This window comes from Astyanax mexicanus, chromosome 10 (genome assembly GCF_023375975.1).
Source record: "Astyanax mexicanus isolate ESR-SI-001 chromosome 10, AstMex3_surface, whole genome shotgun sequence".
Classification (NCBI taxonomy): Eukaryota; Metazoa; Chordata; class Actinopteri; order Characiformes; family Acestrorhamphidae; genus Astyanax; species Astyanax mexicanus.
In genome coordinates, this window is record NC_064417.1 from 11,141,488 (window position 1) to 11,284,165 (window position 142,678).

At 39.6% G+C, this 142,678-nt stretch overlaps 6 protein-coding genes and 2 long non-coding RNA genes across 18 annotated transcripts in view; 5 read left to right on the forward strand and 3 right to left on the reverse strand.

The window, feature by feature from the left end:
- The window catches only part of sntb2 (syntrophin, beta 2), a 24,697-nt gene extending 12,188 nt beyond the window's left edge, over window positions 1-12,509 (forward strand). The window contains exons 2-7 of the mRNA XM_022685839.2: window positions 4,026-4,230; window positions 4,841-5,048; window positions 7,458-7,600; window positions 8,022-8,218; window positions 10,839-11,029; window positions 12,114-12,509. Coding sequence (XP_022541560.2) covers window positions 4,026-4,230; window positions 4,841-5,048; window positions 7,458-7,600; window positions 8,022-8,218; window positions 10,839-11,029; window positions 12,114-12,206 — 1,037 coding nt within the window. The 3' untranslated portion in view covers window positions 12,207-12,509. The remainder of the gene's footprint in view (window positions 1-4,025; window positions 4,231-4,840; window positions 5,049-7,457; window positions 7,601-8,021; window positions 8,219-10,838; window positions 11,030-12,113) is intronic.
- A 54,276-nt stretch (window positions 12,510-66,785) lies between these two features.
- On the forward strand, window positions 66,786-80,455 carry vps4a (vacuolar protein sorting 4 homolog A). 3 transcript variants are annotated; one of them, XM_022685824.2, is made up of 12 exons: window positions 66,786-67,003; window positions 68,649-68,720; window positions 69,481-69,592; window positions 70,588-70,732; window positions 71,396-71,457; window positions 73,137-73,256; window positions 73,685-73,841; window positions 74,337-74,485; window positions 74,952-75,033; window positions 75,309-75,528; window positions 77,699-77,839; window positions 79,603-80,455. In XM_022685824.2, exons 1-12 carry the CDS (start codon window positions 66,983-66,985, stop codon window positions 79,702-79,704), a joined length of 1,383 nt encoding a protein of 460 aa, XP_022541545.1. In that variant the 5' UTR covers window positions 66,786-66,982; the 3' UTR covers window positions 79,705-80,455. The 3 variants fall into 3 exon arrangements, with proteins under 3 accessions (XP_022541545.1, XP_022541547.1, XP_022541548.1); XM_022685826.2 differs by lacking the exon at window positions 68,649-68,720 and having other exon boundaries at window positions 66,787-67,003; XM_022685827.2 differs by lacking the exons at window positions 66,786-67,003; window positions 68,649-68,720 and adding an exon at window positions 67,257-67,380.
- Window positions 80,456-80,725: 270 nt separating this feature from the next.
- On the reverse strand, window positions 80,726-93,885 carry cdk10 (cyclin-dependent kinase 10). Of its 2 annotated transcripts, none has more exons than XM_022685829.2 (13): window positions 93,737-93,885; window positions 91,486-91,558; window positions 91,279-91,350; window positions 90,513-90,615; window positions 90,231-90,312; window positions 89,673-89,740; window positions 89,532-89,584; window positions 87,454-87,523; window positions 87,264-87,323; window positions 86,973-87,096; window positions 85,929-86,068; window positions 85,373-85,425; window positions 80,726-82,260 (listed from the first exon to the last, which is right to left on the reverse strand). In XM_022685829.2, exons 1-13 carry the CDS (start codon window positions 93,773-93,775, stop codon window positions 82,148-82,150), a joined length of 1,050 nt encoding a protein of 349 aa, XP_022541550.1. In that variant the 5' UTR covers window positions 93,776-93,885; the 3' UTR covers window positions 80,726-82,147. The 2 variants fall into 2 exon arrangements, with proteins under 2 accessions (XP_022541550.1, XP_022541549.1); XM_022685828.2 differs by lacking the exon at window positions 93,737-93,885 and adding an exon at window positions 92,845-93,038.
- A 5,385-nt stretch (window positions 93,886-99,270) lies between these two features.
- Window positions 99,271-102,545, reverse strand: LOC103043181 (uncharacterized). Its single transcript, XR_454024.4, has 3 exons — window positions 102,408-102,545; window positions 100,866-101,118; window positions 99,271-99,756 (listed from the first exon to the last, which is right to left on the reverse strand). It is a non-coding gene; the product is annotated as an uncharacterized LOC103043181 (long non-coding RNA).
- Window positions 102,546-104,015: 1,470 nt separating this feature from the next.
- chmp1a (charged multivesicular body protein 1A) lies at window positions 104,016-112,048 on the forward strand. Its single transcript, XM_022685831.2, has 7 exons — window positions 104,016-104,191; window positions 105,051-105,070; window positions 105,482-105,559; window positions 106,571-106,717; window positions 106,803-106,931; window positions 107,298-107,491; window positions 110,514-112,048. The coding sequence occupies exons 1-7, from the start codon at window positions 104,185-104,187 to the stop codon at window positions 110,533-110,535; spliced, it is 597 nt and encodes a 198-aa protein (XP_022541552.1). The 5' UTR covers window positions 104,016-104,184; the 3' UTR covers window positions 110,536-112,048.
- Window positions 112,049-113,083: 1,035 nt separating this feature from the next.
- slc10a3 (solute carrier family 10 member 3) lies at window positions 113,084-115,256 on the forward strand. Its single transcript, XM_007241923.4, has one exon. It carries the CDS (start codon window positions 113,441-113,443, stop codon window positions 114,830-114,832), a length of 1,392 nt encoding a protein of 463 aa, XP_007241985.3. The 5' UTR covers window positions 113,084-113,440; the 3' UTR covers window positions 114,833-115,256.
- A 7,146-nt stretch (window positions 115,257-122,402) lies between these two features.
- Window positions 122,403-142,678, reverse strand: part of LOC125804701 (uncharacterized) — a 338,968-nt gene continuing 318,692 nt past the window's right edge. Inside the window, exon 2 of the long non-coding RNA XR_007440858.1 lies at window positions 122,403-122,593. This is a non-coding gene — a long non-coding RNA (uncharacterized LOC125804701). The remainder of the gene's footprint in view (window positions 122,594-142,678) is intronic.
- Window positions 137,969-142,678, forward strand: part of LOC103043385 (FA complementation group A) — a 42,206-nt gene continuing 37,496 nt past the window's right edge. For 7 of the 8 annotated variants that reach the window (XR_007440845.1, XR_007440846.1, XR_007440847.1 and 4 more), the window contains exons 1-5: window positions 137,969-138,233; window positions 140,395-140,507; window positions 140,632-140,713; window positions 141,469-141,605; window positions 142,659-142,678. The exon at window positions 142,659-142,678 is cut by the window's right edge and continues 70 nt beyond it. Coding sequence is in view for 5 of the 8 variants with exons in the window: in XM_049483855.1 (XP_049339812.1) it covers window positions 138,170-138,233; window positions 140,395-140,507; window positions 140,632-140,713; window positions 141,469-141,605; window positions 142,659-142,678 (416 nt within the window). In the remaining 3 variants the exon portion in view is untranslated. The remainder of the gene's footprint in view (window positions 138,234-140,394; window positions 140,508-140,631; window positions 140,714-141,468; window positions 141,606-142,658) is intronic. The other variant, XM_049483856.1, reaches the window with a different exon arrangement.

Below are 142,678 nucleotides of genomic sequence, written 5' to 3' on the forward strand. Positions count from 1 at the left end.
TTCTAACGAACATCTTGCCTAGTGACTTTTATGATCCTAATCCTCGCCTGCATCCAAGAATGACTTCACCCTCATCTTTCACACATACATAAGTATGTGTATTTAACCTTTGTTTAAAAGACTTATATAAATACCCCTTAATTCAACTCCACTGGTCAGATTTTGTGTCTGAAAGACAAAAGAGCATTCTAATCATTCTGTATCAGAGAGACAAGATAGGGACATGTACAAGATCTGAAATCTACAGCATCAAAGAAGTTTAGTGGAGCTACTGAAGGAGTTCAGGGGTCGAGACTGGACTAGGGCACAGTGGTCAACCAAATCTAGAGCTGTGCTTTACCCTGAATTTACACTATCAGGCAAAAGAGTACCTAGTTCCTCTAATAACACCATCCCAACTGTGAAACGTGGTGGTGGTTGCAGCATTGTTAAGAGATTACAGTTGTTTATTCAATGAAATTTGGTTAATTCTAGGTGTAATGATCTCAAATCAGTATTGATTGAACATTTTGCTTTGATTGCAAATAAAAAAAAATATTAAATGAAAGACAGACAATATTATTCTTTGGTATTGGCTGCTGGTGTTGCTCAGTTGGCTCCAGAGATGTATAGTAACTAGCTGCAGCTATCGATTATTTTATTAATCGATTACTCTACTGAAAAATCGATTCGATAAATCGAGTAATAGGATAAACATATTTGCTTGCCTAAAATGCAATTAAAAATACACAAGAGAAAACAAGAAATCTCACTAAATAATATAATAATAATAATAATAATAATAATAATAATAATTGACCAAATGGTTTAATTTTTAAATTCACAACATACATTTCCACACTGCAACACAAATAGAAATAAATAAAACTCAAAATAGACATAAATACCACAAGTAATAATTAATAATTTAATAAACTAAGTTAAATTATTTCTTGTAAGTATTAAATATATAAGTGATATATAAATATATAATCAATAATAAAGGCATAAACATTGGCTTTATGTTTCTCAACAGCAGAGATCTCACTAGTTCTGCCAGTAATGGACAGGGGACCTGTGAAATAATTGTGACAACAAAAGTACTAAATTTTTTTTTTGTTTTTGTTATGTATTTACGTTTTACACTACTTAGATCTGTACTAGTCTAGAACTTGTCTCCGTTGTAATAAACTAACCACACACATTTGACAGTATTTCTAATAATTAGAACTCCACAGCGCTGTTATGTTAATAAGGTACATTCATGTTAATCTAATTGAATTTACCTGCTCACTGCTTCAAAAACCTCTGCCTCCTCTACCTGATTCCTGTGCTTGGGTGATGTAATGCTAAGCGCACTGTTTCACATTGATATTATGTTAGGGCCATATGGGCCCTCAGGCTGCAGTTTTTTATGTTTGTGCTGTGTGTGCTGGGGACAGGATTGGGATGGGGGTGTAGAGCAGGGAATGAGTTCAGCATTCTCACAGCCTGGTGGATGGAGCTGTCTCTCAGTCTGCTGGTCCTAGCCGCAGCAGGCTGAAGAAGCTGTGTAGTGGGATCTCCTGCCAGGCGAAGGGCTTTCCGTGTGAGGCGGGAGCTGTACAAGTCCTGAAGGGAGGGGAGAGAGGTGCCAACGATATTCTCAGCTGGTCTCACGATGCGCTGGAGGGTCCTGCGACAGGAAGCTGTGCAGGCCCCGTACCACACGGTGAAACAGCTGGTCAGGATGCTCTCGGTGGCCTCTCTGTAGAAGGTGCTCATGATGGGGGTGGGGGCTCCACCTCTTCTCAGCTTGCAGAGAAAGTAGACGCTGATTTGCCTTCCTGTCCAGTGATGCTGAGTTGGTGCTCCAGGAGAGGTCCTCTGTGACGTGACTTGGTGCTGCTCACCCTCTCCACAGCAGTTCTGTTGATGGACAGAGGAGTGTGCGGTGTGTGAGATCTCCTGAAGTCCACTCTGTGTTCAGAGAGAGATTGTTGTGTTTGCACCAGGAGGCTGGGCAGCTCACCTCGCTCCTGTAGTGTGACTCCTCGTTGTTGCTGATGAGACCCACCACCGCCGTGTCATCTGCAAACTTAATGAAGAGGTTGGAGGTGTGTATTGGTGTGCAGTCATGGGATAGCAGAGTGAACAGAAGGGGGCTCAGCACACATTCTTAGGGAGCCCCTGTGTTCAGTGTGGTAATGCTGGATGTGTTGCTACCCACACTGCCTGTGGTCGTCAGTCAGGCAGTCTAACAGCCAGTTGCACAGTGTTGTGCTCAGCCCCAGACTGTCCAGATTGTGTATGAGCTGTTGGGGGATGATTGTGTTGAATGCTGAGCTGAAATCAACAAACAGCATTCTGATGCAGGTGACTTTCTTGTCCAGATGTGAGGGCTGAGTGGAGAACAGTGGAGATGTCATCATCGGTCGAAATGACCGATATGCAAACTGGGAGGGGTCCGGGGTGGGGCGAGTAAAGACTTGATGTGGTACATGTAGTCATTCGAAGCCTTTCATGATGATGGGGATGAGTGCAATTGGACGGTTGTCATTGAGACAGGATGGCAATGCCTTGTTTAGGACAGGGATAATGGTGGTGGCTTTCAAACATAGAGATGTCCGTATAAACCTCTGCGAGTTCCCATGTATAGTCCTTCAGCACTTGACCAGGAATATTGTCAGAACCAGGAGCTTTCTTGGATTTCTGGGCAGACATGTTATTGAGTGGCTTATCTACATGTAAATACTGTTACAATTACAAATATGCAATGCTCTGTTCAGACTTAGAATGTGTGATTTCCTGCTTAGTGGACTTCTTGGGGTGTAGTGTGTTTCATTTGGGATTGAACCTCTGTTTTCACTGTCATTGTGTTGTCTTCTTGTGAGGTGCTGGTGCCCTCTACAGGGCAGGCTTGCTCATGGAAGTGTTTTTGCCTCTGTGTGGACAGATATATATTCATAAAGGAGGCTGGGAAATCTCCCTTTGTTAAATATTCAGGTACGAGTTCCCACTATACCCTGTAAACAAGAATCGCCACAACTGAGACACACACGTTCAAACAATTAACATACACCCACCTGCTTCTTCATCTCACAGATTACTATATCTATCAGACTTTATCTTTCTGTTCTGGACTATCAGACTGCTTTTACTGTGTGTAACTGTGTGTGTGTGTGTGTGTGTGTGTACAGGGGAGTATGCCGTGCTTAGTACCACTGCTCCACAGCTCAGTGCTGTGGGGTGTTCTACACCTCTAGCCCTCCTCAGTCATGTGATCACAGCTGCTCCAGAGCATCCTGTTCTGTTGATCAGTGCTTTTCTGTGGAGATTGTACTGTGGTGTGTGACTCTAAAGCAGCTGATTTCATTAAAATAACTTTATAGAAGAACTGTTTGGGTCTTTTTGGGTTGTGTTGTTGGTCTGTAAAAGACAGTGTGTTAGTGGAAGCAGAGTGTGAGTTAGGCTTAAAGTGTGGGAAGGGGCTCCAGCCCAGGCTGAATGAACCTAGTCCAATTTCCTTCCATTTAAGGTAGAAAACCTCAGTGCTCAGGTCAGCCTGTTCTCTCTCACTTTCTCTCTCGCTCTCACACACACACACACCAAAGGCTGCCTCTCCTGCTAACACTGCAAGCACTGAACATGTCTGCTGGTTTTGGCTCAGTATTGTACTCAATAACAATAACAGTAAACAGAATCCTGGAGCAGGTCAAGTTTGATGACAGACTTTCTCTCATGTTGGTGATTCTGCTTGTCTGTGCTGTACTGTAAATGTGTTTTTGGGTTTGGATCTGAATGCAGAATCCTCAAGCTCCACTTCAGTCTGACTGGAAGTCTGTACTCTCAGTATCACAGTTGCTTTAAACATTAAAAATCTGTAAAAGTGCACTACTGTCACTAGTGTTAGTCTTTAAGAATTTTGTTCTTAGAAGTTCTGATCTTTAAGAAATTTTATTTTTGTAGTGCCTAAAGGTCTTTGGGCCCTCAATCTTAGTAGTTTTTAAGACCATTAATTAATGGTAGTGCCAGTCTTTAATTCATTAATGTGTGTGTTTTTACAGTGAGGTATATTCGGGAGGTATCCCCCCTGTTTAAAAAACCATCAATGCTGGCTGAGCTTCCCTGGGATGGCCCGTGGTCACCGTCCTCCAACTTTACCAACAATGAGGAATCCCCAAAACACAGCAGCGGCAAAGACAGGAAAGTCATCCCACTTAAAATGAGCTTCATCTGCCGAAACCTCACTATGCCTGACCTGGAGAACAGGTAGGTTTAAGGGAGGGAGTGTAGTGACACACTGACCTACAAAGAGTAAACATGCTGCTTAAGAGAAAGAGTGTGTTAGAATGTACACAAACAAGCAAGTTCTCAATGATTACATTATTGTAGTGTTTTTCTCTATAGTGGCGATGAGGAGGATCTTCTGAAATACTGATAAATTCAGATCACCTAAAATTCTAGTTACTTTTTAACTTTAGTGGTCAACAAAAGTAATTTACACTAATTTCCCCCTTATCCTATATGTAATCAGCCAGCAAAGACTAAAGACTAAAAACTAAGTTTTATTTTAAGTTTATACACGATAGAATAGCATATGCAAACAGTGAGAAAAAAACTACCAACACTGTGCTTTTCACCTTAAATTCAGCTATAATCTCTCGGCTACAGTGATATATGCTGTGTTTTAGTTACCTTGAAAGTTTAATGTTAAAGTTGAAAATGACAGGAGGAGCCGAGAGCATATTTTTCAAGGAATATTTTTCTTGTCGTTACTCTAGCAAAGACACATTGACACGCCCTAAATCAAGCTGGTGCACAAAGGCCCATAATCTTCAACTGAATAATACAGTTTTCATGTTTGTGTGTATGTCTGTAGGCTGTTGGAGCTGCACTCTCCTGATGGTCAGCACACTGTGGTTCTGCGCTGTAAAGATGGACCCACTGCCCACTCCTGGTTCACTGCCATACACACCAACATTGCCGCCTTGCTACCCCAGACCCTCACTCACGTCAACGGCTACCTGAGCTCGTCAAGTGCCAGCACACACACACAGCTCAAACATATCGGCTGGCTGTCAGAACAGGTACACAAACACACACACACACATAGTTAAATTACTCAAGGCGCTGGTTAGGCAGTGTGACTAAATGTTTTGGCACCAGTGTACAGATGCTTTCCCACCTGCATCGCTTTGTCCAGAACCGAAGATCCAAAATTAGTTCAGAGCTGGTAAGAGTTGGGCGGTATGACGGTATTTCGGTATACCACAGTAATTACATATGGTGACGGTATTGTAAAATAGTGACGGTATATTAACCACGTGACGAGCCAAATCTGTACTTTGAAAAACAGGACGTTTAAGACATTCTTCACATCCACAATGAAAGAGCAGTAGGAGGGGTAAGCAGTTGGAGCTCACTGATTGGTTATGGGGTGGGGATTCTCACTGAGGAGATCATACAGCAAAAACTCAATAAACTCTACAGGTTTCACTAATTTTTACCGAAATATTCGCCACAAATAGCCACATTTGGGCTGGAGTAGCAATAAAACCCCAACAACCAACCAACCACCGAAAGGATCAGATATATCAGTTTATCCTGCAGCCTTACAGGTAAAGTTACAGCTGCTTCTCAAATATTCCTCATCTCCTGTTTCTCTACTTTCTCTCCTTTTTCTCACCTTCGCGCGGATTTTCTAATCCCATACAGAATTCTGCTGTTTCCTCAGGGTTTTCTGTCGTTATTTCGCAGCTAGCTCAAGCGCTATTAATATAAGTAATCCGCGGGCCGCGAGTTCCAAACACGAAAATTAGGGAAAATTTCAGTTCGTTTCAGTTTTTTTTTTTTAATTACCGTTTTTATTAGTTTCAGTTTTCTTACTTTCAGCTGTCGTTATTTTGTTCGTTTTCGTTTAAAATAATACTTTGTTACTTAGGTATATGGTGATTATCAGGCCATAGCTTTATATAAAATAAAAATAGTATAAAAAATTTGATAACAACATAGACTATTTCCTGGACTCCACCCGAGATTTTCTATTATTTTCCTCGGGCCGGGTCGGGTCCGGGCAGAGAAGTAAAAATCAAAGTATCCTGCTATTTAAAAGAATGGAAAATTAATAACAATAATAATATAGTTCTGCATACTACAGTTTAGATTGTCTGCCTGAACGCGCGTTTAAAGCTCAGCAGGTGGATTAATGTGTGCGCACTTCGCGCTTCTTCTACTGCCTACGGGCTGCATGACCTGCAGTCTCTCAGCTTGCCGGTCAAACAACAGTGTCAGCAGATAATTCGCGTGCGTTTTCCTACAGGACAAACCATTTAAACATGCGAATGCGCTATCCACACCGATTAAAAAATCCCACAGTGCCTGTCTGTCTTAAAATAGTTAGATACAGCTATTAAATTAGTAAATCAACATTCACTGAAAAGACCAGTGAGTATTTCTGTATGCTAAGTAAGATAGAAGGCAGCAACAAGCTAGAAGCTAAGCTAATAACAGCATTTAATAAAAACTAAAAAATAGATATGAAATGAAAAAAATAACTAACTAAACTAAGCTCAAAATGCTAAAGGAAATATAATCTAACATTCTAAAATATCAAAACGGAATAGTGTACACACAGGTACAAAAATAAAATAATATACATAACCTCCCTGGTTATTTATATTGGTCTTGTATCAGATCATCTTGTTTGGTTTGTTTGAGGTGTGAATTGTTCTAAAGCTTCAAACTTTAAGACCAATTTAAGGAAGTTACGATATGGTAATAAGATATTGGTTATCATCACCAATTTAACAACAGAAACATCTGACTCCCTTTGGTGTGCAGGTGTGTCCCACAGCAGAATGGCAAAACAGATTACACTGCGGATTCCTGTATCTACTGTAATTGTAGATTAAGCCTTATTTATAAACAGAAATGAAAGGAATCTAAAGGGAATGAATCTGTTACACTCTGAACTTCAGCTGCGTGACTCACATGCACTCAAAGGGTGTTGGGTTTTGGCTGGGATGCAGTTTGGCACAACACCTGGAACAGCAACACTCTGTGACAACACACCAATATCCAGCATACACCTTTCTACAAAACATAAACATCAGTAAGAAAATCTGATATGGGTTACAATTACCTGCTGTGCTGATTCACACAGTCTGTCTCTGTCATTATCATTTCTCCGTCATCTGACTGACTAACTGTACATGTGATCCTTTCTCCTTTTTTTTAATTTCTGCACATTTGCTAAATTCAGCAAAAAGCATTGTTTTTTTTGTGTCTGTGGGTGTGTGTGTGTTCTAAAATGGGCACAGGAAGGGGTGGTGGGCAGGAAATGCCTACATACTGGAAACCCCCAGAAACTGTCTTTGTGTTTATTAACTTCCTGTGGTGCCACCAATCTCTCTCTCTCTCTCTCTCTCTCTCTCTCTCTCTCTTTCTCTCTCACAAACACTCATCTTTTTTTTTTGTTATGTGAATCGTATTTTTAGGTTCCGCTGGATGGTGGGCGGCTCCAGTACAGGCCGGTCATCATGGCGATAACAGAAAAGGACATCCTACTGTTTGACTCAGTACCATGGACACGAGAGGCCTGGAGTACACCGCTTCTTACTCACCCCCTACTCGCAACCAGGTACCAGCTTACACAAAACACGCTTTGCAATACGCTTTTGCTCCTGAGTGTGTGTGGGGGATTAGGGTAAGGTTAGGTTTAGGAGCCTGAAGAGGATTTTTTAGTTTTTTGACTCAATTACATAAGAAAAGCATTCAACATGTACATTTGGGATCACTGCAGTGTGAGTATGTGCAGAAAGAAAATGGAAAAACAGTCATGTGAAGTTTGGATCCTCCTGTTTGGACAGCAGGTTCTGACTGTAAATAAGTGAATAAATCCTTTACAGTAAAGGTTTTAGACACACTTTCTGTTTATTTCTTAAATTAAATAACATTAAAATAAATTAAACAACATACATTTAAGTGTAATATTATAAATGCTTTATTGATGTAAAATTCAGATCAACACCAGGTGTGTATTATTATGTGTGTGTGTGCAGGCTGGTTCAGTCAGGCAGCAGTCGCAGTTCTCCCTCGTTGGGAGCTGACCTGGTGTTCTCCACAAGATCTGGGACGAGTCGAGGGGTGGAGTCTCATGTGTTTCGGGTGGAGACACACTGGGACCTGTCATCATGGACACGAGCACTGGTGCAGGGGGCACACACTGCAGCTGAAATCATCAAGGAGGTGTCCATAGGTGTGTGTGTGTGTGTATTAGTAGGTTCTGTGGTTTAATAACAGATGGATGATGCTGTGCTGGTTAGATTAGGAGTTTCTGGGGTTTGATAACAGATGGATGGTGCTGTGCTGCTTAGATTAAGAGTTTCTGGGGTTTGATAACAGATGGACGGTGCTGTGCTGGTTAGATTAGTAGGTTCTGGGGTTTAATAACAGATGGACGGTGCTGTGCTGGTTAGATTAGGAGTTTCTGGGGTTTGATAACAGATGGATGATGCTGTGCTGGTTAGATTAAGAGGTTCTGGGGTTTGATAACAGATGGATGGAGCTGTGCTGGTTAGATTAGGAGTTTCTGGGGTGTTTAAAAATAGAAGTAATTTTGTTGGTTAGCAGCGAGCTGTGATGTGGTAGCATTCATTTCCTCCACAGCAAAGCTGCCCTGTCTGGCTTTTTGTCATGTATGGAATGTAGAGTACAGTCCTGTCTTAAAATATTTTGTTTTAAAAAAGAAGCAGTGTTAAAGTTGTTGGAATATTTGTATTTTAGTTGTGTTTTTAATATGTTGCAGTTCGCACAATAAAAATTGTGAACATTCTTCAGCTGTTTTCCTGCAAATGCAGGAATTTTGTGGGACAAAGTAAAATGATAGTCAAAGCCTTCATTCAAAGTCTTAATGTTTTACATTCTATGTAATACTCACAGTAGAATAAGCCACAAACCTATATGAAATACCGTTCGTGCTCAAAAGTAGAGGGCCATCTCAAAAAAATAGAATATCTTTGAAAAGTTACTTTTTTTCAGTAATTCAGTTTAAAATGTGAAAGATGTACTACACACAGAGTGATCTATTTTAAGCGTTTATTTCTTTTATTGTTTAGGATTATGGCTTACAGCCAATGAAAACCCAAAAATCAGTTTCTCAGAAAATTAGAATATTATATAAGACCAATTGGTACTTTTGGCAGTGTGTGCAGTTTGCTAAGTCCTGCTGGAAAATGAAATTTGCATCTCCATGAAAGTTGTCAGCAGAGGAAAGCATGAAGTGCTGTAATTTTTTGTGGGGAAACAAAACTGCACTGACTTTAGACTTGATAATAAAACACAGTGGATCAACACCAGCAGATGACATGTCTCTCCAAACCATCACTGATCATCAGTAAATTTTACATTTCATTTGTAAATCAAGGGAGCAGAATCTGGAGGAAGAGTGGAGAGACACACAGTCCAAACTGCTTGAGGTCTAGTGTGAAGTTTCCACAATCAGTGATGGTTTGGAGAGACATGTCATCTGCTGGTGTTGATCCACTGTGTTTTATTATCAAGTCTAAAGTCAGTGCAGTGTTTTCCCACAAAAAATTACAGCACTTCATGCTTCATGTCACCCTCTGCTGACAACTTTTATGGTGTTGCGGATTTCATTTTCCAGCAGGACTTAGCAAACTGCCCACACTGCCAAAAGTACCAATTGGTCTTATATAATATTCTAATTTTCGGAAACGCTGATTTTTGGGTTTTCATTGGCTGCAAAACAAAATCCTCAACAATAAAATAAATAAATGCTTAAAATAGATCACTCTGTGTTTAATACATCTATATAATATATAAGTTTTACATTTTGAACTGAATTACTGAAAAGTAACTTTTCAAAGATATTAAAATTTTTTGAGATGGCCCTGTATACATCAATTTTAAAGATAATACTTTAAAACCATCAGAATCTTTAAAAAACTAAATCATCTAAACCAAACAGAGATACTATAATAAAATGTTAAACGTTCACATGCATATCATGCTACACATTATATTTGTTTTCAGGAGGTTTATACATTTTAACTTGTGATCAATTATGATTTTCACCTTTTTTTTACATTACATTTTTTAATCAATTTTACTACATAATCCTGTTCATTTATCATCTGCTTCGTAAACTCGGACTCTGATCTGTGTGTTGCTGTAAATACGTTAGTAAAACCACAGAAATGTATAAAACACAAACAGTTAGAAGGACACTCCCCCTAACCTTGCTCCAGCGCTGTATAATCACTTCCAGATCAGCTTCCTAATGACTGAATAATGGCTGGATTATGAATTGTGAAGGGATGTAGCAGAGCTGGGTTGGGGGAGTGGGGTGTTTCAGAGAGTTTTCTGAAATATGATTCTGAGAAGCTGCTGGAAGAGGAACACTGCCAGTTTGGGTTGTTCCTCTACAGTGGACAATGCTGGCAACCAGGCAGTGTTTCACTTCCAACTAACCAATGCACACAAACACACACACACACACACAGACAATAAAACTTAAGCATAACATGCAGAGCTGTGCCAAAACATTTATACCTCAGTGAAGCAGGATTCTTGTTTTTTATTGATACCTTAAACTCTAGTGGGATTTTAAAGTAAATACTTAGCAACTGTGACCACATAGCAGCCACATTACAACCACCTAGCTATCCAGCAGTCTTTTATGACATCAGAAAAAGGAACAATTAGTATGAGGTGGGTTTAGCTCTATAGTTTGTGTTTTGAAATATTTGAAGAATTTAACACATTTACATGTACATATTTACACTGGTGTGTGTGTGTGTGTGTGTGTGTGTGTGTGTGTGTGTGTGTGTGTGTGTGTGTGTGTGTGTTGCCTGCAGGGTGTGTGTTGAACCGGCAGGATGTTCGGCTGGTCCTGCACTATGATCACGGCTTCACAGTGCTTCGAGACCATGGCGAGTCTGCAGGGGGCTCTTTGCTCTTCCACTACCCCTTCGAGAAGCTCAAAATGTCTGCAGATGACGGCATCCGGAACCTCTACCTGGACTTCGGGGGTCCAGAAGGAGAACTGGTACTGCAGCATTCACTGTTTTATAGTCAATTTAACAGGCTCAGAATGGTGAAGTGAACCAAGGCACTGTCACTATGATTGTTGTCATCAGCAGCAGGAGTCCGAGAGAGCAAAGTTGGCCATTCTCTTTTGGTTGGGTTGAGCTGGGTTGCTGCTCTTTTCTCTGAACATGCCGGCTACTTTGTAATTTTGCATTCATTCCTGCAGTTTGACTAGGGGCGGTGGCTGACTTTACTAGTGGATCTCAATAAAATTGAATATCATTGAAAGGGTACTTTTTTTAAGCTTTTCTGTGAATTGAGTCTGATATCACTGAATGTTTAGCCAATTTTTGCAGATACTAGCAAGTGTAATTGCCTTGACATTGACACAGTGGTGGTGTATGAGTTGTTAGAGTGTATTGGTATGAGTGCATCAGACACAGCAGTGCTGCTGGAGTATTTAAACACTCACTGCTGGATGAGAATAGTCCACCAAACAGAAATATCCAGCCAGCTGTGGGCAGCGTCTTGTGAGCACTGATCAAGGACTAAAAGATAACTAACATAAACTGTGCAGCAACAGATTCAGAGCTTCTGTCTCTGACTTTACACATACAGGGTGGAGCTTCTATATGTAGGAGTGTATAGTATAGTGGACAGTGGGTGGAAACTCCAGCAGCACTGCTACGCCTGATCCATATTTACCGTGACTTCATATGGCATCATTTATATAATATAAAAAATAAATCTTCATTAGGTTCAAAAATACATACATAATCTGTTGGTATTGAACATAGCAACGACACTTTATTAGTAAGTATACTGTATTTATGAAATTATTTTTGCATAAATCTTACACATTGCAAAGATGCCAACTCTGGTTTTAGAGATGCCAAAACTCTCTCTCACTTTTTTCTCTTCTAACCTATTGAGAAAAAGGTAAATGCACTAGGTTAAAGGAAAAAACCTGCCTTTGTGTAAAAGCTAACCTAGTAAACAGATAGAAGAGGCTGTTATCCACCACACTATACATGCGGGCTGGGTGTTGTGGGTGTTGGTGTTCATATTGATTTGTGTTCACTGTGTATGTGTGTGTGTTGCAGGTGTTTGATCTACACTCCAGTCCAAAACCTGTGGTGTTTGTTCTGCATTCGTTTCTTTCCGCTAAACTCACCAGGATGGGCCTGCTGATGTAAGGAAGAGAGAGAGGGATATGGAGAGATGAAGAGAGCCGGGTTTTCACTAAATATTCCTCTTTTACATCCTTATAACTCAACCTTACACATAATAGAGTATTTTAATGGATTCGTTTCTGTACTGTTTTCATACAAACACATGTGTGTCTGTGTATTTGTGTGTGTGTGTGCATGCTTCTACAGTTGTGTAGATTTTATGAAACCTTTAGAAAGCATCCAAATTGGCTCCCAACAGTGTGATCTGACAGGAAAGTGTCATTGTCTACCAATGTCATTTTTAACAGTTAATTGCACACTTTTTTTTGCACATAATTTTGTTTAAAAAAATTACAAGTCCTGTTATAGAAAACATTGAGAATTATTATAAATTATTATTTGAGCACGTAAAAGATATCTTAAGCAAAGATATTGAGTAAAAGCTAACCTACTAAGCAAAGGCCAACATACTAAATCTACTAGCTGAAAGTAAGTGCGTGTTCAGATGGTGCCACGCATGAACAGTCTGTGATAAGATTGGAGAACGAGTGGAGTGGAGTTTTACCCTAGATTGCCTTGTTTGTCCATTTATTTAATCTGCACTTTTTACAACCGAATGTCACAAAAGCAGCTGAAATCTTATACATATATGAAAAAGAAAGAAGTATAGTGCACCAGGCTAAAAAAGTTAGACAGGAGGATGTCAGTCTCTTGAAATAAGTGAAAGCAGCTCTACATGCTAATTTTGCACACAATTAATGGATTTAGGAGCCACTTGTTTACTTCATGTTCTGTGAACAGTACCTGTTGTTTTTAACAGTTTAACAGTTAGCTTTTATCTTTCTCCACAAATCAGTTTTTAAACCCACAGTCTGTAGTATGGTATGAAGGTTATACTAAGAATTAGGATTTAATAATTGACAGCTTTGGATCTAGTCGAGCTGTCACTTAAATTGTTAATTAGTACTATTATTGGTCATGTTGTGCTGTAGGCCACATTAACAGATACTCTGTTTTTTTTGTAGGTTTGATTTCTAATGCGATCTAATTAGCAGATATCCAGCTAACATTAGTGTACTGAATACATGTATCATTCGTTCATTTGATATTCAGTTGAGAATCAAAATCGGAAAATCAAATAAACAATTCATTGTTTTGTTTTTGAATATGAAAACAAAAAATGGCTTGTATTTTCTGTTTTTTTTTATTTGATGATCCAAACAAAAATAGGAAAATTAAAAAAAACGGTTTGGGAGCCAAACTTGATTTTGATTTGTAAACTTTACCCATTTGTGTGCCCCGGACGTTACTGCAACTGGAGCTCGCAGGTTTTGGATAGAGTTGAGGATGGAGAGTTTCATCTTTTTAAGAGGAACTGAACACGTTGCGGTGAAAGAAGACAACAGAAAAATCACCGCAGTCACTCCATCTGCACTTATCTACACTAGAGTGCACATCTAAACCGTGTTTACGGTAGCCGTGTGCACAGCGCACCCTGAGAGCAGAGACGCATGCTTCTCGTGCAGAGACTGAAAATGCAGGAGAAGATTTGCAGCTAAATAAACATGATTTAATCAAACTCCGATACACCAGAAAGATTACTGTCTACCTGTAGAACAGTGTAACATTTTGAAAATGTTTGGACCAAAAATGTCTATTCGGTTGTCCTATATAAACATTTTTTTAAAGTTTGGTATCCAATTACTCCAAAATGATACAGTAATATCACTTGAAACATATATCTGGGATACATGAGAATGAGATCTTTAAGAATGTAGTGCTGTGATATGATAACGATTTGATTAGCTTATTTAAAGCACTCCAAACATTTTCAGAATGTTACTGTTCTCCAGGCAGTGGTCTTTCTGGTGTACCTGAGTTGGTTAAATCATGTTTCTTAACTGTAAAACTAGTTTCTGTGCAATTTTCAGTCTCTGCACGAGAAGTGCACATCTCTGCTCCTCAGGGCGCACTGTGCACGCAGCTATTTTTATATATTCCAAAACAAAAAAACGAAATAATGAATTATTTGATTTTACGATTTTGGTTCTCAATTGAATATCAAATAAACGAATGAGACACTGATTGTACTGTGTTCTGGACTCTGGCAGTATTTTGTAATCTTAGCCAGCCCTTTTATCACATTTTGTTTTCTGGTCTGGACCAAGTCCAGATTCCATTATTCTGAGCATCAAACAGAGCTGAGCTCCAGGACTGTAAACTGATGGAAAGGTAAATAATTTAATAATAAAATAAATGCTGCTTCTTTTCTGTTAAACATTATACTTACTGGACAAACTGGCTATGAAGAGGGAAAATTCCGCTCTGTTTCTGGTCCTTTAGGCTGCATTGTAAACTGAGAGAGCTTGGGTCTACCAGATAAGAAGGCATTCTTGCCTCTGGTCTTTATTGCACAGACTCTGATAGTATTTTTTTTTAATTGGCAGTTGAGGATATTTTTGGCTTCATTTCGATAAAACAGAAGGGAATGGAACCACATTACCCAGGCGTATATGCAGTTATTGGTTAATACAGAACTGTACCTGACTGTGTGATCAGGTCATATTCAGATATCTACAGAGCTCATCATTTTTTACACAACTTTTGTGTATGTGAGATTCCTAAAGCATGCAACAAACACACACACAAATGCACACTACACTAGCTTACTGTTTCAGGATAACCACGTGTGCCTTCCCACAGCGAATCAAAAAAGTTTTTTTATATTTTCTCTTTCTGTTCAATTAGGAAGACAACATAGGAATGCTCTGCTAATTATGCAAAACAGTAGTATTATTATTCTTGTATATGTATACGTGTATGTGTATGTATGAATGTGTGTGTCCTGCAACTATTTCACCTGAGTGGTCACCCGTCATTTTATTCAGTCTTAAAGTCTGGTTACCAAGTAGGTTTTTTCAGATGGGGAAAATAACAGAAGCAATTTTTAGTGGAATATTCACACCAATCCTGAGGTATTTTATTGCCTTCTGGGCTCTGTAAATAGAGCTTAAAGCTACAAAGCTATCATATATTTCCACTCTTTATATTTCTCCGTGTTCACACTTCTTTTTATACATTTACAGACTATGATGTCATATATTTTCTGTATCCAATCAGCATGTTGTCCAACCATTTCTGCTTTAATACATAATATATCAGTCTACAATGTACAACATATAAAAACAAAGAAAACCATGGAGTAAGAGGAGGTGTATGAACATGAGACATGAGTGGCACTGTATGTGTGTTTGTTGCTTAAATTTGACATGCACTTTTTTATCCACATAAATCAGACTTGGTGTGAATAGTACTTAATGTTGTTTTTGTTGTTTCTGTTTACTTGTCAAATCTGAACAAGATTCACAAAGTGAGTCATTTAAAAACTCAACCCTCATCATTGAGGCTGACTTTTCCACACTTTTTAATGTTCCCCCTGCTCCCAACACACCTGATACTGATAGCTCATTAACAGCTCATTATTGAGTTGAAGTGGGTGTGCTATAGCAGAGAAAACATTACAATGGCAGCACAGTGGATCTGGATTGAGAAACACTGATTTAAACAACATTTGTTTTTCTGACATTCCACCAGCTGCACCGGATTTATGGAAGCAGTGCTGTGTGTTAACAGTGGTCATTCACTTTAATACTGAAGCTAAAATGAACTTATTTTTGTGGAGTTAATATTTTTTTCCCGACATCATGACTATATGTAGGACAAAGAAAAAAGGGTCCTAAAAAGCAATAATAAGCACTACCTCCACCATGTTTATTGTTTTTTTTTTTTTTACATAAATTTGAGTATAGCCCCGCCCTCTAATTCAGTCTTTACTGGCTGGAGTGCCCCTTTGCACAGTACACAGGCTGTAGCTGAACTGTCACTTTAAGTAGGACTTCTGCTCAGGGGCACTGTATGTTTCAAACAGTGGTGGAATGGTTTCTGCTTCCTCTCAGGACATATCAGTTTCAGCAGACAGCCCGAGGAACGCATGCTGAGCATGGCTTGATAAAGGGAGGCTCAGACCCGGATCTCAAACTTTTTTTGTGACAACACCCATTGTAAAAAAAAAAGCTATATAAATATATATGAATGTGCTGAATGTCCCTGCAGGCATCACACCCAAATGCGTACTAATTACTAATACGAACAACAATATTAGTTTTTAATGTTCATATATTCCTGTTAGTACAAAATGTATTAGTTAAAATTAGTATATAATATAGTTATAACTTATAATATCAGTGTTTAGTGCGCAACTGGGACCCATCCACAGCATCAAGCTCCAGTGAGCACTGAGTGGGCGGAGTTAACCGTCAAAGCCTTCCATCAAATAAAAAAGCACATTCAAACACACCGAAAAACACACACCTCCCGCTGTTTCCAGCCTGTTTGAGACAAATATTAGATTAAATGAAAAAGGGAAGACCTGTAAAGGAAGTGCAGATGTGTGAGCACCCCCTGCTGGTTGTGTTAAAAATGTAATCAAGTTTGTGTTCATGTTATATACTGTACAGCTGTACAGAGTCTTACCCCCATATTCATTCATATTTGACAGTGTCAAATAATGTAAACCATGAACTTTCAGTAAAATAGAAATACATCTTTATTTCATCAGAATGAACACTGAGTGTCACTTTCACTCAGCCAGCAGGTGGTGCAGGTGTGTTCTCCGTCAGGCCCCTTTAGTAGATTCCCTCCTCTCTGTGTGAGTGCTGCCCGTGTGTTTCCAGGTTCCAGTGGCCTTCTGATTCTCTGGTGAATCTCGGGGGAAATTAAATCATATCAAACTTCCAGAAGTGCTTTATTTACGCCTGTGAGTGAGAGAGGTAAAAGGATGAGTGGGTAAGTTTAAACAGTGCCCACTTGTGGTGGAGCTGTGAAAGGAGCTTGTCTCTGGAAGCAGTGTGACATTGTATGGCAGTTTCCCCAGACAGAGATAAAGGCACATCATTCTGAATGGAGATTTTCCACTGAAGGACTGGGACTACACTTAATCCCTGTCTGGGAAACTGACCCTTTATCTTCACATCTTCATTAAGTTATGACTAATTCTGAAATAAATATGTCAAATTTTGATATTTAAAAATAATTTGAGAACATTAAGTATTTTATTTTTGGAGATAAATGGGTATACTGTGCTGCTGAGAGATTTGTTTCCCCTTTAGTCCTTAAAGTGACTTTCTCACTTCCCATAAACTTTACTTGCTGAGCCTGTGTGTGTGTGTGTGTGTGTGTGTGTGTGTGTGTGTGTGTGTGTGTGTGTGTGTGTGTTTTAAGGTGAAGTGTGAACACACTTGGTCCATGAATGTACAACCCCCTTACCCCTGAGACCCAGAGACATACAGTCATTATCCTCTGTCCTTATAATTATTATTATTGTTATGATACTGGTTATAAATGTATTCAGTGTTTATTCGTTTATTAGCTAAGCAAGAGTTTTTTGCACCAAAGTTTTGTACTCGTGGCAGCTTGCGTTACACAATCTTGTTTAGAGGAGAGAAAAGAGGCGATAGTCTGTAAATAAACACTGCTCTGAAAAAGCCTGTCTTTACTGTGGAAATAAAAAAATACCACACTCTTCCGTGTCTGCCTGGACTGCTTTATTTTCTTTACTGTATTAATGCAGTACTGGGAAAAGGATCTGCTATGAAAGAAAAACAGAAGATTTTGAAATTTAAAAGCACTTGAATTACTATCACTAAATTATTTTTGCTTAAATTCAACATGTCAAATTCACTGCTAAAATACGACTTTCAAAATTCAGCGTAAACATCCGGGACATGCAGGTAAAGAAATCGATTGAGTCTTCAATCGAACCAACAACCAGCCAATTACATCATTCTTCGGAGATCATGTGACAGGTGCCGCTTTATGGACCTGCTAATCACAGTACAGTAGTGATGGGAATTCCAGCTCTTTCTTAAATCAATTTATTAACAAATTATGTGTAAAATTAATTACTTGTGTAAAAACATACATTATATGAAATATATATTATTGAAATGTCTTTATTTATATTTATATATATATATATATATATATATATATATATATTGTCAGGTCTTAGCCCTGTTTCATGTCTCTGTGTGTGTCCCACGTGACCTGTGCTCCCCTGTGTCTCCTGTCTCAGTACTTTTCCATGTGTTTCTCATTTGTAGCTCTGCCCCTTCCCCAGGTGTTTCTAATCTAGTGTTTCCTGTTTCTTTAAATAGCCCTCGTCTACCACTTTGTCTCGGTCGGTCTTTGCACTAACCTCTGTTGTTTTGTCTCTCTGTGTTTCTCCGCGTTTCCTAGCCCTAGTCCTTGCTCTGTGTTTTTCTCTGTTTATTTCTTGTTTGTTTTTTTCTAGTTTCTTGTTTAGCTCCGTGTTCCCTAGCTCCCTGTATATACCCTGCTTTGTTTCTAGTAGTGATGGGCAGATGAAGCCTCATTGGGTGTATGGCACATTTCCCAAACTGTATCGACACTGTGTTGAAACTGTGTTGCTGTATCACTTAATGGCGACATCTGCTGGACTAAGAAAGTCATTGCAAGCAACTGCGCGAAGAAATGCATCGGTCACGTGGTTTTCCTTAAAATGATACGCGGTCTGACACAGGGGATCGCCTTGTTTGCTCGGTGCATGCGCTGAAGTTTCAGTGTCGTCAGACCCATCGCTACCAAACGATACAGGAAGTGTATCGGTCACGTGGTTTTCCTTAACTTGATACGCGCACCGACACGGGGTTTCGCCTTGACAGCTCGGCGCATGTGTCGAGGTTTCAGGGTCGTCAGACCCATCACTAGTTTCTAGTATATTCCTTGTCTATATATATATATATATATCCCTGCCCTGTTTAGTTTTGGTTATTTCTTGGTTATTTTTGGTAGTTTCTAGTTTCTTGTTTATTCCTTGTTTATGTTCTTAGCTTTGTTTGTTTCTTTGTTTATTTACTCCCTGTTTATATATATATATATATTTAGTACTTCTTGTTTGTTGAGTTTATGTTCACTAGTTCCTCTCGTTTGTTTTGGTTTACTTTATTATTACGTGTTCTTTGTGATTTGATTATCTTTGTTACGTGTTTACTTGTTTCTTTGTGTTTCTTTGTTATTTATTTAATAAATTATTTCTTTATATCGCTCCTACCTGCACCTGTGTCCGCCTCCTCGTCTCCCTGCCTGGGTCACTTCGTGACAGAAAGACCGACCGCAACATGGACACAGCAGGTTCTGCGTGGATGGGCACCAGGATGGCGATTCGCCGTGCTCCTTGCGGGACCCCGGCGCAGGACACCTCGAGGCCTCAAGGACGCCGCAGGCTCAAGGAGCGGGACCCGTGGGACTTTCTCGGGTGCGCTCCCAGCAGCTCCGAGGACGAAGAGGAGCTCTACCCCGCACCGGCCCGTGCTCCGTTACCGTTTCCCCCAGGGGCGGTGCTCTACCCGGCTCTCGGCCGCACAGCTCCAGAGGCCGTCCCGACTCCCGTCCGTTCCCCTGCAGCCAAGGTGCGCTCCTCACCGACGGTTCCAGAGCTAGCTTTCCCGGTGGCTAAGGCGTTAGCTTCCCCAGCGCCTCCAAAGCTAGCTCCTCCCGCGGCCAAGACACTCTCCTCTCCCGCGGCAAAGGCGCACTCTGTGACTTCCGCGGCGGCTGTGAAACCGCGCTCCGTGACTATCGCGGTGGCAGCCGAACCGCGCTCCGGGACTTCCTCGATGGCAGTCGAACCGCGCTCCGTGTTCCCCGCGGTTGCTGCCGAACCGCGCTACAGGACCTCCAACCCGGTGAGCCAGCCGCGAGCAGAGACTTTCCACGCGCTGGACTCAGCCGGAGAGAGTAAAAATCCGGTCCGGGTTTTTGTTCCACCCGCAGTCTCAAGCCCTGCTGCTGCTCCGCTGGATCTGCACACACCCAGCTCCGAAATTCTCTCGGCGGCCACGCCCATCTCCGAGGTGTCTTCGGCTGCTGAGCCACGCCCCCGGACTCCTGCCGTGTCTGCAGAAGCTGTTCAAGTCTCTGTCTCTGCTGAAGCTGTTCAAGCCTCCGTGTCTGCAGAAGTTGCTCCAGCCTCCGTCTCTGCTGAAGCTGTTCAAGCCTCCGTGTCTGCTGACAATGCTCAAGTCTCAGTGTCTGCTCCAGCTGTTCCAATCTCCGTACCAGTGCCAGCTGCCCAAGTCTCCGTACCAGTGCCAGCTGCCCAAGTCTCCGTACCGGTGCCAGCTGCCCAAGTCTCCGTACCGGTGCCAGCTGCCCAAGTCTCCGTACCGGTGCCAGCTGCCCAAGTCTCCGTACCAGTGCCAGCTGCCCAAGTCGCCGCGCCGCCAGCGCCAGCTCCCGCTGCCAGAGTCGCCGCGCCGCCAGCGCCAGCTCCCGCTGCCAGAGTCCCAGCGCCAGCTCCCGCTGCCAGAGTCGCCGCGCCGCCAGCGCCAGCTCCCGCTGCCAGAGTCGCCGCGCCGCCAGCGCCAGCTCCCGCTGCCAGAGTCGCCGCGCCGCCAGCGCCAGCTCCCGCTGCCAGAGTCGCCGCGCCGCCAGCGCCAGCTCCCGCTGCCAGAGTCGCCGCGCCGCCAGCGCCAGCTCCCGCTGCCAGAGTCGCCGCGCCGCCAGCGCCAGCTCCCGCTGCCAGAGTCGCCACCCCGCCAGCACCAGTTCCCGCTGCCCGAGCCGTCACCCCACCGGTTCCTGCTCCCAGAACTTTGTTTCGTCCCAGGTCCCACGTACCCAGGCAGGCACCGAGGCCCCCGGACTTTCACCCCAGACCTGTGCCCAGGCTGGCACCTTGGACTTCCACACAGACTTTTGCCAGTCCTGGGCACCCACCCATGTTTTTGGTCCCTGTGTCTCTCCCTGTTTTGGTCCCTGTCTCTGTTTATGTCCCCGTTCCCGTCTCTGTCTCTGTCTCTGTTCCTGTTCCAGTCACAGTGTTCGTGTCAGTCCCTGTTAATGTCCTCGTCCCTGTTCCCATGTCCAGTCCCGTCCAGTCTCCTGTCCCGTTTCATGTCCAGTCTCCTGTTCAGTCTCTGTCCCCTGTCCAGTGTCCTGTTCTGTCTCCGTCTTCTGTCCAGTCTCCGTCCACCGTCCAGTTCCCTGCCCAGCCTCCGTCCCCTGTTCTGTCTCCGTCCACCGTCCAGTTCCCTGTCCAGTCTCCGTTCCCCGTCCAGTCTCCGTCTCCTGTCCCGTTCCCCGTCCAGTCTCCGTCTCCTGTCAAGTTCCCCGTTCAGTCTCCCGTCCAGTCTCTGTCCTCTGTCCTGTCTCCGTTTCAGTCCCCGGTTTCGTCTCGTGTTTTCCCCGGCCTCTCCCCGCCGCCAGCCCCCGGGGTTCGTTTTTACGCGCCTCGGGAGCTGCGCGTTTAGGGGGAGGCTTCTGTCAGGTCTTAGCCCTGTTTCATGTCTCTGTGTGTGTCCCACGTGACCTGTGCTCCCCTGTGTCTCCTGTCTCAGTACTTTTCCATGTGTTTCTCATTTGTAGCTCCGCCCCTTCCCCAGGTGTTTCTAATCTAGTGTTTCCTGTTTCTTTAAATAGCCCTCGTCTACCACTTTGTCTCGGTCGGTCTTTGCACTAACCTCTGTTGTTTTGTCTCTCTGTGTTTCTCCGCGTTTCCTAGCCCTAGTCCTTGCTCTGTGTTTTTCTCTGTTTATTTCTTGTTTGGTTTTTTCTAGTTTCTTGTTTAGCTCCGTGTTCCCTAGCTCCCTGTATATACCCTGCTTTGTTTCTAGTATATTCCTTGTCTATATATATATATATATCCCTGCCCTGTTTAGTTTTGGTTATTTCTTGGTTATTTTTGGTAGTTTCTAGTTTCTTGTTTATTCCTTGTTTATGTTCTTAGCTTTGTTTGTTTCTTTGTTTATTTACTCCCTGTTTATATATATATATATTTAGTACTTCTTGTTTGTTGAGTTTATGTTCACTAGTTCCTCTCGTTTGTTTTGGTTTACTTTATTATTACGTGTTCTTTGTGATTTGATTATCTTTGTTACGTGTTTACTTGTTTCTTTGTGTTTCTTTGTTATTTATTTAATAAATTATTTCTTTATATCGCTCCTACCTGCACCTGTGTCCGCCTCCTCGTCTCCCTGCCTGGGTCACTTCGTGACATATATATATATATATATATATATTTAATTGTGAAATACAAAAACAAAGGCCCATCTCAAGTAAACAAATAGGTCTCAATCTCTAAATGTTTCTATTATTTTTGTAAATTTGTCACTATATGCAGTGAAATAAACAGCACCGAACAACCTCAACAAAGTGTCAAAAACAAAGTGACAAATAAAAAGTAAATGTGTTAATAAAATAAAAAAACAACTAGCATCCAGGTGATGTTTTTTTGTGAAAAATTGGCATTAAAAAAAAAAAGCTCATCTTTGAGGGGTTGATTCTGTTTCTGTTATGATCTGCCCTGTGTTGGAAGAGGGGACTTTTCTTCAACATCTCTGTGAATATGAACCATATGTTTTTATTTTATACAGTGATCTTGATATTGAGTATATAATTAATATTATTTATTGCGTAAATACTACATTCACCGTTGTAAATACTTGATTCAATACCAAAATTTGATATATTTTTGCTTGTCTTTACGTTTACAAAATTTATGATGAGTTTTCACTGGCCTCTTGTTAATATTTCTCTGTTTTATCTTTTTTTTTTTTTTACTTCCTTAATGTACACTCCTCAAAAAAATAAAGGGAACACTGAAATAACACATCCTAGATCTGAATGAATGAAATATTCTCATTAAATACTTTGTTCTGTACAAAGTTGAATGTGCTGACAACAAAATCACACAAAAATCATCAATGGAAATCAAATGTATTAACCAATGGAGGCCTGGATTTGAAGTCACACACAAAATTAAAGTGGAAAAGCATACTACAGGCTAATCCAACTTCGATGTAATGTTCTTAAAACACGTCAAAATGAGGCTCAGTAGTGTGTGAGCCTCTGTCAGACACTGTCACGTCTGTCATGTGTGCTCAGTGTGAACATGCTTTCATCTGTGAAGAGCACAGGGCACCAATGGCGAATTTGGCAATCGTCCTGCACGGTGTTGGGCTGTAAGCACGAACCCCAGTTGTGGACGTCAGGCCCTCACACCATCTCATGGAGTTTCTAATCGTTTGTGCAGACACATAAACTCTAGTGGCCTGCTGGAGGTCATTTTGCAGGGCTCTGGCACTGCTCCTCCTGTTCCTCCTTGCACAAATGAGCAGGTAGTGGTCCTGCTGCTGGGTTGTCTCCTGTCTCCTCACGAGTGAGAAAGCACCACCAAAATTCAAAAGTAACCAAAACATCAGCCAGAAAGCATAGGTACTAAGAAGTGGTCTGTGGTCCCCACCTGCAGTTTATAACTGAACGAGATTCACACTGTCCAACTGTAACTAACAAACCATTTTATCCAGCGTACTGTCTATATGGTACTGGGCTGTATGGTAAATGTTGTAGAGTGTTGGCTGTAGGGTAACTGTTGTAGAGTGTAGGCTGTAGGGTAAATGTAGAGTGTAGGCTGTAGGGTAAATGTTGTAGAGTGTAGGCTGTATGGTAAATGTTGTAGAGTGTAGGCTGTAGGGTAACTGTTGTAGAGTGTGGGCTGTAGGGTAAATGTTGTAGAGTGTAGGCTGTATGGTAAATGTTGTAGAGTCTAGGCTGTAGGGTAAATGTTGTAGAGTGTAGGCTGTAGGGTAAAGGTTGTTGAGTGTAGGCTGTAGGGTAAAGGTTGTAGAGTGTAGGCTGTAGAGTAAATGTTGTAGAGTGTATGCTGTAGGGTAAATGTTGTAGAGTGTATGCTGTAGGGTAAATGTTGTAGAGTGTATGCTGTATGGTAAATGTTGTAGAGAGTAGGCTGTAGGGTAAATGTTGTAGATTGTAGGCTGTAGGGTAAATGTTGTAGAGTGTATGCTGTAGGGTAAATATTGTAGAGTGTGGGCTGTAGGGTAAATGTTGTAGATTGTAGGCTGTAGGGTAAATGTTGTAGAGTGTATGCTGTAGGGTAAATGTTGTAGAGTGTAGGCTGTAGGGTAAATGTTGTAGAGTGTAGGCTGTAGGGTAAATGTTGTAGAGTGTATGCTGTATGGTAAAGGTTGTAGAGTGTATGCTGTAGGGTAAATGTTGTAGAGTGTATGCTGTAGGGTAAAGGTTGTAGAGTGTATGCTGTAGGGTAAATGTTGTAGAGTGTAGGCTGTAGGGTAAATGTTGTAGAGTGTATGCTGTATGGTAAATGTTGTAGAGAGTAGGCTGTAGGGTAAATGTTGTAGATTGTAGGCTGTAGGGTAAATGTTGTAGAGTGTATGCTGTAGGGTAAATGTTGTAGAGTGTATGCTGTATGGTAAATGTTGTAGAGAGTAGGCTGTAGGGTAAATGTTGTAGAGTGTAGGCTGTAGAGTAAATGTTGTAGAGTGTATGCTGTAGGGTAAATGTTGTAGAGTGTATGCTGTATGGTAAATGTTGTAGAGAGTAGGCTGTAGGGTAAATGTTGTAGATTGTAGGCTGTAGGGTAAATGTTGTAGAGTGTATGCTGTAGGGTAAATATTGTAGAGTGTGGGCTGTAGGGTAAATGTTGTAGAGTGTAGGCTGTATGGTAAATGTTGTAGAGTGTAGGCTGTAGGGTAAATGTTGTAGAGTGTAGGCTGTAGGGTAAAGGTTGTAGAGTGTAGGCTGTAGGGTAAATATTGTAGAGTGTAGGCTGTAGGGTAAATATTGTAGAGTGTAGGCTGTAGGGTAAATGTTGTAGAGTGTAGGCTGTAGGGTAAAGGTTGTAGAGTGTAAGCTGTAGGGTAAATGTTGTAGAGAGTAGGCTGTAGGGTAAATGTTGTAGATTGTAGGCTGTAGGGTAAATGTTGTAGAGTGTATGCTGTATGGTAAATGTTGTAGAGTGTTGGCTGTAGGGTAAATGTTGTAGAGTGTAGGCTGTAGGGTAAATGTTGTAGAGTGTAGGCTGTAGGGTAAATGTTGTAGATTGTAGGCTGTAGGGTAAATGTTGTAGAGTGTATGCTGTATGGTAAATGTTGTAGAGTGTTGGCTGTAGGGTAAATGTTGTAGAGAGTAGGCTGTAGGGTAAATGTTGTAGAGTGTAGGCTGTAGGGTAAATGTTGTAGAGTGTAGGCTGTAGGGTAAATGTTGTAGAGTGTAGGCTGTAGGGTAAATGTTGTAGATTGTAGGCTGTAGGGTAAATGTTGTAGAGTGTATGCTGTATGGTAAATGTTGTAGAGTGTTGGCTGTAGGGTAAATGTTGTAGAGTGTAGGCTGTAGGGTAAATGTTGTAGAGTGTAGGCTGTATGGTAAATGTTGTAGAGAGTAGGCTGTAGGGTAAATGTTGTAGAGTGTAGGCTGTAGGGTAAATGTTGTAGAGTGTAGGCTGTATGGTAAATGTTGTAGAGTGTAGGCTGTAGGGTAAATGTTGTAGATTGTAGGCTGTAGGGTAAATGTTGTAGAGTGTATGCTGTATGGTAAATGTTGTAGAGTGTTGGCTGTAGGGTAAATGTTGTAGAGTGTAGGCTGTAGGGTAAATGTTGTAGAGTGTAGGCTGTATGGTAAATGTTGTAGAGTCTAGGCTGTATGGTAAATGTTGTAGAGAGTAGGCTGTAGGGTAAATGTTGTAGAGTGTAGGCTGTAGGGTAAATGTTGTAGAGCACATGTGTCAAACACAAGGCCCGCGGGCCAAATGTGGCCCGCCACGTCTTTTTATGTGGCCCGCGAGAGCTTGTAAGATCTTAGTGTCTATAATAAATAAGTCAGAAGCGTTCTTTGACCAAAAAATACATTTCCCACAATGCTTGTCGATTGTATTACCCGCAAAGTTACGGCTTACTGCCACTACAGGGCAGTGTAGTCATTGATGTGGAAACCCTGCCGGAGGGAAGGTGTAACTTCGCGGGTGGAATTGAGACATATAAATGTTTATCCCATAATGTCCAGAAAAAGAGAAGTTGATGCAGACGGACGGCTGTGCTTCAAGGCGAAAGACCGGTATGCCTTTTGTGTTACGAAGAGTGTTACTGACCAAAATAAACGCTTTTTAGGAGAGATATAAGTTCTGTGTAAATATTTATAAGACAATAGCTGACAAAATCTGTTTTAATGACGTTAATAAACATCACTGGGACAGCGCTAGTCGCAGTTTCACCACAGCAAAGTACGAGGACGTGAATCACTTATCTAACCAGCCTTTACTGATTTCTGCCCTCAATAACCCTTTCAATAACCTCCAATAGCCTTTAATAGTCTTCAGTAGCCTTCAACAGTCTAACCTTGCAGCCGTGGTGTGTCCACTAAACTCCGTAGTTATAAACATCCTGAGGTTAGCAGCGCGATAACTGACCTGTTTATAATGTAATCCCAGCAGTGACTCATGCTCTAAACGGCTGCTGTTAGCTGATTGGGCTGAAAGATGAACTGTAGAGAGCTGTATTATTCGGTTACAAAAATCTTTATTTCATACACAGAAGAACTTAAAAATTGTAAAAACGCTCCAGACTGGCTGAGCTGAGCCCTGTAGCCCGTGGCTGGGCTGTAGCTCTGACTCAGTAAAGACTGCGGACTTGTGGTGCTGCTGCTGCAGCTCCCACTAGTGGTTGGATGAGGAACTGCTAAATCTGAGGAAATGCTATGTTCTTAACAGCTCACAATTTTTTATTTTATATTTATTAAGCCTTATTTCAGTTAATAATTTCAAAGTTAATATAACTTGATGTCATTTCTATTCACTTGAATAGTTTGGTTCTTGATTGATGGAGTTTTTGGATTTCATGACATGACAAATTAAAAGGATTTATGTTAATAGAGCAACAAGCAAACATTTTTTCCATGCAACTGTAATATTTGATTGAATAAATAATATATTGAGAGTTATTTAACATTAAGGAGTAATTACATTCATTTACATATATTACATTTGGTTACATTTTATTACATTTATAAGTTACATCTGGCCCTCGGAGGACAGCCAATATGCCAATGTGGCCCTCGGCCAAAATGAGTTTGACACCCCTGTTGTAGAGTGTAGGCTGTATGGTAAATGTTGTAGAGAGTAGGCTGTAGGGTAAATGTTGTAGATTGTAGGCTGTAGGGTAAATGTTGTAGAGTGTAGGCTGTAGGGTAAATATTGTAGAGTGTGGGCTGTAGGGTAAATATTGTAGAGTGTAGGCTGTAGGGTAAATGTTGTAGAGTGTAGGCTGTAGGGTGTATTGTAAATGTTGTAGAGTGTAGGCTGTAGGGTAAATGTTGTAGAGTGTAGGCTGTAGGGTAAATGTTGTAGAGTGTATGCTGTAGGGTAAATGTTGTAGAGTGTAGGCTGTAGGGTAAATGTTGTAGAGTGTATGCTGTAGGGTAAATGTTGTAGAGTGTAGGCTGTAGGGTAAATGTTTTAGAGTGTGGGCTATATGGTAAATGTTGTAGAGTGTGGGCTGTAGGGTAAATGTTGTAGAGTGTAGGCTTTAGGGTAAATGTTGTAGAGTGTAGGCTGTATGGTAAATGTTGTAGAGAGTAGGCTGTAGGGTAAATGTTGTAGATTGTAGGCTGTAGGGTAAATGTTGTAGAGTGTATGCTGTAGGGTAAATATTGTAGAGTGTGGGCTGTAGGGTAAATATTGTAGAGTGTAGGCTGTAGGGTAAATGTTGTAGAGTGTAGGCTGTAGGGTGTATTGTAAATGTTGTAGAGTGTAGGCTGTAGGGTAAATGTTGTAGAGTGTAGGCTGTAGGGTAAATGTTGTAGAGTGTATGCTGTAGGGTAAATGTTGTAGAGTGTAGGCTGTAGGGTAAATGTTGTAGAGTGTAGGCTGTAGGGTAAATGTAGAGTGTAGGCTGTATGGTAAATGTTGTAGAGTGTAGGCTGTAGGGTAAATGTTGTAGAGTGTAGGCTGTAGGGTAAATGTTGTAGAGTGTAGGCTGTAGGGTAAAGGTTGTAGAGTGTAGGCTGTATGGTAAATGTTGTAGAGTGTAGGCTGTAGGGTAAATGTTGTAGAGTGTAGGCTGTAGGGTAAATGTAGAGTGTAGGCTGTATGGTAAATGTTGTAGAGTGTAGGCTGTAGGGTAAATGTTGTAGAGTGTAGGCTGTATGGTAAATGTTGTAGAGTGTTGGCTGTAGGGTAAATGTTGTAGAGTGTAGGCTGTATGGTAAATGTTATAGAGTGTTGGCTATAGGGTAAATGTTGTAGAGTGTAGGCTGTAGGGTAAATGTTGTAGAGTGTATGCTGTAGGGTAAATGTTGTAGAGTGTTGGCTGTAGGGTAAATGTTGTAGAGTGTAGGCTGTAGGGTAAATGTTGTAGAGTGTTGGCTGTATGGTAAATGTTGTAGGGTCTAGGCTGTAGGGTAAATGTTGTAGAGTGTAGGCTGTAGGGTAAATGTTGTAGAGTGTATGCTGTAGGGTAAATGTTGTAGAGTGTTGGCTGTAGGGTAAATGTTGTAGAGTGTAGGCTGTAGGGTAAATGTTGTAGAGTGTTGGCTGTATGGTAAATGTTGTAGAGTGTAGGCTGTAGGGTAAATGTTGTAGATTGTAGGCTGTAGGGTAAATGTTGTAGAGTGTAGGCTGTAGGGTAAATGTTGTAGAGTGTAGGCTGTAGGGTAAATGTTGTAGAGTGTATGCTGTAGGGTAAATGTTGTAGAGTGTAGGCTGTAAGGTAAATGTTGTAGAGTGTATGCTGTAGGGTAAATGTTGTAGATTGTAGGCTGTAGGGTAAATGTTGTAAAGTGTAGGCTGTAGGGTAAATGTTGTAGAGTGTTGGCTGTATGGTAAATGTTGTAGAGTGTAGGCTGTAGGGTAAATGTTGTAGATTGTAGGCTGTAGGGTAAACGTTGTAGAGTGTAGGCTGTAGGGTAAATGTTGTAGAGTGTAGGCTGTAGGGTAAATGTTGTAGAGTGTATGCTGTAGGGTAAATGTTGTAGAGTGTAGGCTGTAGGGTAAATGTTGTAGAGTGTAGGCTGTATGGTAAATGTTGTAGAGTGTATGCTGTAGGGTAAATGTTGTAGAGTGTAGGCTGTAGGGTAAATGTAGAGTGTGGGCTGTAGGGTAAATGTTGTAGAGTGTAGGCTGTAGGGTAAATGTTGTAGAGTGTAGGCTGTATGGTAAATGTTGTAGAGTCTAGGCTGTAGGGTAAATGTTGTAGAGTGTAGGCTGTAGGGTAAAGGTTGTAGAGTGTAGGCTGTAGGGTAAAGGTTGTAGAGTGTAGGCTGTAGGGTAAATGTTGTAGAGTGTAGGCTGTATGGTAAATGTTGTAAAGAGTAGGCTGTAGGGTAAATGTTGTAGATTGTAGGCTGTAGGGTAAATGTTGTAGAGTGTATGCTGTAGGGTAAATGTTGTAGAGTGTATGCTGTAGGGTAAATGTTGTAGAGTGTGGGCTGTAGGGTAAATATTGTAGAGTGTAGGCTGTAGGGTAAATGTTGTAGAGTGTAGGCTGTAGGGTAAATGTTGTAGAGTGTATGCTGTAGGGTAAATGTTGTAGAGTGTTGGCTGTAGGGTAAATGTTGTAGAGTGTAGGCTGTAGGGTAAATGTTGTAGAGTGTAGGCTGTAGGGTAAATGTTGTAGAGTGTTGGCTGTATGGTAAATGTTGTAGAGTGTAGGCTGTAGGGTAAATGTTGTAGATTGTAGGCTGTAGGGTAAATGTTGTAGAGTGTAGGCTGTAGGGTAAATGTTGTAGAGTGTATGCTGTAGGGTAAATGTTGTAGAGTGTAGGCTGTAGGGTAAATGTAGAGTGTGGGCTGTAGGGTAAATGTTGTAGAGTGTAGGCTGTAGGGTAAATGTTGTAGAGTGTAGGCTGTAGGGTAAATGTTGTAGAGTGTAGGCTGTAGGGTAAAGGTTGTAGAGTGTAGGCTGTAGGGTAAAGGTTGTAGAGTGTAGGCTGTAGGGTAAATGTTGTAGAGTGTAGGCTGTAGGGTAAATGTTGTAGAGTGTAGGCTGTAGGGTAAATGTTGTAGAGTGTAGGCTGTATGGTAAATGTTGTAAAGAGTAGGCTGTAGGGTAAATGTTGTAGAGTGTAGGCTGTAGGGTAAATGTTGTAGAGTGTATGCTGTAGGGTAAATGTTGTAGAGTGTGGGCTGTAGGGTAAATATTGTAGAGTGTAGGCTGTAGGGTAAATGTTGTAGAGTGTAGGCTGTAGGGTAAATGTTGTAGAGTGTAGGCTGTATGGTAAATGTTGTAGAGTCTAGGCTGTAGGGTAAATGTTGTAGAGTGTAGGCTGTAGGGTAAAGGTTGTAGAGTGTAGGCTGTAGGGTAAATGTTGTAGAGTGTAGGCTGTATGGTAAATGTTGTAGAGAGTAGGCTGTAGGGTAAATGTTGTAGAGTGTATGCTGTAGGGTAAATATTGTAGAGTGTAGGCTGTAGGGTAAAGGTTGTAGAGTGTAGGCTGTAGGGTAAATGTTGTAGAGTGTAGGCTGTAGGGTAATTGTTGTAGAGTGTAGGCTGTAGGGTAAATGTTGTAGAGTGTAGGCTGTAGGGTAAATGTAGAGTGTAGGCTGTATGGTAAATGTTGTAGAGTGTAGGCTGTAGGGTAATTATTGTAGAGTGTTGGCTGTAGGGTAAATGTTGTAGAGTCTAGGCTGTAGGGTAAATGTTGTAGAGTGTAGGCTGTAGGGTAAAGGTTGTAGAGTGTATGCTGTAGGGTAAAGGTTGTAGAGTGTAGGCTGTAGGGTAAATGTTGTAGAGTGTAGGCTGTATGGTAAATGTTGTAAAGAGTAGGCTGTAGGGTAAATGTTGTAGATTGTAGGCTGTAGGGTAAATGTTGTAGAGTGTATGCTGTAGGGTAAATGTTGTAGAGTGTATGCTGTAGGGTAAATGTTGTAGAGTGTGGGCTGTAGGGTAAATATTGTAGAGTGTAGGCTGTAGGTTAAATGTTGTAGAGTGTAGGCTGTAGGGTAAATGTTGTAGAGTGTATGCTGTAGGGTAAATGTTGTAGAGTGTTGGCTGTAGGGTAAATGTTGTAGAGTGTAGGCTGTAGGGTAAATGTTGTAGAGTGTAGGCTGTAGGGTAAATGTTGTAGAGTGTAGGCTGTAGGGTAAATGGAGAGTGTAGGCTGTAGGGTAAATGTTGTAGATTGTAGGCTGTAGGGTAAATGTTGTAGAGTGTAGGCTGTAGGGTAAATGTTTTAGAGTGTAGGCTGTAGGGTAAATGTTGTAGAGTGTAGGCTGTAGGGTAAATGGAGAGTGTAGGCTGTAGGGTAAATGTTGTAGAGTGTAGGCTGTAGGGTAAATGTTGTAGAGTTTAGGCTGTAGGGTAAATGTTGTAGAGTGTAGGCTGTAGGGTAAATGTTGTAGAGTGTATGCTGTAGGGTAAATGTTGTAGAGTGTAGGCTGTAGGGTAAATGTAGAGTGTGGGCTGTAGGGTAAATGTTGTAGAGTTTAGGCTGTAGGGTAAATGTTGTAGAGTGTAGGCTGTATGGTAAATGTTGTAGAGTCTAGGCTGTAGGGTAAATGTTGTAGAGTGTAGGCTGTAGGGTAAATGTTGTAGAGTGTAGGCTGTAGGGTAAAGGTTGTAGAGTGTAGGCTGTAGGGTAAATGTTGTAGAGTGTAGGCTGTAGGGTAAATGTTGTAGAGTGTAGGCTGTAGGGTAAATGTTGTAGAGTGTAGGCTGTAGGGTAAATGTTGTAGAGTGTAGGCTGTAGGGTAATTGTTGTAGAGTGTAAGCTGTAGGGTAAATGTTGTAGATTGTAGGCTGTAGGGTAAATGTTGTAGAGTGTAGGCTGTAGGGTAAATGTTGTAGAGTGTAGGCTGTAGGGTAAATGTTGTAGAGTGTATGCTGTAGGGTAAATGTTGTAGAGTGTGGGCTGTAGAGTAAATATTGTAGAGTGTAGGCTGTAGGGTAAATGTTGTAGAGTGTAGGCTGTAGGGTAAATGTTGTAGAGTGTATGCTGTAGGGTAAATGTTGTAGAGTGTTGGCTGTAGGGTAAATGTTGTAGAGTGTAGGCTGTATGGTAAATGTTGTAGAGTCTAGGCTGTAGGGTAAATGTTGTAGAGTGTAGGCTGTAGGGTAAAGGTTGTAGAGTGTAGGCTGTAGGGTAAAGGTTGTAGAGTGTAGGCTGTAGGGTAAATGTTGTAGAGTGTAGGCTGTAGGGTAAATGTTGTAGAGTGTAGGCTGTAGGGTAAATGTTGTAGAGTGTAGGCTGTAGGGTAAATGTTGTAGAGTGTATGCTGTAGGGTAAATGTTGTAGAGTGTAGGCTGTAGGGTAAATGTAGAGTGTGGGCTGTAGGGTAAATGTTGTAGAGTGTAGGCTGTAGGGTAAATGTTGTAGAGTGTAGGCTGTAGGGTAAATGTTGTAGAGTGTAGGCTGTAGGGTAAAGGTTGTAGAGTGTAGGCTGTAGGGTAAAGGTTGTAGAGTGTAGGCTGTAGGGTAAATGTTGTAGAGTGTAGGCTGTATGGTAAATGTTGTAAAGAGTAGGCTGTAGGGTAAATGTTGTAGAGTGTATGCTGTTGGGTAAATGTTGTAGAGTGTGGGCTGTAGGGTAAATATTGTAGAGTGTAGGCTGTAGGGTAAATGTTGTAGAGTGTAGGCTGTAGGGTAAATGTTGTAGAGTGTAGGCTGTATGGTAAATGTTGTAGAGTCTAGGCTGTAGGGTAAATGTTGTAGAGTGTAGGCTGTAGGGTAAAGGTTGTAGAGTGTAGGCTGTAGGGTAAATGTTGTAGAGTGTAGGCTGTATGGTAAATGTTGTAGAGTCTAGGCTGTAGGGTAAATGTTGTAGAGTGTAGGCTGTAGGGTAAAGGTTGTAGAGTGTATGCTGTAGGGTAAAGGTTGTAGAGTGTAGGCTGTAGGGTAAATGTTGTAGAGTGTAGGCTGTATGGTAAATGTTGTAAAGAGTAGGCTGTAGGGTAAATGTTGTAGATTGTAGGCTGTAGGGTAAATGTTGTAGAGTGTATGCTGTAGGGTAAATGTTGTAGAGTGTATGCTGTAGGGTAAATGTTGTAGAGTGTGGGCTGTAGGGTAAATATTGTAGAGTGTAGGCTGTAGGTTAAATGTTGTAGAGTGTAGGCTGTAGGGTAAATGTTGTAGAGTGTATGCTGTAGGGTAAATGTTGTAGAGTGTTGGCTGTAGGGTAAATGTTGTAGAGTGTAGGCTGTAGGGTAAATGTTGTAGAGTGTAGGCTGTAGGGTAAATGTTGTAGAGTGTTGGCTGTATGGTAAATGTTGTAGAGTGTAGGCTGTAGGGTAAATGTTGTAGATTGTAGGCTGTAGGGTAAATGTTGTAGAGTGTAGGCTGTAGGGTAAATGTTGTAGAGTGTAGGCTGTAGGGTAAATGTTGTAGAGTGTATGCTGTAGGGTAAATGTTGTAGAGTGTAGGCTGTAGGGTAAATGTAGAGTGTGGGTTGTAGGGTAAATGTTGTAGAGTGTAGGCTGTAGGGTAAATGTTGTAGAGTGTAGGCTGTATGGTAAATGTTGTAGAGTCTAGGCTGTAGGGTAAATGTTGTAGAGTGTAGGCTGTAGGGTAAATGTTGTAGAGTGTAGGCTGTAGGGTAAAGGTTGTAGAGTGTAGGCTGTAGGGTAAATGTTGTAGAGTGTAGGCTGTAGGGTAAATGTTGTAGAGTGTAGGCTGTAGGGTAAATGTTGTAGAGTGTAGGCTGTATGGTAAATGTTGTAGAGTCTAGGCTGTAGGGTAAATGTTGTAGAGTGTAGGCTGTAGGGTAAAGGTTGTAGAGTGTAGGCTGTAGGGTAAAGGTTGTAGAGTGTAGGCTGTAGGGTAAATGTTGTAGAGTGTAGGCTGTATGGTAAATGTTGTAAAGAGTAGGCTGTAGGGTAAATGTTGTAGAGTGTGGGCTGTAGGGTAAATATTGTAGAGTGTAGGCTGTAGGGTAAATGTTGTAGAGTGTAGGCTGTAGGGTAAATGTTGTAGAGTGTAGGCTGTATGGTAAATATTGTAGAGTGTAGGCTGTAGGGTAAATGTTGTAGAGTGTAGGCTGTAGGGTAAAGGTTGTAGAGTGTAGGCTGTAGGGTAAATGTTGTAGAGTGTAGGCTGTATGGTAAATGTTGTAGAGAGTAGGCTGTAGGGTAAATGTTGTAGAGTGTATGCTGTAGGGTAAATATTGTAGAGTGTATGCTGTATGGTAAATGTTGTAGAGTGTTGGCTGTAGGGTAAATGTTGTAGAGTGTAGGCTGTAGGGTAAATGTTGTAGAGTGTAGGCTGTAGGGTAAATGTAGAGTGTAGGCTGTAGGGTAAATGTTGTAGAGTGTAGGCTGTAGGGTAAATGTTGTAGAGTGTAGGCTGTAGGGTAAATGTTGTAGAGTGTATGCTGTAGGGTAAATGTTGTAGAGTGTAGGCTGTAGGGTAAATGTTTTAGATTGTAGGCTGTAGGGTAAATGTTGTAGAGTGTAGGCTGTAGGGTAAATGTTGTAGAGTGTAGGCTGTAGGGTAAATGTTGTAGAGTGTAGGCTGTAGGGTAAATGTTGTAGAGTGTAGGCTGTAGGATAAAGGTTGCAGAGTGTAGGCTGTAGGGTAAATGTTGTAGAGTGTAGGCTGTAGGGTAAATGTTGTAGAGTGTAGGCTGTAGGGTAAATGTTGTAGAGTGTAGGCTGTAGGGTAAATGTTGTAGAGTGTAGGCTGTAGGGTAATTGTTGTAGAGTGTAAGCTGTAGGGTAAATGTTGTAGATTGTAGGCTGTAGGGTAAATGTTGTAGAGTGTAGGCTGTAGGGTAAATGTTGTAGAGTGTAGGCTGTAGGGTAAATGTTGTAGAGTGTATGCTGTAGGGTAAATGTTGTAGAGTGTGGGCTGTATGGTAAATATTGTAGAGTGTAGGCTGTAGGGTAAATGTTGTAGAGTGTAGGCTGTAGGGTAAATGTTGTAGAGTGTATGCTGCAGGGTAAATGTTGTAGAGTGTTGGCTGTAGGGTAAATGTTGTAGAGTGTAGGCTGTAGGGTAAATGTTGTAGAGTGTAGGCTGTAGGGTAAATGTTGTAGAGTGTTGGCTGTATGGTAAATGTTGTAGAGTGTAGGCTGTAGGGTAAATGTTGTAGAGTGTAGGCTGTAGGGTAAATGTTGTAGAGTGTAGGCTGTAGGGTAAATGTTTTAGAGTGTAGGCTGTAGGGTAAATGTTGTAGAGTGTTGGCTGTATGGTAAATGTTGTAGAGTGTTGGCTGTATGGTAAATGTTGTAGAGTGTAGGCTGTAGGGTAAATGTTGTAGAGTGTAGGCTGTAGGGTAAATGTTTTAGAGTGTAGGCTGTAGGGTAAATGTTGTAGAGTGTAGGCTGTAGGGTAAATGTTGTAGAGTGTAGGCTGTAGGGTAAATGTTGTAGAGTGTAGGCTGTAGGGTAAATGTAGAGTGTGGGCTGTAGGGTAAATGTTGTAGAGTGTAGGCTGTAGGGTAAATGTTGTAGAGTGTAGGCTGTAGGGTAAATGGAGAGTGTAGGCTGTAGGGTAAATGTTGTAGAGTGTAGGCTGTAGGGTAAATGTTGTAGAGTGTAGGCTGTAGGGTAAATGTTGTAGAGTGTATGCTGTAGGGTAAATGTTGTAGAGTGTATGCTGTAGGGTAAATATTGTAGAGTGTATGCTGTATGGTAAATGTTGTAGAGTGTTGGCTGTAGGGTAAATGTTGTAGAGTGTAGGCTGTAGGGTAAATGTAGAGTGTGGGCTGTATGGTAAATGTTGTAGAGTGTAGGCTGTAGGGTAAATGTTGTAGAGTGTAGGCTGTAGGGTAAATGTTGTAGAGTGTAGGCTGTAGGGTAAATGTTGTAAAGTGTAGGCTGTAGGGTAAATGTAGAGTGTAGGCTGTAGGGTAAATGTTGTAGAGTGTAGGCTGTAGGGTAAATGTTGTAGAGTGTAGGCTGTAGGGTAAAGGTTGTAGAGTGTAGGCTGTATGGTAAATGTTGTAGAGTGTAGGCTGTAGGGTAAATTTTGTAGAGTGTAGGCTGTAGGGTAAAGGTTGTAGAGTGTAGGCTGTAGGGTAAATGTTGTAGAGTGTAGGCTGTATGGTAAATGTTGTAGAGAGTAGGCTGTAGGGTAAATGTTGTAGAGTGTATGCTGTAGGGTAAATATTGTAGAGTGTATGCTGTATGGTAAATGTTGTAGAGTGTTGGCTGTAGGGTAAATGTTGTAGAGTGTAGGCTGTAGGGTAAATGTAGAGTGTAGGCTGTAGGGTAAATGTTGTAGAGTGTAGGCTGTAGGGTAAATGTTGTAGAGTGTAGGCTGTAGGGTAAATGTAGAGTGTAGGCTGTAGGGTAAATGTTGTAGAGTGTAGGCTGTAGGGTAAATGTTGTAGAGTGTATGCTGTAGGGTAAATGTTGTAGAGTGTATGCTGTAGGGTAAATATTGTAGAGTGTATGCTGTATGGTAAATGTTGTAGAGTGTTGGCTGTAGGGTAAATGTTGTAGAGTGTAGGCTGTATGGTAAATGTAGAGTGTAGGCTGTAGGGTAAATGTTGTAGAGTGTAGGCTGTAGGGTAAATGTTGTTGAGTGTAGGCTGTAGGGTAAATGTTGTAGAGTGTATGCTGTAGGGTAAATGTTGTAGAGTGTAGGCTGTAGGGTAAATGTTGTAGATTGTAGGCTGTAGGGTAAATGTTGTAGAGTGTAGGCTGTAGGGTAAATGTTGTAGAGTGTAGGCTGTAGGGTAAATGTTGTAGAGTGTAGGCTGTAGGGTAAATGTTGTAGAGTGTAGGCTGTAGGGTAAATGTAGAGTGTAGGCTGTAGGGTAAATGTTGTAGAGTGTAGGCTGTAGGGTAAATGTTGTAGAGTGTAAGCTGTAGGGTAAATGTTGTAGATTGTAGGCTGTATGGTAAATGTTGTAGAGTGTAGGCTGTAGGGTAAATGTTGTAGAGTGTAGGCTGTAGGGTAAAGGTTGTAGAGTGTAGGCTGTAGGGTAAATGTAGAGTGTAGGCTGTATGGTAAATGTTGTAGAGTGTAGGCTGTAGGGTAAATGTTGTAGAGTGTAGGCTGTAGGGTAAATGTTGTAGAGTGTAGGCTGTAGGGTAAAGGTTGTAGAGTGTAGGCTGTAGGGTAAATGTAGAGTGTAGGCTGTAGGGTAAATGTTGTAGAGTGTAGGCTGTAGGGTAAATGTTGTAGAGTGTAGGCTGTAGGGTAAATGTTGTAGAGTGTAGGCTGTAGGGTAAATGTTGTAGAGTGTAGGCTGTAGGGTAAATGTAGAGTGTAGGCTGTAGGGTAAATGTTGTAGAGTGTAGGCTGTAGGGTAAATGTTGTAGAGTGTAGGCTGTAGGGTAAATTTTGTAGAGTGTAGGCTGTAGGGTAAAGGTTGTAGAGTGTAGGCTGTAGGGTAAATGTTGTAGAGTGTAGGCTGTATGGTAAATGTTGTAGAGAGTAGGCTGTAGGGTAAATGTTGTAGAGTGTATGCTGTAGGGTAAATGTTGTAGAGAGTAGGCTGTAGGGTAAATGTTGTAGAGTGTTGGCTGTAGGGTAAATGTTGTAGAGTGTAGGCTGTAGGGTAAATGTAGAGTGTAGGCTGTAGGGTAAATGTTGTAGAGTGTAGGCTGTAGGGTAAATGTTGTAGAGTGTAGGCTGTAGGGTAAATGTAGAGTGTAGGCTGTAGGGTAAATGTTGTAGAATGTAGGCTGTAGGGTAAATTTTGTAGAGTGTAGGCTGTAGGGTAAATGTTGTAACGTGTAGGCTGTAGGGTAAAGGTTGTAGAGTGTAGGCTGTAGGGTAAATGTTGTAGAGTGTAGGCTGTATGGTAAATGTTGTAGAGAGGCTGTAGGGTAAATGTTGTAGAGTGTATGCTGTAGGGTAAATATTGTAGAGTGTATGCTGTATGGTAAATGTTGTAGAGTGTTGGCTGTAGGGTAAATGTTGTAGAGTGTAGGCTGTAGGGTAAATGTAGAGTGTAGGCTGTAGGGTAAAGGTTGTAGAGTGTAGGCTGTAGGGTAAATGTTGTAGAGTGTAGGCTGTAGGGTAAATGTTGTAGAGTGTATGCTGTAGGGTAAATGTTGTAGAGTGTAGGCTGTAGGGTAAATGTTGTAGATTGTAGGCTGTAGGGTAAATATTGTAGAGTGTAGGCTGTAGGGTAAATGTTGTAGAGTGTAGACTGTAGGTTAAATGTTGTAGAGTGTAGGCTGTAGGGTAAATGTTGTAGAGTGTAGGCTGTAGGGTAAATGTTGTAGAGTGTAGGCTGTAGGGTAAATGTTGTAGATTGTAGGCTGTAGGGTAAATGTTGTAGAGTGTAGGCTGTAGGGTAAATGTTGTAGATTGTAGGCTGTAGGGTAAATGTTGTAGAGTGTAGGCTGTAGGGTAAATGTTGTAGAGTGTAGGCTGTAGGGTAAATGTTGTAGAGTGTAGGCTGTAGGGTAAATGTTGTAGAGTGTATGCTGTAGGGTAAATTTTGTAGAGTGTAGGCTGTAGGGTAAATGTTGTAGAGTGTAGGCTGTAGGGTAAATGTTGTAGAGTGTAGGCTGTAGGGTAAATGTTGTAGAGTGTATGCTGTAGGGTAAATGTTGTAGAGTGTAGGCTGTAAGGTAAATGTTATAGAGTGTATGCTGTAGGGTAAATGTTGTAGATTGTAGGCTGTAGGGTAAATGTTGTAGAGTGTAGGCTGTAGGGTAAATGTTGTAGATTGTAGGCTGTAGGGTAAATGTTGTAGAGTGTAGGCTGTAGGGTAAATGTTGTAGAGTGTAGGCTGTAGGGTAAATGTTGTAGAGTGTAGGCTGTATGGTAAATGTTGTAGAGTGTAGGCTGTAGGGTAAATTTTGTAGAGTGTAGGCTGTAGGGTAAAGGTTGTAGAGTGTAGGCTGTAGGGTAAATGTTGTAGAGTGTAGGCTGTATGGTAAATGTTGTAGAGAGTAGGCTGTAGGGTAAATGTTGTAGAGTGTATGCTGTAGGGTAAATGTTGTAGAGAGTAGGCTGTAGGGTAAATGTTGTAGAGTGTTGGCTGTAGGGTAAATGTTGTAGAGTGTAGGCTGTAGGGTAAATGTAGAGTGTAGGCTGTAGGGTAAATGTTGTAGAGTGTAGGCTGTAGGGTAAATGTTGTAGAGTGTAGGCTGTAGGGTAAATGTAGAGTGTAGGCTGTAGGGTAAATGTTGTAGAATGTAGGCTGTAGGGTAAATTTTGTAGAGTGTAGGCTGTAGGGTAAATGTTGTAACGTGTAGGCTGTAGGGTAAAGGTTGTAGAGTGTAGGCTGTAGGGTAAATGTTGTAGAGTGTAGGCTGTATGGTAAATGTTGTAGAGAGGCTGTAGGGTAAATGTTGTAGAGTGTATGCTGTAGGGTAAATATTGTAGAGTGTATGCTGTATGGTAAATGTTGTAGAGTGTTGGCTGTAGGGTAAATGTTGTAGAGTGTAGGCTGTAGGGTAAATGTAGAGTGTAGGCTGTAGGGTAAAGGTTGTAGAGTGTAGGCTGTAGGGTAAATGTTGTAGAGTGTAGGCTGTAGGGTAAATGTTGTAGAGTGTATGCTGTAGGGTAAATGTTGTAGAGTGTAGGCTGTAGGGTAAATGTTGTAGATTGTAGGCTGTAGGGTAAATATTGTAGAGTGTAGGCTGTAGGGTAAATGTTGTAGAGTGTAGACTGTAGGGTAAATGTTGTAGAGTGTAGGCTGTAGGGTAAATATTGTAGAGTGTAGGCTGTAGGTTAAATGTTGTAGAGTGTAGGCTGTAGGGTAAATGTTGTAGAGTGTATGCTGTAGGGTAAATGTTGTAGAGTGTTGGCTGTAGTGTAAATGTTGTAGAGTGTAGGCTGTAGGGTAAATGTTGTAGATTGTAGGCTGTAGGGTAAATATTGTAGAGTGTAGGCTGTAGGGTAAATGTTGTAGAGTGTAGACTGTAGGTTAAATGTTGTAGAGTGTAGGCTGTAGGGTAAATGTTGTAGAGTGTAGGCTGTAGGGTAAATGTTGTAGAGTGTAGGCTGTAGGGTAAATGTTGTAGATTGTAGGCTGTAGGGTAAATGTTGTAGAGTGTAGGCTGTAGGGTAAATGTTGTAGAGTGTAGGCTGTAGGGTAAATGTTGTAGAGTGTAGGCTGTAGGGTAAATGTTGTAGAGTGTATGCTGTAGGGTAAATTTTGTAGAGTGTAGGCTGTAGGGTAAATGTTGTAGAGTGTAGGCTGTAGGGTAAATGTTGTAGAGTGTAGGCTGTAGGGTAAATGTTGTAGAGTGTATGCTGTAGGGTAAATGTTGTAGAGTGTAGGCTGTAAGGTAAATGTTATAGAGTGTATGCTGTAGGGTAAATGTTGTAGATTGTAGGCTGTAGGGTAAATGTTGTAGAGTGTATGCTGTAGGGTAAATGTTGTAGAGAGTAGGCTGTAGGGTAAATGTTGTAGAGTGTTGGCTGTAGGGTAAATGTTGTAGAGTGTGGGCTGTAGAGTAAATATTGTAGAGTGTAGGCTGTAGGGTAAATGTTGTAGAGTGTAGGCTGTAGGGTAAATGTTGTAGAGTGTATGCTGTAGGGTAAATGTTGTAGAGTGTTGGCTGTAGGGTAAATGTTGTAGAGTGTAGGCTGTATGGTAAATGTTGTAGAGTCTAGGCTGTAGGGTAAATGTTGTAGAGTGTAGGCTGTAGGGTAAAGGTTGTAGAGTGTAGGCTGTAGGGTAAAGGTTGTAGAGTGTAGGCTGTAGGGTAAATGTTGTAGAGTGTAGGCTGTAGGGTAAATGTTGTAGAGTGTAGGCTGTAGGGTAAATGTTGTAGAGTGTAGGCTGTAGGGTAAATGTTGTAGAGTGTATGCTGTAGGGTAAATGTTGTAGAGTGTAGGCTGTAGGGTAAATGTAGAGTGTAGGCTGTAGGGTAAATGTTGTAGAGTGTAGGCTGTAGGGTAAATGTTGTAGAGTGTAGGCTGTAGGGTAAATGTTGTAGAGTGTAGGCTGTAGGGTAAAGGTTGTAGAGTGTAGGCTGTAGGGTAAAGGTTGTAGAGTGTAGGCTGTAGGGTAAATGTTGTAGAGTGTAGGCTGTATGGTAAATGTTGTGAAGAGTAGGCTGTAGGGTAAATGTTGTAGAGTGTATGCTGTAGGGTAAATGTTGTAGAGTGTGGGCTGTAGGGTAAATATTGTAGAGTGTAGGCTGTAGGGTAAATGTTGTAGAGTGTAGGCTGTAGGGTAAATGTTGTAGAGTGTAGGCTGTATGGTAAATGTTGTAGAGTCTAGGCTGTAGGGTAAATGTTGTAGAGTGTAGGCTGTAGGGTAAATATTGTAGAGTGTAGGCTGTAGGGTAAATGTTGTAGAGTGTAGGCTGTAGGGTAAATGTTGTAGAGTGTAGGCTGTATGGTAAATGTTGTAGAGTCTAGGCTGTAGGGTAAATGTTGTAGAGTCTAGGCTGTAGGGTAAAGGTTGTAGAGTGTAGGCTGTAGGGTAAATGTTGTAGAGTGTAGGCTGTAGGGTAAATGTTGTAGAGTGTAGGCTGTAGGGTAATTATTGTAGAGTGTTGGCTGTAGGGTAAATGTTGTAGAGTCTAGGCTGTAGGGTAAATGTTGTAGAGTGTAGGCTGTAGGGTAAAGGTTGTAGAGTGTATGCTGTAGGGTAAAGGTTGTAGAGTGTAGGCTGTAGGGTAAATGTTGTAGAGTGTAGGCTGTATGGTAAATGTTGTAAAGAGTAGGCTGTAGGGTAAATGTTGTAGATTGTAGGCTGTAGGGTAAATGTTGTAGAGTGTATGCTGTAGGGTAAATGTTGTAGAGTGTATGCTGTAGGGTAAATGTTGTAGAGTGTGGGCTGTAGGGTAAATATTGTAGAGTGTAGGCTGTAGGTTAAATGTTGTAGAGTGTAGGCTGTAGGGTAAATGTTGTAGAGTGTATGCTGTAGGGTAAATGTTGTAGAGTGTTGGCTGTAGTGTAAATGTTGTAGAGTGTAGGCTGTAGGGTAAATTTTGTAGAGTGTAGGCTGTAGGGTAAATGTTGTAGAGTGTTGGCTGTATGGTAAATGTTGTAGAGTGTAGGCTGTAGGGTAAATGTTGTAGATTGTAGGCTGTAGGGTAAATGTTGTAGAGTGTAGGCTGTAGGGTAAATGTTGTAGAGTGTAGGCTGTAGGGTAAATGTTGTAGAGTCTAGGCTGTAGGGTAAATGTTGTAGAGTGTAGGCTGTAGGGTAAATGTAGAGTGTGGGCTGTAGGGTAAATGTTGTAGAGTGTAGGCTGTAGGGTAAATGTTGTAGAGTGTAGGCTGTATGGTAAATGTTGTAGAGTCTAGGCTGTAGGGTAAATGTTGTAGAGTGTAGGCTGTAGGGTAAATGTTGTAGAGTGTAGGCTGTAGGGTAAAGGTTGTAGAGTGTAGGCTGTAGGGTAAATGTTGTAGAGTGTAGGCTGTAGGGTAAATGTTGTAAAGTGTAGGCTGTAGGGTAAAGGTTGTAGAGTGTAGGCTGTAGGGTAAATGTTGTAGAGTGTAGGCTGTAGGGTAAATGTTGTAGAGTGTAGGCTGTAGGGTAAATGTTGTAGAGTGTAGGCTGTAGGGTAAATGTTGTAGAGTGTATGCTGTAGGGTAAATGTTGTAGAGTGTAGGCTGTAGGGTAAATGTAGAGTGTAGGCTGTAGGGTAAATGTTGTAGAGTGTAGGCTGTAGGGTAAATGTTGTAGAGTGTAGGCTGTAGGGTAAATGTTGTAGAGTGTAGGCTGTAGGGTAAAGGTTGTAGAGTGTAGGCTGTAGGGTAAAGGTTGTAGAGTGTAGGCTGTAGGGTAAATGTTGTAGAGTGTAGGCTGTATGGTAAATGTTGTGAAGAGTAGGCTGTAGGGTAAATGTTGTAGAGTGTATGCTGTAGGGTAAATGTTGTAGAGTGTGGGCTGTAGGGTAAATATTGTAGAGTGTAGGCTGTAGGGTAAATGTTGTAGAGTGTAGGCTGTAGGGTAAATGTTGTAGAGTGTAGGCTGTATGGTAAATGTTGTAGAGTCTAGGCTGTAGGGTAAATGTTGTAGAGTGTAGGCTGTAGGGTAAATATTGTAGAGTGTAGGCTGTAGGGTAAATGTTGTAGAGTGTAGGCTGTAGGGTAAATGTTGTAGAGTGTAGGCTGTATGGTAAATGTTGTAGAGTCTAGGCTGTAGGGTAAATGTTGTAGAGTCTAGGCTGTAGGGTAAAGGTTGTAGAGTGTAGGCTGTAGGGTAAATGTTGTAGAGTGTAGGCTGTAGGGTAAATGTTGTAGAGTGTAGGCTGTAGGGTAATTATTGTAGAGTGTTGGCTGTAGGGTAAATGTTGTAGAGTCTAGGCTGTAGGGTAAATGTTGTAGAGTGTAGGCTGTAGGGTAAAGGTTGTAGAGTGTATGCTGTAGGGTAAAGGTTGTAGAGTGTAGGCTGTAGGGTAAATGTTGTAGAGTGTAGGCTGTATGGTAAATGTTGTAAAGAGTAGGCTGTAGGGTAAATGTTGTAGATTGTAGGCTGTAGGGTAAATGTTGTAGAGTGTATGCTGTAGGGTAAATGTTGTAGAGTGTATGCTGTAGGGTAAATGTTGTAGAGTGTGGGCTGTAGGGTAAATATTGTAGAGTGTAGGCTGTAGGTTAAATGTTGTAGAGTGTAGGCTGTAGGGTAAATGTTGTAGAGTGTATGCTGTAGGGTAAATGTTGTAGAGTGTTGGCTGTAGTGTAAATGTTGTAGAGTGTAGGCTGTAGGGTAAATTTTGTAGAGTGTAGGCTGTAGGGTAAATGTTGTAGAGTGTTGGCTGTATGGTAAATGTTGTAGAGTGTAGGCTGTAGGGTAAATGTTGTAGATTGTAGGCTGTAGGGTAAATGTTGTAGAGTGTAGGCTGTAGGGTAAATGTTGTAGAGTGTAGGCTGTAGGGTAAATGTTGTAGAGTCTAGGCTGTAGGGTAAATGTTGTAGAGTGTAGGCTGTAGGGTAAATGTAGAGTGTGGGCTGTAGGGTAAATGTTGTAGAGTGTAGGCTGTAGGGTAAATGTTGTAGAGTGTAGGCTGTATGGTAAATGTTGTAGAGTCTAGGCTGTAGGGTAAATGTTGTAGAGTGTAGGCTGTAGGGTAAATGTTGTAGAGTGTAGGCTGTAGGGTAAAGGTTGTAGAGTGTAGGCTGTAGGGTAAATGTTGTAGAGTGTAGGCTGTAGGGTAAATGTTGTAGAGTGTAGGCTGTAGGGTAAATGTTGTAGAGTGTAGGCTGTAGGGTAAATGTTGTAGAGTGTAGGCTGTAGGGTAATTGTTGTAGAGTGTAAGCTGTAGGGTAAATGTTGTAGATTGTAGGCTGTAGGGTAAATGTTGTAGAGTGTAGGCTGTAGGGTAAATGTTGTAGAGTGTAGGCTGTAGGGTAAATGTTGTAGAGTGTATGCTGTAGGGTAAATGTTGTAGAGTGTGGGCTGTAGGGTAAATATTGTAGAGTGTAGGCTGTAGGGTAAATGTTGTAGAGTGTAGGCTGTAGGGTAAATGTTGTAGAGTGTATGCTGTCGGGTAAATGTTGTAGAGTGTTGGCTGTAGGGTAAATGTTGTAGAGTGTAGGCTGTATGGTAAATGTTGTAGAGTCTAGGCTGTAGGGTAAATGTTGTAGAGTGTAGGCTGTAGGGTAAAGGTTGTAGAGTGTAGGCTGTAGGGTAAAGGTTGTAGAGTGTAGGCTGTAGGGTAAATGTTGTAGAGTGTAGGCTGTATGGTAAATGTTGTAAAGAGTAGGCTGTAGGGTAAATGTTGTAGAGTGTGGGCTGTAGGGTAAATATTGTAGAGTGTAGGCTGTAGGGTAAATGTTGTAGAGTGTAGGCTGTAGGGTAAATGTTGTAGAGTGTAGGCTGTATGGTAAATATTGTAGAGTGTAGGCTGTAGGGTAAATGTTGTAGAGTGTAGGCTGTAGGGTAAAGGTTGTAGAGTGTAGGCTGTAGGGTAAATGTTGTAGAGTGTAGGCTGTATGGTAAATGTTGTAGAGAGTAGGCTGTAGGGTAAATGTTGTAGAGTGTATGCTGTAGGGTAAATATTGTAGAGTGTATGCTGTATGGTAAATGTTGTAGAGTGTTGGCTGTAGGGTAAATGTTGTAGAGTGTAGGCTGTAGGGTAAATGTAGAGTGTAGGCTGTAGGGTAAATGTTGTAGAGTGTAGGCTGTAGGGTAAATGTTGTAGAGTGTAGGCTGTAGGGTAAATGTTGTAGAGTGTATGCTGTAGGGTAAATGTTGTAGAGTGTAGGCTGTAGGGTAAATGTTTTAGATTGTAGGCTGTAGGGTAAATGTTGTAGAGTGTAGGCTGTAGGGTAAATGTTGTAGAGTGTAGGCTGTAGGGTAAATGTTGTAGAGTGTAGGCTGTAGGGTAAATGTTGTAGAGTGTAGGCTGTAGGATAAAGGTTGTAGAGTGTAGGCTGTAGGGTAAATGTTGTAGAGTGTAGGCTGTAGGGTAAATGTTGTAGAGTGTAGGCTGTAGGGTAAATGTTGTAGAGTGTAGGCTGTAGGGTAAATGTAGAGTGTAGGCTGTAGGGTAAATGTTGTAGAGTGTAGGCTGTAGGGTAATTGTTGTAGAGTGTAAGCTGTAGGGTAAATGTTGTAGATTGTAGGCTGTAGGGTAAATGTTGTAGAGTGTAGGCTGTAGGGTAAATGTTGTAGAGTGTAGGCTGTAGGGTAAATGTTGTAGAGTGTATGCTGTAGGGTAAATGTTGTAGAGTGTGGGCTGTATGGTAAATATTGTAGAGTGTAGGCTGTAGGGTAAATGTTGTAGAGTGTAGGCTGTAGGGTAAATGTTGTAGAGTGTATGCTGCAGGGTAAATGTTGTAGAGTGTTGGCTGTAGGGTAAATGTTGTAGAGTGTAGGCTGTAGGGTAAATGTTGTAGAGTGTAGGCTGTAGGGTAAATGTTGTAGAATGTTGGCTGTATGGTAAATGTTGTAGAGTGTAGGCTGTAGGGTAAATGTTGTAGAGTGTAGGCTGTAGGGTAAATGTTGTAGAGTGTAGGCTGTAGGGTAAATGTTTTAGAGTGTAGGCTGTAGGGTAAATGTTGTAGAGTGTTGGCTGTATGGTAAATGTTGTAGAGTGTTGGCTGTAGGGTAAATGTTGTAGAGTGTAGGCTGTAGGGTAAATGTTGTAGAGTGTAGGCTGTAGGGTAAATGTTTTAGAGTGTAGGCTGTAGGGTAAATGTTGTAGAGTGTAGGCTGTAGGGTAAATGTTGTAGAGTGTAGGCTGTAGGGTAAATGTTGTAGAGTGTAGGCTGTAGGGTAAATGTAGAGTGTGGGCTGTAGGGTAAATGTTGTAGAGTGTAGGCTGTAGGGTAAATGTTGTAGAGTGTAGGCTGTAGGGTAAATGGAGAGTGTAGGCTGTAGGGTAAATGTTGTAGAGTGTAGGCTGTAGGGTAAATGTTGTAGAGTGTAGGCTGTAGGGTAAATGTTGTAGAGTGTATGCTGTAGGGTAAATGTTGTAGAGTGTATGCTGTAGGGTAAATATTGTAGAGTGTATGCTGTATGGTAAATGTTGTAGAGTGTTGGCTGTAGGGTAAATGTTGTAGAGTGTAGGCTGTAGGGTAAATGTAGAGTGTGGGCTGTATGGTAAATGTTGTAGAGTGTAGGCTGTAGGGTAAATGTTGTAGAGTGTAGGCTGTAGGGTAAATGTTGTAGAGTGTAGGCTGTAGGGTAAATGTTGTAGAGTGTAGGCTGTAGGGTAAATGTAGAGTGTAGGCTGTAGGGTAAATGTTGTAGAGTGTAGGCTGTAGGGTAAATGTTGTAGAGTGTAGGCTGTAGGGTAAAGGTTGTAGAGTGTAGGCTGTATGGTAAATGTTGTAGAGTGTAGGCTGTAGGGTAAATTTTGTAGAGTGTAGGCTGTAGGGTAAAGGTTGTAGAGTGTAGGCTGTAGGGTAAATGTTGTAGAGTGTAGGCTGTATGGTAAATGTTGTAGAGAGTAGGCTGTAGGGTAAATGTTGTAGAGTGTATGCTGTAGGGTAAATATTGTAGAGTGTATGCTGTATGGTAAATGTTGTAGAGTGTTGGCTGTAGGGTAAATGTTGTAGAGTGTAGGCTGTAGGGTAAATGTAGAGTGTAGGCTGTAGGGTAAATGTTGTAGAGTGTAGGCTGTAGGGTAAATGTTGTAGAGTGTAGGCTGTAGGGTAAATGTAGAGTGTAGGCTGTAGGGTAAATGTTGTAGAGTGTAGGCTGTAGGGTAAATGTTGTAGAGTGTAGGCTGTAGGGTAAATGTTGTAGAGTGTATGCTGTAGGGTAAATATTGTAGAGTGTATGCTGTATGGTAAATGTTGTAGAGTGTTGGCTGTAGGGTAAATGTTGTAGAGTGTAGGCTGTATGGTAAATGTAGAGTGTAGGCTGTAGGGTAAATGTTGTAGAGTGTAGGCTGTAGGGTAAATGTTGTAGAGTGTAGGCTGTAGGGTAAATGTTGTAGAGTGTATGCTGTAGGGTAAATGTTGTAGAGTGTAGGCTGTAGGGTAAATGTTGTAGATTGTAGGCTGTAGGGTAAATGTTGTAGAGTGTAGGCTGTAGGGTAAATGTTGTAGAGTGTAGGCTGTAGGGTAAATGTTGTAGAGTGTAGGCTGTAGGGTAAATGTTGTAGAGTGTAGGCTGTAGGGTAAATGTAGAGTGTAGGCTGTAGGGTAAATGTTGTAGAGTGTAGGCTGTAGGGTAAATGTTGTAGAGTGTAAGCTGTAGGGTAAATGTTGTAGATTGTAGGCTGTATGGTAAATGTTGTAGAGTGTAGGCTGTAGGGTAAATGTTGTAGAGTGTAGGCTGTAGGGTAAATGTAGAGTGTAGGCTGTATGGTAAATGTTGTAGAGTGTAGGCTGTAGGGTAAATGTTGTAGAGTGTAGGCTGTAGGGTAAATGTTGTAGAGTGTAGGCTGTAGGGTAAAGGTTGTAGAGTGTAGGCTGTAGGGTAAATGTAGAGTGTAGGCTGTAGGGTAAATGTTGTAGAGTGTAGGCTGTAGGGTAAATGTTGTAGAGTGTAGGCTGTAGGGTAAATGTTGTAGAGTGTAGGCTGTAGGGTAAATGTTGTAGAGTGTAGGCTGTAGGGTAAATGTTGTAGAGTGTAGGCTGTAGGGTAAATTTTGTAGAGTGTAGGCTGTAGGGTAAAGGTTGTAGAGTGTAGGCTGTAGGGTAAATGTTGTAGAGTGTAGGCTGTATGGTAAATGTTGTAGAGAGTAGGCTGTAGGGTAAATGTTGTAGAGTGTATGCTGTAGGGTAAATGTTTTAGAGAGTAGGCTGTAGGGTAAATGTTGTAGAGTGTTGGCTGTAGGGTAAATGTTGTAGAGTGTAGGCTGTAGGGTAAATGTAGAGTGTAGGCTGTAGGGTAAATGTTGTAGAGTGTAGGCTGTAGGGTAAATGTTGTAGAGTGTAGGCTGTAGGGTAAATGTAGAGTGTAGGCTGTAGGGTAAATGTTGTAGAATGTAGGCTGTAGGGTAAATTTTGTAGAGTGTAGGCTGTAGGGTAAATGTTGTAACGTGTAGGCTGTAGGGTAAAGGTTGTAGAGTGTAGGCTGTAGGGTAAATGTTGTAGAGTGTAGGCTGTATGGTAAATGTTGTAGAGAGGCTGTAGGGTAAATGTTGTAGAGTGTATGCTGTAGGGTAAATATTGTAGAGTGTATGCTGTATGGTAAATGTTGTAGAGTGTTGGCTGTAGGGTAAATGTTGTAGAGTGTAGGCTGTAGGGTAAATGTAGAGTGTAGGCTGTAGGGTAAAGGTTGTAGAGTGTAGGCTGTAGGGTAAATGTTGTAGAGTGTAGGCTGTAGGGTAAATGTTGTAGAGTGTATGCTGTAGGGTAAATGTTGTAGAGTGTAGGCTGTAGGGTAAATGTTGTAGATTGTAGGCTGTAGGGTAAATATTGTAGAGTGTAGGCTGTAGGGTAAATGTTGTAGAGTGTAGACTGTAGGTTAAATGTTGTAGAGTGTAGGCTGTAGGGTAAAGGTTGTAGAGTGTAGGCTGTAGGGTAAATGTTGTAGAGTGTAGGCTGTAGGGTAAATGTTGTAGAGTGTATGCTGTAGGGTAAATGTTGTAGAGTGTAGGCTGTAGGGTAAATGTTGTAGATTGTAGGCTGTAGGGTAAATATTGTAGAGTGTAGGCTGTAGGGTAAATGTTGTAGAGTGTAGACTGTAGGTTAAATGTTGTAGAGTGTAGGCTGTAGGGTAAATGTTGTAGAGTGTAGGCTGTAGGGTAAATGTTGTAGAGTGTAGGCTGTAGGGTAAATGTTGTAGATTGTAGGCTGTAGGGTAAATGTTGTAGAGTGTAGGCTGTAGGGTAAATGTTGTAGAGTGTAGGCTGTAGGGTAAATGTTGTAGAGTGTAGGCTGTAGGGTAAATGTTGTAGAGTGTATGCTGTAGGGTAAATGTTGTAGAGTGTAGGCTGTAGGGTAAATGTTGTAGAGTGTAGGCTGTAGGGTAAATGTTGTAGAGTGTAGGCTGTAGGGTAAATGTTGTAGAGTGTATGCTGTAGGGTAAATGTTGTAGAGTGTAGGCTGTAAGGTAAATGTTGTAGAGTGTATGCTGTAGGGTAAATGTTGTAGATTGTAGGCTGTAGGGTAAATGTTGTAGAGTGTAGGCTGTAGGGTAAATGTTGTAGATTGTAGGCTGTAGGGTAAATGTTGTAGAGTGTAGGCTGTAGGGTAAATGTTGTAGAGTGTAGGCTGTAGGGTAAATGTTGTAGAGTGTAGGCTGTATGGTAAATGTTGTAGAGAGTAGGCTGTAGGGTAAATGTTGTAGAGTGTATGCTGTAGGGTAAATGTTGTAGAGAGTAGGCTGTAGGGTAAATGTTGTAGAGTGTTGGCTGTAGGGTAAATGTTGTAGAGTGTAGGCTGTAGGGTAAATGTAGAGTGTAGGCTGTAGGGTAAATGTTGTAGAGTGTAGGCTGTAGGGTAAATGTTGTAGAGTGTAGGCTGTAGGGTAAATGTAGAGTGTAGGCTGTAGGGTAAATGTTGTAGAGTGTAGGCTGTAGGGTAAATGTTGTAGAGTGTAGGCTGTAGGGTAAATGTTGTAACGTGTAGGCTGTAGGGTAAAGGTTGTAGAGTGTAGGCTGTAGGGTAAATGTTGTAGAGTGTAGGCTGTATGGTAAATGTTGTAGAGAGGCTGTAGGGTAAATGTTGTAGAGTGTATGCTGTAGGGTAAATATTGTAGAGTGTATGCTGTATGGTAAATGTTGTAGAGTGTTGGCTGTAGGGTAAATGTTGTAGAGTGTAGGCTGTAGGGTAAATGTAGAGTGTAGGCTGTAGGGTAAAGGTTGTAGAGTGTAGGCTGTAGGGTAAATGTTGTAGAGTGTAGGCTGTAGGGTAAATGTTGTAGAGTGTAGGCTGTAGGGTAAATATTGTAGAGTGTAGGCTGTAGGGTAAATGTTGTAGAGTGTAGACTGTAGGTTAAATGTTGTAGAGTGTAGGCTGTAGGGTAAATGTTGTAGAGTGTAGGCTGTAGGGTAAATGTTGTAGAGTGTAGGCTGTAGGGTAAATGTTGTAGATTGTAGGCTGTAGGGTAAATGTTGTAGAGTGTAGGCTGTAGGGTAAATGTTGTAGAGTGTAGGCTGTAGGGTAAATGTTGTAGAGTGTAGGCTGTAGGGTAAATGTTGTAGAGTGTATGCTGTAGGGTAAATGTTGTAGAGTGTATGCTGTAGGGTAAATGTTGTAGAGTGTAGGCTGTAGGGTAAATGTTGTAGAGTGTAGGCTGTAAGGTAAATGTTGTAGAGTTTATGCTGTAGGGTAAATGTTGTAGATTGTAGGCTGTAGGGTAAATGTTGTAGAGTGTAGGCTGTAGGGTAAATGTTGTAGATTGTAGGCTGTAGGGTAAATGTTGTAGAGTGTAGGCTGTAGGGTAAATGTTGTAGAGTGTTGGCTGTAGGGTAAATGTTGTAGAGTGTAGGCTGTAGGGTAAATGTTGTAGAGTGTAGGCTGTAGGGTAAATGTTGTAGAGTGTTGGCTGTAGGGTAAATGTTGTAGAGTGTAGGCTGTAAGGTAAATGTTGTAGAGTTTATGCTGTAGGGTAAATGTTGTAGATTGTAGGCTGTAGGGTAAATGTTGTAGAGTGTAGGCTGTAGGGTAAATGTTGTAGATTGTAGGCTGTAGGGTAAATGTTGTAGAGTGTAGGCTGTAGGGTAAATGTTGTAGAGTGTAGGCTGTAGGGTAAATGTTGTAGAGTGTAGGCTGTAGGGTAAATGTTGTAGAGTGTAGGCTGTAGGGTAAATGTTGTAGAGTGTATGCTGTAGGGTTAATATTGTAGAGTGTAGGCTGTAGGGTAAATGTTGTAGAGTGTAGGCTGTAGGGTAAATGTAGAGTGTAGGCTGTAGGGTAAATGTTGTAGAGTGTAGGCTGTAGGGTAAATGTTGTAGAGTGTAGGCTGTAGGGTAAATGTTGTAGAGTGTAGGCTGTAGGGTAAATGTTGTAGAGTGTAGGCTGTAGAGTAAATGTACAGTGTAGGCTGTAGGGTAAATGTTGTAGAGTGTAGGCTGTAGGGTAAATGTTGTAGAGTGTAGGCTGTAGGGTAAATGTTGTAGAGTGTAGGCTGTAGGGTAAATGTTGTAGAGTGTAGGCTGTAGGGTAAATGTTGTAGAGTGTAGGCTGTAGGGTAAATGTTGTAGAGTGTAGGCTGTAGGGTAAATGTTGTAGAGTGTAGGCTGTAGGGTAAATGTTGTAGAGTGTTGGTAACAGTTTTGTAACAGATTTGTTCACATTAGCTCCCACCAGCCTCAAGTGTCTCTCCAACTGACTCTCCACCTCTTAAATGCCGCCTTATCTAGCGCTCTATGTCACACATGACCATTAACCTTTAGATTACCCCACATCTCCCCTTTTAAGTAAACAGTCACTTGTGGTTTTCTTGAACTTGTTTTTTGCATGAAATAGGAAAGTCTGTAAATGACATAACATGCATACTACTAATATAGCTTATTAGGCTACTGTGTAACAAACATTTGAAATAGAACATTTATATCAGCAAGCTTTCTTCTTTTGTTTTCACAAATGAAACAATCTTTTTTTTTTTACAACCTATTCTTTTTTTCACAAATGAAACAATCTTTTCTTTTTCCATTCACAAACTATTCTTTTTTTCCCTTATAAATTCAGTCTGTCTGGCTTTATCACCGGTCTCCCAGACCTGGCCCTGAGACCTACTTTCTGTGTGTCTTGGGCGTTGGAGTAGGTGACGCAGGTGGGAATGGAGCAGCAGGCTCCTCAGGTTGCTCCTGACTCTTACAACTGTCTCTGGGAGATTAATGTAAAGGAATCAGGTGATGTTGGTTTGGCCGCACAAATCCGTGTGGCCCCTCAACTAGACCAACTAGAACTTGGTGTAGCGTGCTGTTGCACCACAGTCCCTGGCACCTTCTAATCCGTTACCCAGACTTCATTTCCAGGTTGCATTTGGCTCAGATTAATTGCTCTGTGACGCTTGTTGAAATCCTGTACATCTGAGGGCCTTTTCTCGTTTTCCCTGGAGCGGACAGCATCACTGTCAGGGAGAGAACGACGCAACAACTGAGGGAGAGTTGGCACAGTGGTCCGCAGACATCATCAAGTAGTTGGGCAGGGCTAAATCCATTATGCAGAGGTGTGGGCTGATTGGCCAACAATGCCAGATATGGGTCAGATGCTTTCTCAGATGCGTTCTTCACTGTTTACACAGAACGTTCTGCCTCTCTATCAGATTGAGGAAACTTTGGGCTGCTTGTCACATGCCTAAACCCAAATGTTGTGGCAAAGTTTTCAAAACCCAGTCCAGAAAACTGTGGCCCATTGTCTGTAATCAATATCTCTGGAATGTCATGCTGTGCAAATATTGATTTTAGGTAGACAATGACACTGGCGCAGATAGTGGAAGACAGGTGAGCCATTTCCACATACCTGGAAAAATAGTCGGCTTTTCAGCGTTTAAAGATCTGCTCCCACTTTTTGCCATGGAAGCTCTGTTGGCATGAGCGGTTCAGCATGGTTTGTCCTCTCTTGAATACAAGCCCTGCACCTTTGCACAGTTTCCTTTAGTTGCTTGCTAAGGCCAGGCCACCACACATATTGGCGTGCCTGCTCTCTAAACTTGGCCACTTGGTGTCTCTCATGGAGTCTTGAAAGGACATCAAGGTATCAAGGTATGACCAGTCTTGTGTCTTTTAGGAGTAACCTGTCCTAAACAGTTAAGAAAGCACACTCAGTCCAATACAGCTTTAATGGCCCCTCACACCTGGCCCTGTCAGGCCAACCTTCTGAGCACATTTTCATAGCTTGAGCGCAAACACTGTCAGCTTTAAGGTGCTGCTTCATGTTTTCTAGGTATGAGCTGCTTGCTGGAAGAGTATTCATGAGTGTGTCCACATATATATTCCTCTAACAGGTGCTCGGGACAGTGCGTCTGCAGTCCACAAATTCCTTCCTGGAACATGCACAACTGAATATGAACATCTTATAGCCTCATTCTGAAGCGCTGTATCCTTGGGGGGAGAGCATCCAAGGTTTGGGCACCAAGAAGGCTGAGAAGAGGTTTGTGATCAGTTTCCATTAGGAAATGCTTACCAAGCAGAAAAACTCTAAATCGTTCACACGTCTACGTAAGACCTAACGCCACCTTTTCAACCTGACCGTATCGTTGCTCTGTGGGTATGAGAGAGCGTTATGTGTATGCTACAGGTTTCCACATATCTGCCCATTTTTGCAAAGGACCCCTCCCAGCCCATAAGATGAAGCATTGGCTAAGAGTTAAATGTCTCTGTTTGAGTCATACATAGCTAGCACTGGTGCTGATGACAGGTCTTTTTTCAGTGTTCTACATGCCTGTTCCTGAACTGGCCCCCAGATCCAGTGGTTTCACTTGGACAGCAAGTCTCTGAGCAGCTTGTCCTTCTCTGCTAGCTGAGGGATGAATTTTCCCAGCTGGTTCACCATGCCAAGGAAGCTCTGCTTTTCACTCATGTTAGCTGGTGTCTCCATGGCCTCAGTTTTACTCGGGTTGGGCCTGATACCTTCTGTTGAAAGGATGTGTCCCAAAAAATGAACTTCACTATTGGACAGATTACACTTGTCAGCATTCAGTGTTATGCCTGCTTTTTGAATTTTTTGCAGCAGATTGTGTAACCGCATATCATGTTTCTCTTGTGATGTGCCCCAAATAAGCACATCATCCATATGGCAGACTACCCCACCCAGTCCTTCCGTGACCTCTGCCACCATTCTGCTTTGAAAGTGTTGGGCGCCGAGGCAAAGTCAAACGGAAGGCGATTAAAAAAAATCTGCCAATAGGAGTCATGAAGGTAGTGTACTTAGCTGACTCTGCATTGAGGGGAATTTGCCAAAATCCCATGTTGACATCCAGCTTGCTAAACACTTTGCCCCCTGCCCAGAGTCTGCTCGACTGATTGAATTATATACTTCTCTCTACAAACTGCTTCATTCCACATGGTTAGATCTACGCATATGCGAACTGCTCCATTCTTTTAGGAACAACCACCATCCAAGAGCACCAATCCGTTGGCTCCTCCACTCTGCTTATGACCCCCATGCTTTCCATACGCTGAGGTTCTTCTTTTACCTTGCGCATTAGCAATAAGAGAATCCATCTTGGAGTTTTTAGGGAGTAGGGTACTGCCAGATTCTTACCCAATCTTTCCTTTCCTTTGCAAAAACTACTGAGGAAAGACAAAAAATGGAAATGGGGGAAAGGATAGGAAGCAGCTTTCAAAAATACCAAAGCCCTGTTGCAGACTTCAGCAGTGCTGGTGCATTATGATGTGACAAATAAGTTGCTGCTGGCTTGTGACGCCTCTCCATATGGCGTGGGAGCAGTGCTGTCCCACCCCATGCCGGACGGCTCAAAGAGAACCATTGGGTTTGTTTCAAGAACACCTAATGCAGCTGAAAATAATCACTCCCAGTTAGACAAAGAGGGTCTAGCAGTCATGTTTGGAGTAAGAAAGTTTCACAGCTATCTGTATGGGAGAAAATTCACAATAGTTACTGATCTCAAGCCACTCCTTACCCTGTTCAATGAGATGAAAGGCTGCCTCAAATGGCCACACCAAGAATCCAGAGATGGGTGATAACGTTACATGCCTATGAATATACTATTGTGTATAAAGCAAGCAAGGATAGGGGCTCCAAGTGGTCCAGTGGTTCAAACCCCGGCTCATGCAGCTTTGCCATCAAGCTGCCGGCGCTCAGAGGGAGCAAAATTGGCTCTGCTCCATCCGGGTGGGTAGATGGCACTCTCTCCCCACATCATTCCTACAGTGATATCTGCAGCACTCTGCAGCGTCTGTGAGCTGATGTTCCTCCAAGTGCGCTGGCTGCTCGGCAAAGCTGCATCAGAAAAAGCCCGAAAAGAAGCGGTGGCTGGCTTCACATGTATCGGAGGAAGCATGTGTTGGTCTTCACCCTCCTGGTGTGTTGGGGCATTACTAGTGATAGGGGAGTCTGTGTTGGGAAATTGGCCGTGAAAATTGGGGAGAAAATGGGAAAAATTAGACATAAAATATATATATATATATATATATATATATATATATATATATATATATATATATATATATATATATATATATATATAAAAGCAGGCAATGATCACAGTAATGCATGCGCTCAGTCGACTGCCGATACCAGTGACAGAGGAGCACTCCAGGGATTACAAGGGAGTGTTGTTGCTGGATCAAATAGATAGCCCCCTGCTTACAGCAACATAAGGCGCATCTCACTCGTGAGATTAGAATGCCGGATGTCATCGTCATATGGTGTAGGCGCAGATGCAAGTTGGACAAAAAAACTAACCGGAATGCACCATACCAAGCTCAGACTGCTCAGCACGGGTTAAGTCGAACACGTCTAATAAAACGCCAGTTTATAATTGAAACAGAGATGACATGAGTTATATTAAATTTAAATAAAAAAACTTGTTATAAGTATTCATAAAACATACTGGCATGTTACAGATGTATTGTGTAGCACTAAATGAATAATGGGATTAAATTGTGCTTGATTTAAAAGTCTGTTCTTTTAGACACAGAAAAGTACAATTTCAGACAAATTTTCAGATGAATCACACATTTAACACAATCAGCTTTAGAACATTGTTTTGTTATTGCAGACCAGCTTCGTTCTTGGAAATAAATGCATCTTGCTCATTTACACAGCTTTAATTGTTTAGCGCATTTCACAACAGAATATAATAGAAGGAAAGGGAAGTAGATCTCAGTGTAGTATTTATATAGTGCTTTTAAAGATAATTAATAATAGCAGATCAGAACACTTTAGAAAACAGTTAAATTTTAGCAGTTATTTAGTAATTATATAAAATGCTGATTATGAACAAATAAATATGTTAAAAACTGCATGAAAATAAACTTTCCTGCTACTAGATATGATAGCTTAAATTTTGGGTCTAAGGAGTTTTAGAGGAGATATATATTTTACAATGAAAAGAGTCAAACGTGATAGGTGTCCGCGGATCTTCTAACCAATGGGTATTCATCAGGCCGTGTCTAGGCTTGCGCAATTGGGGAAGAGCAGATGCAGCGCCTAAGTGAAGAAACTGCAGGCACATCACACTCGCGAGATTATAACGCCAGATGTCATCTTCATGTGGTGAAGACGCAGACACAAGTCGGAAATAAAACTAACCGTGCCGAGCCAGGCGGCGATCAGACACGCCTACCTGGAATATGATTCCAAACTTCTTATTTAAAAGAGTCGGTGGTCTTAATTTTTTGTTAATGTGCCCTTATGCTGTTGGAAAATTACCAGTCAAGATCTTTCATAAACAAGCTGTCTTATGCTGGTCCCTCCTTAACAAGAACAACTATTCTCCTCACAAATACTTTATATGGAATAATGTCAACATCACACACAGAAAAAAATAATTATTTTTTGAAAGTTGGTTTAGAAAGAACATCCTACTTGTGAGACAGCTTTTTAATTCTAAAGGGCTTTCATACTCTTGTACAGAAATACAGCGTTCCTGTCTCCCGGAAGGAGCACAATATTGTAAGAAATTCTCTGTCATCTGGCGTCATGTCCCTATCATGATGCACTACAGATCTGTGTGAATCTGTTACTTTTAATAAGTTTTATGTTATAATTGAATAATCGTCTTGATCTTGGACAAAAAGTTTAACAACACCTTCATCAGAAGGTTTCTCAGGCCCAGATCAGAACCTGTAGCCAAACACAAATGGATCAAACAAAACATTGATGACAGTATATGGAACTCTGTTTTTACTCTGCCATATAAATATGGACTGCCCAACAAGATTAAAGAACTGCTGTTTAAAATTATACATAAGCATTACCCACTGAATTCAGGTATTTGTAAATATATCTGTGGTATAACAGACAAATGTTCTTTTTGTAACTACTTGGTAGAAACTCTAGAACACATATGAAACTGAAACACCTGTCATTTTAGTGTGGGAGGTTTCATGGCTAAATTGGAGCAGCCTGGTTGCCAATCTTCATTAATTGCACATTGCACCAGTAAGAGCAGAGTGTGAAGGTTCAATTAGCAGGGTAAGAGCACAGTTTTGCTCAAAATATTACAATGCACACACCATTATGGGGGACATACCAGAGTTCAAAAGAGGACAAATTGTTGGTGCACGTCTTGCTGGCGAGTGCTAACCCAGATTGTATCCAAAAAACATAAAACCACGGCTGCCCAAATCACAGGAGAATACAATGTGCACCTCAACTCTCCTGTTTCCACCAAAACTGTTTTTGGGACAATAAATTATTGTGCTCTAAAACCAGGTGTTTCAGTTTCATTGTCAAACCCCTGTATTTGTTCAGTGTGTGCATGTGATTCTGTTTTGGAAAGACTTCCAGGTACAGTACAGGCCAAAAATTTGAACACTTTTCTCTTTTTCAATGCATTTTCTTTATTTTCATCACTATTTACATTGTTGATTCTTACTAAAGGCATATAAACTATGAATAAACACGTGGAGTTACTGTATGTACTTAACAAAAAAGGTGAAATAACTGAAATCATGTTTTATATTCTATTTTTTTTTAATAGCCACCCTTTGCTCTGATTACTGCTTTGCACACTCTTGGAATTCTCTCAATGAGCTTTAAGAGGTGGTCACCTTAAATGGTTTTCCAACTGTCTTGAAGGAGTTCCCAGAGGTGTTTAGCATTTGTTGCCCCTTTGCCTTCACTCTGTGCTCCAGCTCACCCCAAACCATCTGGATTGGGTTCAGGTCCGTTGACTGTGGAGGCCAGGTCATTTTTTTGTTAAGTACATAACTCATAACACATGTGTTCATTCATAGTTTTGATCCCTTTATTGAGAATCTACAATGTAAATAGTCATGAAAATAAAGAAAACGCATTGAATGAGAAGGTGTGTCCAAACTTTTGGCGTACTACTGTTTTTTTTTCCAATTTACATTTTACTAGCAATGAGCAATATATTGTTAATTTGTTAATTATCCTAGCCAAATTCTACATACATAAAATGAAATAAAAAAAAAACAAATACCATTTATATTTCAAAACATTATCACGTCTGAAAATTTATAATAAAAATTTATTTAAACTATTGACCAATGCAAAAAATACAATATTATATCTCATTCACCAATACTCATGTAAGAACACATATTGTTTTTGTTCCTTTTTTTTTGTGTTACCACCTACTACAGGGTGGAGGGGCTGTCGCTCGGCTCTGCTGTATTGTAACTGGCCCATCTGGCCAATATTAAGATTAATTATTAATATTAATTAATTAATATTATATTACATGCTGTGTTCACAGGGTTATTGTGTTCAACAGTAATATTTGTCCTTCTTCAGGATTTTGACAGTCTAATGTATTGTGTATTAGGTATGATAGTTTTCTATACGACTTAAGACTGAAGAGATAATGGCCTGGGAATTAGGCCAAAGGTGATTATATTCCACTCAGAGTTAAACTCTGTCCCTCGCATTGGGTTCTTCCCTTTATTCAGAGATATTGACGAGGCTGAAGTTGGTTTGATATTCGCAGCTCCAGATTCGTTTGGCTCGATATTCGCAGCCTCGTATTCCCCGGCTGAAGTTGGTTTGATATTCGCAGCTGCCGCTTCACTGAAGCACCGTGAACTAAAGGGAGCGTTCACAAACACCCGCTGTTTATATTAAACACCTCACAGATCAACACTGAAGGAGATAGAATGAAGAAAAGCAGTACAGCTGTTAATGAACAATGTAAATATACAATATATTATTAAATATAATTTTATATACACGACCTTCCATCACTTATTTTCTCCAGTTTTACTTACAACATGAATTTGCTGTTCTAGTGTAATTCATTCATTTCCTGAGTAAAAAATATCTGAAATAGAGATTTAGCCTCCTACTTTCAAGAAAACCTGGCATTATCCTGTCCGGAGCTAATTGTATATTGTAAAATATTTATTTTAACTACTGAATTTATAATTATATATTATAATAAATAATAAAAATATATATTTAATACAATTATATTTTAAAAGCCATTGCGCTCAAAAAATATGAGGCAGATGTTCAAGTGTGATTTTGAAGAACTTTTTCATGTTGGGCCAGAACAAATACACATGATCTGAAGAGTACTAGTCTTCTACTTTAAGAAAAACCTGGAATTAGCCTGGCCCAAGCTGATTTTATACTTTAAAATGAACTGGCAAAGTTTGAAAGACTTTTTCATCTTGGGCCAGAACACATACACATCAGATGAAGAGAACTACTCTCCCACTTTGAGGAAAACCTGGAATTAGCCTGGCCCGAGCTGATTTTATACTTTAAAATGAACTGGCAACATAGCATACCAATCCATAATGCACAATTTTTTTTATGTAAAGCTGATGTTCTAGTGTAATTTTGAAGGACTTTTTCATCTTGGGCCAGACCAAATACACATGATCTGAAGAGTACTAGTCTTCTACTTTAAGAAAAACCTGGAAATAGCCTGGCCCAAGCTGATTTTATACTTTAAAATTAACTGGCAACATGGCCTACCGATCCATAATGCACAAAAAAATTGAATATAAAGCTGATGTTCTAGTGTGATTTTGAAGGACTTTTAAATTTTGGGCCAGACCAAATACACATGATCTAAAGAGTACTAGTCTTCTACTTTAAGGAAAACCTGGAAATAGCTTGGCCCAAGCTGATTTTATACTTTAAAATGAACTGGCAACATAGCATACCGATCCATAATGCACAATTTTTTTTATGTAAAGCTGATGTTCCAGTGTGATTTTGAAGGACTTTTTCATATTGGGCCAGACCAAATACACATGATCTAAAGAGTACTAGTCTTCTACTTTAGGGAAAGCCTAGAATTAGCCTGGCCCAAGCTGAATTTATACTTTAAAATTAACTGGCAACATGGCCTACCGATCCATAATGCACAAAAAAATTGAATATAAAGCTGATGTTCTAGTGTGATTTTGAAGGACTTTTTAATCTTGGGCCAGAACAAATACACATGATCTAAAGAGTACTAGTCTTCTACTTTAAGGAAAACCTGGAAATAGCCTGGCCCAAGCTGATTTTATACTTTAAAATGAACTGGCAACATGGTATAACGACCCATAATGCACATTTTTTTATGTAAAGCTGATGTTCTAGTGTGACTTTGAAAGACTTTTTCATCTTGGGCCAGACCAAGTACACATGATCTAAAGAGTACTAGTCTTCTACTTTAAGGAAAGCCTGGAAATAGCCTGGCCCGAGCTGATTTTATACTTTAAAATTAACTGGCAACATGGAATACCGATCCATGAAGCACAATTTTTTATGTAAAGCTGATGTTCTAGTGTGATTTTGAAGGACTTTTTCATCTTGGGCCAGACCAAATACACATGATCTAAAGAGTACTAGTCTTCTACTTTAAGGAAAACCTGGAATTAGCCTGGCCCGAACTGATTTTATACTTTAAAATGAACTGGCAACATAGCATAACGACCCATAATGCACAATTTTTTTTATATAAAGCTGATGTTCTAGTGTGATTTTGAAGGACTTTTTAATCTTGGGCCAGAACAAATACACATGATCTAAAGAGTACTAGTCTTCTACTTTAGGGAAAGCCTGGAATTAGCCTGGCCCAAGCTGATTTTATACTTTAAAATTAACTGGCAACATGGCATACCGATCCATAAGGCAGAAAAAAGTTTAATTTAAAGCTGATGTTCTAGTGTGATTTTGAAGGACTTTTTAATCTTGGGCCAGAACAAATACACATGATCTGAAGAGTACTAGTCTTCTACTTTAAGAAAAACCTGGAATTAGCCTGGCCCAAGCTGATTTTATACTTTAAAATGAACTGGCAACATGTAATAACGATCCATAATGCACAAAAAAATTGAATATAAAGCTGATGTTCCAGTACAATTTTGAAGATTTTTTTAATCTTGGGCCAGAACAAATACACATGATCTAAAGAGTTCTAGTCTTCTACTTTAAGGAAAACCTGGAATTAGCCTGGCCCGAGCTGATTTTATACTTTAAAATGAACTGGCAACATAGCATACCGATCCATAATGCACAATTTTTTTTATGTAAAGCTGATGTTCTAGTGTGATTTTGAAGGACTTTTTAATCTTGGGCCAGAACAAATACACATGATCTAAAGAGTACTAGTCTTCTACTTTAAGGAAAACCTGGAATTAGCCTGGCCCGAGCTGATTTTATACTTTAAAATGAACTGGCAACATAGCATACCGATCCATAATGCACAATTTTTTTTATGTAAAGCTGATGTTCTAGTGTGATTTTGAAGGACTTTTTAATCTTGGGCCAGAACAAATACACATGATCTAAAGAGTACTAGTCTTCTACTTTAAGGAAAACCTGGAATTAGCCTGGCCCGAGCTGATTTTATACTATAAAATAAACTGGCAACATGGCCTACTGATCCATAATGCACAAAAAAATTGAATATAAAGCTGATGTTCTAGTGTGATTTTGAAGGACTTTTAAATCTTGGGCCAGACCAAATACACATGATCTAAAGAGTACTAGTCTTCTACTTTAAGGAAAACCTGGAATTAGCCTGGCCCGAGCTGATTTTATACTTTAAAATTAACTGGCAACATGGCATACCGATCCATAAGGCAGAAAAAAGTTTAATTTAAAGCTGATGTTCTAGTGTGATTTTGAAGGACTTTTTAATCTTGGGCCAGACCAAATACACATGATCTGAAGAGTACTAGTCTTCTACTTTAAGAAAAACCTGGAATTAGCCTGGCCCAAGCTGATTTTATACTTTAAAATTAACTGGCAACATGGCATACCGATCCATAAGGCAGAAAAAAGTTTAATTTAAAGCTGATGTTCTAGTGTGATTTTGAAGGACTTTTTAATCTTGGGCCAGACCAAATACACATGATCTGAAGAGTACTAGTCTTCTACTTTAAGAAAAACCTGGAATTAGCCTGGCCCAAGCTGATTTTATACTTTAAAATTAACTGGCAACATGGCCTACTGATCCATAATGCACAAAAAAATTGAATATAAAGCTGATGTTCTAGTGTGATTTTGAAGGACTTTTAAATCTTGGGCCAGACCAAATACACATGATCTAAAGAGTACTAGTCTTCTACTTTAAGGAAAGCCTGGAATTAGCCTGGCCCAAGCTGATTTTATACTTTAAAATTAACTGGCAACATGGCATACCGATCCATAAGGCAGAAAAAAGTTTAATTTAAAGCTGATGTTCTAGTGTGATTTTGAAGGACTTTTTAATCTTGGGCCAGACCAAATACACATGATCTGAAGAGTACTAGTCTTCTACTTTAAGAAAAACCTGGAATTAGCCTGGCCCAAGCTGATTTTATACTTTAAAATGAACTGGCAACAGAGCATACCGATCCATAATGCACAATTTTTTTTATGTAAAGCTGATGTTCTAGTGTGATTTTGAAAGACTTTTTAATCTTGGGCCAGACCAAATAGACATGATCTAAAGAGTACTAGTCTTCTACTTTAAGGAAAGCCTGGAAATAGCCTGGCCCGAGCTGATTTTATACTTTAAAATGAACTGGCAACATGGTATAACGAGCCATTTTGCACAAAAAAGCCACTGTTCCAGTACAAGTTTGAAGATTTTTTTAATCTTGGGCCAGAACAAATACACATGATCTGAAGAGAACTAGTCTTCTACTTTAAGGAAAACTTGGAATTAGCCTGGCCCAAGCTGATTTTATCCTTTAAAATGAATTGGCATCATGACATGAAAGCCATTTTGCACAGAAATAATGAATATAAAGCATTGATTTTGAGAATACCAGAACTCTTCATCTGATGTGTATTTGGTCTGAAAAAAAAAGTCCAAAATCATACTGGAATATCAGCTTTAAATAATATTTTTTTTGTGCTGCCATGTTGCCAATTAATTGTGCAGTCTAAAATCAGCTCGGGCCAGGCAAATCCCAAAATTTCCTTAAAGTAGAAGACTAGTACTCTTTAGATCATGTGTATTTGGTCTGGCCCAACATGAAAAAGTTCTTCAAAATCACACTTGAACATCTGCTATACATAAAAAAAAATTGTGCATTATGGATCGGTATGCTATGTTGCCAATTCATTTTAAAGTATAAAATCAGCTCGGGCCACGCTAATTCCAGGTTTTCCTTAAAGAAGAAGACTAGTACTCTTTAGATCATGTGTATTTGGTCTGGCCCAAGATTAAAAAATTCTTCAAACTTGTACTGGAACAGTGGCTTTTTTGTGCAAAATGGCTCGTTATACCATGTTGCCAATTCATTTTAAAGTAAAAAATCAGCTTGGGCCAGGCTAATTCCAGATTTTTCTTAAAGTAGAAGACTAGTACTCTTTAGATCATGTGTATTTGGTCTGGCCCAAGATTAAAAAGTCCTTCAAAATCACACTAGAACATCAGCTTTAAATTAAACTTTTTTGTGCCTTATGGATCGGTATGCCATGTTGCCAGTTAATTTTAAAGTATAAAATCAGCTTGGGCCAGGCTAATTCCAGGCTTTCCCTAAAGTAGAAGACTAGTACTCTTTAGATCATGTGTATTTGGTCTGGCACAATATGAAAAAGTCCTTCAAAATCACACTGGAACATCAGCTTTACATAAAAAAATTGTGCATTATGGATCGGTATTCCATGTTGCCAGTTAATTTTAAAGTATAAAATCAGCTTGGGCCAAGCTATTTCCAGGTTTTTCTTAAAGTAGAAGACTAGTACTCTTTAGATCATGTGTATTTGTTCTGGCCCAAGATTAAAAAGTCCTTCAAAATCACACTAGAACATCAGCTTTATATTCAATTTTTTTGTGCATTATGGATTGGTAGGCCATGTTGCCAGTTAATTTTAAAGTATAAAATCAGCTCGGGCCAGGCTAATTCCAGGTTTTCCTTAAAGTAGAAGACTAGTACTCTTTAGATCATGTGTATTTGGTCTGGCCCAAGATTAAAAAGTTCTTCAAAATCACACTAGAACATCAGCTTTATATTCAATTTTTTTGTGCATTATGGATCGGTAGGCCATGTTGCCAGTTAATTTTAAAGTATAAAATCAGCTTGGGCCAGGCTAATTCCAGGCTTTCCCTAAAGTAGAAGACTAGTACTCTTTAGATCATGTGTATTTGTTCTGGCCCAATATGAAAAAGTCCTTCAAAATCACACTGGAACATCAGCTTTACATAAAAAAAATTGTGCATTATGGATCGGTATGCTATGTTGCCAGTTCATTTTAAAGTATAAAATCAGCTCGGGCCAGGCTAATTCCAGGTTTTCCTTAAAGTAGAAGACTAGTACTCTTTAGATCATGTGTATTTCTTCTGGCCCAAGATTAAAAAGTCCTTCAAAATCACACTAGAACATCAGCTTTATATTCAATTTTTGTGTGCATTATGGATTGGTAGGCCATGTTGCCAGTTAATTTTAAAGTATAAAATCAGCTCGGGCCAGGCTAATTCCAGGTTTTCCTTAAAGTAGAAGACTAGTACTCTTTAGATCATGTCTATTTGGTCTGGCCCAAGATTAAAAAGTCTTTCAAAATCACACTAGAACATCAGCTTTAAATTAAACTTTTTTGTGCCTTATGGATCGGTATGCCATGTTGCCAGTTAATTTTAAAGTATAAAATCAGCTTGGGCCAGGCTAATTCCAGGCTTTCCCTAAAGTAGAAGACTAGTACTCTTTAGATCATGTGTATTTGGTCTGGCACAATATGAAAAAGTCCTTCAAAATCACACTGGAACATCAGCTTTACATAAAAAAATTGTGCATTATGGATCGGTATTCCATGTTGCCAGTTAATTTTAAAGTATAAAATCAGCTTGGGCCAAGCTATTTCCAGGTTTTTCTTAAAGTAGAAGACTAGTACTCTTTAGATCATGTGTATTTGTTCTGGCCCAAGATTAAAAAGTCCTTCAAAATCACACTAGAACATCAGCTTTAAATTAAACTTTTTTCTGCCTTATGGATCGGTATGCCATGTTGCCAGTTAATTTTAAAGTATAAAATCAGCTTGGGCCAGGCTAATTCCAGGCTTTCCCTAAAGTAGAAGACTAGTACTCTTTAGATCATGTGTATTTGGTCTGGCCCAATATGAAAAAGTCCTTCAAAATCACACTGGAACATCAGCTTTACATAAAAAAATTGTGCATTATGGATCGTTATTCCATGTTGCCAGTTCATTTTAAAGTATAAAATCAGCTTGGGCCAGGCTAATTCCAGGTTTTTCTTAAAGTAGAAGACTAGTACTCTTTAGATCATGTGTATTTGTTCTGGCCCAACATGAAAAAGTTCTTCAAAATCACACTTGAACATCTGCCTCATATTTTTTGAGCGCAATGGCTTTTAAAATATAATTTTATTAAATATATATTTAATTATTTATTGTAATATATAATTATAAATTCAGTAATTAAAATAAATATTTTACAATATACAAAATTATATTTAATAATATATTGTATATTTACATTGTTAATAAACAGCTGTACTGCTTTTCTTCATTCTATCTCCTTCAGTGTTGATCTGTGAGGTGTTTAATATAAACAGCGGGTGTTTGTGAACGCTCCCTTTAGTTCACGGTGCTTCAGTGAAGCGGCAGCTGCGAATATCAAACCAACTTCAGCCGGGGAATACGAGGCTGCGAATATCGAGCCAAACGAATCTGGAGCTGCGAATATCAAACCAACTTCAGCCTCGTGAGATATTGCACAGCGCTTTGCTTGCATGCTGTTTTTTACTGTTAAAATGCGCCATCTACAGGCGGCCGCATGTATGTTCAGCCAGCATTTAAGGTGGAACGGAAATCTGAACAAGACATTGGCGAATAAGAAGATTAAGAAGCTTCAGCGTTTTTAGAGAGTTCTTTGCTATGAGGTGCTATGTTGAACTTCCAGTGACAAGTATAAAAGTGTGAGAGTGATAACACCAAATTTAACACACCTGCTCCCAATTTACACATTTATACCTCGTAACAATTTACCTTACATGACACCGGGGAGGGAATGTTTCTAATTTGGGTGTGCTTAGTTTTGTTTGCAGTGATTTAGACATTAATGGCTGTTTCGAATTATTTTGAGTGAACAGCAAATTTACACTGTTATAGAAGCTGCACTCTGACTACTTTACATTGTATCAAAGTGAAAATGTTTAATAAACATTTACAAAAATGTCAGGGGGTGCACACTTAATTGAAATACTGTATTATGTGCTGCGGTGCGTTTTTAGTTTTTATGAATAGCTATGCAACATTTCTTATACTTCTGTATTGATCGCTTTATTTTATAGAATCTTTTTAGTGCTTATAACACTGGTGCTTATTCTTTTTTTGTGTGCTATTAGCAAATCTTTTCGTTTGTTTGTTTGTTAGTTTGTTTGTTGTTTGTTGAGATTGATTAATGTGCTATTTTCCTGTACATTGTAATTACTTTAAAACCAATAAAACATTAAATAACAATATGCTAACCTGTACTACCACATCCTGTCCGCAGGGCGGCAGCACCGCTCCTGTAACCCGCGCTCTCTGCGCAGTTGATGGGCTCTATGGTGGGCGCTGCTGGCTGTTCTGTTTGGTTCTCCGATTATTAAATTATATTTTTATAATAAAACTCAGTTTAATATAAGCTCGCGCTTCATATCACACCCACATTCAGACCTTATAGCTGACCTAACTCGAAGCTGGAGCGAAACGGCGCCGAACTGAGATGAAATGACAACGTCAACACTGCAGGTACACAGGCTAATGCTAATACTAGTGCTTCCTCCTCAGGTTCTGTTTTTACTGAATTAACTGAGTTTTTATATCAGCTCTGGTTCTGTCAGCGCGGATTCACCGCGAGCCTGACCTCAGCGCTTCTCCTGCAGCTCCAGTAACGTTAGCAGCTCAGCAAGCGCTGTTTGAGCTGCGAGATGGTGGATGTATATCTCTCTGGTCCACCTTAAATCTAACCGTTACCTGGTAAAGACTGTACAGCACCTGAACGGAGCAGCCAGGCTGTTTATAAGGTGGACTGGGGGAAGATGCTGGTTTAAACACTTTTCATGCCCGGAACCAAGTCATTTACAGCGTTGGTGTGTGGGTGTTGAACCATGATGAAGAAGCACCTGGTTAGACATTTTAATTACTGGCGCATTCAAGGGGTTAGGTAGGATGATGTGCCTCTACATCAAGAATAATTTGATATTGTACAATCAATCAAATGTGATTGGATGCAGTGCTGTATAAGGTTTTCCCGTGAAGTGCCCAGGCAGGTGTTCCCTATAGGTTTCCTATAATAGAATAAACAGTGTTTAATGGTAAAAAAAAAATAGTTACGGTTGTTGAAGTTATGGTCAGTGATGGTAAAAAAAAATGTATTCAAGGATGAACACTATTTTATTATACATGGGCCATCTTAGCTTTTTGCATGCCGGCAGAAGCCCCATGTTGCACATTAGGTCCTTTTTAAATTTGTTTTGCCCCACTCTTCCTACAGCCTGAGTCTCTACTGTCACTTGCCCTTCTTTTCCTCTTGTGTAGAGAGAGACCATACTTAGCTCTTCACGTGCATCAAAGTTGCTGCCCTCACAGAGCTGGATAGTGTTATGTTTTGATTCTATGTTAGTTTTTTTTTCCACTGGATTCTATGCTGAATTCTTTGTTGGATTTTGGTCTGTAACTTCACTGCTGCTGCTGCTAATTTAGAGAACCCTGAGTTTGTTCTTTGGGGTGAATTGTTACTCTGGGCTCATGGCCTGATCACCGGAGATTCACGACAGTGATATTCAGTTATGGAGGCCTGCCTTTTATGCTTGGCCTCCTGCCCATCATCCTTGGGTCTGGGCCATCTTTACGAGACGCTAATTAACCCTTGCATAGAAAGGGCTACTCTGTCCCTTCTCATGTACCAACTCTGTGTAACTGCCGAGATGGAGCACATACAAGCATCGCTTCCCCGTCTGGAGCCCAAGCTGTGAGCAGAGAACAGGTTCAGCTTCAACTCAGAAATGTCTGCACAAACCTGTAGATAAACACATTTAAAATATTAAATGACCTATGGCTCATTTAGAAGCCATGTTTTTTCCCCTAGTAGCACCTACAAGCTCTGCTGCACTTACCAGATGTTCCTGCTTCTGTATAAACAGGGTGAAACAGATAACCCAGTGAGTGCTTGGTTTTTAGTAACATCTTCCAAGCTATCCTGGTAGATCAGGAGCTGGCTCCAGACCAGCCGACCCCAGGCTCTTATTTTAACCATGCCCTTCAAACTAAAGTGGTCATCCCCATGTGGATTAGAAAGTCGCTCTTGATTTCATAAAAAAAATTGCAGATGTTTGTATGTTGTTGAGAACCAAATTTATGATGTTGGGTAGATCAGATGAATCTCCTCTTGCAGGTGCAGCAGAGCATCATTGTAAAGCAGATAAATAACTCTCAGGTTACAGTTCAGCATCCACATATGGTGGAGGTAGGTTTACACACTGGTACTGTAATGGGAAAATTCTATAAATTCAAGTTAGCTAACAAACTAACATAGTTAACTAGGTAGAATCTATAACAGATAACTCAATTAACTAGATAACTAATGGATCTGGAAATTGAATACTTGTTTAAACAACACATTTTAAGATAGGGAATGAAATAATCCATCCACCTACCCGATACAGCTAATTGTGGATGCTCTCAGATCCAAGTTGTTAGCTTGATAGCTTTAAGACACTTTCAGTGTCTTTTTAGAACTACTAGTTTTGCAATCCTAAATTTGTTATTAAATTAGTTTAGGAGAACTGTGATTTAATCCGTAATGAAAGTGTACAAACTGAATTGTTATAGCCAACGTGAATGTGGCCTTAATGTGCTGTGTTTTCGAAAATGCAATGTTTATGCTTTTTTTTGTAGTGGTGGAATTTCATTAAAGTTATGGTGTAGCTAGAATTACTACTTTTTTTTACCAACAGGAGAGCACAGTTCCTTTTCTAGATTATAAAGCAGCATTGAACAGCAAATTATGGAGCTTGTTTGAAAAACTTCAGGAGTTCTGCACTACTCCTTTGTCCTGTTAATGAATCTGAGTAAACTCGATTGTGCTGCTAAAATTCTCTAATATTGCTCTGTTATTTGTTTAAGTACTACTCCACATCACAACTAACCTAGTTCTGAATAACAATTACCTTCTGTCTTTACTGTCAGTTCTTCAGTGAATGGAGCTTTTTTCTTCTTGTCTACAGAAAGCGATTGATCTCGTCACCAAAGCCACAGAGGAGGACAAGGCCAAGAACTATGAGGAGGCTCTGCGGCTCTACCAGCACGCTGTGGAGTATTTCCTACACGCTATAAAGTGTATGTGCAGTAGGCAGTTGTTGATCTTCAGAATAACTCTTCACACGCTTTTAGTTTAGTTTCAGTTGTTCACAAGTTATTCACACTACACAGTATACATTGTCATTTTATTTAATCCTAAGAAATAAAATAGAACAGCAGGCTTCAATACATTTACGTTATAGAAACTAAAAAGAATAACTGTAAAACAAGCCATGTTCCAGAGTCTATGAGTTATTGTCGATAGTAGTGGTAGCAGTGAACACAACAATAATAGCTACATATAACAGTAATTATTGATATTTGAATAATGATTCCAATTTTATAATATATATTTTGTATTAATTTTGTTTATTTAATGTCACAAAGTTTTTCAGTTTCATTTGTAAATGCTGTCCTTGGCACAATGAATAGACCACTAAACCCTCTGATTTTACCTGACTCCACCCCCAGCTCAGATTTTAAAAAATCTGTAGTTTGGGAGGGGCACTGCGTGATGTATGGGTTTAGAGGCTGGGCAGGAGAGAGATTTGCAGCAGCAGCAGTGGCGCAGACGGTTGGACATCAGCAGGGAGGCAATATTACTGATTGACTGATCTGTGTATTGTGATGTTTCTCCGTATTAAAGTACCTGGACACATCATCCACGCCTATAGTACAGATAAAACTTTGAGGGAGCTGCAAAGGCTGAAATTACCACAAAAAAAAATGTACTGGTATGGACTGGTATGTTTCAATAATTCACACATTTTAACAATTAATAATGAGTTGAGTGAGAAAGAAAGTCGAGATATCATTCAGTGGGAAATCAACAATTTAGCCTACAGCTTTTTAGCCCCACCCATTTATGCTAAATTGACAGTGCTAAAGGCATTGTTCATTATTGTAATGAATAAAAAGAGGTTGGGGTAAGGTTGTATAGGCATATTTATGGAGCTCAGACTAGAACATAGAGCACAGTGTAAGAGTGTGGTGTGTTATTGTGGGTAATATTAAATGTTTGTTTCCCCTTGCAGATGAGGCTCACAGTGATAAGGCTAAAGAGAGCATCCGGGGGAAATGTATGCAGTATCTGGATCGAGCAGAGAAGTTAAAAGAGTACCTGAAGAATAAAGACAAACAAGGAAAGAAACCTGTGAAGGAGGCCCAGAGCAATGACAAGTACTGGTCTAACTGTTCTAACACTCTTCGTTTCTTCCACCCCTCTTTTCTCTTTCCTTATTTGTACTGCACTCCAAGTAATTTCTAAAAACACTCACAATAGTTTTTATTGCTATCCAAAATTATTATGTTTACTGTATATTACATTATGAGATGCTGCTTAAAGAACAGGCTAAATAAATAGTAACTGCGTTTCCTTTCAAATTATTTTTTAGGACAAACTTTTTTACACTTCAGAAGTATGTGCATGTTAATATATTAATACAAACTTCTGTAATAGTTGCTTAACATCAACAAAACTTTTTTTTCTCTGATAAATGATGGATGATTAAATGGATCATCAATCTAGAAATATTGTAAAAACGTCTTTTTTTGGTGTTTTTGTCAGTAGCGAAATTCTACAGAACTTCTGTGACATATTTCCCTTAGAAACACCACACACAAAGACTGCTTATCAAACCACACTATCCACAGTAATCAAAGTTTAAAAACAGCAACCACTCCCATATGACAGCAGCAACAATTTATAGAGGCATCGATCTAGTGTACCAGAGACCAAACCAGGACCAAAGCTCAAACACACTTCAGTATGAAGACTGTCCCACATCTTTATGCTCAGTAAAAGATCAAAACTCAAAGAAGATGGCTGTGTGTTTGTCTTAGGAGTGACAGTGACAGCGAGGGGGAAAACCCAGAGAAGAAGAAACTGCAGGAGCATTTGATGGGTGAGCGTCTTCAACAGTGAGGCTGTGTTATTTAACACAATGTTTATATGAAAAACAAAATCAGCTGCTCTGAATGTATATTTGTTTACTTGCGTTGTTTACTTTGGTGCTCTTTATTACAGTCATAGTGTGTAAAACTACAGTGGCTTGCAAAAGTATTCATACCCCCTTAAACGCTTTGTCACATTTTACAACCACAAACTTAAATGTATTTTATTGAGTTGTTTAGCAATAGACCAACTGTTTTAAAGTATGCATATTGTTTGATCACACATTTCCCCATGTTCTCCCCATGTTTGTGTCTCTATTTCTCTCTCTCCATCTCTCTTTCTCACTTGCTCTTTCTCTATCTTACTCACTCACTCACTGTCTCTTACTGTCTCACTCACTCACTCACTGTCTCTTACTGTCTCACTCACTCATTCACTCACTGTCTCTTACTGTCTCACTCATTCACTCACTGTCTCTTACTGTCTCACTCACTCACTATCTCTTACTGTCTCACTCACTCACTCACTCACTCACTCACTGTCTCTTACTGTCTCACTCACTCACTCACTGTCTCTTACTGTCTCTTACTCTCACTCACTCACTGTCTCTTACTGTCTCACTCACTCACTGTCTCTTACTGTCTCACTCACTCACTCACTGTCTCTTACTGTCTCACTCACTCACTCACTGTCTCTTACTGTCTCACTCACTCACTGTCTCTTACTGTCTCACTCACTCACTCACTGTCTCTTACTGTCTCACTCACTCACTGTCTCTTACTGTCTCACTCACTCACTGTCTCTTACTGTCTCACTCACTCACTCACTGTCTCTTACTGTCTCACTCACTCACTCACTGTCTCTTACTGTCTCACTCACTCACTCACTCACTGTCTCTTACTGTCTCACTCACTCACTGTCTCACTCACTCACTCACTCACTGTCTCTTACTGACTCACTCACTCACTCACTGTCTCTTACTGTCTCACTCACTCACTATCTGTCTCTTACTGTCTCACTCACTCACTGTCTCTTACTGTCTCACTCACTCACTGTCTCTTACTGTCTCACTCACTCACTCACTGTCTCTTACTGACTCACTCACTGTCTCTTACTGACTCACTCACTCACTCACTGTCTCTTACTCACTCACTCACTCACTCACTGTCTCTTACTCACTCACTCACTCACTCACTGTCTCTTACTGACTCACTCACTCACTCACTCACTCACTGTCTCTTACTGTCTCACTCACTTGCTCACTTTCTATCTCACTTGCTCACTGTCTATCTTTCTCACTTGCTCATTTTCTCTCTCTCTCATTCGCTCACTGTCTCTTACTGTCTCAATGATTTGCTCACTTTCTATCTCACTTGCTTACTGTCTCTTACTCTCTATCTCACTCACTCTTTCTGTCTCTTTCTCTCACATATTTTTCGTTTACTCTCTTACTCACTGTCTCTCTCTTACTCACTCACTCTTTTTATCTTTATCTCTTACTTAATCACTTTTTCTCTCACTCACTTTCTCTCACCCTCCATATACTCGCTTACTTTCTATCTCACTATCTCTCTCTCACCTGCTTTCTATCTCTTGCTCACTCATTCGCTCACTGTCTCTCTCTATATTTATCTAATTCACTCGCTCTATCTCACTCACTCTAACTTCACCTGAATTTATGTGTTGCAGGTGCTATTGTTATGGAGAAGCCGAATGTCAGCTGGAATGATGTTGCCGGGCTGGAGGGTGCTAAAGAGGCACTAAAGGAAGCTGTAATCTTGCCCATCAAATTCCCTCACCTTTTCACAGGTTTGTGTTCAGGCTAGTTTGTTACAAAGGCTGCAGAACATTTGTGTTACAGAACTGCACAAAACACGCAGGAGACTGACTAAAGTCTTCAGTAGGATTGTATGTGACTGTCCTTTTTTTATACCATCACATTATCTTAAAATACTATTTATCTTCCACATAATCTTATTCTGCAGAAGTTTAAACCCAAAAAACCTTTCTTCACAGGTCACAGAGTAAGTAAACACTTAGATAATTTAATTATTGTTAAAGTACATTAGTGTTTTTTTAGTGACTAGCAAGATAACATGTTATTCACTAAAACATTCCCAACTAAAACTCTGTCCTAGTAAAACGCCATGTAAAACATTTAACGAGAATGACAGAGTAAATTTGGGTCTGAAGTGAAAACTAATTTTTATAAAAATTTGTGTGTGTGTGCATTTAAGGAAAGCGTACTCCGTGGAGAGGAATTCTGCTGTTTGGCCCTCCAGGGACGGGAAAATCGTATCTGGCTAAAGCTGTCGCCACAGAGGCAAATAACTCCACCTTCTTCTCAGTCTCTTCCTCAGACCTCATGTCCAAATGGCTTGGAGAAAGCGAGAAGTGAGAAACACACATGCACCTTCAAAATCCGTTGATTTTTATCACACATCCTGTACACATACACTTCCCAAATAACATTATAGTTCATGCTGCTGGATATACCATACCATGTAAATCCATAGTTTGTAATAGAGGCATGCACACCAGAAGCATTGAAGCCCAACCTCCCACTCAGCATTAAACCTAAGGGATTAAAGATAAAAGAAACATAATAAGGTGATCTGGCTGTGCTAAACTGCCCTTAGGTGTGAGTGTGTTTCTGTATAGCACCCAGTCCAGGGGGTGTTTCTGGCCTTTCACTAGTGGTGATGTGACCAAGATTAAAGAGTGATGATTGATGCATCAACAGTATAAAAACTACATTTATTAATTCTCTTTCTCTCTCTCTCTCTCTCTCTCTCTCCCTCTCCCCCTCTCTTTTTCTCTCCCTCTCTCTCCCCCTCTCTTTTTCTCTCACACACTCTCTCTCTCGCTCTCGCTCTCTCTTGCTCTCAGGTTGGTGAGGAATCTGTTTGAACTTGCTCGTTTACGTAAGCCATCAATCATCTTCATTGATGAGGTGGACTCTCTGTGTGGCTCACGGAGTGAGAACGAGAGTGAGGCAGCCCGGAGGATCAAAACAGAGTTCCTGGTGCAGATGCAGGGTGAGATAGGGGACAAGAGAGAAGGGTAAAGAGGGAGGGATGTCTGAAGCTCTGTTGAAGCTGGATCAGTTTTACCAAAGGAGTTTGTGTACCATCATTAGTGAATCTGATTGGCCGATAATTCATACTGGATTAATATCACCCCACAGTTATTACTGTCAGACTGTAAACACTACACACATACCAGATTCATACTGGATTAATATCACCCCACAGTTATTACTGTCAGACTGTAAACACTACACACACACTGCAGATTCATACTGGATTAATATCACCCCACAGTTATTACTCCCAGACTGTGAACACTACACACACACTGCAGATTCATACTGGATTAGTCAGTCAGAGGTGCAGCAGCTCAGTAGCTGAGGTGTGGAGGTGGAGCTTCTACACAGTTGTAGTGGGACTGTGATGTTCTTCACTGTCTGTGTGTGAAGGTGTTATCTGGTTGTAATTTCTGCAGGTGTTGGGAATAATAATGATAAAATCCTGGTGCTGGGTGCTACTAACATCCCCTGGGTGCTCGATGCTGCTATTCGGAGAAGGTCAGTGTCTGGGTTTCATCCAGGTGTTTGTGTTAATGTGTGTGTCTGTGTGTTATGTCTGGGTGAGATACCTGTGCTGTGTTGTGTAAGAGATGAGGAATGTCTTTTGACCGGGCCTCATTCATACCTGCTTGCATCTCTGAATGATTCCCAAAATGCATAGCTGTTTACATGTGCCCTTTTAAATGTGTCCCCAGCAATTAGTAGCTGAGGTAACTCCAGTAAAGGTTTAGTGAATAACAGAGCAGTGAGTTAGACTTTCTAACTGTCCACAGGTTTGAGAAGCGGATCTACATCCCCCTCCCAGAGGAGCCAGCGCGGGCGGCCATGTTCCGGCTGCACCTGGGGAACACTCCGCACAGCCTGACCGAAGCTGACCTGCGGCAGCTCGCTCGCAAGACTGACGGCTACTCCGGAGCCGACATCAGCATTATTGTCAGAGATGCATTGATGCAGCCTGTGCGCAAAGTTCAGTCTGCCACACACTTCAAGAAGGTACAAACACACACACAAGCCTGGTGTATGCTGAGCTTTAGCACTCTTAAAGAGCCACTAAACCCTAATTCATATTTTTTTCCATTAACAGCTGAAATGTGTTCCTTTTGAAGTAAAAAAAAAAAACATACCAAGCCTGCTTAAAAATGTAAAAATCTTTCCTAACCTTTAAAGAACGCTTTTTGAATGGTTATTTCTGCCTCTGCAACGCCACCTCAGGTTCAACTGTGCTATAGCGGAGGATGACGTTAATACATACTTTTTGATCGCAGATCAGTCAATCAATGATGTCATTAGTACCAAGTTAATACCAGAATTAAAACAATTGATAGTACCCTCTTTCACCAAAAAGAAACATTATAAATACACAGGATTGTGATTACTCCGGAACCAGAGATGTATAGTAACGAAGTAATGCTTAAGTACAAAATCTGTATTTACTGAAATATTATTTACTTTTTTACTTCCACTTTTACTTTTTTTTTTTTACTTTTACTACATATTTTTGATGAGTTAAAAAACATTTACTCTGAGAAGTTTCCACTACTTTCTGTAATAAGTACATTATAACACAGTACTGTACTTTTACTTGCAGTATTTCAGTACTATATTTTACAACAAACTACCTACAATACTTAAGTACAAAAATGTTAAATACATTAGTACTCCTTCTTAAGTGTGGAGCCTAAAGAACACCTCAACATCTACACAAGTCAAATTTTTGATGGTGCACTTGTACTTTTACTCAAATCTCTAGTACTTTATACATGTCTGTCTGGAACTGAAAGGGCAGCATAGTTAGACTACAGGTGTAGGGGGAAGAAGAAAGAAGGTAACCATAACAACCCACTGTTTCTCAGTGTAAGTGATGTTACATATGAGGAAATACCTCAGTCTGATCTAAACTTCACAAAAACAGACAATCCACATCTTTGTTTCATCATATGTTTTATAAGCTGAGAAGTTTATAAACAGTCTTGTTTTTCAGCCTGAACCATAGACTGTGTACAGCTGGACAGAGCATTGTCTCTCAAAAGTGAAGCCACTGCAGGTCGGGCGCCCCCTGCTGTTCGGTTTCAGAAAGCTGTGTAACCCCACCCATCCCCATAGGTTTCAATGGCAAAACAGACAACTTTCAATCACGTTTTTTCCCCAATATACTGTAATTCTACCTCCATTATTTAAATGCAGCAGCTAGTGTGACCTCTGCTTATATTGACAAATTTGTATATTCCCACAGAACAAATTTTTTTAAACGTTATTCAGCTCTATTCAAAAAGGTGTGGTTATTGTAAAAGGGCTGGGTTACACCTAGCTGGGGTGGGACCAATGACTGTATGGGTGGGACCATAGACTGTGTGAGCTCTGTGAAGGCAGCCCTCAGGGGCGGGGTTATTTAAATGAGTAGGCTGTCTCTCCACAGTCTTTCTCCCTCCTCTGGTCTCTACTGCGCAGACTCGGGTTTCAGGATCGCCAACATGACAGAAGATTTTGGTTTTATGGTCATTGAATGAATGGGCACCCGTCCATCTTTTTTACAGTCTCAGTCTGAATTACTTTCAGAAAGGCAAGCATTAGTTTAATCAGGCTACTGCTTTAATGTCCAGGCTGGATACCACTATTGACATGCTGTGCTTTAACAGGTTTACTGCAGTATAATAATATTTATTACACCAACAAATTATTTACATTATTTATTTATTTTTTCTTTTTTTTTGGCACAAGGTTATACCTGTTTTTAAATAACAACTATGTAAAAAAAAATTACTTGAAGAAAAAAACTTACATTTTCTTAACTAATGCACAATTCCATTGTTCTTGCCAAAAACACTTTTTTTCATCAAATAAGTGTAAGTTTGAAATACGTTTATTTAATTTATTGTTTGTTGTGGTGTTGAAATTAGTATCAAGAGGTACTATTTGTTTCTGTTACTGTGACCTCGCTAATTTATAGTTCAGACTGCTGATGTTCTGATTGCAATGAGATTTACATGGAGTCTGACCATGACCTATAGTTTTTCATTTTAAAGCTGCTTTGAGAGTAAACAGTAAGTGTGTGCACGCAGGAACTTGCAGAATGCAGAACTGCTGTCTGAAAACCCCCTGCCCAATTTGTGTGTTGCCATAGTAACTGTTACTCTGTACTGTGTGTTGCCATGGTTATGGACAGGTGCGCGGACCTTCCCGTAGTAACCCCTCCATGACGGTGGATGACCTCCTGACCCCCTGCTCCCCTGGAGACCCTGCCGCCATAGAGATGACCTGGATGGATGTTCCGGGTGACAAGCTTCTAGAACCCATAGTGTGCATGGTACGACTCTGATCTCTGAGATTATAAGTTAAAAGATGAGTTTTAGCTCAGACTGCTTTTTTAATTAGGTAGTGTAGGGTGGCCAATCACAACAGAGCTCAGATTTTTAATGAAGTTTTTTTGAGGACTGACCAATGTTAGTGATTAACAGGAAAATGATTCACACTACAAAGCGTATAGTGGTTTAAATAATTTATTTATCACAGAATATGACATTAAAATAGGTCATTAAAAAAGCCAAATATGTACGTAAAAAAGGATTACAGAATGATGCTTGAGTTCAGTGGTTTATTGATATTGATCACAAAATGTGTTCTGACCTTCTTCCACATTAAGGGTGTTGACAAATATAATGTGCCTAAAATATGTAGTATGTGAACCCTTGTGTTAATTACCTCAAAAAAAAACTCGGGTGTTAAAATACCTAGTTTTGCTAGTTTGGTGGTGAGTCTGATAAACAGTCAAACTTTTTAAGTTAACTCTGCAAAAAAAGGTTCACATGTCTGAGCCATGCCGCTCAAAAAAAGAACTTTCAAGATTATTGACGATTAAAACTAGTTGATTTACATAAAGGTGGAAAAAGTTATGTAATGGTTTCAGAGACTTTAAAAATTTACCAGTCAATTTTAAGAGTAGGACACAATTGGAACTGTGTCAAAATGATCCCAAGAGTAAAACAGTGACTCATCAATGAGATAAAGAAACAACCAGGCTTGACACCGATTTGAAGGCAGATTTCTATGAAACTTTCTATGCAGGATACTGTAAAGGAAGCTGCTGCTTATTAAAAGAACATGCTGCATGCCTGAAGTTTGCAAAAGAGACACTCCACAACAGTACTGGCAAAATATTTTGTGGACAGATCACACTAAGATTGAACTATTGCTTCTCTACATCTGGCTTACATCTAGTTTTTAAGCATGTCTGTCCCTCAGTTAGTTGAAAATTCAAACTACTTAGCGAACCGTCACGATACGGGGGTCACGGTTCGGTTCATGTAAACGCACGCAGAATACACAGTACAGCCTATAGATTACTCTCTCTCGCCCTCTCTCTATCTCTCTCTCTCTCAATGTTTAGGAAAAACATGTTTTTGTTCTTAAAAAAGTGCCACAATCCTGCTTATTGTTTCTTCCAACAAGATCCAAAAGATGGAGCCTCTCATAATGACCGTATGAGAGAATCCTGGTTTCAAGCATTTAATAAAAGAGCTCGAGTCCCGTTACAAAATCCCATTCCAAAAAACTAAACATAATTGTAATGAATTATTATGAAGTTAATAAAGGTGAGGCTGTACAGAATACTCAGCCTCTTTATCTTTTTCACCAACCGTACCGAACTGTGAGGTATGTACCGAGGTGTGAACCGAACCGTGAATTTTCTGTACCGTTACAACCATTTTGGGATGCAGTGAAACTATGGTTAAATGGACTTACCTGCTACATTTTTTTTTTTTCCGTTTATTTTTGGGGAGTCTTTGAATTCTGTTCTCTGTAGGGTGATGATCATTTTTATTTCCACTAAACGACGTAGCATCCTTTCATTTCACACATTATTCAGACCCTATCAGGAAAGATATTCTTTTTCCCCATTGAGAGCTAATGTGTTTTCAGTGTAGATAAGTAAAGAAATGAAGAGTGACTAATAAGATATTGACTGCATGAGGGATACAGGACCTATATGCTAATTTAAATGTTGATATTTTACAGTGATTACAGATCTGTATATTCAATTTCACTGCATGTGTCTCTACCTCTATTTAGGCTGATATGCTTCGTTCTCTGGCCACCACACGGCCCACGGTGAACGCTGAAGATTTACTGAAGGTGAAAAAGTTCACCGAGGATTTCGGGCAGGAGGGCTGAGGTTCACTTAACATCCCATAACTGCTCTACCACTGCAGCAGCGCCCCCTACAGAACAACCCCGGACTATCAAACACCCCATCCCTCCCCATCCTAGCTAACAGTGCTCCACGCTACACACCACCTGCTAACATCTGGATTGTCTTTTGGAGGCAGAACTGTGAAAGTGTTTAATGAAGGAACCCCCTCCCCCACAGGCCTGAAGCTAAAATGAAGCATTGCTCATTGAAGGACAAGTGTGTGTGTTTATGACTGACTGACTGTGTTTATTTAAATGTGCAGCCCTGCACACCACAGGGTGACCCCTCCCCCTTTTTCCTTGAACTTACTGCTATATTTATTTAATTCTCTGGATTAAACGTTTACCTGCCCCTCTGATCCGGACTCATCGCCCTTTAGATCCTTTAGTTCATCAGAACCGGACATCGCTTACCCTTAGCTAGAGTTCGCTGTCTTCAGTATTTCTGTACACGGCCTAGAACTGTTTGCAGCAGGAGGGTTACACAACCCACATACACTTCATTACATTAATATTATTAATATTAATAACAGTAATAATAATGATTGTGAAAATTAATAGGTATGCCTGCTGCGGAGGATATTTTCTGATTTTGTTGTCATTTTGTTCTCTGTATTTGTAGAGGTAAAGGTTCCTTTGGACAGTGATTTCAGTCTTCATGGAGACTGCACCGTTGTCTCCTGTTGCTATGGCTACCAGGTTTGACTGAATTAAATCTGAATTGTAAAGAAAATGAAGAGCAGTAATATCATTTTTCTTAAATCTTTTTTGTTTTAAACATTTGTCATTTTTTACCCATCAAAAACATTCACTTAGATATGTGAAAGTATTTAATTCTTTTAATTTAGTGATGTAAACATTAACTTAAAATACTGAAATCTGGATTAAATCTTTCTTTCTTCCACTCGTGCGCACATACACTGCTGTTCACATACACAGATAATTAAATTCTTTAATCATCTCTTTCCTTGTATAAAAGTTGATGGAGACGCTACACTAGTCAGGCGATTGATCAATCTTTATTTAAACCAATATATTGAGGGTGACCCTCATTAAAAATGTAACCAAGTATTATACATAAGAATGATGCATAAATAAAAGCTATGAAACAGTAAGACAGAAATAAAATCAATGTAAATTAATAAAACAAAAACAGGAAAAATGGAATACATAAAATCAGTAAAATGAATAGACCAATTTAATTTAAAAAAGCTAAAAATGTAAATCAAAAATGTAAAATAAGTAAATTATGATAAAAAGAAATCTTGAGAGAAATCTAATTCTTTTACCCAATACAATAAATCAGCTGAAGAGTCAAATAGAAATGATTTAATGACATCAGTAAGCTAAGCTATACAGTTTAATGGTGCAGCGTAGCTAAAGGCAGATTCAGTTCAGTAAAAACTCCAAGTACCTGGAGCGAGATCCAGTCATTCGAGTGAGTCTGATCATTTGCTTTGTTTACAGAGATCACTGTTGTGATGTAAGATGGCATGTTCTAGGTGAACAGAAGCCATTGTATTTCCAGAAGCTTCCACATATTTTTTACTCAGCACATTATTTTCTAATTTACAAATCATTAGAATCAAAAACAGGCACACCACATTACACTCATTTTTGCCATCTCAGATATACAGGGCAGTAACGGCATTTTTAATCATCATCAGAATTGTGATTAATCAATTCTTTTAATTGACAGTCAACACAACTATGAAGACTCCTCGGTAATTTATTATACTAATAATTTATTGCTCATATATGATTGAACAGGCAGCATGAGACTTATTTTTCAATTTTCTTTTCTTTCAGTCATTTTTACCTAGTTTCTGTGGAGCTGTTCTTTTCTAACACTGGGTTTAAGATAGTCACTGTGTAAACACGTGTCCTAAAGCATTCTATTTCAACCCGTCTCTCAAAACTTCTCCAGATCTTTATCTGTTTGATAAATGTTTACAACACTGTTCTATAAACACAAACAAACTTCCCCCAAATCTAAACTCAGGAGGAGTCGGAAAAAAGTAAATAAATGAAGATTTTGGGATGATTACATAGATGAGATTAGAGACAACCTAGCATCTCCCTGTAAACTAAAGCTGCACACATCAGGTTTAAAACATGACTTCAATAATTACCATGATCAATATCTCTCCACGCTGTTTTTAAAATACTGCAACAGAAATCTGTGAACTTTTTATCATCATATTTGTCTGCAAGCCGATATATCAAAATGCACAAAAAAATAAGAGCTGCAGCCATTCATGTTCTGATCTCAGACTCATCTTTCAGTTAAATACAATTACTTCAGAACATTCTAGTGTTCCAGCTCCAAACACACCTGCACCAGGTAACCAGGTTATCTCCTGCTGCTCTGGCTATAAAACTGAACACATCCTGAGACTACAGTACGTTTCTACCGAACACAGCACTACGATGTGATTGAGTGTCCAGCTTTGCTGCGTTTTGATTGGCTCTCCACGGCAGGCCCTGCCCGCTTGTTTCTATGATGAGGGAATGTGGGCATGAGCTCTGGTTCACAAGCTGCAAAGAGAAAAAAAAAATGAAACTCAAAAGTATTATCAAAACCAGAACAACAACTTTATAATAACTAAAAACTGTACTGAAATGCTCACCATTTACTGTTCTATTATAATACATGTTCTATCATAATGATCCTAACCAATCCTGGATATTTTCTGGCAGTGGCCGTCGACAGCAGCACAGAGAGAACAGGGAACATTGGAGCTCATGCTGTATTCATCAGCCACTATGCCTGGCATGGTAAAACTTATTACTATATAATAATTGCTCTTCATATATTATTCATATATTATATACTAATGGTATAAAATCACAATAAAACATTTAAAATACTATCATTTATTGCAATCATTTTTAAGACAATACATCATCCAAAAAAGAATTGTGACAAGCTTAACCACCACCTATCCAACTAGTCTAGATCGATACAGATGGTTAGTTTGAGCAGGATGTCTGATTTGCATTGCATGGAGTGACAATTCACTCTGGCCAATCAGTGCGCTGCAAGGTTTACACATCACATTATAGTCTCTACCTGGGGTGCGTTTCCCGTAAAACGACGGAGCCTAGCATTGAACTAACGTGGTACGATGCATCGTTAAACTAACTAACATCAGAAGTACGACCGTTTCCCGAAACCATCGTACTTTGTTAGTACCACAGGAGTCTGAACTATGTTGGTTTGAACCACCGTGGTCTTAACTAAGGTGTTTCCAGATGTGTTCGGCCAGACTTTCCCAGCAGGAATCTTGCAAAACTCACAATCTTTAAAATATAATGCCAAAAATAATAATGTATCATTTAGGCTATTTATATTGTAATTATCACCAGAACATAACGGACAACAATACTATTGATAAAATAACAATGAACTGCAAGTAAAATGTACGCAATAATTGCTATATATTAATTATTATTTGTAACAGACAGTGTTACTTAAAAAAAACATACACATATTTGCTATTGCAATATTTTTTTAAAATAAAATAATCACCATTCTGAATGAGTCTTATTCAAATGAGACCTGAGAAATGTGTGTTACTCAGTGGTTCAGCAGAGCGCCTACGACGGTGCAGCGCGCGGTGTTCTGTCGAATTGTGCAACCGATCGAGATGTGCTTCTCAACACCAGCGCCCATGCGTGGAAACATTTTTTATTTATTTTTGGTTTTTCTTTTTATGGTAATTCTGTTCTTTTTGGGTGCATTAAACAACCAGAAACCCCTTGCCATTATTTTTTTATTATTATTATTTAGTATTACAAATGCGTAAATGACAGCTGATGATAATGAAAGTAATAATAAGTTAGCAATAATAAAAAACATAAGGTTTATAATCACCTCTAATAACCCTAAACTGTCTCCTGATATTTTGATTCAGGCTTTCCAAATATTCTACCGAAAGCATGTTTAAATATGGGGCTTTTTCTAGCAATTTTATATTTAAAAATTAAATATGCACTAGGGTAGTACGGTTTGACAGGGTAGCAAAACTCGACAGAACACCGGATGGAAACCTAGTTCGAATCCCAGTTGTGGTTTTATTCTCTTAATGTTTTATTTTTCATAATGGCAATTAATGTTATTATTTTTACATATATATTAATGTAGCCTACATATTTCTACGTATTTCCTGTAATATATTATTTAACAAATACTAATTGATAACATTTGTATAGGCCTAGAAACACATTGTATCGGCTAAATGATACATTTTCTTTATTCACACTCTGTCTGGCCCTGTTACCTCCAGAGGATAATTAGGTAATTCAAAACACCTGTTTATTACATGTCTCTATTTATTTTAAGACACTTTTTACTTAGTTTTTTCTTGTTATGAATATATTATTAAAAGACACATTCTTGCCTACTGTATGGATATATTTGTTTCACTGGGTACAAACAATGCAAATATACCCTCAAAGGTCCTTAGGGTACAGGTGTTTTACGTTAAAGCCATTTTAGAGTATTACCCCAGTGACAGTTTAATAGCCTTATTCACAGAGTGCATATAGCACAGTGGGTTTAAAAAAATAATTATTAACTATTTCATAAATGTGCACAGCACAAGTTATCTTTACTCAAGAGATGCCTGCTTGAATAATTGACATACATCTTTCCAAGACTGTAAAATACATTTTAGCTAAAGAGCACTTCAGTGCACTCTTTTCACTACACTGAATTCATGTTTGCCAAATAAAGCTAAATGTTAAAGACATACATTTAAAAAAGGACTGAATTTTATTATTTTACGTGGGCGCACATGGGTAAAAGTGAAGTGGCTCAATTAATGTAATTAACACAAACATTAAAAAAAATAGGTACACTTGACATCTTAAATCCTCGTGCAGCAATATTAATGTGATTTATCAGCTTTCTGAGTCCTACCGTCCATCGTCTGCACTAATCACCAGCAACTAAGCTCTTAACGACAGGTCTAGAGCTGTAGTTGGAACGACGCAGCTGAACCACGGTAGTTGCGAACATTCGCTGGAACCACGGTTCTGGGAAACACCTGAGTAGCTTAACTAAGGTTCGCACTATGCAAGTTACTAACGTGGTTACCTCCATAGTTCCAACCACGCTTTTGGGAAACACCTGCGTCGCAGCTGCATCGTCCAGACTAAGTAAGTTGCTAACGTAGTTAGCAACTACGCTTTTGGGAAACGTACCCCTGGCTGGCTTGGAACTCCAAGCAAGCAGGTAGCAGGTGTCCTGGTAGCAGGTACACAATTTGATAGTTTAGATTTAAAGAAGAACTCTGGTGTGAAACTGACTTTGGGTTTAGTAAAACAGTCCTAACCTTTGTTGAGTAGCCCACCTCTGTTCTTTCGCAGCTTTCTGAGATCCTGCAATTTTGTGCTTTTTGCCCAGAACTATTTACAACAGATAAAATGCTTTTTACATCGTTATTCAGGCTCAAAGTAGCTCCACGCCTCCGGAGAGGAGGTGGGCTATTCAACAAAGGTAAGTACTCTTTATGATGAAGTCAATTTCACACCGGAGCTAAAGTAGTGTAGACTCCAGTCAGAGAAGAAACACAAGAAGACATGTAATATCCAATAAATAACCATTACTGGATAACAAGAGCACTGCACATGCCCCAATACTCACGTAAAGGCTTCTCCTTAAAGTACGAACTCTCCAAACTGTCCTTGGCAGAAGCCCTAAATCATGCACGTGCACACACACACACACACATACACACAATCAATTAACATTTTAGACTGAAAGTATGAATGGTCCCATTAATATTTATCTTTGTGACATAATTTAATTGTACAGGGGTGGAGGGACCTGTTTGCCATCAACATGTGATTTGTATCCAGGTAATATCTGGTGTATTTTGACCGGAGATTACAATCATTATTTAAAAGGCATCCCCAGTGTGAACAGTAATTTCAGGAACAGTTACAAACAGTAATTAACCTGTGCTGTATTTATGCTTTACTGTCTGTAACTGACAGATCTTCATTAAGTTGGTCACGCTCTGGGAGATCCAGCTTCCCACAGAACGATGAGGGTTCGCAGGGAGCAAGCTGCATGTGTGCATTTGTACGACAGCAATGGATGCAACTAGCAAGGAGTTTTACTAACATTTATACTTATAGTGTATTTGCCAAAACAGGGTTAGACTGTGTGTGTGTGTGTGTGTGTATGCCTGTATTACCTGCGCTGTGGGTTGTACATGAAGAGCAGGTTGAGCAGTCGGAGTCCAGCCTCAGACAGCCAGGTGAATTTGTTCTTCAGGTTGTTGTACGGCTGCTTCCTTAGACTGTACTGACCAACCAGCGGCAAGCGGGAGAACCCCTAAACACACGCACGATACGTCTGAGACGGTTATAACTAATATAACTAAAAAGCAATGGAAGCTTATGTACACCAATTGGAACATCCCTGACGAAACCTACAGTAACGTAAGGGTAGTGGCCACAGGCATAGCCATGGTCCACACTGCCACGCACCCTGCTGTGCAGCCCTGTACAAACCTGAAACCCTTATTCTTAATGCAGGCGCACACATTCTGGACAAAGCCACACGCTGGCTTTTCAAGGACAGCATTGTTTGTTTCCTATGCGCGCAGTGTGACTACATTAAAATAAAAATAAAACAGAAAAATCAATAATCTATTATATAAATAAAAATGAAATACAGGAATTCAAGTATTTAAAAAGAAACATAGTAGTCTGGATGAGCTCTGTACAACAGCACATCAAACTCCTGTGTGGGTGATCGATGAGGAAAAGCTGATCAGCAAAGTAAGCACATCAGACTATAGATAGAAAGCCAGAAGTCTTCAATATTAACAAATCATGCATTACAGAGCTCTCACTTCAGGGCCGGCATGCCACGTCACAGCTCAATGTATTTAGTGTGCGTCCGCCTTTAGACTGAAATAATCGAAACAGTTTTTTTCCACAAGCAATTGATCTGACTGGTTGAACTCACACATATTAAACAATACACTCGACAATAAAACCTCAATACTGAATATTGATCACACACTCTCCTCAGACCGTGTAATCTCGAACAGATGCTTTATGTGTAGCCAAGCTACAGCAGACCCCTTCCATCTGTCAGAACAAAATAGATTTTTACTTATTGGACCTGGAATTGTCCACTCTGGTCATGTCGGTCCATGTTTATGTGTGGAGATGATCATCTACAGTGAAAGTATCTGTCTTCGTTTATCTGTAGCTTCTAAACTCCCTACCGGCCAGATGTTTTCATTGGGCGTCCCCAGGAGCTGCACAATCAGATCAAGCTGCTGGATCTCTGAGCTGCCGGATAGCAAGGGCTTATGGGCCAGGAGTTCAGCCAGAATACAACCCACAGCCCTGCAGATGAAACACACAAACATTAATTTTACTTGTGCATTTTTTGCCTATTGTGATTAATATATATTTTAATCAACTGAACTCCAAAATTTCAGTCCCTGCATTATGTAGAGATGCATTAATTTGCTAATAGCTGATTAGTTCAGGGTATTACAGTAAGGTCATACCACATGTCCAGGGCTGTAGTCTGAGTTTTGGTCCCCAGGAGGAGCTCTGGTGCTCTGTACCTGCAGGCAGACAGACGGACAGACAGGCAGGCAGACAGGAGTGAGGAGAAGGGTGTTACTCCTGGACAGTGAGCTGGAGACAGCAGGGCTTTGCAGGGATTAGAGTTAATCAGGATCACGTCACACTTACCAAAGTGTTACTACTTTGGGGGTCATTGGCTGCTGGGGAACACCATACACACGCGCCAGGCCGAAATCCGCTGTTCAGAACACACACACACACACACACACAAAAAAATGTGGTTACTTTTGGTAACACTACTAGTGGCAATTTAAAAAGCTTTTACATAATTGAATTCCTTAAATTCTAAGAGGGTAAAGACAGTCAAAATGAATACATTACATATATATTCCAATTTATATTACATATTCCATTTCTATTGATATATTTCCAGACCTTGTCAATAGAAATATCAAATCAACAATTTAGAGTGGGATAAATGGATTTTTTGGGTTTGTTTGGCAGGGAAGGAAATGTAGAATAAGTTTAGAACACCACATTACAGCAGGGAGGAGAGAAGGGAGGATTTGGCTTCCGAGATTTTTTTAGGATTCTCAGTTAAGGCCTAATATGTTTGTGTGATAAATACTATGCAGCAAGCTGAAAAGAAAATGCACCAAATTTCCAACTGAAAGCCATGATAGCCGATAGGCCGATAATAAACTTAAATTTGGGCTCTCCTAATGGAAGAGAACAAATTTAGCCTGGTCACAAGCTGACCCTGTATAGTGCATGTTGGGGTCAGTTTGTAAGGCTGATGGTGGCCCTTCATGGACCTCCAAATGCTCCAGATGAGTATCTGTGGAGCTGGAGGTTTATTGATGGGGGAATTACCAAGCCAATCCAGGTGTGTAACATTTTTTCTACATTTCCTTCGGGATCAATAAAGCATGTATCTATCTATGTATCTATCTATCTATGCATGTATCTATCTATCTACCTATCTATATATCTATCTATGTATGTATCTATGTATGTATCTATGTATCTATGTATCTATGTATCTATCTATCTATCTATCTATCTATCTATCTATCTATCTATCTATCTATCTATCTATCTATCTAATAAAAACCTATGGAAACGTAGAATCCCTGGGTTCGCTTCACTTTGAAGATTTGGAAAAGGTGGATTAGTCTAACTGATACATATGGTTCTGTAAAATTGTTGGGACTTTTCCCCCAATTAAAGAGGATAGTGGTTTAAAAATGTGGGCTAAAAGGGGTGTACCAACATATATTATTTTTTTTCAAAAATATAACAAAAACAAATGTGATTTACATCCAGCGGAGGTCAGAAATTGTTAAATTATAAAGAGAATATTTGCTCAATACTGTATCCAACTTAAAACAAGAATTGTATTAGCATTGTTATTTTATTTTATATAAAATTCAGCTGTCTGAGATGTATGGACATTGTGAGCATAATTAACGTTTTTGTTTTTTCTGTTTTTCTTGGATGGATTTCTCCAATAAAAATGTAAAATAAAAATTCAGTTTTCACTGTTTTACCATATACCATGCGTTTCCATCAGATCCAATACAAACATTCTCAGGTTCTTACATACTAGAAATGAGGTTTTCATCAACATTATATCACTATTCTAGACTAAGAATACAGAAAATACAAAAACAAAAAACTGTATATAAAGCACAATAATTTCCACCAATAAATCAGCAATTTAGATAGAACTTTTAACCTAAATTGAATAATTTTACATTTGGTATGCCATGGCCAGAAGATGTCTGCACACTAGGCTTCTGTGCTAGATTTTAAGTTAATATTAACTGCCAAAGTAAACAGAAAATGAAATGCTAGTGTATTTAGCATTAGCAGGTGGAGTCAGGCAGCAGTTCAAAATGTGTTGGTGCTCTTAGAAAAAAATTACTTCCACAGCATGACACCAGGCTTCCTTCTGGGTGCAACTCTTTTTTATATGAGGAGTGTATTATTAATAAATAAGCAGCCCTGGTGAGACTGCACTGACATCAAATTAGACATTCAACAATGGAACACTGTCTCCATGCTCAAGTCATATACAGTCTTTGGCAGGGCTAAACTGAGCTTAGGGGAAACGAAAAGCCAGAGAAATTTTGGGTATGGGTTCTTGAAGGTTAAGCGAAATCAGGAGGCTGCAGTCATTAGAGTTATTTACTATGCCAGTGAAAATTAATATTAATATTTCTAACTAATTTCATAAGACTCACCAATCTTTACACAGCCTTTATCTGTCATCAGCAGATTGGACACCTTTAGATCCCTACAAGCAGCAAAAGAATAACATTGATACAATATTTAAAAAAACATAAAATATCCTATAAAAACACATTAAGTGTTGTTTCTCTGACCTGTGTAGGATGAAGTTGTGATGCAGGTACTCTAGACCTTTCAGCAACTGCAAAACTATACACTTCACCTGCAAAGTAGTGAGAAGACAGGACAAGACAGATTGAGTGATTGAGTACAGAATTTAAATTCAGCACACTTCAGTTACAGACAACCCCCAGAGCTGTGCAACATGATGATATAATTTTGTAACAACAGAAAAACGTATATATTGTTCTCTGCTCAATTTACACAAAGTTAGCAGATGATTCAGTGAAAATTTCACTTAATTTAAAGAAAATGTGCTATATCTATATAAGAGCAGAGTGATCTCTCTGCTGATGGGGATCCCTATACACACAATCACAGTTCAGAACTTGGGCTGTGTATCGTCAATAACAATAACAATGCAATACGAATACACACACACATATATATCCTTATCAGTAAACAAAGTGGCCTATGTTAGGATATGAATTTCTGGTTGTAACAGCCCTAGCCCACACTCATCCATCCATAAACAACCCCCTCATCCAGTCACTCCACACTGGAGAAGATTCACTGTGTGAAGGTAACCTTACCTGAGCCTCTGAAAATGGAGACTGCATGTTCTCCAGCAGGCTGGCCAGATCCTGCTCACAGTAACTCATAACCAGGAAAAGGCTGAGAACACACACACACACCAACACACAAACATTAGTCTGACATGAGAATGGAACTGTGTTCTCTGGAAAAATAGTGCTCTGTCCATCCAGAGTGCTGTCTGCAAAGTGGCTCATGCATCAGTACACAGTGTGCTGTGTGAGCTGAAAATGTGTTACTCAAGGGTAATAGTTGGTAGTATTAAAAATAGTGTGTCTAACCTCTCTAAATGGCTTCCCACAACAACCTCTTTCAGCTCCACGATGTTGGGGTGCCTGAGGCGCAAGAGCAGAGTGATCTCTCTCAGACTGCTGATGGGGATCCCTACACACACAAACACAGTTTAGAACTTGGAATGTGAATCAACAATAACATAACAATGTGATACAAAGTGTGATACAGGGTTTATTATTATAAATATATTGTGATTTGTTGTGATACCCTATGCAAAGTGATTTTTTGATGTTTCTGAACACCTTTTCTAAAGACTACATTAAGCTACACTCATTGATGGCCCAGATGTGCAAATGCACACACACAACTTGTCTACTGCCGGCAGAGAAAAACCTATGAGAAGATAGAAAACCCATTGCACTATGCCTAAAGCCAGGCATGGGTACGAGTGGTACATGGGCTCCCAGCACTGAGATGAGGAGCAGTGAAGCTGTTTTCTGGAATTACGATATAAGGTGGGATGGTGAATTTCCAATATCCTGACCTCTCTAATGATCTTGTTACTGAATGGAGTGTAGAGGGTAAACAGTTACTCTAACAAAAGTGGCATAAACATTTTAATTTTTCTGTGTCATTCAAACATCGTTTGGATGGAAATGCAGGTGCTGATCTTTCAGTAGGAACTGAGACCTTCCTCTAAATCCCAAACCAATTATAGCAGGTTCATGTCTAAGGATGACAGGAAGTAATTACCCATAACAACCTTAACTATCCCTAATTACAGCCCTGAGGGGATTTCTTTCGTTGACTTACCATCCTTCTCCTTATCCATCCGCACTTTCTTAAGTGCCACGATTTCGTTTGTGCGCGTGTCTCGAGCTCGGTCTGATTAGAGGAAACAAAAGCAGAAAAACTGTGCCTGTTCCAATTTGTATGTTTCAGATTGTGTGCTGTATTCAGGCTGTTTTAGCTTTAAACTGCTGTAAACTAAATAGGTGGATCTAAAAGAATAGAACATACACACAATGCCATAAGTTCCTTCTCCAATGCGATTCAGTTTCTCAAACTCTTTCACATTCCGGCAGTTCCCAAACTGTAAGAAGAAATACATGTAATGTCTCAGGTACAGTTATATGTATACAGGTATTATCACCTATTCAGCCTCTGCTCTAAAACCTGTAGTTTAGAGCATACAGCTCTGTAGCTCTACAAAGAAAGAACATACACCATACAGTGACTTGCAAAAGTTTTATACCACTTTCACATTTTGTCACCTTACAACCACAAACTTAAATGTATTTTATTGAGATTGAAGTGATAAATAAACACAAAGTATCACATACTTGTGAAATGGAACAAAAAATATGCATAAAGGTAATAAAATCTTACAAAAAGTATTCCACCGCCTTTCTCCAAAATACCTAAAAATCCAGTGCAATCAATTCAGAAGTCACTTAATTATTTATTAGAGTCCAGCTGTGTGTGATTTAGTCTCAGTATAAATACACCTGCTTTATGAAGGCCTAAGTGATTTGTTAAAGAACACTACTTCTTTAACAGTTAGGACAGTGATCCTAAACATACAGGTTTAGATCAGACAATGTTTGTGTGTTAGAATAAGCCAGTCATCCTCCTGACCTAAATGCTATTGAGTATCTGTGACAAGACATGATAATTGCAGTTCACAAGATACTTTCCTTTCAACCTGCATTGCACTTGGTGATGTAAGGTTTAGACGGAGCTGCTCAGCCATGGAAACCCATTCCATCCTACACTCTACTCTTCTTGAGCTAATCTGAAGCTACATGTTGTACATGCAAGTTTGGAGGTCTGTAGTGATTGACTCTGAAGGGTTGGTGACCCCTGTGCACCTGTGTGTTCCTTAGCATCCGCTCACCACACTCTGTTGCTTTTTTTCCCCAGTCGCTTCCACTGTGTTAGAAGAGCACTGACAGTTGGCTGTGGAATATTTAGTGATGAGGAAATTTCACAACTGAAATTCACCGAAGACCAGTCTTTCAGTAATGTTTGTAGCAGTCTGCGGAACTAGGGGCCTGGTTTTCTACACCTGTGACAGTGAAAGTGACTGGAACCTGAGCTCAGCAATCTGGATGAGTGAATTTATATATAAATTTTAAAGTGTGTGTGTGTGTGTGTGTGTATTTTGTGAAATTGTCAGTTCCACCCTAAATAGTGCAGTAGTCTGGCTCTGAAACTCTGCTATGTGTGCAATGGAAACTCTCACATGGATTATGTTAGTGAGCTTACAGGCTGCAGTGATGTCACAGCGTGCTTTGGAGAAATCCCTCTCCTGAGCAGGAGCTGCTTTACCTGCCTAACGACATCTAACCTCCAGCACCGCCAGCCGCTAGCGCTTACCCGCTGCTCCTGCGGAACCGTGAAGCTCCTACTGCTCTTTATAGACTTCAGTTTAATGGGCTCCGGGTCCGACTCCATTACTTATATTTTTTTACACACACACTCACACACAAATACACGAAAACACACAACACAAACACCGGTACTGGCGCAGCACGACGAGGCAGGAGCGAAATCTCGCGAGAAACAGTCAGAGACTTTCTAGAATAAGAGCACGACCAGCAGCGAGAGACAGACAGAGAGGTGTGGTATTGTGGAATATAATTGGCCGGTCTTTGAATGTGTTTTTATTATAATTTAAAAAATGACTTAAAAGTAATAACTAATGAATAATAATGAAGTAATAATTGGAGTGTTCTAAAAACAACAAATGAAATATGGTTCTTTTTCTCTTTCACACAATTAAAGAACAGGGAGTGAGAAACTCAAAGTCTACAGAGAAAAAAGAGAATTAATAAAAAAGTGTAGGTCAGCGCATGTGCAGGGCCTTTGTAGTTGCTGGGGTGTACCTCGGTGTTTGTTATGGTGGTTGTTAGGGTGTTACTATGTGTTATTAATGTTTTATTAGGTATCCAGGCTAGGTGTTTGTTGTGCAGTATGAGTGACCCTATATGCCATAACTGCACATGAAAAGAGATTTGAGTGAAAATCTGCTGGTATGACATGTATTAATTACATTTCACATTAAAGGTCTCCTTCCACTAAAATCTACTTTTTCTTGTTCTTTGTAAAATACATTAGGTCTCTTTGAGTTGTATATGCATGCTGCACATGAAACTCTTCCTTAATTGCCATTGTCTGCAGTAACTAATTAAAGGAAATATTCAGAAAAACGAGTCGATCAGGAAAAGCACGCATCTATGTCAACCCATGAATTTATGACTTCGCCTACCTTGGCTTGGTGATTGCCCACAGACAGCGTTGAAGCCATCCAGGCACGCCTCGTCAGAAAGGAGCTAACAGCGCTAGGAACATCATGGCAGTCCGTTCCCACTAATTCAGAGCTAAGGAACAAACGGTTAATTTTTCTTTGTAACGACACCACCGAAGTGCAATTGAGATAGGTAGGTGTAGGTTTAAAATAGTTCTTTTTAAACTCAGGTACACTATCCAGGGTAGATTTTTTACTTTTTGGACCTGAATTATCCTCCTCTGTGTGTTTACATAGGTTTATATATGATTTCCGGTGGGTTTAAGATTGCAAAAACTGTTATTAGTGTAAAATGTCTTATATATATATATACACATAATTTCATTACACATAGATAATTCATTGAGGATTATTGTGACCATATATTGACTTATTTAAGGTTTATGTTATTCTGTGTGAATCCAATATTGTAATCCATAAGAGAGTTTTTATATGCTAACCACCTGAATATTTCATGCAAAATTATTTGGATTAAGAAAGAGCCAAAAAACCACATTATTTGCAACAGCTTTATTATTTTTACAACAAACATGAGATGATATATAACTTTTAGGACTGATGTCAGAATATAGAGAGGCTACATACAGAAAAACAAAGTACAGAACACGTAAATAAACTAAAGGAAAATAGTACATTGCACATGTAAATAAACCAAAGAAACAACACAGATTACATAAAATGGGGTTTACTTGTGTAGTGCTTGTGTAGTTCGGAAGAATGACCCTGGGGAATACAAAAGCAGGAAGAGAATAAGAAAACTGAGACATGATTGCATTTAATACATGAATACAATTAAACATTTTGGAAACATTACCTACATTTTATTATATATATATATATATATATATATATATATATATATATATATATATATATATATATATATATATATATATATATATATATATTTTTTTTTTTTTTTTTTTTTTTTTTTTTTAACATCCTGTTTAAGAAAATGAAGACTAGAAAGATGATTGTAAAAAAGTCTGTCAAATTTTATAATCACTACATATAAAGAGACATATCCCAAAACTGTTTTTGTTTTACTTTTCTAAAAGCTCATGAAAAAAAAACAGAAATAATAAATCCCTAAAATATTTCATTTAAAACTTAAAATATAAATTGTTAGATGTGTCACTGTAAACATAATTAATACAAAAGATGACTGTTATTTAAACAATATTAAACATTTATTTTGAGATGCACTACTATTAAACAGGACTAATTATGCTATCTTAAATTACACATGCATTGGAAAATTGTTTTTTCCCACTGTTGACAATATAGCCGATATCCTCAGTCAAACATATATAATAAAATAAATATTGGTCATATCACCTTAAATCATATCTCTGTTCAATTAGTAGTTACTTAGACAAACAGTAAGATAGCTAGTTAGCGTTATCTACCTGAGCAATAGGTAGCTATCACTAAGCTAAACTTTGCAAAACTACTTAGTACTTAGTTTCCACAGTAGTCTGTATTTATTAAGCATTTATCTCTTGTTAGTGTTTAAAGTTCTTTCTGAAATGAATATAGTTATGCTTTATATACCTAGCTAGTTAGGTTAGCATGGTCTACCTGGATATATAAGATATTTATTTAGTTAGCTTAGCATGGTCTACCTGGATATATAAGATATTTATTTAGCTTAGCATGGTCTATTTGGACATATAAGATATTTGCAATATTTAGTTAGCTTAGCATGGTCTACCTGGATATATAAGATATTAAGATATTTTATTAGTTTAGCATGGTCTATCTGGATATATAAGATATTGATATATAAGATATTAAGATATTTACTTAATTAGGTTAGCATGATCTATCTGGATATATAAGATATTGATATATAAGATATTAAGATGTTTACTTACTTAGGTTAGCATGATCTATCTGGATATATAAGATATTGATATATAAGATATTAAGATGTTTACTTACTTAGGTTAGCATGGTCTCTCTGGATATATAAGATATTTAATTAGTTAGTTTAGCATGATCTATCTGGATATATAAGATATTGATATATAAGATATTAACTTAGTTAGGTTAGCATGGTCTATCTGAATATATAATATATTGATATATTAGATATTTACTTAGTTAGGTCAGCATTGTCTATCTGGATATATAAGATATTAAGATATTTAGGAATTTACAACTAATAGGCTCTCAGTCATTAATGTTAAATGCCAGTAACTGTATTCGCGTTGTCCTGGCATAGATTTACTCCCCTAAATATGCAATTTAAGAGGGGGATAATTCACTAAAATGCTTCAGTGCACATGTTAGTTTGATTCTGATGTCCTGATAAAACACAATCAGATTATTTAAGCGTACTAACCTGTAAAAGTGGATCACAGATGGTGTATCCCATAGACTGTATATAGCTGGACAGAGCATCGTCTCTTAAAAGTGAAGCCACCACAGGTCGGGCGCCCCCTGCTGTTCGGCTGCAGAAAGCTGTGTAACTCCACCCATCCCCATAGGTTTCATTGGCAAAACAGACAACTTTCAATCACGTTTTTTTCTAATATACTGTAATTCTACCTCCATTATTTAAGTGCAACAGCTAGCGTAACCTCTGCTTATATTGTCAAATTTTTATATCCCCACAGAATTCGGTTTTTAAAACTTTATTCGGCTCTATTCAAAAAAGGTGTGGTTATGGTAAAAGGGCTGCTTATGGGCGGGACCAATAACAGACCGTCAGCTCCGCTCCGCCCCGCTCTGCAGTCTGTGACCGAGAGGCAGCCCTCGGGGGCGGGGTTATTTAAATGAGTAGGCGGTCTCTCCACAGCCTTTCTCCCTCCTCTGGTCTCTACTGCGCAGACTCTGGTCTCTGAATCGCCAAAATGGCGGAAGATTTTGGCTTCATTTTCATTGAATGAATGGGAACGGCGACACGGCGTCCATCTTTATATACAGTCTATGGTGTATCCTGCTCCAGCTTCACTGTGCTGATAGTATTTGCTGCTAACTTCCGGGAACTATTGACAGGCTCCACGGTCCGCCATTGCTGTAAAAAACTGGTCCATTGGAGTGAATGGAGTTGACGCAACAGTGCTGTTAGCCAATCAGAGGCTATATGTTTGCATGTTTGAATATTCATGAGCAAGAGCTGAAATCCTATCTTATTGCTTTGGTGTCAAATGTGTTTGCTAAAGTGATGCTACACCTTAGCTATGGTTTATTTGATGACTGTCAGGGTGTTCACTGATTGTTAAAACATATATTATACATATACGTTATAAATAAACACAATGCCTGGTCAAAAAAGTCACATACTCTAATTTTTGGTTGGCCTGCCCTTAGCTTTGATTTTGGCACGCATAATTTTCACAAGCTTCTGCAATGTCAACACATTTATTCCTGTCCAGAGTTGCATTAATTTTTCCCCAATATTATATTGTATTGATGATAGGAGATTGGATGGAGCACTGCAAACAGCCTTCTCCAGCACATCCCAAAGATTATCAATGGGGTTAAGGTCTGGACTCGGTGGTGGCCAATCCATGTGTGAAATTGATGATCTCATACTCCCTGAACCACTCTTTGACAATTCCAGCACCATAAATCCTGACAGCAACAACCCCAGATCATACCACCACCCCCACAGGCTTGGCACTAGGCATGATGGGTGCGTCACTTCAGCTGACTTTTGTCTTTACTGTAAGGATCCATCAGAGAATCTGGACTAATCAGGCCACATGACCTTCTTCCATTGCTCCAGAGTGCAATCTTTAGGCTTCCTAGCAACTTGAAGCTGTTTTTGGCAGTTAGCCTCATTGACAATTGTTTTAATGATATACAGTTGTTTAGTTCCTATCACATTGTGTAGCTGGAAATGCTCTTACAATTTAAATTTTCAGTTTTATTTGTATAGCTGTTTTATATATATATATATATATATATATATATATATATATATATATATTACAACAAAAGTATGGAATGTATGTGGTATACCCAGAGGTGGAAAGTAACGAATAACATTTACTCACGTTACTGTAATTAAGTCGATTTTATAAGTCATTTGTAATTTTTAAAGTAGTTTTTAAAATAGGTAATTTTATTTTTACTCGAGTTTATTTTCACACAAGTAATTTACTCGCTACATTGGAAAACTCCCCGTTACTTAGTAAAAAATTAATTGCTGGGGGAAAAGAACAATTGTCTGAATAAAAAAAAAATGAGCGCGATGCGGATGCGCCGAATGCTCACGCGTGAAATAACGAGGCAATAACTTTCTCATGGGATACAAAATGTGGCTGCCCCGCCAGACAGAGCTGTCAGCTTTCAAAAATTTCACATCAAACCTGCAAAAGCATATGGTGGTGAGTTATATGTATATTCTAAATTCAGTGGTTAGCTGTGGATTTACTTTACAAAGACCAGTAATCTTCGTTCATATGCAGCTACACAGATTATACAATTCTCTGTATTTATTAAAATATCCAGTACAATAATCCCTTTATTAAATTATTTGACAGAATTCTGCCTCCAGGGTTTTCTGAAAAACAGTGAAGGTTAATGGAGATGAAAGGTGTTTGTTATCCTGTATGTTAATTAATTTACTTACGGGTATTAACGCCTAAATTTATAGTATATTAAGTGCACTGAAAAATGTATGAAATGCGTTTGTCGGCGCAATTTTAACAGGCGATTGAGGCGAATATAACCTAAATACCTTAGCTAATGATCATGAATTACATAGATCCCTTTTAGACATTGAACAACGCTGAACTAAACTGACATATCAAACTGCCTAGGTTAGCTAACAAGTTAACAGAGCTGTGCTACGTTACATGCTTAACCTGCGTCCACAAACTGAGTATACCTTTCTGAAAGTCTTGGCCTGCCTGAAAGGTCCAAATTATTATGTGGAATAATAATTTATATATATTAATTAATAATAATTAATTTATGATTTGTTGTACTTTTTACATCAAATAATTAAAAGTAACTATGTAACTTTTACTCAAAGTACATTTAAATGTGCGTACCTTTTTACTTTTACTCGAGTAGATTTTTAGACGGGTACTTTTACTTTAGTAGAATTTTAGCAAAGTAAACATACTTTTACTTAATGACAATTTTTCAGTACTTTTTCCACATCTGGGTATACCTGTGTGTAGTGACTGTGGGTGTCTGTGTGAGAAGGTCAGAGTGGCAGTAAGATGTGCTTGTACATTGGTCATTCCTATATGATCCAATCACCTCAGAAAGCCCAGAGTGCAGAGTTATAATAGGATTAGGAGGAACAGTGAGCAGTTAGCTTTGTTCAGCCAAGTCAGGTTTATATCTGAGCTGGCTCAGGTAACACATGGTTGTTTACCTGTTTGGTCTTATTTTAGATGTTTTATACAAGTGTTCCTACAGGTTTAAAATAAGTTGACAACAGTATCAAACAATATGGGGGCTAAATAGGCCAAGCACATCCAACTAATTCAACTTAAGTCATTTTACAGACAAAAACATAGAAACCCCTCTGGAAAATGAAACTCAAAGCCAGGGTTTATTATCTGGTAAGAGCAGCACATATTTACATAGAGAAGTAAACAGCAGGTTTAACTCACAGTGTAAAACCTCCTCGCTGAGGTAAAACACCCTCCCACTTCATCCAGAGCTAATAAAGAGCTGATGTAAACAAGCTGATATAAATAAAGCAAACATAATCTTTAATAACACTTAATTAACAAAATAAACTATGTATGTGTGTGAGAAGTGTGCGCTGAGGGTCATCTGTGTGTGATCTGGACACTCACTACTGTGAGAAGATATAATGACTGCATAACGATAGATAATCTCAGTACAGCCCACACACACTGTAATATGTCTTTATATGCAGGTGGGCAGTAGGTGGTGTGCAAGGATTTGGTTGGGGTTGTGGTGAAGGTTGTGAGTGGTTGTAGAGTCTGACTCTCCAGCAGGCAACGTGGCTCAAAGGCTTTCATCAGCTTCCTTCAAACACTCTTCTTCATGTATGAACAGAAAAAAACACAGAAAACATTCTCATTACACACTCCTAATTGATTAACATGATAAATTGGACATGCAGATAGAGTGTTTCAATTCTGCAGTTCTGAAACCACTGGCACCCAAAGCTAATCAACCAAATGTAAAAAGCCCATATTACACTGAAAATAAACAAATCAAGATAAAAACATTTAAATTAAAATTTAACAGTTTAAACGTTCTAGGAAGTCATTGGGTGCATTCCAATTTTCATTTCATACTAATTACAAATAATTAAAATAATAATTACATTTATAATTAAAACAGTAGTTTTTGTTTACTACAGGTGCCTCTAAAAAAATAGAATAACATTAAAAAATTCATTTATTTTAATAATTCAGTTAAAAAAAAGATTCCTCACACATGCAGTGATCTGCTTCAAGTGTTTGTTTCTTTTGATTTTGAAAATTATGGCTCACAGCTAATGAACACCAAGTCAGTATCTTAGATAATTAGACTATAAAGACTACAATATATATAGACAAATTGGTAGTTTGGACAGTGTGGGCAGTGTGCCAAGTCCTGCTGGAAAATAAAACCTGCATAAAGCTTGTCAGCAGAGGAAAGCACAAAGTGCTGTAAAATATCCTGGTAGACAGTCATCACTTCACTTCATCAAACTTCACACTAGACCTCAATCAGCCTCTCCATTATTCCTCCAGACTCAGGGAGCTTGATTTACAAATGAAATGCAGAATGTACTGATTGTTAGTGATATTTTTTGTGGAGCCATATCATCTGCTGGTGTTGGTAGCTTCCAATGAGTTGGAGAGTTGGGGAGTTGGGAATGAGTTGGAGAGTTGGGGATGAGTTGGAGAGTTGGGAATGAGTTGGGGATGAGTTGGAGAGTTGGGAATGATTTGGAGAGTTGGGAATGAGTTGGGGATGAGTTGGAGAGTTGGGAATGAGTTGGAGAGGTGGGGGTGGGATCACCAGACATTCTGGCTTTTCTTGTCACTGAATGCAATGCTACCACACTTTTACACTCTTTTAATACCCTTGGTTTTAGAAGAAACAATGTATAAGTATGTGTCCCAATACTTATATGTAGCATATAATAAAAGTGTACCTGAGGTCAGTGTCTCTCAGTTATGTCCGGTGTTGTCAGGCTTTTCCAGTGATGAATCTGCGTCCCACTACGATCGGTGTCCCCCCTGGCCTCCTCTCTCTGTTGGCCTCTGCTATGGATGGTCCTGTTTTGGAGGCGAACAGGTCCTCACGGGAGGGTGCGGTGATGATGATGGCTGGGGCTCCAGGAGGATCATTCGAGGGTGGACATGTCAAAGAGTTGGAATTGTTGGGCTCTGAAGCAGCATCAGATGCTGTAAGACCAGTTATCAATGTTAGTGAAGGGTTTGGAACAATTGGTGTTTTCGGTTATTACACAATAAATGCACACAATGAATCATAAATAATCACACACACATCATAAGTGTAATTGATAATTACTTTTAAGGTGTTTAGAACTTAAAATTTAATATATTTTATTATATTGTATTTTGTATATGTATTTTATTTATGTATATTCAGAATGGGTCTTTCTGAACCCCTATCCTCTAGAGCTCCCAGTGTCAGTGTATCTGATGATTGAGTTGTGTTGGAAAGCTGTACAGGAGGTTTCAGACTGGGTGCTGAGGTTCTCTCTGTGCGGAACACTAAGTGCCACTCCTTTAAACTGGATTTAGATAAGCTCTGAGCGTCAGCCTCAGCAGCACAGCAGCTCTACTTAACCCAGATACACACCCAGACGACGACACACACACATAGACTGCACTTCTACCGCCACACACACACTGTACACAAACACACACCTCCCTGTCAGTCCCAAACAATCAGGAGTTATTCACCTTTGCTCTCAGTTCAGCTATGTGTAAACAATAAACTTTATCAGTAAATTGGGCGTAAAACGGGCTGATTAAAATAATGCAGTGTAAATGATAAGCTGTAATATACAAAATAGACAAAATTGTTGAAATATAGTGAAATACATAAAAAAATAAAATATGTTTGTAATACAGTAAAATATATAATATAAAAAGGAATATACTTTATGATATAATGAAACAGTGGTGCAGTTTAAAACAGTATATTTATTAATAAAACAATATAGCTTATACTGCATTAATGTTTTCAATAAATTCCGATTCTAACAAATATTCAGAAAAGAATACACTGACACTGTCAAAAAGCTGCTCAACATTTTATGAAGAATTGACCATTATTAACATTAGCAGATGGAAATGAGCTATTATTTAATATTGGTGTTGATTAAAAGTTTTTGCCCCTGTTTTAAATAATGCCAAAGCTAACATTAACTCCATTTAACTCGGAAGCTAACATTTAGCTCCATTTAAAGTTAGGAACATGTTCTTTAGGTAAAATTCCCATTTTGTCATTACGGGTAGTAAATGGAACTTTGAACAGTGCCGAAAAAGGTAGACGCTATGTCTGAGGGTTGACTGTGCACCTTTTCACTGCCACTCTTGAAACAGAACCCTATAGTAGAGGTTCTCCATCACAGGAAAGACCCATTTAAACTGGCACTGTAATGTGTAAAAGGCCCTGACAGAGTGGCCACAATACTGTAAACACTTTGCTTTCTCTCTCTTACCTGTGTGTTCGGCGGGTTTGCCGGCCGCAGACCCCATTCCCCATCAGGCAGTGTGTGTGTCCATAGCAAGGCATCAATCAGATCAGGCTGCTGTCCTGCACTGCACTGAATGACAAAGCAAGGATGTCTCTTTTCTTCTTTACAAATCCCCCTTCACCCCCCCCCCCCTTCTTCTCTCAACACCCTCCCATCTCTCTCTCTCTCAACACCCTCCCATCTCTCTTTCTCTCTCTCTCTCTCTCTCTCTCTCTCTCTCAACACCCTCCCATCTCTCTGAGCCTCTGGCACTAATCCATGAGATAACTCCATTCAGGTCTTTAGGGGCAGATTTGGACAGTGTACTTTGAAGAAGCTGATTTTCACTGTGTCACCAATAATGATTAAGGTTTACAGTTATTTTTCAATTGCCAAGACACCTTTTTGAAACCATTTCTTCATGCCTCTAAACTGTAAACATAAAACTAAAAAAAAACAGTTCAAACAGTTCTCAAAAGCAAAACAATGATGTCAGATCAGACCCAGAGTCAATCAAAATGAAAAACACTACTGAACATTTATTACACACAACATAAAAAAATGAAAACAACGATCTGGTCATAAAGTGATTAGAAATTATCTTTAGTTTTCACAAAAATGCTTCCTCTTTCTCCCCTTCTCTGCCTCTCTGATTGTTTCTGTCCACAGTAAAACCTCAATGACCAGTGCTCCTTATTCTGGCTTATAATGGTTTATTCACATCATCAGCCACATGTGTGATCTATTTTTAGTTGCTGTGTTTAAGTTGACTGACCTGTGCTTTCACCGAGCTTCACTTTTGCTACCTGTGCTTATCATTATGCAAGCCAAATGCAGGTGCAAAATGTGTCTTAGTGGGTAAAAATATGTTTGCAAGTTGTGTCTAACTAGGAGGAACGTGCTTACGGTTCTGCCAAAACAGTGACCATGTCAGTAAATGTAAAGTGCCAAATTTCAGTAAATTTAGTATTTTAGCAATTAAGCAAAAATGTAAATATAAGACTTTTAATAAAATAAAAATGCTTTCTGCATTATAGAATAATAATAAAGTCACACAAACTAGTAAAAACTATTTGGAATTATTTAGTAAATAAAACATGTTAAAGAAAGCAGAGCATGTTATATATTTTAGATTCTTCAAAGATAGCACATCTTGTTTAGATGACAGCTTTGTACAGGCAAAGTAGTCACCTGGAATGACTTTCAGTTAACAGTTGTGGCTTGTCAAGGGTTAATTACAAAACATTCCGAGAACATTCCGAGAAAAGTATCCTCAAGCGCAGACACAAAGACCATCAAAATGTTAGGATGAAACCCAAATGCTTTACAGAGTTTTTTTCTGTTTAACACTTTTTTTAAGTTACTACATGACTCATTATGTGTTCCTGCATTATCTGGATGACTTTAGTATTCATTTACTTTGACTTGTACTGTGTATGACAGCGGGGTAATCTAAACACTATAAACTCTGATTTACACAGAACTAAACTAGTGCTCTAACTGTCTCCACACATTATTCTAATAATCATTGTTGATCAGTGATCAATAATGCTCAATCGGAATCTTTCTCAGGGCACGCGGCGCTGGTTTGTGACGTCTCCAGTCACGTGGTGGCGCTAGCTCTCAATACGGAAGAGAAAAGTGACGGCAGAAAAACAGCGAACAAACCAGAAGCGGAATAAAAACATTAATAACATCTGTAACACCTATAACAGTGATTACAGCGACTTCTAATACCTGCACACTGCTGAGCGGGAAGGATATGGAGGGTAAGAGCCTAAGGTTTTGGTGTTTTAATGTAAAAAAAAAAAAACCGTGAGGAGCAGAGAGGCTGTGCTAAAGCTAACATGCGAAATCTAAATCTTAACCAACAAAAACTAAAATAAAGTAAAAATCAGAATATCCTCCATCAGTTCAGTATCAGATACTCACAGTCTACACTAAGATTACGTCTCTTACGTGTTTACCGTGATTTTCGTATGTAAACTGAAGGCTATATTGCTTATTAATTAACTAATCTGATTTTCTGTTAAGACCCGTGTATGATTAGAACAGCTAGACTACTAATTCATTTATGATTAATTAATCACTGATGTGTCGTACATAGCCGGTGTAGCTAATTAGGTAGTAATTCCTGTTGTAATGAATTAAGTGACTCAGAACATACTGAACTGTAATGTCCTTTAATTAACCAGATCTGATCTTTATTAATGCGGACCGTACTGTTCCATCTCTATAGCTGCTTATCTGAACAGTTGGTGATTTATAATTAAAACACAGTAAAATTAAATAAAGCATATTATCAGGCTATTATCATTGTTCCCACTCCAGTAACCACATGTCCTATCAAACATGTAATCTGTCCTTTATTACAGTAAATCAGGTGAGATGCTGGTAGAACTTTACCAGTCACCACAGTGTCTGAAGTTCACACACAAGAAGATTAGCTCTAACCAACATTTCAATAACTTTACTGATCACCAGCACACCTTCAACACTTTAAGTTCATTTAGGTTTATTCTAATTTTAATTACAGGTAGATGCTCTTAATGACTGGTGATTTATTTAGTGCTTTTTTGTTTGCTATTTGTCTCAGTGCTGCTAATTTTAATATGTTTATCTTTACAGACACACTATTTCAGTTGAAGGTAGGTAAACACACTTTGCTTATATACCTCATATTATTAACAATACATGCATACTAGTTTTACGTTGTATTTTTAGATAGCTTTTATTGTACTGTATGATAGTACAGTATTTTAGTACACTCCTCACATTTTTGTAAATATTTTATTATATCTTTTCATGGAACAACCCTGAAGAAATGACACATTGATCAAATGTAAAGTAGTCAGTGTACAGCTTGTATACCATTATAAATTTGCTGTGCCTTCAAAATAACTCCACATACAGCACTGCCTTATCTTTCTTGGGTATGGAGTTGGCACCTGGTTTGCCACCGCATTTGCAAAAATGTGAGGGTTGTACTTACTTTTGTGAATTTTTGTATGATCTTGCATGTAGTTGTTTAAATCATCAATTTCCTCCTGTTTTCTCAGTTCACCTCGAAGCAGTTGGAAAGACTCGCTAAAAAAGCAGAGAAGGACTCAAAGGCGGAGCAGGCTAAAGTTAAAAAGGTGATTCACTGGTCAGCCTTCAATTCAGTTGAACTTTGCTGTTTTAAAGCTGAAGATGGGAATAAAGTGCCTGAATAAACACAATTGAGAGTAGACTTTCAGCATACAACACAAATAAGATCACAGTTCATTGTTTTAGTCAGTACTTTTCAATAATATTGTTTTAGTACAGTTACTGTATGACCTGTTTACACAGTAGGACTTCTATATTCTTTTTGTCAAAAACATTGTGACTGTAGTATAAATATTGTGAAGATGCTTAGTACAGTGCCTGAATGTTCTAAAAAACTTTTATAAACCAGTGATCCCTCACCTGGAAACATCCAGAGAGCCTGCAAACGGGCATTTATTTATTTACTTTGACAAATATTTTCACTAAAACATAATATAACCTGTTTATTCAGAGTGCTTTAGTTAACATTGTTATAATGAATATTGTAGAATGAACACAAGGCATTTTCCCTCCCATATCAAGTAAAGTAATGCTTCCCCCCTGTGGCGAGAGACAATAGTGTAAACATGTGCTGCTGTATGTGTTCTGCGTTTAAAGGTACAGTAAAGACACTGGTGTTCCACATCATGTCCACCTTTTTAACCTGAATCCCACTTTAACCTAATGACCGGACCCATGTACACATCAGAGTAGAGGGCTTTTTCTGTCGGCCAATTAGAGAAGCAATCTAAGAGTTAAGTTTAAGTATGGACTTGTCTTTCACACACTGATACAGACGACTCTGCTGTAAGTGTGTTACATTCACTCCTCATATTGGAGAATGAGAGAGGTTTGACTTGGGTTCACTGCAGTGTGGTTTACTGACCAGTAAGGGTCAGGTTGGTGCTGTTACAAAATATATTTAATGGCAAATGTGTAAACAATGCTTTCATAGGACCACTACAAAACTTTTTATTCTTTATTAGTACTAGGTAATGGAACCGTTTAGCTTAAAGTGTGTTTGTTTTTAAACTACTACTTTAAAAAAAGTGTGTGTGTGTGTGTGTATGGGGGATCAGGCTCTGCAGCAGAAGAACGTGGACTGTGCACGTGTGTACGCAGAAAATGCCATCCGCAAGAAGAACGAGGGTGTGAACTGGCTGCGAATGGCATCCCGTGTCGACGCAGTGGCCTCCAAAGTCCAGACAGCTGTCACCATGAAGGGGGTCAGTCTAAGTTCACATCCCTTTACATATTTACACATTTTCTTAATGCTGACCCATTCTGCTGTGTGTGTCATTTGTTCAAAAGGTGACCAAGAACATGACCCAGGTGACTAAAGCACTGGACAAAGCTCTAAACTCCATGGACCTGCAGAAGGTCTCTGCTGTCATGGACAAGTTTGAGACTCAGGTTCAAAATTTGGATGTCCACACTTCGGTAAGAACTGCTGAGGGTGGAGTTACAGTTCCCGAATGACTGATCAGAGAATGTGTGTTCGTGTGTGTTTCTAAATGTTTAGAGGAGTTTTAGTCCAAAGGATTTGAGAGTGTTCTGTGGTGGTAACAAAATTATAGCAGTCATTTTAGCTAAATGAAGTTCTCCTAAAATGTTTTCTGATTGTCAGACTGATGGTTTATTATGTACTGTATGACTGACTTAAATGTGTGTGCAGTGTTCACTTAGTCTCTACACATACTGAATGTTGTATTTGATAATTTTTCAGTTTAAAGATGGCTGCTGAATTCAGTAAACAGTACGTGTGTGTGTGTGTGTGTGTGTGTAAACTCCACCTGTGTGTTGTAGGTGATGGAAGATTCAATGAGTTCTGCCACCACGCTGACAACGCCACAAGAGCAGGTAGATGATCTGATCCTGCAGATAGCAGAGGAGAGTGGGCTGGAGGTGATGGACCAGCTAAACGAGCTGCCCGCTGGCAGCACCTCACTGGGAGAATCATCTGCACGCTCACAGGAGAAAGAGGACCAGCTCTCTCGCAGGTAAACCAACCCTTTACACTATTCAAACTACAAAAATGCTGTGCGTCTTCACACTGGCCCCCCTTCCTCTTTCCAAATGCAACAGATTCTGTAGCCCACAGCATGTCATTATCAACCTGGCAGTGCAGGTCTGAGATAAAGCTGACTTTTATTTTACTGAAAATAGCTTTTGTAAATATATTTGACCACAATACCACAATGCCGCCACACACACCATGTCTCTTCAGCAGTGAGTGCAAGTTTAGGGACCGTAGGAAAAATACTAGACACCACTAGTAATAAATAAATCTTTAAAAAAAAAATCAAAATGTGACTTTATGATCTTTCCCCTCCTTTTTTCAATTACAATAAAATAAAAGCAACAATTATAACGTATGTTTATCTGTACATAGAAATACTGAAAATTAAAGCAACAGCAAGTTATTTCTGTAAAAATTAACATTGAGGTATGGTCTTAATCTCTATATATTTCTATCTATCCATATATTTCCATATCTTACCCGTTCCCTGCTCCCCTGCCGTGAAATTACAGTGCATCCAGAAAGTATTCACAGGGCATTTTGTTACGTTACAGCTTTATTCCAAATTGTAATATGTTAATCTCTTTCCTCAAAATATACACAAAATACACCATTATGACCATGTTAAAAAAAGGTTTTCTTGAGAGTTCTGAAAATGTATAAAAAAAAAAAAGAAGAAAAAATCACATTTACATAAGTATTCACAGCCTTCGCCATGAATCTCAAAATTGAGCTCAGGTGCATCCTGTTTCCACTGATAATCCTTGAGATGTTTCTACAGTTTAAATGGAGTCCCCCTGTGGTAAATCCAGTTGATTGGACATGATTTGGAAAGGTACACCTGTCTATATAAGGTCCCACAGTTGACTGCATGTCAGAGCGCAAACACCAAGCATGAAGTCAGAGGAAAAAAATTGTCTCAAGGCACAAATCTGAGGAAGGATACAGAAAACTTTCTGCTGCTTTGAAAGTCCCAATGAGCACAGTGGCCTCCATCATTCGTAAATGGAAGAAGTTTGGAATCACCAGGACTCTTCCTAGAGCTGGCCGGCCATCTAAATTGAGCTATTGGGGGAAAAGGGCCTTGGTCAGAGAGGTGACCAAGAACCCGATGGTCACTCTGTCAGAGCTCCAGCGTTCCTCCGTGGAGAGAGAGCAGAACCATCTCTGCAGCAATCCACCAATCAGGCCTTTATGGCAGAGTGGCCAGGCGAAAGCCACTCCTTAGTAAAAGGCACAAGGCAGCCGTCTGGAATTTGCCAAAAGGCACCTGAAGGACTCTCAGACCATGAGAAACAAAATTCTCTGGTCTGATGAGACAAAGCTTGAACTCCTTGGTGTGAATGCCAGGCGTCATGTTTGGAGGAAACCAGGCACTGCTCATCACAAGGCCAATACCATCCCTACAGTCAAGCATGGTGGTGGCGGCATCATGCTATGGGGATGTTTTTCAGCAGCAGGAACTGACAGACGTCAGGATATAGGGAATGATAAATGCCGCAATGTATGGAGACTTCCTGGATGAAAACCTGCTCCAGAGCACTCTTGACCTCAGACTGGGGCGACGGTTCATTTTTCAGCAGGACAACGATCCGAAGCACACAGCCAAGATCTCAAAGGAGTGGCTTCAGGACCACTCTGTGAATGTCCTGGAGTGGCCCAGCCAGAGCTCAGACTTGAATCCGATTGAACATCTCTGGAGATCTGAAAATGGCTATGCACAGACATCTCCCATCCAACCTGATGGAGCTTCAGAGGTACTGCAAAGAAGAATGGGCAAAACTGCCTAAAGAAAGGTGTGCAGAGCTTGTGGCATCCTATTCAAAAAGACTTGAGGCTGTAGTTGCTGCCAAGGGTGGTTCTGCAAAGCAAAGGCTGTGAATACTTATGTAAATATGATTTTCTTTGTTTTTTAATTTTAATACATTTTCAGAGCTCTCTAGAAAAACGTTTTTCACATGGTCATGATGGGGTATTTTGTGTAGAATTTTGAGGAAAGAGAGTAATTTAATACAATTTGGAATAAGGCTGTAAAGTAACAAAAATGTGGAAAAAGCGCTGTGAATACTTTTTGGATGCACTGTACATAATAGATGTAATACATGTAATAACTCTCAAGAGCTATGTATAGTAAATCAGTTTACCTAACAAGATCATTAATATTACATTAAAACCGACACCAACTAAAAAAACAGTTGAAGCCATATTGAAAATGTATTAAATGCGGTTTTGTGATCAAATGATGGAAAACAACAGACTACAAACAAAATATAAGAATGAGTAGAAGGTTGTTAAGGTGAAGGTGACTTAAGTGCAAATGTATGGCTAGTTGGGGAATAGGGGTCCTGCATTTACAAAATAAAACTAGACTAATGGATCTCTGACGGCTGGCAAGAATATTAGTCCTGTTATGTTCGTGTTAAACTGTCTACTCCTTTACAGGGCACATCCGTACTAATCCGTAATAGATAATCATATCAATTTATCAAATCAAATGTATTTGTATAGCGCTTATTACAACTGGTGTTGTCACAAAGCAGCTTTACAGCTTTACGTGATTGCAGGACAACGAGTCAGGCAAAACATTAAACATAGAAAATACAGAATGCAAAACCCCCCAGTGAGCGCGGAGGCAAGGAAAAACTCCCTCAGAGCTGCTGCAGGAGGAGGAAGAAACCTTGGGAGAACCAAGACTCACATATAAGGAGTACCACCGGTCAAACAACTTTTGAATTAATTTTAAAGTGTCTTTATACATCCACATAGGTCTTATATATACAGATGTAGAGCAGCACCAGTAATGGAAGCAGGTAGAGATTAGGTTGAACACCTTTCAACCTAATTGGTCTTCACAAGTGTCCATTACATGTTTGCTACATTAGCCTTATTGCTGTAGTATAAAATTAAGCAAATAATTGGTGTTTTGGGGAATGATGGGGATTTTTTCCAACTCACTCTCTGTGTTTGTTCATAGTGTGTTGTGTTTGGGTTCTGTTGTGCAGACTGGCGGCCTTGCGAAACTGAGATCATGTTCTGGATCGAGAACTTGCCTGCTGGGCTGGAGGGGGTGCCAACTCCACTCACTCTGAAGAAATGAGGTGGCCATAGATTTTTGACCCTGAATCTATTTATAAACACACACTCTTTGAGCTGCCCCAGTGGGTCTTACTCTTTCTCTCCTGCACACCCACACGCACATACACCCAATTTCAGCTGAAAACAATCTTATACTTTTTTTTTGCCCTTTTCTCTTTCTCTCTTTTTCTCTCTCTCTCTCTCTCTCTCTCTCTCTCTCTCTCTCTTCTCTCTGTCTTCTCTCTGTACCTTGGCCACGAGAGGCTTTCTCTGTCTCTTGTGAATATGTGGATGAATATTAATAACGAGCTGAAAGGCAGTTTCTGTATCTCCTTGCTGGCCTGCTTCAGCGTAGACTTCTAAATAATAGTAGGGAGATCACTCTCTGATCAGCTGGTGAGGTCTACACGAACACAGTCTTGTTAGTTATTCCTTCGTTTCTCATTTGAAGGGAATAACGGGTAGCAGCTGTACAGCTGTATGCACACATTTGATTTGTTTTTGTTTTAAATTTGTTTGATGAAGTGACTGTTGTAAAGCCATGTTAACACTAATGGACATTACTGTGCTGCTGCCACTGTTGTCTCTCCACCATACAGTGCTCAGCTGTGCATGAAGCATCTGCCACTTAGTGCTCTGTAGACGTGAGTTCATCACATGCATCTTAAAGTGAAACAAACTATATATTTCATACACAAACACCTTTACCCCAAATGTGTGATTTTTGTTTGATTTCACACAAGAGCTATCAGTCCAATGTAGCTAACTAGTAATGGAACCTTATACCCACCAATTTGTTGGTGCTCCATTTTTAGAAATACTATAAAATAAGGCCTTGACAGCTTCTGTGTCATTATTTTAATTGACCATGATCCGTGCTAATTGGTAGGATATAAGGTGCCATTAATTGTTACCTACATTAGCCTCACAGATACCGTGCTTCTTGGAATAAGCTTTCTACATTAGCCTTGTAGCTCCAGTGCTAATTGGTGCTTCCATTACTGATTAGCAACATTAGCTCTGTAGCTCTAGTGCTAATTAGTGGGGTATATGGTTCCAGTGCTCGTGTAGCTCCATTTTAAAAGGTATAAATTTGGAGAGGTTTATATTTGTCCCAATCTATCGCAGTAGTGTTTCTTTGTGCTCTTTTTTTATTTGCTTTCGGCCTTACTGCACTACAGAGACCTGCATATGTGCTCTTCATCCTCCTCCTCTTCCTCAGTGCCTCAGTCAGATGCAGGGAGACATTACAAAGCTGGAGTGTCCAGCTTGCTGCACTGTTGCATTGTGGGTAATCTAGATACAGTGTTGCACATGCAGCGGTCTCGCTGCTGCAGCTGTTCACTTTCTGCTGTTTTTCTCTTTGTTTGGCATAAAAAATGATTTATTTAAACATGTGATCAACAGGCATCGCTTTTCATTTGTATATTTATCTTGTCTGAATAAAAGCCCTCTGATTATATAGCATTCTGGGTTTGCAGTCATTTGATTCTGTATACCATCTGTACCACATCCAAAATCTAACATTTAAAATGTTTAGAATAATTTTTAATGTTCTAATAAAGTTCTAATAAATGAATGAAGCTGCTGTCATGCTGGCTCATTACACACAAATACAAATGTATTCTGATTTTTGAATATTGGTTTATGAGGTCATGTAAGGTGGGTTTTTCATTGGAGTGGGGGTTTGGGTATGGATTCTTTCAGTAAACTAATTAAGAGTAATTAAGAGAGTTTGGTGTGATGTTTAGGGAGGTGTGGTCAGGTTGTGAAAGACTACACTATGCAGACTGTCAGTGAAAGTAGTTTACACTGGTAACACATGAAACTAGACACCATTTCAATGTGTTTGTGTGTAATGGCAGCGATGTTTTCTAAATTATTCATGCAGTGTTTACACACAAGGTCAAAGATTACAGCCATGTGTGCAGGCTGTACTTTAGTCTGGTAGCTCTCACTCTTGCTCTGTTTGCTTTTCTGCTGTGGAAATGCCGAAAACAAAGCTCCTCCCATCTACAAGACATATCAGAAGGGGCTTTCCAGTCTTTAAACTGTACATTTTAAATGATTTTACTTTTATTCATCTCTCTTCTTTTAATTCTGTTTCTTACTCCTTTTCCTCCTTAGCCAGTCCTGCAATCTTCTGTAAGTCAGTTAATGATAGTTAATTTAATCATTAAATGTGTTGTTTTTGGAATTAAAACCTTAATAATGTAATAATTATTCGCTACATAGAAGCAGATTGGCTGAAAGAAGCCCCGCCCTCCCTGCCCTATGATTGGTTAGTCTGTTGCATGTTAAACGTTTTAGACCGGCGGGGTGCGCGTCATACGTTTTACATGTAACCCTCTAAGCCAATCAACGGCGGGGTGGGTGGGGATTCTTGCACTCATAAAACACTACGAGCCAATCCTAGCGCAGTAGGAACCGTACAGAGAGCCAATCGCAGCTCGGGCAGAGGGCGGGGCGTGCCCGAAAACGGGTGCGGAAACAAACACCGCTGCTTCTCCGCCGCTAGTGGCCGCTCCGCTCGCACTACCGTCACGAGAAGAAAAGGAGAGGCAGCGCGAGGCCGCGAGGCGAGCTGAAAACGAGATTAAAGACCGAAGCGGATCATGATCCTCCGGACCGTCGCCGCGAGCTCCAGAGCATACTGACACCGGGCCGCGTTTCACTCGCATGAGGCTGAGAGATGGCTCAGATCCGCGGCACAATGGCCGGTTGATGGTGGAGGTCTGGAGCGGTGGGTGGAGGCCGGTGAAGCCGGGCTGGGGTCGAGCTGAGGCGTGGAGAAGCAGCGAGGCGGCCCGGGTAGCTACTCCCCCGGCTCCCCTCCTCCTCCTGCGGCTCCAGTATGAGGCTGATAGCGCTGCTGCTGCTGGTGGAGCTGCTGGTGCTAGTGGAGGTGGTGGAGCTGCTGCTCTTGGATGGGAGCACTACTGAGAACAACAGCACGACCCCCAGCAACAGGAGGTACCTAAACATTGGAGACGGGACCAATCTGGAGTTCGAGTTTCCGGAAAACACCAAGGGCGTGATCGTAATTTCCAGCGAGTACCGGACCGCCGTGGGCCGCAAGGGGCGGGAGAGCTGGCGGCAGACGGTCAGGGTGCGCTCCCTGGAGCCGGACGTGCTGTCCATCCTGAACGTCAGTGACGGTGGACACCCGGGACCCTCGAGAAGCTACGTCATCAGCATCAGGTCGGGAGCTGCGGGGCGGGCACCGCTGCTCATCCAGCTGCTGGAGATGGGCCAGAATTCGGAGCTGGTGCTGGTGGAGGAGCGCAACGACTACGCCATCAGGGTGGCCCCGGGTGCCTTTGCCCCCCACCAGGCCGGGGGTCTCGCCCACTTCTCCAAGAACCCGATCCTGTTCGCCCTGCTGCCGCTTATTTTCGTCAACAAGTGCGCTTTCGGCTGTAAGGTGGAGGTGGAGGTTCTACGGGGGCTCCTGAAGCGCCCGGTTCCTCTGCTCCTCGGGGTGCTGGGCCAGTTCCTCGTCATGCCGCTGTACGGGTACGGGGCGGCCCGCCTCGCATCACTGCCAAAGGCGCTGTCCCTGGGTCTGGTTATCACCTGCTCGGCACCAGGCGGGGGCGGGGGCTACCTGTACAGCCTGCTGCTGGGCGGAGACGTCACCCTGGCCATCTGCATGACCCTGGTCTCCACAGTGGTCGCTACAGCAGCCATGCCGCTCTCATCCGCGCTTTACGGGCATCTGCTGGGCGTCCACGCCACGCTGCGCGTGCCCTTCGTGAAGATTCTGGGCACGCTGCTGTTCATCGCCATCCCCATATCGCTGGGCGTGCTGGTGAAGCTGCGGCTGCCCGGCCTGGCCCGGGTGCTCCTCGCCCTCATCCGTCCCTTCAGCTTCGTGTTGATCGTAGGTGGTATCTTCATGGCATACCAGATGGGCGCCTCCATCCTGGCTGACGTGCGGCCCCGCGTGGTCCTGGTGGGCGCGGCGGCCCCCGTGCTGGGGCTGCTGCTCGGGCTGGGGCTGGCGTGGCTGGCCGGTCTGCCCGCGCCGCAGAGGAAGACTGTGGGCATCGAGGTGGGCGTGCAGAACAGCCTGCTGGCACTCGCCGTCATGCAGTTGTCGTTCCGCCGGGCCGAGGCCGACTTCGCCTCCCAGGCGCCCTTCATTGTTGCCCTCAGCAGCACCTCCGAGATGCTGCTGCTGGTGCTCGGTCACTTCGCCCACCGCCGCCTCTGCCAGTCGCCTGCTGTCTGCTCCGAGACCTGAGCTGTGCTAGGCCCCGCCAGCCTGGCAGTGGGACCTGGGAACAGAGTGTGTTTGTATTTTGTCTGGAAAACCAAAGGCCTTTTTTAAGTTGCCCTGTTTTATAAAGGAGATTTTATGGATCCGGATATTTTTCTAACAGATGGTGTTTTTTTGTATTTGAGATTCTGATATGCTTTCTTTGTATCCTGTTTACAAATGCGCAGTGTCTTTCCGGATGTGTGTGTGTGTGTGTGTGTGTGTGTGTGTGTGTGTGTGTGTGTGTGTGTGTGTGTGTGTGTGTGTGTGTTGCGCGCGTGTGGTGGTCGTGCTCTGAGCTCTAATGTGCTGTTGATTGTTCCTGTTGGCTCTGAGGGGGTGTTCTAATCCATGTACTTGAATCGTTTTGCGTAACATTGGTGAATAAATGCATTTTTGAAAAGCAGAACAGCCTTGCCTGCTCAGGTCTAAATGTTTTTCAGTTAATCTGTCTGTATTTTATTCGGTCTGTGTGTCTGTTCCAGTTTGAGCTCTTCTGAATGTTTCACAGTCAGATGGTTTGAAATGGATATGGGGTCAGAACCACTTTGTATCAGCTGTACACAGCTCTCTAAATCTTGTTACTTGTTGATTTGTAACATTAGCGGAACCCTGTGTGGTGCTACGGAAACATCAAAACATGTCAATCATCTGAAGCATTGGTTCTTGAACTTAATAGACTGAAATCTATTTGAAATTTTCAACCGGGAATTTGTAACTATGTAAGCCCACACTTCAGCCCTTCACTCTGAAAACTATAGTTTTGTAATATAGTATTATTATTTACATTCATTGGCCCGAAAGTAAAACCTTTAGGAATGCCACAAGATATGCTACGTTAACCAGTCACCAATAGTTTGCAACAGTTGCTGTATTACATTTAATAGCTAAGGTAGTGTTCACTTGTTGTTTTCCTCTTTTTAAATCCTTCTAAGATGTCTCAGTATAAATACTGTATTAACCATTGATGGTACAAGGTCTAAAAATTTCATTTTTTATGAAACCACTGCTTTCACTAAAACTGTTGAAGAACCCTGTAGAACATGAAATACAGTTCTGTATGATATTTTCCTGACCTTTTCAAAATATTATGTTTGGACAGGATTTCAAACCATGTCTTGGCCTGAAGGGGAATTCTAGATGTTGGTAGTTAAATTGCTTTCTCAAAAACACCCCAAACACAGACACTTCCTGATCTCTCAGCGAGTGTGGCTGACATGTACACTCACGACACAGTGGGTGGGGTTGTTCTACGCTCACACCACAGCGATCTGAGATATTTCACACTTATCTCTGTTTAGATTAATGTTTTCATCAAAAGGAATTAAATGTCTACTGGTTTTGTATGGAATGTCTAAGCTGTGTGTAAGGTCTAAATAAGAGTATGAAGTTTCATCTGTTGAATAATGTTAGTGTTGGGTTTTGTTTCTCACTACAGTCATATGTTTCAGCAGTCCAGGTTCTGTTTAAGCTCCCTCAATTAATCCAAAGATTCTGTAGGGGAATGGTTCTTTAGATTTCATTTTTTGGCAGAATCCTGTGTGTGGAAACTCCTAACACATTAGGATAAACAAATATCCGTAATCACAGCATAAGTGAACATAAAAACAATGCAAACCCACTTTATTCTTTTTTTTGTCCCCTTCCAAAGTAAGACATCATCAGAGCTGTGTGTGTGTGTGTGAGAGAGAGTGGGCTCAAACTGTGTTAAAGGGCCTGACTAGACAAACACTGAGAATAAGTGTGTGTGTTCTATGAATGACCTGTGGTGGAAAACAGACATCTCTAACAGAAGTGGTATTTTGGGTCCAGGTGTTTGAGATTACTGAAAAGCCTTCAGGCTGTCCCATTGGCTAAGGGGTGCTGGGTGGAGCTCAGTATGTGCTGTGTTATTTGCACTTTAAGAGGCTTTAAGGCAGTCAGGCTGCGGCAGAGAAGGATTAAAACTATAGCTCACAAAATATTTTCCAGCTGGCCGTGATTACATGTTCAGATTTGTACACCTACTGTGCACAAACATGCAAGTAATGGAAGTGTTTAGTGTTGATCAGGAAACCTACATTTCTTTTCAAAATTTCTGTTCCACTTAGTGCACAATAGTGCAGAGGTTACATTCTGGTCCCTTAGCAAGCCTAACAATATTATATTCTTATTCATTTTTTGTTCCACTTTAAATAGTGGGATTCTATTCTTGTTGCTCAGCAAAATGGGTAACTGTTGCAATAATTTAGGTGAAACAGAATTCTAAGCTTTTGGTTTAGAAGGTCACTCACAGTCACACCTAATCAGTGGTCTATGCCCTTTCATTACTTGGTATCTACATCAGCTTAATAGCTCTGAGTGAATGATCTCTTTAAGAACAGACAGGGGGGCAGAATGAAGAACATTTTCACTAATGCATATTAAACATAATACTCATGCAAATGCACTGCCTTGACCTTTACAGTTCCATTATAACTCACATGTTGAGGTGCTCAAAGTCCGCAAGCGTGACCCTTCACTCACTTCCCCAGTCTGAACTAGGTTACTCATTAATGACAAATACCCCTCAATTCAGCCCCATGTATTATATTTATTCTGATATTTTGTGTTTTATTTATTTCAAAATGCTTGTAATTCATTTTAGTTTTTACAGTTACATAAACTACACCACTAACACAGGTATATGTCAATGAGCTGTATTCTTATTCTTCCTTATACAAAAAACACTTCTGGTAAAAACACTCTTGGTGAAACACCTCTTATATCTTTAAAATTAAGTCGATCTAAACTGCTGTAGCGTTGTATCAGAGTGTTTAAACATAAACAGATTTAGAGAGCAGCAGAAAGATTTATTTGAGTGGGATGTCTCTTTAATTGTTACATAACACAAATTAAATCTAATGAAAATAAACACAGCATCACAGCACTTCAGTTCCGTGCCTAGCCTGGGAACCTGAAGGGAGCCTGAAGACAGCTTTAAACCGGGCTGAAGCGGATCAGTCAGCGGAACTTGGTCTCTTTACGTCTCTGCGGGTGTTTTTTACAGAAGTAAACAACAGGTCTGTGTTTGATTCACACTGTCGTTTTCCGCACCAGAACACAGTGTCTTTACTTAATAACACACGTCATTCCTGGAAATCAGACCCATTTGCACACCCTGAGTCATTTCTCTGTGACACACGCACACACACAGGTAATTACTCACATTTTAAAGACCAGCAGACTGAAGGAAATTTCAAATAAGGACCTGGCAAATAAGAAGCCACAATTTATATAAGTATAATGTTCTACTCAAATGTTGGAAGTTTTTTACGTCCCAAATAGTACTTTTCAGCTGGATCATATTTTGGATAATTTTGTAATAACACAAATTGTGTTAAGTTTGTTGAACTCTGATATCTTTACCTAACTATTAGAAAAAATTATAGTTATGTGTTGCTGAATGATAAAGTGAAAAAATACATGTTTGAAGAAGCACCACAGCACACACAGTCAGAATCTTACTGCCACTAATAAGTGTGTGTGTGTGTGTGTGTGTACAGTAGCTTGCACTGGCCCATGCGTAGAGAAACCTGAAGGTCAGGTGAAAAAACCTGTGGAGTATCATCGTCCCAACACTGTGCACTGATGTGTGTCTAGGATGCAATACTGAAATCCTTTCCTGAATGATACAAGAAAACAGAACATAATAAATAACCACAATTCAGCATTTATTCCTTTTAAATATAAATTAAAAGTATTCTACCTTCTGAACCCAGCAGTAGTAAGGCACGTGTTAATGTATGACAGCACTACTCATTTCTAATAGTCATATTTGTGTGATTTTTGACACTATGTATGTTATCTTACTTCTGTTGATGGATGATTTTGTGTGTGTGTGTGTGTGTGTTTGCGCTGATTGACCCTGGATCCCATCTGCAGAAATAAAACTGAGAAAGGAGTCATTAAATATTTATCTGGATCAATCCTGGTAACATTATTAATTTTTAATCATTTCCTGTTATTGTGGCTCCTTCAGGATCAAACACACTTAGATGCACACACACACACACACACACACAGCAGTGTTCATCTCTAACCTCACATTGACTTCACAGTGATTCAGTGAATTATGATGGTTTAAAAAATTACTACCATTTAATTTGAACAGACTGTGATGAAAATAAATCACTGATTTACAAACTGTAAGGAATTTACTCCAGCTGACTGATTCTTATAGTTTTATGTGAAAAACTTGGCAGATTCAGATGACTTGTGGGTGTGTTTGTGTGTATACACACATAGCTGTGGTATGTAGGGTGTAGGTGTTATTGCCACAGGTAGACACTAGGTGATTCCAGCTGAGATATGCACTGAAACAATGTCAATAACTGAGAAATCAGGGGTTGCTGAAGTTCAGCTCACTGGGATCACTGAATCACTTTAAACTTTTAGTTTCTAATCACCTCCAGAAAGCCTGTGACTGTTTTAAATGAGTTTTTTTTACTTTATCTTTTTCTTATTGTTTAAATTTTAAGTTTATTTGATTCATTTATTTATTGCTATTTATTTAGTTTTTATCCTAAAGTTTTTGAATTTTTTGTATTCCTATTTTCTTAGTTCATTATATTCACTTATCTTTTCTTATCATTCTTATCATTTTACTTTACTTTTGCTATTATCTTTTTATTTATTTTATATTTTATGAATTATTTACTTTTTTGTGTCAATTTGTTTTATGGTCTTTTTTAGATTTAGTCTTTTTTGTATTTCTTTTATTTATTATTATTTTTTACTATTTTATTCCTTATTATTTCTAATTTTAAATGAGGGTCAACCTCAATGTATTCCTGAGTGAAAATGAAGGTTAATTGATTGATTGAAATCCGTATTCAAAAATCTTTGTTTGTATTTTCTCGAATCTATTGAATGATATCAGTAAATAAAAAATAAATGTATATTGTAATATACAGACGTGTGTTTCTGTAAAGGATGAGATTTATTTATACTACCAATAACAACTATACATGGAGTGTATGCCTATACATTCTAAATTATATTATTAAAAAAAAGTCTTGAACCCCCAAATATGTTTTATACTTTAGATTCTTCTAAGTAGCACATTTAGCTTTAAGGACAGATCTGCACACTCTGGGTATTTGAATCTCAGTGTCTTCATGAGGGAGAGTCACCTGGAATAGTTTTCCCAGCATCTTGAAGGAGTTCCTGGAGGTGCTGAACAATAGCTGCTGCTTTTCCTTCACGCTGTGAAGCTCCAGCTCATCCCTAATTACCATCTGGGTTTGGTTTAGGTCATGTGTCAGTTTTTTTTTGTCTTTAATATTAATCTACCATGTAGAAAAAAAAATATTAAAGAAATAAAGAAAGACATATTTCCTCACATCAACATTTAGAACACTGAATTAAACTGTTGGGTAAATATTTATTTTGTTATATTTAAGTAAATAGATGTACATGTAGACACACACTTTCATATTTGTAAACTTCTATGAATATATTAGTTGGTATGAAAGGGGAGACCAGGAACAATTGTAACATGGGACGGTTGTAATGCCTTGAATTCCTCCATGTCACAGACGGGGGCGAGCGACTGGACGTAAGCGCAGGTATAATATATTTAATAAAGACAAATAAACAAAAACAAAACAGAAAACAAACAGGAAGGTTAACGCAAAACTAATCAAACAAAACTAAGAAAACCAAACTAAGAACACTATGGACAGAACTATAACTGTGAACAAGCATGAGAAAACAAACTTACTGACAAGATAAACCTATAACCAACATATAGCATAATACAGATGTTTTTTTTAGACGGGTCAGAAACTTTTTTTTTTATTATTGTGTTGACAGGTTGCTCTCTTTTTCATAATTCCCATAAAAACAATAAAAGAAAAACGTTTGTTTTTAAGATCGCTTCTTCTTTAAAACTAGGCTGTGCCTGGGCAAACAAACAAATCAACAAAAAGGTTAAAACCCCTCCACAAACCAAAATTAACAGCAGATATACTCATTAAAACCAAAAGTGGTTTTGATGCATGGTAACCCCACCCAATTAACATCTAGCTCCATCCAAAAACACAAATCTGCACAGTTCTTTTCCTTGCTTACCCTCAGTTTCCAGGTTTGTCCCTCTATGGATAAGGTCGATACGATACGGTGCTTGGTGAATATCTCAGACTTCACCCCTGCTTATAGTATTCTGGCAGGGTCTCAGCCTTAGGGTCAGAGTTGGACTGGTAAACACAATGGCCAGCACAGCCACAACCCTACAGTATACTGGTGGGGTGTTCTAGGGAAGCTGCCAGGCGTACACAGAGCTGTGCAAAAAACAGACTGACCAGCTTGAGAGAGAATTCAGGTACGTCCCTCCCATCCTTGTACTTTCCCAGGTACATCACTTCCTTTTTCACATACTCATAACTAGGGTGACCAGATGTCCTCTTTTTCCCGGACATGTCCTACTTTTGATACCTAAAAAAATGTCCGGTGCAATTTCAAAATCATTCGGGATTTTGTTTGACTGCCCACAGTACAGTGCATTGTGATTGGAATTGCCACGCCGTTCCATTCCTCTCCGTGTTTCACGAGGCTGAAGTTGGTTTGATATTCGCAGCTCCAGATTCGTTTGGCTCGATATTCGCAGCCTCGTATTCCCCGGCTGAAGTTGGTTTGATATTCGCAGCTGCCGCTTCACTGAACCACCGTGAACTAAAGGGAGCGTTCACAAACACCCGCTGTTTATATTAAACACCTCACAGATCAACACTGAAGGAGATAGAATGAAGAAAAGCAGTACATCTGTTTATTAACAATGTAAATATACAATATATTATTAAATATAATTTTGTATATTGTAAAATATTTATTTTAATTACTGAATTTATAATTATATATTACAATAAATAATTAAATATATATTTAATAAAATTATATTTTAAAAGCCATTGCGCTCAAATAATATGAGGCAGATGTTCAAGTGTGATTTTGAAGAACTTTTTCATGTTGGGCCAGAACAAATACACATGACCTGAAGAGTACTAGTCTTCTACTTTAAGAAAAACCTGGAATTAGCCTGGCCCAAGCTGATTTTATACTTTAAATGAACTGGCAATCTTTGAAAGACTTTTTCATCTTGGGCCAGAACACATACACATCAGATGAAGAGAACTACTCTCCCACTTTGAGGAAAACCTGGAATTAGCCTGGCCCGAGCTGATTTTATACTTTAAAATGAACTGGCAACATAGCATACCAATCCATAATGCACAATTTTTTTTATGTAAAGCTGATGTTCTAGTGTGATTTTGAAGGACTTTTTAATCTTGGGCCAGACCAAATACACATGATCTGAAGAGTACTAGTCTTCTACTTTAAGGAAAACCTGGAATTAGCCTGGCCCAAGCTGATTTTATACTTTAAAATGAACTGGCAACATGGCCTACCGATCCATAATGCACAAAGAAATTGAATATAAAGCTGATGTTCTAGTGTGATTTTGAAGGACTTTTTAATCTTGGGCCAGACCAAATACACATGATCTAAAGAGTACTAGTCTTCTACTTTAATCAAATCAAATCAAATCAAATTTATTTGTATAGCGCTTTTTACAACAGGTGTTGGCACAAAGCAGCTTTACAGAAACATGATTACAGGACAAAGAATCAGGCAAAACATTACACATAGAAAATACAGAATACAGAACCCCCAGTGAGCGCGGAGGCAAGGAAAAACTCCCTCAGAGCTGCAGGAGGAGGAAGAAACCTTGGGAGGACCAAGACTCACATTAAAGGGGGGACCATCCTACCACTGGTCAAACGGCTTTTAAATAGAAATTTAAAAAGTCTTTTATACATCTATATAGGTTTTATGTACTCAGGAGTGTAATAGCGCCACTAATGGCTTGGATGTAATCTGTAGTGGAGAGTAAGATGGATGATGAGCAGCTGATCTGTGGTGGTGGTGGAGAAGAGCTGACTTCAGAAACTTCCATCAGTCTGGCCGGACAGGAGACGCGAGAGCCTGAGGGTCCAACATCGGTATCGGGTCAGACAGGTGGGCAGTCAGTAACTCGGAGGAAGGCAGAGAGATGGAATTAGTTTTGACTGGATTTATGCAAAACTGAGAATATTAAAACATTATCAGAGTGTGGCAAATGACTCCGGCAGAACTGAATAAAACAGCCTAACTAAAGGCAGAGAGCCAGAAGGTAACATAGACATGGAGGCACCCTGAAACACCAGCATCCACCCACTCCACCGTCCACAAACCTGAGTGACCGTGTGCAGTGGGAGAACAACAGCACCAGCATCTCAGTTTACCACAATTTCCTCTGTCCATGAACCCCTGAATCTGCAGCCTTATCTAAAGGGAAAAACATTAATTACCAAAAGCTAAACTAAACAAGTAAGTTTTCAGTCTAGACTTAAAGATTGAGACTGTGTCTGAGTCCCGAACATATTCGGGGAGATTATTCCAGAGTTGAGGCGCTTTATAAGAGAAAGCTCTTCCTCCTGCAGAGCTCCTCTGAATTTTAGGCACTACTAATAAACCAGCACCCTGAGATCTGAGTAATCGCGGTGGTTCATAACAGGAGATGAGGTCTTGTAAATACTCAGGAGCGAGCCCGTGTAGGGCTTTATACGTTAACAGGAGAATTTTATAGTCTATGCGGAATTTGACTGGAAGCCAGTGCAGTGCTGATAGTACTGGACTAATATGGTCAAATTTTCTAGTTTTAGTAAGGACCCTGGCTGCAGCATTTTGAACTAGCTGAAGTTTATTTAAGTTACTGCCGGAACATCCAGACAGTAGCGCATTACAATAATCTAGCCTTGAGGTAATAAAGGCATGTACTAATTTTTCTGCGTCATGCAGTGATAGGGCATTTCTTAGCTTGGCGATGTTACGGAGGTGTAGAAAAGCTGTTCTAGTAACATTAGATATGTGTTTATCGAATGCTAGATCTGAATCTATGATAACTCCAAGGTTTTTAGCTGCTGAACCAGGGGTGGCTGAGAAGTCAGCCAGATTTAGCATTAAGTCTGATAATTTATTTCTAGCAGCTTTGGGGCCTAATAGGAGAACTTCTGTTTTATCACTATTTAATAGGAGGAAGTTGTGCGACATCCATGATTTTACATCTTCTACACAATCCTCGATTTTCTTTAATCTCACTCTGTCATCAGGTTTGGCTGATATGAAGAGCTGCGTGTCATCCGCATAACAATGAAAATTCACATTGTGTTTTCTAATAACTTTGCCCAGTGGGAGCATATATAATGTAAATAATAACGGTCCTAATATAGAGCCTTGTGGAATTCCATATCTTACCTTGGTATAACTGGAAGACATATCATTTATCCTCACAAACTGATAGCGATCGGTTAAGTACGATTTAAACCATGCTAAGGCAGTTCCGGTTACACCGACCATGTTCTCTAGTCTTTCTAAAAGGATAGTATGATCTATTGTATCAAAGGCTGCGCTCAGATCGCAGCCTTTATATACTTTAAGGAAAGCCTGGAATTAGCCTGGCCCAAGCTGATTTTATACTTTAAAATGAACTGGCAACATGGAATACCGATCCATAAAGCACAATTTTTTTATGTAAAGCTGATGTTCCAGTGTGATTTTGAAGGACTTTGTAATATTGGGCCAGACCAAATACACATGATCTGAAGAGTACTAGTATTCTACTTTAAGGAAAACCTGGAATTAGCCTGGCCCGAGCTGATTTTATACTTTAAAATTAACTGGCAACATGGCATACCGATCCATAAGGCACAAAAAAGTTTAATTTAAAGCTGATGTTCTAGTGTGATTTTAAAGGACTTTTTAATCTTGGGCCAGAACAAATACACATGATCTGAAGAGAACTAGTCTTCTACTTTAAGGAAAACCTGGAATTAGCCTGGCCCGAGCTGATTTTATACTTTAAAATGAACTGGCAACATAGCATACCGATCCATAATGCACAATTTTTTTTATGTAAAGCTGATGTTCCAGTGTGATTTTGAAGGACTTTTTCATATTGGGCCAGACCAAATACACATGATCTAAAGAGTACTAGCCTTCAACTTTAAGGAAAGCCTGGAATTAGCCTGGCCCAAGCTGATTTTATACTTTAAAATGAACTGGCAACATGGAATACCGATCCATAAAGCACAATTTTTTTATGTAAAGCTGATGTTCCAGTGTGATTTTGAAGGACTTTGTAATCTTGGGCCAGACCAAATACACATGATCTGAAGAGTACTAGTCTTCTACTTTAAGGAAAACCTGGAATTAGCCTGGCCCGAGCTGATTTTATACTTTAAAATTAACTGGCAACATGGCATACCGATCCATAATGCACAAAAAATTGAATATAAAGCTGATGTTCTAGTGTGATTTTGAAGGACTTTTTAATCATGGGCCAGACCAAATACACATGATCTAAAGAGTACTAGTCTTCTACTTTAAGGAAAACCTGGAAATAGCCTGGCCCAAGCTGATTTTATACTTTAAAATGAACTGGCAACATGGACTACCGATCCATAATGCACAATTGTTTTTATGTAAAGCTGATGTTCTAGTGTGATTTTGAATGACTTTTTAATCTTGGGCCAGAACAAATACACATGATCTGAAGAGAACTAGTCTTCTACTTTAAGAAAAACCTGGAATTAGCCTGGCCCGAGCTGATTTTATACTTTAAAATTAACTGGCAACATGGCATACCGATCCATAAGGCACAAAAAAGTTTAATTTAAAGCTGATGTTCTAGTGTGATTTTGAAGGACTTTTTAATCTTGGGCCAGACCAAATACACATGATCTGAAGAGTACTAGTCTTCTACTTTAAGGAAAGCCTGGAATTAGCCTGGCCCAAGCTGATTTTGTACTTTAAAATGAACTGGCAACATGGCCTACCGATCCATAATGCACAAAAAAATTGAATATAAAGCTGATGTTCTAGTGTGATTTTGAAGGACTTTTTAATCTTGGGCCAGACCAAATACACATGATCTAAAGAGTACTAGTCTTCTACTTTAAGGAAAACCTGGAAATAGCCTGGCCCGAGCTGATTTTATACTTTAAAATGAACTGGCAACATGGAATACCGATCCATAATGCACAATTGTATTTATGTAAAGCTGATGTTCTAGTGTGATTTTGAAGGACTTTTTAATCTTGGGCCAGACCAAATAGACATGATCTAAAGAGTACTAGTCTTCTACTTTAGGTAAAGCCTGGAATTAGCCTGGCCCAAGCTGATTTTATACTTTAAAATTAACTGGCAACATGGCATACCGATCCATAAGGCACAAAAAAGTTTAATTTAAAGCTGATGTTCTAGTGTGATTTTGAAGGACTTTTTAATCTTGGGCCAGACCAAATACACATGATCTGAAGAGTACCAGTCTTCTACTTTAAGAAAAACCTGGAATTAGCCTGGCCCAAGCTGATTTTATACTTTAAAATGAACTGGCAACATGTAATAAGGATCCATAATGCACAAAGAAATTTAATATAAAGCTGATGTTCTAGTGTGATTTTGAAGGACTTTTTAATCTTGGGCCAGACCAAATAGACATGATCTAAAGAGTACTAGTCTTCTACTTTAGGTAAAGCCTGGAATTAGCCTGGCCCAAGCTGATTTTATACTTTAAAATTAACTGGCAACATGGCATACCGATCCATAAGGCACAAAAAAGTTTAATTTAAAGCTGATATTCTAGTGTGATTTTGAAGGACTTTTTCATCTTGGGCCAGAACAAATACACATGATCTGAAGAGTACTAGTCTTCTTCTTTAAGGAAAACCTGGAATTAGCCTGGCCTAAGCTGATTTTATACTTTAAAATGTATTGGAAACATGGTATAATGAGCCATTTTGCACAAAAAAAGCCACTGTTCCAGTACAATTTTGAAGAATTTTTTAATCTTGGGCCAGAACAAATACACATGATCTGAAGAGTACTAGTCTTCTTCTTTAAGGAAAACCTGGAATTAGCCTGACCCAAGCTGATTTTGTACTTTAAAATGAACTGGCAACATGGTATAACGAGCCATAATGCACAATTTTTTTTATGTAAAGCTGATGTTCTAGTGTGATTTTGAAGGACTTTTTAATCTTGGGCCAGAACAAGTACACATGATCTGAAGAGTACTAGTCTTCTACTTTAAGGAAAACCTGGAATTAGCTTGGCCCGAGCTGATTTTATACTTTAAAATGAACTGGCAACATGGAATAACGATCCATAATGCACAAAGAAATTGAATATAAAGCTGATGTTCTAGTGTGATTTTGAAGGACTTTTTCATCTTGGGCCAGGCCAAATACACATGATCTGAAGAGTACTAGTCTTCTTCTTTAAGGAAAACCTGGAATTAGCCTGGCCCAAGCTGATTTTATACTTTAAAATGAACTGGCAACATGGAATACCGATCCATAAAGCACAATTTTTTATGTAAAGCTGATGTTCTAGTGTGATTTTGAAGGACTTTTTAATCTTGGGCCAGACCAAATACACATGATCTGAAGAGTACTAGTCTTCTACTTTAAGGAAAACCTGGAATTAGCTTGGCCCGAGCTGATTTTATACTTTAAAATGAACTGGCAACATGGAATAACGATCCATAATGCACAAAGAAATTGAATATAAAGCTGATGTTCTAGTGTGATTTTGAAGGACTTTTTCATCTTGGGCCAGGCCAAATACACATGATCTGAAGAGTACTAGTCTTCTTCTTTAAGGAAAACCTGGAATTAGCCTGGCCCAAGCTGATTTTATACTTTAAAATGAACTGGCAACATGGAATACCGATCCATAAAGCACAATTTTTTATGTAAAGCTGATGTTCCAGTGTGATTTGTAAGGACTTTTTCATCTTGGGCCAGGCCAAATACACATGATCTGAAGAGTAGTAGTCTTCTACTTTAAGGAAAACCTGGAAATAGCCTGGCCCAAGCTGATTTTATACTTTAAAATGTATTGGCAACATGGTATAATGAGCCATTTTGCACAAAAAAGCCACTGTTCCAGTACAAGTTTGAAGAATTTTTTAATCTTGGGCCAGAACAAATACACATGATCTGAAGAGAACTAGTCTTCTACTTTAAGGAAAACCTGGAAGTAGCCTGGCCCGAGCTGATTTTATCCTTTAAAATGAATTGGCAACGTGACATGAAAGCCATTTTGCACAGAAATAATGAGTATAAAGCATTGATTTTGAGAATACCAGAACTCTTCATCTGATGTGTATTTGGTCTGAAAAAAAAAGTCCAAAATCATACTGGAATATCAGCTTTAAATAATATTTTTTTTTGTGCTGCCATGTTGCCAATTAATTGTGCAGTCTAAAATCAGCTCTGGCCAGGCAAATCCCAAAATGTCCTTAAAGTAGAAGACTAGTACTCTTTAGATCATGTGTATTTGGTCTGGCCCAAGATGGAAAAAGTCCTTCAAAATCACACTAGAACATCAGCTTTACATAAAAAAAAATTGTGCATTATGGCTCGTTATACCATGTAGCCAGTTCATTTTAAAGTATAAAATCAGCTTGGGCCAGGCTACTTCCAGGTTTTCCTTAAAGTAGAAGGCTAGTACTCTTCAGATCATGTGTATTTGGTCTGGCCCAACATGAAAAAGTTCTTCAAAATCACACTAGAACATCAGCTATACATAAAAAAAATTGTGCATTATGGATCGGTATGCTATGTTGCCAATTCATTTTAAAGTATAAAATCAGCTCGGGCCAAGCTACTTCCAGGTTTTCCTTAAAGAAGAAGACTAGTACTTTTTTTGTGCATTATGGATCGGTAGGCCATGTTGCCAGTTCATTTTAAAGTATAAAATCAGCTTGGGCCAGGCTAATTCCAGGTTTTCCTTAAAGTAGAAGGCTAGTACTCTTTAGATCATGTGTATTTGGTCTGGCCCAATATGAAAAAGTCCTTCAAAATCACACTGGAACATCAGCTTTACATAAAAGAAATTGTGCATTATGGATCGGTATGCTATGTTGCCAGTTCATTTTAAAGTATAAAATCAGCTCGGGCCAGGCTAATTCCAGGTTTTTCTTAAAGAAGAAGACTAGTACTCTTCAGATCATGTGTATTTGGTCTGGCCCAAGATTAAAAAGTCCTTCAAAATCACACTAGAACATAAGCTTTACACAAAAAAAATTGTGCATTATGGATTGGTATGCTATGTTGCCAGTTCATTTTAAAGTATAAAATCAGCTCGGGCCAGGCTAATTCCAGGTTTTTCTTAAAGAAGAAGACTAGTACTCTTCAGATCATGTGTATTTGGTCTGGCTCAAGATTAAAAAGTCCTTCAAAATCACACTAGAACATCAGCTTTACATAACAAAATTGTGCTTTATGGATCGGTATTCCATGTTGCCAGTTCATTTTAAAGTATAAAATCAGCTTGGGCCAGGCTAATTCCAGGTTTTTCTTAAAGTAGAAGACTAGTACTCTTCAGATCATGTGTATTTGGTCTGGCCCAAGATAAAAAAGTCCTTCAAAATCACACTAGAACATCAGCTTTAAATTAAACTTTTTTCTGCCTTATGGATCGGTATGCCATGTTGCCAGTTAATTTTAAAGTATAAAATCAGCTTGGGCCAGGCTAATTCCAGGCTTTCCCTAAAGTAGAAGACTAGTACTCTTTAGATCATGTGTATTTGGTCTTGCCCACGATTAAAAAGTCCTTCAAAATCACACTGGAACATCAGCTTTACATAAAAAAAATTGTGCATTATGGATCGGTATGCTATGTTGCCAGTTAATTTTAAAGTATAAAATCAGCTTGGGCCAGGCTAATTCCAGGCTTTCCCTAAAGTAGAAGGCTAGTACTCTTTAGATCATGTGTATTTGGTCTGGCCCAATATGAAAAAGTCCTTCAAAATCACACTGGAACATCAGCTTTACATAAAAAAAATTGTGCATTATGGATCGGTATGCTATGTTGCCAGTTAATTTTAAAGTATAAAATCAACTCGGGCCAGGCTAATTCCAGGTTTTCCTTAAAGTAGAAGACTAGTTCTCTTCAGATCATGTGTACTTGTTCTGGCCCAAGATTAAAAAGTCCTTCAAAATCACACTAGAACATCAGCTTTAAATTAAACTTTTTTCTGCCTTATGGATCGGTATGCCATGTTGACAGTTAATTTTAAAGTATAAAATCAGCTTGGGCCAGGCTATTTCCAGGTTTTCCCTAAAGTAGAAGGCTAGTACTCTTTAGATCATGTGTATTTGGTCTGGCCCAATATGAAAAAGTCCTTCAAAATCACACTGGAACATCAGCTTTACATAAAAAAAATTGTGCATTATGGCTCGTTATACCATGTAGCCAGTTCATTTTAAAGTATAAAATCAGCTTGGGCCAGGCTACTTCCAGGTTTTCCTTAAAGTAGAAGGCTAGTACTCTTCAGATCATGTGTATTTGGTCTGGCCCAACATGAAAAAGTTCTTCAAAATCACACTAGAACATCAGCTATACATAAAAAAAAATTGTGCTTTATGGATCGGTATGCTATGTTGCCAATTCATTTTAAAGTATAAAATCAGCTTGGGCCAGGCTAATTCCAGGTTTTCCTTAAAGTAGAAGGCTAGTACTCTTTAGATCATGTGTATTTGGTCTGGCCCAATATGAAAAAGTCCTTCAAAATCACACTGGAACATCAGCTTTACATAAAAGAAATTGTGCATTATGGATCGGTATGCTATGTTGCCAGTTCATTTTAAAGTATAAAATCAGCTCGGGCCAGGCTAATTCCAGGTTTTTCTTAAAGAAGAAGACTAGTACTCTTTAGATCATGTGTATTTGGTCTGGCCCAATATGAAAAAGTCCTTCAAAATCACACTGGAACATCAGCTTTACATAAAAAAAATTGTGCATTATGGATCGGTATGCTATGTTGCCAGTTCATTTTAAAGTATAAAATCAGCTCGGGCCAGGCTAATTCCAGGTTTTTCTTAAAGAAGAAGACTAGTACTCTTTAGATCATGTGTATTTGGTCTGGCCCAAGATTAAAAAGTCCTTCAAAATCACACTAGAACATCAGCTTTAAATTAAACTTTTTTCTGCCTTATGGATCGGTATGCCATGTTGCCAGTTAATTTTAAAGTACAAAATCAGCTTGGGCCAGGCTAATTCCAGGCTTTCCTTAAAGTAGAAGACTAGTACTCTTCAGATCATGTGTATTTGGTCTGGCCCAAGATGAAAAAGTCCTTCAAAATCACACTAGAACATCAGCTTTACATAAAAAAATTGTGCTTTATGGATCGGTATTCCATGTTGCCAGTTCATTTTAAAGTATAAAATCAGCTTGAGCCAGGCTATTTCCAGCTTTTTCTTAAAGTAGAAGACTAGTACTCTTCAGATCATGTGTATTTGGTCTGGCCCAAGATGAAAAAGTCCTTCAAAATCACACTAGAACATCAGCTTTACATAAAAAAATTGTGCTTTATGGATCGGTATTCCATGTTGCCAGTTCATTTTAAAGTATAAAATCAGCTTGGGCCAGGCTATTTCCAGCTTTTTCTTAAAGTAGAAGACTAGTACTCTTCAGATCATGTGTATTTGGTCTGGCCCAAGATGAAAAAGTCCTTCAAAATCACACTAGAACATCAGCTTTACATAAAAAAATTGTGCATTATGGATTGGTATGCTATGTTGCCAGTTCATTTTAAAGTATAAAATCAGCTCGGGCCAGGCTAATTCCAGGTTTTCCTCAAAGTGGGAGAGTAGTTCTCTTCATCTGATGTGTATGTGTTCTGGCCCAAGATGAAAAAGTCTTTCAAAGTTTGCCAGTTCATTTTAAAGTATAAAATCAGCTTGGGCCAGGCTTATTCCAGGTTTTTCTTAAAGTAGAAGACTAGTACTCTTCAGATCATGTGTATGTGTTCTGGCCCAACATGAAAAAGTTCTTCAAAATCACACTTGAACATCTGCCTCATATTTTTTGAGCGCAATGGCTTTTAAAATATAATTTTATTAAATATATATTTAATTATTTATTGTAATATATAATTATAAATTCAGTAATTAAAATAAATATTTTACAATATACAAAATCATATTTAATAATATATTGTATATTTACATTGTTAATAAACAGATGTACTGCTTTTCTTCATTCTATCTCCTTCAGTGTTGATCTGTGAGGTGTTTAATATAAACAGCGGGTGTTTGTGAACGCTCCCTTTAGTTCACGGTGCTTCAGTGAAGCGGCAGCTGCGAATATCAAACCAACTTCAGCCGGGGAATACGAGGCTGCGAATATCGAGCCAAACGAATCTGGAGCTGCGAATATCAAACCAACTTCAGCCTCGTCCAGGTTTCTCTGTATCGCAAATTAGTCACGCCCTTCTCCTCAGAGCTATCTACTTTGCATTGTGTCAGTGAAGAAGAAAGCATGTGCTTGCCAGTGTGCCCCGATTGTTTACAAGCGAAAGCAAGTGTCCGCCGGTTCTACACCCTTTCTCTGCAGGGTACGTTCAGTGTTGAGCGGGAGAGCAGGCTTTTGACAGAGGAAACGAGGGACAGACTGAGCAGAAATGTGTAGCAGGTAGTAGCGTTAGTAAAGTTAGGAGAACACAGGGACTTTGAGGTGATGGAGGTAACGTTAGTAAAGTTAGGCGAACACAGGGACTTTGAGGTGATGGAGGTAACGTTAGTAAAGTTAGGAGAACCCAGGGACTTTGAGGTGATAGAGGTAACGGTAGTAAAGTTAGGCGAACACAGGGACTTTGAGGTGATGGAGGTAACGTTAGTAAAGTTAGGCGAACATAGGGACTTTGAGGTGATGGAGGTAACGTAAGCTCTATTACATGAGAATGATGAGCAATGGCTGATAAAACAGCAAACGGTCAAGACTGAGAAGTGTTGGATGAGCAGCAAGTGTGTATTTTAGGCTACATCATAGTATTTTAGATATTTTGGTTAAAGGTGTGTTGAAAGGCTGCATAGTTTGAGGTTTGTAGCCTCTATGCTGTGGATCAACATGTTTTAAAAAGCACAAAATCAAGTGAAGTAACAGTTTTTAAAACGATCAGTTAACTTAAAAAGTAAGTGTAAAAAGTTTAAAAGTAATATTAGTAAAAGGTATGAGTGAAACAGTGTCAAATGCTTTTAAGACATAGTTGCATTGCATGAATTCATGAATTCATTCAGCCCTGTTTGTAGCCTGATACAAATACATGTTATAGCTGTTTGAAGGAGGAAGCACCTTCACAACGCTGCACAACGAGAAGAGGTGACCGGACCCTGAGGAAGATTGTGGAGAAGGGCCGATTTCAGACCGTGGGGGACCTGCGGAAGCAGTGGACTGAGTCTGGAGTAGAAACATCCAGAGCCATCATGCACAGGCGTGTGCAGGAAATGGGCTACAGGGACCACATTCCCCAGATCAAGCCACTTTTGTACCAGAAACAGCGGCAGAAGCGCCTGACCTGGGCTACAGAGAAGTAGCACTGGACTGTTGCTCAATTTTTGCATGTCATTCGGAAATCAAGGTGCCAGAGTCTGGAGGAAGGCTGGGTAGAAGGAAATGCCAAAATGCCTGAAGTCCAGTGTCAAGTACCCACGGTCAGTAATGGTCTTGGGTGCCATTGCATAATGAATAATTATAAATCATAACGCAGTGAGATTCTGGCTGCAGGTGTTGGTCCACTGTGTTTTATCAAGGGCAGGGACAATGCAGCCAGATATCAGGAGATTTTGGAGCACTTCATGCTTCTATCTGCTGAAAAGCTTTATGGAGATGAAGATTTCATTTTTCAGCATGACCTGGCACCTGCTCACAGTGCCAAAACCACGTGGTATCATGGTATTACTGTGCTCAATTGGCCTGCCAACTCTCCTGACCTGAACCCCATAGAGAATCTGTGGGATATTGTGAAGAGAAAGTTGAGAGACGCAAGACCCAACACTCTGGATGAGCTTAAGGCCGCTATTGAAGCATCCTGGGCCTCCATAACACCTCAGCAGTGCCACAGGCTGATTGCCTCCATTCCAGGAAGAAAGAAATACACAAGAAAATACAAAATACTCGAACAGGAAAACTCAAACAGAGGGCTTTATATACACAAAGAGTGTTGGGAACACCTGCAACAGGAAACAAGGGGGCGGGGTTACAAATGATACAAGAGGGAACACAAATGACAAAGCAGGGAGACAAGACTATAACACACAGTCATGTGCTTGTAGAGCACATAAAGAGAAAAAACAAAACAGGCTGAGAAGCAGGACAAGGACAGAAAGAACTAAAAAAAGGAAAAGCACAATAAAAACAAGGCAGTGTCACACAAGAAAGTGTCATAGTGTTACATTTTAAATGCAGCAAGAGTGATTACACTCACTGTGCACATGTTCAGTTAGACTGTCTTCTTACTAACAAAAGAGGAGCTACATTTAAAACTCTCAGATAAATTCATCAGTTATTGAGGGAAAAATGTAACTTTTCTATCAGATGTATTTTTTGAATACTGTCATTAGATGATATATCTAGGAATACAAACAAGTATTATTAGAACCCCTGTTTTCTAGGCTAAAAATACAATAGGCTAGTTCACAATAGGCTGGTGATACTGGGATGGCTGGAACAGCTTCTAGAAGCATCCTTTAACCAAGTAGTTCTTCTAACTTCTAACCGTCTCTGACACGTGTTAAAACCTGAGCTTTTAACAGTGAACTGACTGTATTTAAATCAACATTCCAACCTGTACATATTTCATAAAACCACCTTTATACATTGTTTCAGTAGATGAAACATTGTAGTTTTTATACTGTGGGTTATATAGATGTAGCTGTATCATAGATATAGTTGTGTTATAAATGTAGTGGTGTTATATAGATGTAGTAGTGTTATAGATGTGGTAGTGTAATATAGATGTAGTGGTATTATAGATGAAGTGGTGTTATAGATGTAGTGGTGTTATAGATGTAGCTGTGTTATATAGATGTAGTTGTGTAATATAGATGTAGTTGTGTTATATAGATGTAGTGGTGTTATAGATGTAGTGGTGTTATAGATGTAGTGGTGTTATATAGATGTAGTTGTGTTATATAGATGTAGTAGTGTTATATAGATGTAGTGGTGTTATATAGATGGTGTTATATAGTGGTGTTTTAGATATGGTAGTGTTATATAGATGTAGTGGTATTATAGATATAGTTGTGTTATAAATGTAGTGGTGTTATAGATGTGATAGTGTTATATAGATGTAGTGGTATTATAGATGTGGTTTTATTATAAATGTAGTGGTGTTATAGATGTGGTAGTGTTATATAGATGTAGTGGTATTATAGATGTAGTGGTTTTATAGATGTAGTTGTGTTATATAGATGTAGTGGTGTTATAGATGTAGTGGTGTTAAAGATGCGGTAGTGTTATATAGATGTAGTGGTATTATAGATATAGTTGTGTTATAAATGTAGTGGTGTTATAGATGTAGTGGTATTATAAATGTAGTGGTGTTATAGATGTAGTGGTATTATAGATATAGTTGTGTTATAAATGTAGTGGTGTTATAGATGTGATAGTGTTATATAGATGTAGTGGTATTATAGATGTGGTTTTATTATAAATGTAGTGGTGTTATAAATGTAGTAGTGTTATATAGAGGTAGTGGTGTTATACATGTAGTGGTGTTATAGATGTAGTTGTGTTATATAGATGTAGTGGTGTTATAGATGTAGTGGTGTTAAAGATGCGGTAGTGTTATATAGATGTAGTGGTATTATAGATATAGTTGTGTTGTAAATGTAATGGTGTTATAGATGTAGTAGTGTTATATAGAGGTAGTGGTGTTATACATGTAGTGGTGTTATAGATGTAGTTGTGTTATATAGATGTAGTGGTGTTATATAAATGTAGTTGTGTTATATAGATGTAGTGGTGTTATAGATGTAGTGATGTTATATAGATGTAGTTGTGTTATATAGATGTTGTGTTATATAGATTTATTTGTGTTATATAGATGAAGTAGTGTTATAGGTGTAGCTGTGTTATATAGATGTAGTGGTATTATAGATATAGTTGTGTTATAAATGTAGTGGTTTTATAGATGTGGTAGTGTTATATAGATGTAGTGGTATTGTATATGTTGTTGTGTTATAAATGTAGTGGTGTTATAGATGTGGTAGTTTTATATAGATGTAGTGGTATTATAAATGTAGTGGTGTTATAGATGTAGTGGTGTTAAAGATTTGGTAGTGTTATATAGATGTAGTGGTATTATAGATATAGTTGTGTTATATAGATGTAGTGGTGTTATAGATGTAGTGGTGTTAAAGATGTGGTAGTGTTATATAGATGTAGTGGTATTATAGATATAGTTGTGTTATAAATGTAGTGGTGTTATAAATGTAGTGGTGTTATAGATGTAGTGGTGTTATAGATGTAGTGGTGTTATATAGATGTAGTTGTGTTCTATAGATGTGGTAGTGTTATATAGATGTAGTGGTATTGTATATGTTGTTGTGTTATAAATGTAGTGGTGTTATAGATGTGGTAGTTTTATATAGATGTAGTGGTATTATAAATGTAGTGGTGTAATAGATGTAGTGGTGTTAAATACTTGGTAGTGTTATATAGATGTAGTGGTGTTATATAAACGTAGTTGTGTTATATAGATGTAGTGGTGTTATAGATGTAGTGATGTTATATAGATGTAGTTGTGTTCTATAGATGTAGTTGTGTTATATAGATGTATTTGTGTTATATAGATGAAGTAGTGTTATAGATGTAGCTGTGTTATATAGATGTAGTGGTATTATAGATATAGTTGTGTTATAAATGTAGTGGTTTTATAGATGTGGTAGTGTCATACAGATGTAGTGGTATTATATATGTTATTGTGTTATAAATGTAGTGGTGTTATAGATGTGGAAGTTTTATATAGATGTAGTGGTATTATAAATGTAGTTGTGTTATAGATGTAGTGGTGTTAAAGACTTGGTAGTGTTATATAGATGTAGTGGTATTATAGATATAGTTGTGTTATAGATGTGGTAGTGTTATATAGATGTAGTTGTGTTATATAGATGTAGTGGTGTTATAGATGTAGTGGTGTTAAAGATGTGGTAGTGTTATATAGATGTGGTAGTGTTATATAGATGTAGTGGTATTATAGATATAGTTGTGTTATAAATGTAGTGGTGTTATAGATGTAGTGGTGTTAAATATGTGGTAGTGTTATATAGATGTAGTGGTATTATAGATATAGTTGTGTTATAAATGTAGTGGTGTTATAGATGTAGTAGTGTTAGATAGATGTAGTGGTGTTATAGATATAGTTGTGTTATAAATGTAGTGGTGTTATAGATGTAGTAGTGTTAGATAGATGTAGTGGTGTTATAGATATAGTTGTGTTATAAATGTAGTGGTGTTATAGATGTAGTGGTATTATAGATATAGTTGTGTTATAAATGTAGTGGTGTTATAGATGTAGTAGTGTTATATAGAGGCAGTGGTGTTATACATTGAAGGGTGTGATTGGAGTGGTGCTGATGAAAAACCAAGGGTTTATTTACAGAGTATAATGTACTATAACAAACAAAGGCAGGCAGAATGGTAAATAACAGGGCAGCATAAACAAGAAACATACCCAGGACTTAACAGTAAGTTACTGTAAAAACAAAAATCACTGTTTAAAAAAAACCTGGCAGCTGAATAGTAGATTAGTCTCTAAGAATGTTTCATGCATACTGTAATTTTGTGTATAGTTGTAGTTTTTATTTACATAAGTGCTTTCACAACAGAATGATACCTTACTGCTTCATTATGCAGTCGGTATTAAATCACTTTTAAACATAACCATTTTTTACTGCCATGTACAATACTCATTATTTTTTTTCCCTCCGTATGTGAAGGACAACAGTTTAATCTAATTGTTTCGCCAGTCAAACTCTGAAATCCCTTGTGAAAAAAATGTGGTACCCCGTCGTGGAAAAGTCCAGTTACTATCTGTTTTTATAGCGGATGTATGTAATAAGTCTGGTTAAAACTAACCGGGGATTTATCGTACACATGGCCACCCTGGTGACGCATTGACGACGCTTCCCTCGGTGCCCGCTGATTGGTCACCTGAGTTCAGGTCTCAGCCAATGAGGGCATGGTGTGGGAAGCGCGCGAGGAAGTGGCGACAGAAGTGCCTAATGCAGTACAGTGGGCGCGCGAGCTAATCACTAATCAGTAATAACTATCATAGTATTGTCACTGTGCAGATGATCAGCCGCAGTGATCAGTGAGTACAGCGCGCGCCGGCGGGGAGCTCAGCTCAGCGACTGATTATTGATTATTGATTGGTGATAGATAAGGCTGCAGGCCGCAGTGGAGACCCCGGCATGTCTGTGGAGGGGCTCAGCGCAAACCAGCGCGCGCACAGGACGAGCTTTGACTCTCTCATCGGTAAAAATACGTATTTCCATTTCACTGTATTTACATTAACAAAACTACAATGAATAATGATAATAAGAAGAATATCAGCTCATATAGCCTTTTTTGACATACCACCCTGCAAAAACTCCACCCCAACCTTCTCCTTCAACTGCCCCATACCCAGGCCCAAAGAAAAATAAGAATATTATTAATCTTAACTGATGTGCCCTCGAAACAGAGAATAATGGTGAAACTAGCTGTAAGTTTTTCTGCTCAGAAAAGTAAACGTGATCTAGACCAATATTCATTTAGAAACAACAATGCTAATGTTTTTAGAGTTCAGAAATCAATATTTGGTGGAATTACCCTGATTTTTAATCATAGCTTTCATGCATCTTCGCATGCAATCACCAGTCTTTCACACTGCTTTTAGGTGAACTTTTTGCACTACTGGGACAAAACTTTACGCAGTTTAGCATTATTTTTTGGCTAGTGACCAACTTACATCTTTCATAAATACGTTTAGAGGTTTTTTTAGTGGGGTTTAGGTCTAGGGACCATTAACTTATTTGAATGTCAGTCAGCAACTGCAGGATGACGTTAAGAGTGACAAAAAAGTGACAAATGGCAGCTGGGGTGAAGTGTATGGGAAAAAAAAAAACAGTTCAAAATTGAGGCAGGGGCAGGACTCAAGCTAGAAAAAGGACCTTCAGTAAGAAGCAAAGAAGAGCCAGGCTTAAGTTTGCAAAAGATAATAAGAAGTGTTCTAAAGAGGACTAGAGTAAAATCATTTTTATTTAGCAGCTTTGCGTAACACATGGCCATCAAATGTTTGGAAGGAGAGGTGTGCTTGCATCCACTGTGAAATTTGATGGAGGGTGAGGATCTGGAGATGCATCAGCAAGGCTGGGATTGGGCAGTTTGGTTTTTGGAATTAAGCCGCATACAAGATGTAAGAAATCCTTTTGCTCTGGCAATGTTCCCCAACTCTGAGGACTGTTTTTTTTCCCAGCAGTACAGTGCTTAATTCCACACAGCTAGGTGTGGATGAAGGACCACCAGATCAAGACAGTGTCAAGGCCAGCCCAATCTCCAAACCTGAACTCCACTGAAAACCTATGAAATGCAATCAAGAGGAAGATAGATGGTCACTCAAAATCTGTCTGAAAGACTGTGATTAAACATCTGAGTTATTCTACCAATTATTATTCTGAACTCCTCCTTATAAAAAACTTTATTATTGTTGTTGTTTCTAAATGAATATGAACTTGTTTTCTTTGCATTATTTAAGGTCCGAAAGCTCTGCATCTTTTTGTTAATTTAACCATTTCTTATTTTCCACAAATAAATGCCCTAAATGACAATATTTTAATTTAAAATTTGGAAGAATTGTTGTCCGTAGTTTATAGAATATAACAATGTTCATTTTACTCAAACAAATACCTATAAACAGCAAAATCTGAGAAATCTGATAAATTTTTCCAGAGCTATAAGTATATTATGTTAAAATGTTCTGAATTGTAGGTTAATACTAAAGTCGCCAAACGGTAAAGAAATTGTTTAGTAAACAAGAAAACTGTGAAACAAACAAAGGTTTTATATTTTAGATTCTTCAAAGTTGCACCTCCTTGCTTAAATGACAGTTTTGCACATCTTGGCTGGATTTTCTCAGTCAGCTTTATGAGGTAGAATCACCTGAAATAGTTTTCAGTTAACAGCTGTGCTGAACTTGTTTAGAGTTAATTACTTGAACTTGTTGCCTCTTAATGTGTTTGAGAGCATCAGTTGTGATGTGAAGAAGTAGCGTTTTTGTGCTGAATAAAACCAAGTCAGCAACTGTCAATCAGTATGCTGTATTTGTCACTCTCATACTATGTTTGTGTGTGTTCCTCTCTCTCTCTCTCTCTCTTTTGCTCGCTCTTTATTTATCTTGGATAGTGTATATCATTTACGGGAATCAGGGAGCCCCTATTAAAATGTGTGAGGCTCCCTGTGAAAGGCGGGATATCTGCACAGAGGGCAGAGCAGCGTGTTGGACTCAGACTACCTGTTAAACTCTCTGAAACTGGGGGAACTTAATACCTTCAGACATCTCAGCCCAGACAGGTCTGACCGGCAGACTGTGTACTCTGTGTGTTTGACTGTGGATGTAACATTGACAGCAGGGTGAGGAATGTGTGTTGTGTTTCAGCCGGTCGGGCTCTGAAGAAGCGGAGGCTGCAGAGTGATCAGGAGCTCCAGCAGGCGGCGCTGCAGCTCATCTCCCACAACAATGACCTCTCTGAACTTATGCTGGAGACTAGAGTGAGTGAAATTTTAACGCTCCTGGATGGGTAGGGCTAAACTGTTAAAGGCTAAATGGGTGTGGCCACATTTGTTATATGGGCGTGGCTTAATAGTGAGGTTGTTTGATCTGTCTGTTTCCCAGGCTGGCCCTCAGGAAAGGGGAGGAGTCTGTGATCATACTGACGATGTTCAGACTGCTGGAAAGATTACAGGGTCACTTCTGGGTAAGAAATCTGTGCTTTATGCCTAGCCATCTCTGACCTGTACAGAGAAGATCAGGGCTGAAATCATTACCAGATTACCTTAATTACTTAACTCGTCTGGTTAAGCAAGAAAAACCTCTTTAATAATCAATAAACTCGCGTGAGGAGAATGTACTTTTGTATAACATAAGAATAACAAGAAGTGAATGCCTACTGTTCTACTCACCCATTCAGCCACCATCTTCTGACATTACATCCTGTGTTGGGTTCTTTTAGGTTCCTTTGGTTTGTATTTGATTCATACTCACTTAAACCACACCACATTTAGAAACAGATTAAGACCCACCTGCTCAAGTGGTCTTGTTCCATTTGTTTTACTGTATTTTGCTGAACACACAGTAACAGAGGAGCCACACCATGGTTTATTTTAATTAAAGCAAAGCTGACAAGCATAAATACACCCTGACTTTCTGACTGCATTCAAGTTAAACCCAGACCTAGTTAGTTCTGTTTGAAGTTGAAGGACAGTGAAGCAGGTGTGCCAGGGTGAAGATCGCTCAGCTGTGATTTGGTTGCAGTAGAGATGGAAATTTATTTTCCCCGAAAGTAATTCCAGCAGCTTGGAGTAAAATGACCATTGTTTTTGCTTATCATTTGGTGGTTAATGGGAATATACAGCTTGTTAATATATCTATAAGTGAGGGTTAAACACCAACCTGTCAGTTATTATGGTCTGTATTATGCTTGCCTGTATATTTGTGTGTGTGTGTGTTCAGTAGGTGAGTTGCAGAGGCAGGCAGGTGAGCTGGGGGTTCCAGTGGGGGTCCTGTGTGTGAGGGTGTTGACGGAGAAGCTCACAGGAATAAACATGCAGGGGGACAGAGAGATGGCCATGATCAAGCCTACTCAGAGGGTGAGCACACTTATTGCTCCACTCAGAACGTCTTTTCTCCGGTACATTTTTTTTTTTTTGTATTATGCAAAAGCTGTGGGTCATCAGTATCATCTGATGTTACTGCTACACAAATTTTCTGTGTTTGTGGACACCCTTTATAATGAATGCACTTAGCTACTTTAAGTTGAGTCTATTGTTTAAACAGTGCAAATGTTGGCACCATGGTGTGGGGTCTGAAATTTTAACTCACTGGTCTTCTCACAGATTTTTAATATCTCCCTGTATTGATATGCCTAAGATTGATCCGGGCATTTGCTTGCACTTCTCTGTTGTACCACATGGTGCTTTTAATTCCTGCTCTCTCTGTAGGATTTTGATGGGGTATGCATGGACCAAACCTTGTTTAAATTTGCACATTTGCATGAGATAAAATTTTTAAAACGAAACCCAGCCTTAGATGTGAGCCCCCTTCTGTGCTCACTATACACTCATGAACGTGTGGCCTCTTCCAGCCCACCTCACACACATCTTTATTTGAGCTTATATTGAATAAATTCTATACTACACTTATTTTTTAGATTATTATTTTATTTATGTTTTATATTTTATAGTTTACATATTATTATTTACAGTTTAGTGTGATCTGGCAGTTATTAAAGCAGCTCACTGCTGGTTGTACTGTGTGATTATGTACGTGAATAACCTTTAAACTTGAACTATGCCTAATGCCTGGTGTGAACTAGCTGGGTAAAAAGCCGCCAGTGTCGAGCTGTGGAACAGTGGAACTGTGTTCTCTGGATTGATGGAGCTCCATCCAGTACACTTTGGGGATGAGCTGGGGATGAGGTGAAGTTTTGAGTGTCCTACATTCCGGTAGTGAATGCAATCAAATTGATCAAATAAAATAATCACAGCAATGCTTTAAAATGCTTTCTCTGGACACTAGATAGAGTTACTCCAACAAAAGCAGAATAAACACTTTTGATTAAAAAACATTAATAAGCAGGCGTCCTAATACTTATATAAAATGTATCCAAGAGTATGAAGTGTGTGTGTGTGTGTTTACTGCAGGCTAAGCTAATCGTGATTCT

Excerpts from the sequence above, each read along its gene's own strand:
- chmp1a (XM_022685831.2), top strand. Across the intron at positions 105,560-106,570 it reads AGCAGGCTAAAGTTAAAAAG|GCTCTGCAGCAGAAGAACGT; the intron begins GTGATTCACTGG and ends ATGGGGGATCAG. Across the intron at positions 106,718-106,802 it reads CAGCTGTCACCATGAAGGGG|GTGACCAAGAACATGACCCA; the intron begins GTCAGTCTAAGT and ends TTTGTTCAAAAG.
- cdk10 (XM_022685828.2), bottom strand. The coding sequence starts at position 92,922 with ATGGAGTCGGACCCGGAGCCCATTAAACTGAAGTCTATAAAGAGCAGT. Across the intron at positions 87,524-89,531 it reads TAAAGGCTGTGTAAAGATTG|CGGATTTCGGCCTGGCGCGT; the intron begins GTGAGTCTTATG and ends TGTTCTGAACAG. Across the intron at positions 87,324-87,453 it reads CCCAAAGTAGTAACACTTTG|GTACAGAGCACCAGAGCTCC; the intron begins GTAAGTGTGACG and ends GTCTGCCTGCAG.
- vps4a (XM_022685824.2), top strand. The coding sequence starts at position 66,983 with ATGACAACGTCAACACTGCAG. Across the intron at positions 75,034-75,308 it reads GATGCTGCTATTCGGAGAAG|GTTTGAGAAGCGGATCTACA; the intron begins GTCAGTGTCTGG and ends AACTGTCCACAG. Across the intron at positions 75,529-77,698 it reads CTGCCACACACTTCAAGAAG|GTGCGCGGACCTTCCCGTAG; the intron begins GTACAAACACAC and ends GGTTATGGACAG.
- slc10a3 (XM_007241923.4), top strand. The coding sequence starts at position 113,441 with ATGAGGCTGATAGCGCTGCTGCTGCTGGTGGAGCTGCTGGTGCTAGTG.